Source organism: Octopus sinensis, linkage group LG2 (genome assembly GCF_006345805.1).
Source record: "Octopus sinensis linkage group LG2, ASM634580v1, whole genome shotgun sequence".
NCBI lineage: Eukaryota > Metazoa > Mollusca > Cephalopoda > Octopoda > Octopodidae > Octopus > Octopus sinensis.
In genome coordinates this window covers 189,232,107-189,357,711 of record NC_042998.1, presented here as the reverse complement: position 1 = coordinate 189,357,711, position 125,605 = coordinate 189,232,107, and the positions used below count along the sequence as shown (strand labels likewise).

The 125,605-nt window shown below is 36.6% G+C and overlaps 3 protein-coding genes across 11 annotated transcripts; 1 reads left to right on the top strand and 2 right to left on the bottom strand.

The window, feature by feature from the left end:
* The first annotated feature begins 9,954 nt into the window (after positions 1–9,954).
* On the top strand, positions 9,955–88,836 carry LOC115223113 (protein FAM193A). Of its 5 annotated transcripts, none has more exons than XM_036500584.1 (19): positions 9,955–10,749; positions 41,633–41,771; positions 59,041–59,090; positions 62,143–62,252; positions 67,671–67,881; positions 68,599–68,723; positions 72,788–72,932; positions 74,799–74,908; positions 75,740–75,979; positions 76,827–77,085; positions 78,130–79,116; positions 79,208–79,597; positions 80,642–80,713; positions 82,099–82,287; positions 83,492–83,917; positions 83,954–84,607; positions 85,404–85,470; positions 85,561–85,645; positions 87,896–88,836. In XM_036500584.1, the coding sequence occupies exons 1-19, from the start codon at positions 10,450–10,452 to the stop codon at positions 87,993–87,995; spliced, it is 4,659 nt and encodes a 1,552-aa protein (XP_036356477.1). In that variant the 5' UTR covers positions 9,955–10,449; the 3' UTR covers positions 87,996–88,836. The 5 variants fall into 5 exon arrangements, with proteins under 5 accessions (XP_036356477.1, XP_036356476.1, XP_029649396.1 ...); XM_036500583.1 differs by having other exon boundaries at positions 9,956–10,603; positions 10,634–10,749; positions 83,492–84,607; XM_029793536.2 differs by having other exon boundaries at positions 9,956–10,749; positions 74,802–74,908; positions 83,492–84,607.
* A 3,650-nt stretch (positions 88,837–92,486) lies between these two features.
* LOC115232061 (4-hydroxy-2-oxoglutarate aldolase, mitochondrial) lies at positions 92,487–108,792 on the bottom strand. The gene is made up of 7 exons (XM_029801940.2): positions 108,410–108,792; positions 105,686–105,817; positions 100,636–100,763; positions 96,406–96,540; positions 94,069–94,165; positions 93,849–93,982; positions 92,487–92,663 (listed from the first exon to the last, which is right to left on the bottom strand). The coding sequence occupies exons 1-7, from the start codon at positions 108,636–108,638 to the stop codon at positions 92,511–92,513; spliced, it is 1,008 nt and encodes a 335-aa protein (XP_029657800.1). The 5' UTR covers positions 108,639–108,792; the 3' UTR covers positions 92,487–92,510.
* Positions 108,793–113,642: 4,850 nt separating this feature from the next.
* LOC115232197 (FAD-linked sulfhydryl oxidase ALR) lies at positions 113,643–123,566 on the bottom strand. Of its 5 annotated transcripts, none has more exons than XM_036500587.1 (4): positions 123,439–123,566; positions 118,302–118,580; positions 116,772–116,965; positions 113,643–113,906 (listed from the first exon to the last, which is right to left on the bottom strand). In XM_036500587.1, the coding sequence occupies exons 2-4, from the start codon at positions 118,545–118,547 to the stop codon at positions 113,744–113,746; spliced, it is 603 nt and encodes a 200-aa protein (XP_036356480.1). In that variant the 5' UTR covers positions 118,548–118,580; positions 123,439–123,566; the 3' UTR covers positions 113,643–113,743. The 5 variants fall into 5 exon arrangements, with proteins under 5 accessions (XP_036356480.1, XP_029657903.1, XP_036356481.1 ...); XM_029802043.2 differs by having other exon boundaries at positions 118,302–118,565; positions 123,401–123,520; XM_036500588.1 differs by lacking the exon at positions 123,439–123,566 and adding an exon at positions 123,069–123,382 and having other exon boundaries at positions 118,302–118,565.
* Between the last annotated feature and the right edge of the window lie 2,039 nt (positions 123,567–125,605).

The window sequence follows — 125,605 nt, the reverse complement described above, 5'->3', positions numbered from 1 at the left end:
TTGCACACCACATCCGATTCCTCTTATGCCTAACATTTCTCTCAAGATGCTTACACTCTGTCGAACATGCACACAGGCATTGCACATCCAGCAAAGCATACTGGCTTCATTTTTTTCAAGCCTATGCATGTCCTTGGCTGTTATAGCTCATGTTTCACTGCCATGTAGCATGGTGGTTCACACACAGGCATCATACAGTCTGCCTTTCACTCTGAGAGAGAGGCCCTTTGTGGCTGGTAGAGGTATGAGCTCTCTGAACTTTGCCCAATCTATTCTTATTCTCACTGCTACACTCTCAGAGCATCCACCTCCACTACTAACCTGGTCACCTAGATAATGGAAGCTATCTACTACCTCTAGCTTGACCCACTGGCAGTTGAAGGAGTCTATTTTCTGCACGTTTTCAGTGTTTATTGTACCTGTGCACCTTTCACATACAAAAGCTAATTTCCCTGTCAATCTTCCTCAGATATTTCTGCACCTTTTATGTGTCCAAATAAAAGGTGCATGCACTGAGTTCATCTTATAGAGTTTCTGCCTATGCTTTTTCTATAGATCTAGCAGGGCCATTTACCTGAATGGATTTGTGATTTTTCTGCCTTCCTAGTTACTAAAACTTTGGTTTTTGCTAGATTAGGATGTGAGTTGAAACATATAGTCTCAATGTTAAACAAGAGAAAGAAGAATAAATGCTACTGTAGGAGGGATTCAAATAGAAGCAGAGATAGCATATGAACTTAGGCAAATAGGTGAGAGTGATTGTGCTAGATGAGTTAGATGTCTATTTGTAAATGTCCAATCAAGGAAAGGAAATTTTATGAAAGATAGAATTTTTTAACACACACACACATTAGTACTGAAACACTTTTATGAACTCTTAAAAGAAAAGCGATATAAAACTCTGGTATAATTTAAGCTTAGAACATAGATGTACAAAACTAAGAGCTTTGTACATCTATGTTCTTCAGCATGTAGTCAAGAGCTCAATAATATTTACTAGCACATCATTTCATAATGACATAGAATGCCTAGATAAATACTGTTGTCGGAAAGTTATTATCCTAACACAACTAAGAAAAATTAGAACGACTACAGATATTAAATACAGAACAGAAGAAACTACATAAGGGAGATAACAGCTGTTGACTTAGTTCCTCAGTCGCAGAGCATCAAAGATTTTCTGAATTATTATTTTTGCAATCACAAATGTAAAAAAGAACCAATACTTTGATTTTGTATATTTACAAAAGACACCTAAAAGAAAAACTTCAAGGTGCTTTAGTAGTTTTTTTTTTAGCAATATTTGGTTAAGATTTAAGGATCATTCACGAAAGTTAAGTATGGAAATGCTGTAAACAAGGTCAAGGTTACTAATAAAACCTACTATCGGTATTTGATCGTTTGTGTCTCTTGCTATTCTCGCAGAGGTTATTGTTAACTCTATGTCAGCCTTGACTGAGTAGATCCATGGTCAAAAGCATTAAAACTGTAGTCATCCCTCTTTCTTTTAAGTTTGTAGGGAATGTTTTGAGATAAATTTTGTTAATATTTTTAGCTGATTGCAGCACGTAGAGGACCCTTCATTCTCGGGGTTATACAAGTCTGGGATCTTTTCGGTTTGAACGGCAGTTTTTTCTAGCGGTGTCATATGAAATTGTCACCCATAATTATGACCCTAGTATCGATCTATTGCATTTCAATCTGTTTTAGGGTTAGGATTAGGGGTGGGGGGAAGGGTATCTTTTTTTCTTCAGAAATGTAAATAAACCCAATCTGTTTCTTAAACGAGGGACATATTCATACGGCACAGAATGTTTTCACCTCAATAGACGTCATTGATTGGTTGAAATTGCAGAAATTGAAAAAAGAAAACAACAAATATCTTACAAACTATAGAATTTTCTCAATAAAGCCAAGAGAAAAAGATGTTTTATAAACACATTCTACCAGTATATGAAGTTTAAAAGTGTTTAGTTAGGTGGAAATTATTTTTAAAAACTGCCATTCAAGCCGAAAAGATCCCAAGTCTGCGAATAATAATTTGTAAAGCTTCGTGTTCAAGAATTTTAAATAAATAATTTTTATATTCACAAATTTAGAGTTTCATTGCCGCAGCAAACTAAGTTTGAAACATTGATCTAAGGATGATTCTACTTGATCTTGAAAGTGTCATTAAATTGATATTATAGGCAGAAAAAGAAGGTAATCTTTTTGTGACTAGAAAACACACGAGAAGAAACGAGAAACAGGTAGTGAGATCTGTATGTAAGCAATGAAATAATGACATTTTAAGGAAGAACAGACAGATAAGCAGAGATGCAGATCCAGAAAGATAAACAAACAGATGTATGTGTAGAGTGATTAAGTGGCAGATAGATAGAGACAGGTAAATGGACAAACAGGTAGATATCATTTGTTGTCAAAACCAAATGTTAATATTTTAAAAGTTGATTATGAAATAATTCTACTGCATTAATGTATAACGTCTATATTTGTTGTATGATGACTATATTTGAAGAGTAATATATTATGAGTAAAGCATAAAGAATAATGCAGTATTTGAAAAGTATTGAATAAAGAATAATGATGCCTATGTTTGAGTTGTACTCTCTCTCTCTCTATATCCGCTCAGAAGAAGTCGACTCTCGGTCACTTGTTGGATCAGTGTCCTCCAGTCAGTTCTATCCTGGGCCGCTTCTTTCAGATTGGCTATGTCCATTCCGGTATCACTCTTGATGGTGTCAAGCCAGCGGGTTCTTGGTCGGCCTCTTCCTCTCTTGCCACTGACCATTCCGAGCATGATGTCCTATATTTGAAGTATAGTGTTGTGTGATTTCTATATTTTCTGGGTAATTATATAATTTCTATATTTGACATGTAATCTTATAAAGATTTCATTATATGATGTCTTTGTATGAAATGTTTTGTCTATATTAGTGATATGTTTGGAATATAGTTCTGCTGGATGTGAGTGTTTGAAGGTTAGTTCTCTATGTGATGCATGTGTTTAAAGTATAGCGTTATAAACTTATGCATTATAGTCCAGTACTGTAATAAAAGCAAAGGTGTACACTATTTTTAACAGTTCAAACTATATGAGGGGGTGCTGAAAAGTTCCTGGCTTTAAGGGTATTGCAAAAGGCCAGGTTGGAGGCCCAACTTTCCGAATTCTTTTGCAGGGATCAAAGAAACTGAAGGACCACTGCAAGAAGTGTGTGAATCTGAGAGTGGGATATATTGGATAAAATCATAAACTGATCCTCCTGTATTTTCTTTTATCCAAAGCCAGGAATTTTTCAGCACCACCTCGTATTAACATCTAAAGAGAAACCCCTAACTTTATGAAAACCAAGCCATACTTTTATACATAAAATACTCATGCCCTCTTTGTAACTTCTTTATTTATACCTCAACCCTCAATGAAAGCAAACAAAATTTATTTTGGCAAATGTTTCCTACTAAATATTTTCTACCATCTGTCATTTTGACATTTGAGACATTTTGATAAAGTGACATATGAGGATTTGTGGAAAAGTGATCTGTGTGTGTGTGGGTGGATAGTGCTGTTTCGAAAGCTTGTTTTTTTAGACAGGCTTGATATTGTTAATGATAAAAATATGTGAAAGTAAAGGAAGATCAGAACTAGATAAAGAAATATAATAGGTTTCATAGGAGATGGAGGAAACAATAAGTGTATTGCCTAATATAAAATAAGTCTTGAAATAAATATATAAAAATAGAGAATAGCATAAACTTTAGGAGGAGCAACAAGCTCTGATTCTATATTGATATTTAGAATATTATTATGCATCATTATCGTCATCATCATTTAATGTCCGCTTTCCATGCTAGCATGGGTTGGACAATTTGACTGAGGACTGGCGAACCAGATGGCTGCACCAGGCTCCAGTCTGATCTGGCAGTGTGTCTACTGCTGGATGCCCTTCCTAATGCCAGCCACTCCGAGAGTGCAATTTGATAATATATAAATTTAGTAAATGGCAAAAAGGAAAAAGAAATATTATTGCTGAAATTAAATGACTGATGACAATTCAATTTAATCTCACCTATGGAATAATTATTAATCTCTGCTTGTTAGTCATAAGGTTTAAAATGAGGAAACAGAAATATCTCAGTGTATAAGGAGAAATCATTTGATGTGTATATTAGAAGCAGGGTACCATTTTACAGCAATAGATTGGGAGTGAAGTTAAGAAGGTTATAGACTTGAGAAACTGTAGCGTTAGCTTCAGTAAAACTTAATAAATAATGAGTACATGACAATTGATTATGTGAGTGAGAAAGCATTGGTTAATGTCTGCAAAAGAGACAATCAATTACAGATTAGATGGCACAGAAGAAACACGTTTTACTTGTCCAATACAATATATGCAAGCTTTGGAAAACAGGCTTTAGATTGATGTGCATGATTATAGCTGTTTAGTCTGGTGGATGCTCTGATTGATTTGATTCCAGCCATGACCATGCTGTTCTCTTTTTAACCCTTTAGCATTCAGATTAATCTGCCAAAAGTAAAGCCTGTTTAATTACATTGTTTTAAATTAATTGCACAGCATTTTGTAATTCTGAGATTTTGATGATGTCCCTGTATATTTTTAGAATAACTTTGTAGGGTAGGTGTGAGAGGTCAGAGCTGGCTGGTTTGAGCATAAAACAGGAAGACAATTTTGGTCTGATATGGCCGGTTTAAATACTAAAGGGTTAAACATGATTGATGGAATCTCCATTGGTTTTGTGGAAGAGAAATTAGTTAGTTGTTCAATTAACTGAATGTCTAACTAGTTAAATCAGTGTGCAAATAGCACTGAACCTGCAAGAAATTGAGAACAAATCTCTCTCTCTCTCAAACCATACACTGTCAAGTTATAAATGTAATATACTACATAATGTAGTCCTATATACACAAGAGCAGCAGGCTTAGCTGAGAGGTTAAGAAGTTTGCATCAGAATCACGAGATCCCAGAACCACTACATGGCATCTTGTTTAGAGAATTGCCTTTTTCTATGTCTTTTGGTATTTCTCATGTAGTCAGAGCTTCAGTCCAAATTTACATCAAATTAATTTATCTGGTAGAATACATCATCATCATCGTTTAACATCCGTTTTCCATGCTAGCATGGGTTTGACTGGGGTCTGGGAAGCTAGGAGGCTGCACCAGGCTCCAGTATGATCTGGCAGTGTTTCTACAGCTGGATGCCCTTCCTAACACCAACCACTCCGTGAGTGTAGTGGGTGCTTTTTACATGCCACCGGCACAGAAGCCAGTCAAGGTGGTGCTGGCGTCGGCCACGTTTGGATGGTGCTTTTTACGTGCTGCCTGCACAGGTATCACAACTACAATTTCCATTTGATATTTATCTTGATGTTGATGTACTTAATCTATTTTTATTTCTTTACTACCCACAAGGGGCTAAACACAGAGAGGACATACAAGGACAGACAAATGGATTAAGTCGATTATATCGACCCCAGTGTGTAACTGATACTTAATTTATCGACCCCGAAAGGATGAAAGGCAAAGTCGACCTCGGCGGAATTTGAACTCAGAATGTAGCAGCAGACGAAATACGGCTACGCATTTCACCCAGCGTGCTAACGATTCTGCCAGCTCGCCACCTTCTTAATCTATTAATGTACTTAATCTATTTTGTCTAATGGGGAGTATCTACCTGCATGGCAGACACATGCACTCTTAATACAGTTTCCAAGTTGAATTGGCCTATAGATTCAATCCATGTGACAGACTTCCACTTAATTTCTATCGGCCCAATTTTATTCGTGAGACTTGGGTTGACCTCAAGCTATTGCAAAGGTCAGTATCACAGATGTTGTTAGACAAGATTAATTACTTGTATTCTAACAGGCAAATCAATTTGAAATGAATCTGAACAAAAGCTCTGCCTACATTAAAAATAGAAGGTAAAAAAGAAAAAGTGATTCTTTAACCTTTTTGACACCATTTCATCTGAAATTGTCTTTGGTTCTGTACTACAAATTTTAAAGTGATCTCAGTTAAAACCTGCCACAAAAATTTCATGATAATTTAACGTTCTTCACTATTTCAAAAATTGACTGAAACAAAGCAGTGTATTTCAATAGAAATATGGTAACAAAGAATTAAACAAGATTCCATGCAGTAAGATCAAATCTGGGACCTTTTGAGCAGGTTAAGAAACTGTATAGAAGTGCTAACGTTTCTGCCAGCTCCCATAATATAGTATCTTTACTTGCTTAATTTGTGTGTCCTAGATATTTTGAATCAGTTCTTACTATCATCATCTAACTCTACATAATGGCTTAGACTTATCTCACTTCTATTTAAGAAGCATTTCCATCTGAAGTACCTTTGTTTAGTCTCAGGCTGGCTCTGAATAAACCAATGATCAGATACATTCCAACTATAGCCATGCATATTTTCTTTGTCATTGTGTATCTAGGAATACCTAGTTCAATGTACCCTTCCCTCTTTTTAAAGATAATAGAGTGTACCTTGAGGGATATTCAGCATGTTGTTTCTAGCAGGTCAGGCAACCAAATAAAGACCCCCTTGTTGGCTTATCTTGTAGCATTTATGCATTCAGCTGGTTTCTTCTACCTTTGTAATGCTTTGACTATTCAAACAACCATTGTTAGCTCAGTAATAATTATTTCTTTTGATTAGTCGCAAAGTGATATATTTTTTTGCTTTTGTTTACAAAATGTTTGAATTGACTTCAATATCCCTCTCTCTCTTTCGGAGAGGCACTTACAGATATTATTTTATAGACCCTAACAGGAATGAAAGGTATCATTGACCCTAAGTATGGCTTAAACTCAGAACATAGAAAGACCTAATGTAATGCACTCTATTTCTGCCAACCCTCTGTCCTACTTTTAAATTACTTTAAATTTTGCCAGAAGCCTTTGTACAAATATTAAATTCAATCAAAAAGCTTTTTACTAATAAACCAATGACAAAGACAGATTAGATCTCCCACTAATTAACAACTCTCACTAATTAACATGAAAATCAATAATTCCACTACAAAAGCCCAAGAACAGAATTTCAGCCAATTTTTATGCCTCCAATTTTGGTTTATTCAACACTAGTATAGAATTTTTTTGACCTCACTGTTTTAAATTTCTTTAAAAGTGTTGTTGTGAAAGATAAAGAGTTAATTATCACAGCTGTTGTTAGATGAAATGATTTATTTGTATTCCACCCAGCAAATTCATTTGATTAAGGTTTGGACAAAAGCTCTGGCTGTATTAGAAATGCCGGAAGACAATCAAGGCAGTTATTTAAACACTATTGAAAGGTTGTGTTGTGAATAAAGAAGTAATTATATGCTATTGAAGAAGAAATTTTACAAACTTCCAGGTTGAAATTAATTCACTTCATTAGAAAAGTATGGACATAAGACAAATTCATTTCCTTTTATAGATCTATGGCCAAGTTCCTAAATTTAATATCAATATAATTAATATCTAAAAGCAGATTCCAGAGTAGTTATGACCAGCTAAGACTCTTGTGACTGGAAAAGGTTTATGATTGGCTATTTTGTTACCTTTGGTTTGGGGATGATTTAAGGAGGGCACAATCAACCTTTCCTTATCCAGTATCATATTATTATAACGTTCTGAGTTCAAATTCCGCCAGGTCGACCTTGCCTTTCATCCTTTCGGAGTCGATAAATTAAGTACCAGTTATGTACTGAGGTCGATCTAATCGACTGGCCCCTCCCCCAAAATTTCGGACCTTGTGCCTAGAGCAGAAAAGATTATTATACTATCTTAGCCAAACATAATAAACATATTATGACGAATGTATTGTAGCTTCTGTATAATTTATTTTATGCCAAAGGATACTTCTGAAGAATTTTATTTTATAACAAAATACATATAAATTGTTGAGATAAATGACAACGTATCTTTGATGAGATCGATGTAATACTGTAGAAATCGATAGAACACAAATAAAGCGCCTAGGAAGTTAATAGATTAGAACGTCAGGTGGTAGGTTTCACATTATTAGTTTGCCTTCTCATCGATTTAAGTTTTAATTCCGTTGGATTAGGAGTAATCAGTACCAGTAATGTATTGTTCGATTTCGATTTAATTGAAGACAGTCCTTTTCGTTGTATAGCCATTTCAGCTGTGAAGCTGAATTTCCAATAACTGTCGGCTTGTTTCAAAAGTATTCAGCTGACAGTTCGGAAGTGATGGGTGTTGGCTTGTGCTGCAGACTTAGAAGAGAGCGGGGTGAGAAAAGATAGAGAGGAAGCTGAAGCATGTGGTAAAATGCTTCCCACTACTATTCCTTATTCTCTCTTTCCGTGTTCCTTGGCATCACCAGTAAAGCAGCCACCGCCTCCCCTAACAATCCACAGAATACGCCTGAGACACGCCGAAGAACAGTTACACAAGTGTCGTTATGTGTAGTTAAATTAAATCAATACAATAGAAAATTCATTTGTCAACAAGAATACTTCAGAAAAATAAAATCGTAACCGGAGAACTAGAAAATATTGAAAAATTGAACAATTACAATTTTTTAAATCTAAATTTACATGCTAATAAATAAAAAACAAACAAACAAACAAATAGGCATTAATGCCAACAAATATTTATATCGGTTGTGACCCAAGGGTCCAGAGTTTCGTTTATAGCACAAATTATTTCTCTTCCTTGTTCCACGAAAAATATACCAACACACACGTGTATTTATAACATGGTAAAAACCGTAAAATTAGTAATTATAAGCTGTTTTCTTTCTTTCTTTGTAGCAGATCGATTGCTTGATATAACAGGCACCTGCCAGTACAGTACACGAAGGGGATGGCCAAGTGGAATTTTCTAAAACATAAACATTCCACGCTTAACTTCTCTCTTATTTATTGAATACACACACATTTGATTTACCCACTTTATTTGTTTATCTTTCTAAATTGGATTATGCAAGATGCCTGTTGCATATAATATCAATTTACCAAGCTTGTGTGAAAGGAATGTTTTTCCCGATGTGTTTATAGTTCCGCATTAAAAGAGAATAGTAAATATTTTGACAGAAAATATATAACCAAAGGCGTATAGCTATCAATGTTGTAAATAATTGTTGAATTTAGATAAGATCGAGTCCACACGTTTCTACTTTTTTTTTTCATTCTGCGTTTAAAAAAACAAATAAAGATATTTCAGCAGAGGATGTATTCGAAATGTTTTCATACGCGCGCGCACACACTATATATATAATATATATATGTATATATATATAATATATATGAGAGGAAAAAAAATATATATGTATATATGGAATAAATATTAGTAAAATTTTAAGGATTGAGGTCCTGATCGAAAGTTTAAATGAGGTGGATTTGCGTGGGTTTTCATTCTTGAAAGCGTGTGTGCTTTGAAAACGTTTACAGCTGCAGAAGAAGAAATCTAGCAGTGAATGAACGAGTAAGAGTGAGAGTGTGTGAACGAGTGAGAAAGCAAGCGAGGGAGAGAAAGAGAGAGAGAGAGAGAGAGAGCAGCAGGTAGAGCGAGAGATAGACGGAGAGGGTAAGAGAGCAAGCGAGAAAGAGAGAGAGCAGCAGGTAGAGCTAGAGATAGACGGAGAGGGTAAGAGAGCAAACAGAGCGAGAGATAGATAGATAGATAGATAGATAGATAGACAGAGAGAGAGAGAGAGCAAATACAACGAGAAATAGAGAGGGAGCAAATACAAAGAGAGGAAGTAGAGCGAGAGATAGATTGATAGAGAGAGAGAGAGGAAGTGGTGCGAGAGATAGATAGAGAGAGAGAGAGAGTAAATACAACGAGAGATAGAGAGGGAGCAAATACAACGAGAGATAGAGAGGAAGTAGAGCGAGAGATAGATAGAGAAAGAGCGCAACTAGAGAGAGTGTTAGTTAGATAGATAAAGAGCAAGTAGAGAGAGAGTGAGCAGAAAGTGTGTGTGTGTGTCAGAGAGCGATGCATTGTGGGTGTGATGTAGTGAGCGCCATATTGACATGGGATCAGAATATTTATGGAACTTGGAACTTTTGGTTAGGATGATGTACAGTTATAATAGATTTTGGCAACAAGAATTATTTCATTGTCAATACTACTTGTTGGCAAATTACAATTACAAAGAGGATCGCCAATAACTGTATCATTATTGTTGTTATTATTTTATAATCTGATCTGAGTGTGTAAATTATACTCTTTCAATTTCTCTACTCACGTTACCTCTTTTTTTTGACAGCTTTATAAAAATCTCCCCATCTAGACTTGTTTATTATTACTACTAGTACTACTACTATTACTATTACTTACTTACTTACATTTGTTTCCGTACAAAACAAAATTCCAACATATAAACAACAAAAAAAAAACAAACACAAAAACACAAACACGAAACAAAACAAAAAAAGCACTTAAGAAAAAAATCGACACCCCAGAAAATGAGTTCTGTTGACAACAAGAAAACAAAGCGTCGAAAAAATAAGAAAAATGTGACTGTCAAAAACGTGGTCAATTTCAATCACGTCGTCTCTAATAATTTGACGGTGACCACCACGACCTCCACCTCCACCTCCACTACGACAACAACGTCGTCGTCGTCGTCCTCTTCTTCTTCTTCTTCGACGCCGCCACCAAGCTCTGGTGGTGGTTGTGCCACTCCTGCCTCTGCCTCGTCAACGTCGGATGTCATATATCAGCAACAAACTCTGCCAACGCAAACACCTAATGACAGTACTTGTGTAAGTTTGTAAATTGTATTGCATTGCATTTGCTGCTGGTATTTCTTCTTAATCGATATATAACAAGTTGAACATTTTTTTTTTTTTATGTATGTATGTTTTGATATAATTCTTCTTCTGGTCCGTCCAGGGTGGTGAGTGAGGAAAGAAACGGGGTTTGGTTTGGATTTGGGTTGGGTTGGGTTCGGGTTTTTCCTTTTTAATTTTAACTTCAATAATAATATTATAATGATTTAGTAAACTGTATGTGTATATATACACAAACGTATGTATAGATCGGTATGTATTGATATAGATATATCATTATATGAGCATGAATACAATATAGGTATGTGTGTGTGTATTTATATATACAAACGTGTGTATAGATAGGTATGTATTGTATCATTGTAATGAGCATGAATACAATATAGGTATGTGTGTATATATATATATATATATATATATGTATGTATATATAAAACAAACGTATGTATAGATAGATATGTATTGATATAGATATATTGTATGAGCATGAATACAATATAGGTATGTGTGTATATATATATATATATGTATATATACATATATATAACAAACGTATGTATTGATATAGATACATTGTATGAGCATGATTACAATATAGGTATGTTTATGTGGATATATATATATATATATATATTATATATATATATATATATATGTATATATAAAACAAACGTATGTATAGATAGATATGTATTGATATAGATATATTGTATGAGCATGAATACAATATAGGTATGTGTGTATATATATATATATATGTATATATACATATATATAACAAACGTATGTATTGATATAGATACATTGTATGAGCATGATTACAATATAGGTATGTTTATGTGGATATATATATATATATGTTGCTAATTAAGTTAAATTCTTGTGGAAATCTGACTTTATTGCCATGTGATTTAAGCTGAATACTACTTGACTTGTGTTATATCTAACGGAAACATTTTTGGACGGATAGGAAGTTCAGAACTGAAGCAACAGTGAAAAATGCTTGAATAAAATATCTGTGTGTGAGAGGCAAGAAACATTCAGTCCCCCTATGTTGCTCTTTTAACCTAGTATGCTTTCGAGTAAAAAAAACCCTCCCAAACCGACTAATATATATATAGATGTGTATATATATATATTTATAAATGTATATACGTGTGTGTGTATTTATGTAATATGCATGCATACACACAAGATGCTTGTCCAAACACCTCTTTGCTACATTAACTCAATGTCTGCTGACTGCAATACCATCACTATCACGTGACCGACGACGCCATCTTGACGATTTTTATTTGACGTAAGAGATGTCTGTGTAGAAAGGCTAGACGTGTGTTTTCACACACACACACGCATTATGTGTGTATATATATACCTATCTATCTATATATATATATATATATACATATACACATGTAGTGTGTGTTTCTGCCTCGTCCACTCAGTTGCCTGAACAGAAGTTAACTACAGTCAACATGTCCCCCCCTCTCTATATTTATGTATATTACACTTATCTATCTCTATAGACACAGGCGTGTATAATCATTGTAATCCTTTAGCAAACTCTCCCTACCTTTGTGTGTGTGTGTGTGCATGTGTATACACACACACGCATGCACACACATTTATATACCCCATATATAAAGTACTGTGGGGTAATTGTTACCCACGCAATCATCACCAACGAGTTCCTTCAGTTACCGGAATTTACCATTGTGTGTGTGTGTGTGTATATATATATATATACGTATATATATATATATATATATAATGTGTGTTAGGAAGTATAATGACCATAAAAATGTATCGTGAGTTGAGATGGGCCTTGATCAAACCCTTGGTCGTTAATTCGACTTCGGGACACTGTAATATAGTCCTTAGACTTACTTTTTACAAACGTGTCTTCTGTGACTTTGATGGTGTGTGTGTGTGGTTCTACTAGTTTATATATATAATATATATATATATATATATAGTGTGTGTGTGTGTATATATACACATTGCTCTAATGTAAAACGCAGAGACGCCTCCTTTAGCGTAGACTTAACCACGTAAATTCTTTTAGCAATCAACAGATTTGTCGTATTCTGTAATTTGAAGCAAGACATCATTTAAAAATTATTTACATCTAATTAAGAGAAATGTGAAACCTCCGAGTTCTTTTTTTTCTACCTATTTCGATTTTAAAATGACCCCCCCATATAATGATTACAACTTCCATTATAATTTTAAATAACTCCTTGCATAATTTTGTTGTAATCCCCCTATATTCCACTTAACTGCTCTTCGTTGTTGCTACCTGAGTCGGAAGGGGAAAGCTAATGTAAAGAAAGCTACAGGTATTCTCTGATCTATTTTATCAATCGTTCGTCGGTTTATCGGACGAGGTTTGTTTCATTCACCATTCATCAAGTTGTTAACCAGTCAGTCAGCTTTGCCATCGTTGTAAAATATGTCACATACAAATGATTATAACGAACCAACGAAGGAGCTTTCAATGTATGTTGTCGCACGATTTGCTAGAATAAACAGCTAAATCTCACCCAGACTGCAGCCTACGTCTTTAAAAAAAAATACGGTGGACATATTGAATAATGTAGCCTTAGGTATACATCATTAAAAAAAATTTTAATGGTTACGATTGGAATGCCTTTGATCAGACATCAGCTCGATCAGGTTGACCTGGGGCTAATCAATAAAAACATCAGCAGCATAAGCGATTATTATCACTTCTCGTTTTTGAGTCTCTTTTTTATTTTTTTAAAGGGTGCTTAAGAAAAAAATAAAGCAGCAGTAAAACATTTTTGATAATAATTAAATTAGGGAGTTAATTTCAAGGTCGATTATGTATAAAGCTTGTATTGCCAGTCATCAAAGAGAATTGACTCAATCCTAAACATTTGTGGTTTTGTTACACTTGTGGCAAATAGACTACTACTACTGCTGGCAGTTTCTCACGCTAATAAGTAATAAAGAAATAGAAGTTATTTATCTACATATCGACCCTGATCGAGATGACCTATGGACACAGGCGTTCCAGCAGAGACCATCTCGTCTTTTTGCAATCTCGCGATATAGCGTTTGTAAAGTCTACATAATTAAAATGATCTTTCCTCTTGTCAGACAGCATTGTGTGATTTGAAGGAAAACTAGGCTGTTATTTCTAGCATGACAAACGACCTTGCAAAAAGCTCCAGTGTTGGTTTTGAAGGAAGGGAAATTAGCACGATCTGTAGTTGTATTTCTATGCATAAATAAATTCGTGTCCCCCGTTTCTTAATTCCTGACGTAACCATTCATTCCTTCTATTAAAAAAAAAAGTACCAGTAACAAATTGTGCTTCTACTTAAAAAAAATAGGTTTCATGCTTTTGTAAGTTCATTATTATAGTTCTGGTGTTGTAAGCTACAGCGTTTTGGAATTGCTTAAGTCCTGTGTCTTTAGAGTAGCCTTTAGCGTCACAGCAACACATATACAAGCGTACGCACACGCTGATAGTGTGTGTGTATGTTTATCTGTTTATGACTGTATATTTGCAAACATATATGTATGTGAATATTTGTTGTGATTGTGTATGTTTATATGTGTGTGTGTGTATATGAAATTTAGCTAAAATCCAAGATATGTCATCTTGAAGCACATCTGCTTATTCCAAATACTTATGTTATGTAGATATATTTGTGTGAGGTATGCAATAAGAATTGAAAATACTGGAAAATAATTTTGCAGAATAATTATATATCAAAACAAGACATTGGAAAGTGTCAGTAAATAATATAAAATTTTTTTCAAAATCCTGTTTTGATACACATACATACAAACATATGTGGCAAATGCTTCGTGGTTTTCAATTCACCTGTATGTCAGTGTCAATTTTGCTGTTCATCCTTTTGGAGTTAAATAAAATACCAGCCCTAAGAGGTGGATAAGCAGTTATTAGTGTCCAGCAAGATGCTTCGTGGTGTCTGTTCCAGCTCTTCACATTCTGAGTTCAAATCCTACCAAGGTGCTAATGACCATGACTCATCACATCACCAAGGCAGTCCTGGCAATAGATGCTCAGCCATATATGCAGTAGGCACAGCCTTCCAGCGTGCCAGCCCAGTAAGACTGTCCAATCCATGGCTGCATGGACAATGGATGTTAAATGATGATGATGATGGTGATATTTGACATTGGGTTAACAGAATGTGTATTTTACGCTCATGCACAGACATACGCCTACAAATGCATAGGCATTTACCTATAAATGTCATCATTTAGACCTGTTGGGGCAAGTGAAATCGAAATTGAACCAAATTCGATGACTGGCACCTGTGCCAATAGAGCGCTAACAGCTCCATCCAAGTGGGATCACTGCCAGAGCAACTCTCTGGCTTCTGTGCCAGTGACATGTAAAAAGCGCCATTTGAGCGTGATTGTTACCAGCGACGCCTTACTGGCACTTGTACCGGTGGCACGTGAACAAAACATTCAAGCGAGGATGTTACCAGTGTCACTGGACTGACTCCTGTGCAGGTGGCACGTAAAAAACACCATTTTGAGCATGGCCGTTGCCAGTACCACCAGACTGGCCCTCACGCCAGTGGCATGTAAAAGCACCCACTACACTCTCGGAGTGGTTACCGTTAGGGAGGGCATCCAGCTGTAGAAACTCTGCCAGATCAAATTGGTGCCTGGCACAGCCATCTAGTTCGCCAGCCCTCAGTCAAATTGTCCAACCCATGCTAGCATGGAAAGCGGACGTTAAATGATGATGATGATTTAATGTCCATTTTCCATACCTGCATGTAATTCATTAAGGCAAATTTTCTGTAGCCAGATGCTATCCTTTTGCGATCTTTTGATTTTTTTCCAAGCAAGTTAATATTTTCCTGTGGTTGGGCATGTTTTCATTGGAAATAATTGACACTACTTTTATGACATTGATGATGTTTGTTTATGACTATCATGCATTAAGACAAGGTAGACACACATTCCCTCACACACACACATAGATATATGTGCAACAGCTTCTGCTAACAATCTATTTACATGGCTTTATTCATTGAGACTATTGTAGAAATCACTTGCCCAAGGTGTGACTCAAAGGGATTGAATCTGAAACTGATTAGGAAACACAGTCAGGTGTGTATGTATATATATATGTATATATATGTGTGTGTATATATATATATAGTGGTTGTGTAGTAAGAAACTTGCTTCTCAACCACATGCTTCTGGGTTCAGTCCCACTGCATGGCATGTTGGGCACATGTCTTCTGTTTTAGCCTCGGGCTGACCAAAGCCTTGTGAGTGGATTTGGTATTTGGTAGACGGAACTTGAAAGAAGCCCATTATATATATATATATATATATATATGTGTGTGTGTATTTGTGTGTCTGTGTTTGTCCCCCTCACCATCACTTGGCAACTGATGTTGGTGTGTTTACGTCCACATAACTTCACGGCTCAGCAAAAGAGAATGATAGAACAAGTTCTGAGATTGATTTGTTCGACTAAGGCAGTGCTTCAGCACGGCCGCAGTCATATGACTGAAACAATATATACACACACTCACTATATATTTGTAATTGTTTCTTTCTCTACATGTGTGCATTTGTATATGAATATATGCATGTACATACATGCATATATACATACACACATCTGTACACTCATATACATGTGTGTGAACAGGTATATGTGTATGTATATATGCTTGTGTGTGTATATATATTTGTCTTCCTATATACATATAAATATCTATGTATATAACGATGATGATGTTTTTACATATATAGGTAGCTGCTGGACCCAGCATTGCTCGTGTTTTCTGTGTTGAAGTTAAGCCCACCTCTGACCTTGTATTGAATAAGCATTTCCTTAGTGACTAGTCTATCGATTTTGTTGAAATTTTACACGAGAAAAAATGCAAAAGCTACAGGAAAAATAATATCGTTATGGGAATTTACATTCAACGCCCGATTGAGCTCACAAAAGCTGATGCCAGCTAAGCATTATAGACTGTTCGAAAAATTCTGGCCTTATTTGAACTTCAGGGCATGTGATCTACCTATGTGCCATGAATCATTAAAATCAGTTGGACGGTGTGGGAGGAGTTAGATTAATCCCAAACATACACACAGACAGACACCATTACAGATTTATGTGTATAGATGTGTGTGCATATATATGTGTGTAATATCTCTGTATACATGCATGTGTTTGTGTGTGTATATATATATATATACACACACACAGACACCATTGCACATATATCTATGTATACTTATATATATTGGCATATGTATATAGATGTATGTACACATATGATATGCATGTATATATGTGTGTGTGTGTATATACATGAATGTATGTATATATTCTCCTTCGTGTAACTTGAAGATATATCCTGATACCTATTCACCATATTTGTGGCTATGTATTTCTTCTACTGCAAGACACTTGTTTTTGTCTATCATACTTTAACCTCTTATCACTTAGCATTAAGCCACTTCCTGCAATATACACCTACCTCATTTGAGGGGTCATGCCTTGCTAGGTATCTGGTTACCTCACTACTGCTGCTGCCATATAAATGACTCTCAGTACATTCTGTGAAGTGATTGGCATTAGGAAGGGCATCTAGTTACAGAAACCACGTCAAATTGGACATTGGTGCTTGATGCAGTCCTCTAGCTCATTGGCTCCTGTCAGACTGTTCAAGTCATGCTAGCATGAAGAATGGACATTAAACAATGTTGATGATATTTCTATGTATATATCATGGTGACAGAAAAGCCATCCAGGTGTAGAAAACCTGCAGTAAACTGTCTGACACATGTAAGCATGGAAAATGTATGTTAAAATGATGGTGTGTGTATATAGTGTTTGTATACAGTTGTAGATATATATATGCATATGTGGTTATGCATATATGTATTATATATATATATACTAGCAAGCCCGAATCATCAAAACAATGGGAGAAACCATTGATAAATGTCAGCAATCATCTGTGTGTGTATATATATATACATACATACAGAATTGAAGCACTTGAACTGATACAGTTGTAATGTCTTGGTTAAAAATATTATCATCATGTCATTGTCATCATCATTTAACGTCTGTTATCCATGCTGGAAGGTTGCACCAGACTCCAGTTTGAGTTGGCATGGTTTCCTACTGCTGGATGCCCTTCCTAATGCCAGCCACTTTGAAAGTGTAATGGGTGCTTTTATGTGCCACTGGCATGACACCAGGGTGTGTTTGCCATGACTGCGATTTTGCTCAGCTTGATGGGTCTTCTTTTCAAGCATGACATAATGCCAAAGGTCTTGGTCATTGTCTCTGTGAGGCCCAACACCCGAAAGGAACTTGGCCACCTCGCTTCCGTGAGACCCAGTACTTGAAAGAAACTCATCCATTTTGCCTCCGTCAGGCCCATTGTTCAAAATATGTTCTTTATGTGCCACCAGCATGGGTGCACTTGGCTTGATGGGTCCTCTCAAGCACAGCACATTACCAGAGGTCTCAGTCACTAGTCATTGCCTCTGTGAGGCTCAAAGTTTGAAGATTATGTTCCTCACCTCATCCCATGTCTTCTTGGGTCTACCTCTACCACAGGTTCCCTCCACAGTTAAAAATTTCTACTCCTTTACACAGTTTCCCTTGTCCATACACATCACATGATCATACCAGTGCAGTTGTCTTTCTTGCACACCACATCTGATTCCTCTTATGCCTAACTTTTCTCTCAAGATGCTTACACTCTGTTGAACATGCACACTGACATTGCACATCCAGCGAAGCATACTGGCTGTGCATGTCCTTGTCTGTAATAGCCCATATTTCACTGCCATGCAGCATAGCTATTCATACACAGGCATCAAACAATCTGCCTTTCACCCTGAGAGAAAGGCCCTTTGTTACCAGTAGGGGTAGGAGCTCTCTGAACTTTGCCCAGTCTAATCTTATTCTCACAGCTACTCTCTTGGAGCATCCACCTCCACTATTAAATTGGTTACCTAGATAACAGAAACTCTCTACTACATCTAGCTTGCCCCCTTAGCAGTTGATGGAGTCTATTTTCAGCATTTATTGTACTTTTGCATCTTCTACATACAAAAGTTAGGTTCCTTGTTAACCTTCCTCTGATATTGCTGCACCTTTCATGTGTCCAAAGCTTACACTTGGTGCATCTTATGGAATTTCTACCTAACCACACCTTTTTTACAGATTGAGCAGAGCTATCTACCTGAAGGGATTTGTGATTTGTGAAACATCCCCTTTCGCATGCTCACAAGGATCAGACAAATTTCATAGAGCTGGATGCCTTTCCCATTGCTGACCCATACCTATTTCCAAGTAAGGTAATATTTCACTGTACCCAAACATGATTACTTGGGAGACTGAAAACAAATAACACCTTGCATGACAAGGACACTTGCTTACAACCATTGTCCACTGTCAAGGTGACGAGATAGTAAAACGCACACACGCACATATATGTACATATACATATATTTATATATATATATATATATATCATCATCATCATCGTTTAACGTCCGCTTTCCATGCTAGCATGGGTTGGATAGTTCAACTGGGGTCTGGGAAGCCAGAAGGCTGCGCCAGGCCCAGTCTGGTCTGGCAGTGTTTCTACAGCTGGATGCCCTTCCTAACGCCAACCACTCCGTGAGTGTAGTGGGTGCTTTTTATGTGCCACCGGCACAGGGGCCAGCGAGGCTGGCAGCAGCCACAATCGGATGGTGCTTTTTACGTGCCACCGGCACGGAGGCCAGTCGGGGTGGCACTGGCAACGGCCACGTTCGGATGGTTCTCTTACGTGCCACCGGCACTGGTATCACTGCATATGTATTGAATCTATGCATAATATGTGTCTGTATATATGTATGCATTGCATCTATGCAAACAATGTATATAGATCTGTAGATACTTATAAAATACACACATGTATATATGTATTTACATACATTTCTACCTACCCTCATACATGTGTACATACATACATATGGTAGGCTTCTTTCACTTTCTGTCTACCAAATCCACTCAAGGCTTTAGTTGCATTAAGGCCATAGTAGATGACAAGGTGTTACACAGTCAGACTGAACCCACAACCATGTAGGGAAACAAGCTTCTTACCATGCTGACACACACATGTACATGTACAGCCATATATATGCATATTTATATATACATCTGTACATGTGCATACTAATACATATGTGCATGTGAATGTGTTATCCTTTACCTGGAAAAAGGAAGGAAGGTTTATTTTAGAGAAGGCAAAGACAGGTTAAAAGGGAAAGAAAAATAATGTAACAATATATATATATGTGTATATATATATATATATATGCATGCGTGTGTGATGTATAAAATCTTATGTTATGTGAGCATAATATTTTGAAAACAAAAGTTTAATAGTTAACTTCATATATATTTATACATTGTGTGTGTGTATGTGTGCATGTGTGAAATTGATAAAATAGATATAATTTATGATAAAAATTTAGTTTAATTTTGATTAAAGTGCCAGTGACTTCAGAGCAAAATATTTCATTACTTCATCTGCATTTTACATCTGTGACTGTCACTCATTCCCAGTCTGTTTTAATTACCCTTGTTTCAGATAAAAAAAAGACAAACAGAACAATTAAGTAGAGATATTATGGCAAGAAAGTGGAAATGCTAGGAGATAAATGCAAAAAAGAAAAAGTATAGTGTATTATATATACTAGTGTTTTGTTTTTGATAAATTTATTTTAAAAAAAATTTTAAGTTGTATTTTCATCAAGAGTTTGAGCAGATTAGTCACTAATATATTGTTCATGACTCTTTCCAGCATTCCACTAGCATGTCAATGCTTTGATAGTAGAAATCACCACTTCTTAACATGAAGAATTCATTGAGCTATGTTTTCAGCTCCATGTCGTCATAGCAACTAAAAAAGGTGGTAATCTGAAGGTGCTATATTTGGTGAATACTGTGTGTTGTAGAACTTCCCAACTCATTTCTTGAATAGCATTTTTGGTCAAACTAGCAACATGAGAGCAAACAGCAAACATTGTTGTGTTGAAGAATCTTGTTGCATCATTGACTTGGTTGTTTTGTCTGGATTGCCTCATCGAGCTATTGCATTTGCTGAACGTAAAGCTCTGCACAGAGTTTTCAAGCATATCACAGTGGATTTACTCTTCCTAATCCTTTCAAACAAATTATTATCTTGTGTGGATGCAGCTCCAACTTGATTTGAGGTGTTGCTTGCTTGTCAAGACTCAGCCGTTGTTTCCTCTATTTCTTACTGATGTAAATACACCATTTTTCATCATTGGTGACCGTGCAATAAAGAAATCTCTATCTGTGACAGTGAGTAGCCAGGTGTTTAGTGATAGATGAGCACTGGAGTCTGTCTCTTTCATTCAGAGAATGCGGCACTTGCGCACTAAATTTTTGGACTTTACTCATCAAGGAAGGTGACAGGCAATTATATCATTAGAGTATCTCATCTGTTGGCCAATTCCTAAGAGGATTGGTGCCGTTCCTTGAGGATGAGCTGGTTTAATCAATCCACATTGAACTAAACAGGTTGGCCAGAATGTAGAGAGTCTGTGAGGTTGAATTTTCCATCTTGTAGCAGGAAAACCATTTCTGTGCAGTTCTTTCAGCAATAGCATTTTCATACACAGCATAAATGTCTTGAGTGGGTTTGGTAGCTTTGGAACCTTGACTGAAAGCAATGAAAAGAAAGTGTCAAAAATGCCTGTTTCTTCTACCTGGCATTCAATTGTCCTTTATTTGAAGAGAGGTAAAATTTATTCAGACTTCATAAAATGATAAACAAAAGTGGCAGTAATTCAAATAGCAGTGGGAAGAAACAAATGACAACTCTCTATATATATGCATTATATATCATCATTTAATGTCTGCCTTCCATGCTGACATGAGTTGGACAGTTTGACAGGAGCCTGCACCAGACTTCTGTGTCTGTTTTGGCGGGGTTTTTACGGCTGGATGCCCTTCCTAATACCAACCACCCAGCAGACTGGACACATCCACTTTTGGATGGATTTTGAGGCAGACTTTTTACAAATGGATGCTCTTCCTGTTGCTAACCTTCACCAGTTTCCAATAAGGTAATATTTCTACAAGCCAGACATGTTCTTGCAGAATATTGGAAATGACGCTGCTTGTATATCAGTAACACTCATTTACAACTATTATTCAATGTCAAGACATACACTCACAGTCGCAAACAAACTTGTTACCACACTGCCACACCTGCATATGTATTTATATGTACACGCTCATATATATACTTGTGTGTGTGTGTCTACTAGTTCCTTGCTAGGTTGCTCTAGCACCCAATCATTACCTTCCTCTTATCTCCTTCAGCCACATATCTTCTTTATAGCAAGACACCTGTGTGTGTCCTGCTATCATATTTTAGCCTTTTGACAGCTGGTATAACAGCCACTCATTTCCACCTTTCCCTCCCGAATACTTCTTAGCAGAGGGAGTGTTTTCTTCCCTTTCTTTCTCTTTTCTTTTCTGTCTTGCATGTTGCCTTGCAACCTCACTAGTGCCAGTGGCATAAAAAAAGCACCCAGAACACTTTAAGTGGTTGGCATTACAGAGGACATCCAGCCTTAGAAACTATGCCAAAACTAAAAGATGACATTGGAGCTTGATGCATCTCAGTAGTTCTCAAATCATCCTACCCATGCCAGCATGGAAACTGGACATTAAGTGATGATGATGTGTGCATATATGTATATACATCTATGTATACATTTAATATATATAGGTTTTCTTATTTAAAGGTATATATATATGTGTGAGTGTGTGTATATATATATATATATATATATATATATAGGTTTGCATATTCAAAGGTATATGCATGTATGTATATATGGAGCTGTACATGTATATATACACACACGCATGTATATATGACTATAGATCTACTTGAATATGAGTAAACTCCACTGAAACACACGCACAGTGTATAATATAGTGTGGAAAAAATTGTTTACATGTTTGCATTAATATACATGCTATGCATTATGCAATATTATTGTATATTCACAAATCATTGCATACACACACTCATAAAATATACACATATACATGTGCATGTATGTATGGCTACAGATCTATTACACAAATTAACACTGCTGTTAATACAGATGCATATACCTACACACACACAATTTAGTGTGGAATGAAATTGTTTGCATCAATATGTATGCTATTTATTAGGCAATACAATTCTATATTCACAAATCAGTTCGATTTGATTTATAAATACACACACACTTAGACATATACATTCAATATGTGACCGCGTCTGTATCGTTGGCGATTTTTTTTTTTTTTTTTCCCTCTGTCTTCCCTTCCTGACAAAGAGCTCCACTCGAAACGTTAAATCCTCCCTCATTCGTTCCTTTCCTGAGCGTCCAATAACACTATACTTGTTCCACATCCTCGCGTTGTTGTGTTTTCTCTTTGTGTTTTCATGTTTGGATTTATATATATATATATATATATACTCTTTACTCTTTTACTTGTTTCAGTCATTTGACTGCGGCCATGCTGGAGCACCACCTTTAGTCGAGCAAATCGACCCAGGGACTTATTCTTTGTAAGCCCAGTACTTATTCTATCGGTCTCTTTTGCCGAACCGCTAAGTGACGGGGACGTAAACACACCAGCATCGGTTGTCAAGCAATGCTAGGGGGACAAACACAAACACACACATACATATTCATAGGGTCAATATATATATATATATATATATATACATATATACGACAGGCTTCTTTCAGTTTCCGTCTACCAAATCCACTCACAAAGCATTGGTCGGCCCGGGGCTATAGCAGAAGACACTTGCCCAAGATGCCACGCAGTGGGACTGAACCCGGAACCATGTGGTTGGTTAGCAAGCTACTTACCACACAGCCACTCCTGTGCCTATATATATATATATATATATATATATATATAATATATATATATATATATATATATATCATCATCATTTAACATCTGTTTTCCATGCTACCATAGGTTGGACAGTTTGACAAGGAGCTTGCAAGCTGCAGAGCTGCACCAGGCTCCAATTGTCTGTTTTCGTATAGTTTCCCTGGCTGGATGCACCCAGTACACTTTACAAAATGTACTGGGTGCTTTTTATGTGGCACCAGCACAGGAGCTTTTTACATGGTGCCAGCATGGGAGCATTTTTTACTTAGTGCTAGCATGGGTGCTTTTTACTTGATACTATATATATGATGATGATGATACCTGGCCACTCATGACTGAGGAAAACCATCACTGACCATTACCCGTGCAAAATACCAGTAATGCTTGTGCCTGTAGTTATTGCACCAACAGTTGGCTTCACATGGGTTTATGTCTGCATTTTCCATGCTCGCTGTAGCACCTCCTACTCAACTGGGCATCAAATAATCACCTTGCTTGCAAATGCATAACCTAAAATTCTAGGTCCAATAAGGTTTGTACAGCAACTTATGGACCCTCTCCACCCTACTGACATGATTCAGACACAAGCCAAGGTAAGATATCCGGTGCCAATATAGGTCACAGGTTCAGGATTGTGGGAGAGCCATGATCTCAAGTGCACACAAAAGATCCCCAAAATCTTCAGTGCCATTCCCTGCACATCAGGTTTTATATCTGACCTCCTAAAGACTTGCTTTAGCAAAAGCTGTGGGGCGCCTCACTCCCAGTAGTCTACCAGCATGCTGGATCCTATACTGGAATTTCTGAGGATCCATGCTACTGCTAGACAGTTGTTGAACCTACACTAGGGTCATCCATCCTTTTGACAGGTCTTGTTTTTAGTTCTGTTGGGCTTCTAGCAAACCTAGTGGGGGTGCCGCTTGTACTGGATTCAATGTTACTAATAGCACTCAGAAGAGACCTCACAAGTGGCCTGACACTGTGTGTGTGTGTACACATGCACACACATATGTGCATATACTATTTTATTAAAAATCTTTGCAAACCAGACAGTTGTGACTGTCACATGAACACTCACATGAAACTCTGAGGAGCAGTTTGTCAAGATTTTTTTTCAGCTTTAATAAAATAGTAGCTCCATAAAGCCAAGTAAAATTGCAGTTGTGGCAGATACTGGTGTCATGCAAATGGCACCTGTGCAGATGGCATGTAAAAGTACCCATTACACACTTGGAGTGGTTGACATTAGGAAGGGCATCCCGCTGTAGATACCATGCCAAAAGAGACTGGAGTCTGGTGCAGCCTTCCAACTTGCCAGCCCTGGTCAAACCGTCCAACCCATGCCAGCATGGACAATAGACGTTAAATGATGAGGGTTACTCTATCTTTGGTATTCGAGTACAATTTTTTCCACTTTGTTTTGCACCTATGTGCTTGTGTGTGTGTGTGTGTGTATGCATATATATATGTGTGTGTGTGTGTATGTGTGAGTGTATACCTATATGACAGTGTGTATATACATGTGTGTGTGTGTGTGGTGTGTGTATGCATATATATATGTGTGTGTGTGTGTATGTGTGAGTGTATACCTATATGACAGTGTGTATATACATGTGTGTGTGTGTGTGTGTGTGTGTGTGTATGTATATATATATAGAGAGAGAGTGTGGGAGCTGAATGCAGTGCTAACATCTCTGGAAATGCATGGAGTTGAGGCACAATACGCCAAAGTACTCAGAAATGCGAACCCTGATGAAAGAGATCCAATTAAGAATTCTCAAGATGCTGTCTTTACAAAACTCTTAACTGCTTAACTAGGCTGAAGAGGTGGGGTGATCATCAACAATGAGCTACTAACCTGATTCCTATTCACAGGTGACATTATACTTACCACCAAAACCACAGATCAACTGCTGATTGTACTGACAGAGCTCAGCCATTGACCTTACAATGAAGTGTATAAAAATAAATACATGCAGTTCAAAAACAAAGCACAAGACCAAATAGAGGTGGGAAGCTACAAAATCAAGGAGGTACACAGACATGGATACTGAAATCTTGAGGAGAAAAAGGCAGGATGGAAGGCATTTCCCTTGATTAAAAGATGTACCCAAACCAAAGCTGGATACGATCAACCATGCCAGTCTCTTTAATAGCACTGTTCTACCTGCACTCTTTTATACAAGTGAAATGTGAGCTGCTGCAAATAGGGAAGAACATTGATTGGTTATGGCACAAAGGGCTACCGAAAGGTCCATTGTAAGAATATCATTGCGAGAAGTGCCAAGCCCTAATTGTGGAAGGAACCTGTGAAGGGGTAAACTCAAGAAGATATGGGATAAAGTGATGAGAAAAGATTTTTGGATGCTGGGCCTCACTGAGGAAATGACAAGGGACCGGAAATTGTGGCGATTTGATGTACTTGAGAAGGTGTGTCATGCTAAGTAAAATCACTGTCATCCATAGATACAGGTTTGTCCTTTACAGGTGCTGGTGTCACATAAAATGCACTTGTGCTGGTACTGCATAAATGCACCCATGCTGGTGACATATAAAAAGCACCCAGCACACACTGTAAAGTGGTTGGCATTAGGAAGGGCATCTGGCTGTAGAAACCATGCCACAACAGACAATTAGAGTCTGGACAAATCTTTGCTGGTTAGCTCCTGTCAAACTGTCCAACCCATGCCAGCATGGAAAATGGAAGTTAATTGATGATGGTGATATATAATGGGTAAGAATGCGTCCAAAAAGCGTATTGCAGACACAGACAATTAGTGCTTAGACTGGATCAGATGTCTAAAATCCTATGTCAAACGAGTCGGCTGTATACCAGTTGAGCTAATAAAAGAACAGCAAAATAAAAGATGGTGAGGTGGTTGCTAATGATATCAAAGCATTTATAAAATAGCTATACAGAAGTTTTTATAAATATAATAAGCAGAAAAACAGGAAAATCAGGAAAGCAACAGTTCATAGTAGATTGTTATAGATAGGTAGATATCCTGAACGTTTGTTCTCTAATATCATAGTTAAAAGGGAGGAGGCGCTCGGTAGTCTTTTGTAGCAGTTCTTCATAGATAGTTAGGTATATGTGTGTGGGTACGTCTGTGTGTATATGAAAATGTATGTATAAATGTGTGTGAATGTATGTACATATATATATATATATGTATGTATGTGCATGTATATATATATTGTGTTGATCTAAAAGTTGATTCAGTTTTTTTATGCAAAAATATTCAAGTTTTAAACATTGATTTATTCAATCAATGATATAATTACCATTTTGTACACATGTTATGTACACCTTAGCAATGTGTTGTGGATATGTCATCATCATCTTCGTTTAACGTCTGCTTTCCATGCTAGCATGGGTTGGACGATTTGACTGGGGACTGGCGAACCAGATGGCTGCACCAGGCTCCAATCTTGATCTGGCGGAGTTTCTACAGCTGGATGCCCTTCCTAACGCCAACCACTCCGAGAGTGTAGTAGGTGCTTTTACATGCCACCGGCACAAGGGCCAGTCAGGTGGTACTGGCAATGGCCGTATTTTTAAAAATTTTTAATGTCTCACCTGCACACCGACACAAGTGCCAGTAAGGTGAGCTGGTAATGACCACACTCGAATGGGGCTTTTTATGTGCCACAGGCGCAAACGCCAGTTAACCGAAATATTTTACAGTGTATGCATTTGGAGCTTATAAAAATGATAAACCATAAGAATCCCAAAGAAAACTAATTCTTGGCAGTACTTCTTCTCTACCCCTATTATTACTGTTGTTATACTAGCATTGCTCCTATGGCTATATCAAATATTGAAACAATGCTGTCTTATGAAGAATGTGACTAGCAGGTCATGTCCTGCCACAACCTGATTATGGATATGCAAAACTAGTATGGACACCAAAAGGAGAAAGAAGACCTAGAAGATCATGTACCATATGGCATTGAATCTTTTACATCCTTCTGAAAAATTCAACAGAAAACTGGGAAAATAAAAAAAACAAAAAACATGTCACTTAGCGGTTCGGCAAAAGAGACCGATAGAATAAGTACTGGGCTTACAAAGAATAAGCCCCGGGGTCGAGTTTCTCGACTAAAGGCGGTGCTCCAGCATGGCCGCAGTCAACTGACTGAAACAAGTAAAAGAGTAAAGAGTAACCTATTGAGAAGACTGAAATTGACTTAACTATTATACTTCTACAACCATCTCTACCACTACCATTCTCTGTCTGTCATTCTTGCAGTGGTAATGGTTGTGGTAGTATTGGTAGTGTTCATTATAAGAGTGGTGGTATTGTTGATGTGATTCATGCTTGACAGTGTTAAAATATTAAAACAACATCCGTTACTCCCTTCACTCTTATCTCTGTCATTTATGATTAAAGATGTTCGGTCTTAGCCATCCTAGTGGCAACGATGGGAGCATGGTGCTGATGCATGGTGGTGGTTTCACAGCCAGCACTATTAATGCTACAACTACCACTACAACCACCGCCACCGCTGGAGTTTATAAAGAACCCTAAGAAACCTATATAAAGCTGAAAAAAATCCCCCTAGATCATCTTGGCATTCATCATCCTTTAATCTCCCTGTGTTTTGGAGTTGATATGTTGTTTACCTTATGTGATGCAGATGGATGTAGACAGCTCCATAAAGAAGTGCTGATCACTCAAAGTGGATGGAGCTCATGGAAGAGCTAAGTTACGGGGACATAAACACACCAGCATCGGTTGTCAAGCAATGTTGGGAGGGGGGGTGTCAAACACAGACACACAAACATATACACACACACACATACATATATATATATATGTATACATATATACGATGGGCTTCTTACAGTTTCTGTCTACCAAATCCACTCACAAGGCTTTGGTTGGCCTGAAACTATAGTAGAAGATTAACAGCACTACAATATACCACCTGTTGAGTTTAGCCATTGCTGATGGAAACAGAGAGGTCATTCAGCTACAGGAAAAAAAACTATACTACATGCACACACATACACTCAAACAGACAGACAGACACACGCAGTGTGTGTCTAATGCTTCTTGTAACATTCATTTTCAAAGGTTAAGGTGTCACTAAAAATGTTGTATTGGCAGAAATTGCATGTGTGTATAAAAACATTTAAGTGGATACCTATGTGTAATTTCTTTTTAAGAGAAGATAACTGCAATGACCATGTGGTAGATAGATTTAAGACTGTAGTTTCCATGACAGTTGCTCTCCTCCCCTTGACTGTAGCTCTGGAACTCATAGTAGGAGGTGCTAAGGTACAGTTAAGGTTAAATTAACGTTAGCAGGATGGGTAAGTTAGCCAATAGATATTGTACGAAAGTTGATGTAGGAGGCAGAGATCAGGATGAATAATTTAGTAGTTCAGATGATCAAAATTCTGTCTATACTCAGTGATTCTTCTATCTTAGTGGCTTAAGTTTGTTTACATGGCAATGATGTGATTGTTTATTTTTAAAATGACACAATAAGGTAGCTATGAATGACCATATCTGACTAGTTTGAACATAAAATAGGTAGAATATTTTGGCCAGATATGGCCGGTTTAAACACTAAAGGGTTAATTTACTTGTATATTTTAAGAATTGCTGAAAACTTAAATGCAAGCTTGAAAAATCAAGAGAGAACTCAAAAAAAAAGGTGATGTTCTGTTCAGTATTTAAGCAAGAAGCAGTTCTACTTTGACAGTGTAATCAGTTCAAAATATTTAGGCATTTCAGCTTGGTGAATGGGAAGCACTATTTGTAATTAAATATCTTATTTTAACAGTTCACATAAAAAGACTTGGTTGCATTGTCAAGTCACTTTGTTATCTAGGTGACCTCAACTGTATTGGTATAGGAGAAGGTTGGAGTTAGCACGGCTAATTATAGCTGGAAAGAATTTAGTTCTTCTATCTGCTCTCTTTCACTTTTTGTTTTCCTTAATCTTTTATGTCCATTTCTCTATTCTGACATGGTTTGAATACTTGCATGACTTGCTAGTGACATATCTTTCATAATACTAGCCATTCAACCTTGAAGTGAGTATATATGTATTTTTAGTCTGACTGATCATTGTGAGATATTGTTTGAACTCATTTCTTTACTGAATTTACTGTTTGTACATCATAGATATTTTTTTGTTTTCAATTCTCCTATACTCTCATATAAAGACTTTGTCATTCACTATCAAATAAATGTACACTGGGGGTTCTACCATTTAGTTTTATCAAAACATTGACATTTGTGTTTATTTCTTCTTCTTGTCCCTGTGATCTAATTCAGTGTCTCTTTTAAAATCTCATTTAAAAGTTATTCCTGCGGTTTGTTTTGGTTTATATATATTCTTTTACATATCGGGGAAACTGTTTTGTTATCTAGATTTATGAAAGATTAATATTATTTTATTTTATTATTTATTTCTGAATGTGTCTATAAAAGATAATATAGTTTAGTAACATAAATATAGTTTAGCAAAGAATTAACATTCACTGTTATGAGTAATCCAAACGTATTTAGATTTAAGATTTCCAGTGCACTTGTTAAATTTTTCTACTCTAATAATTTTCTATAGCAGGTCAAAGTCACTTTCAACATATATCATTAGTATTGTCTTCAAAATTTAGTCTGTGACTTATAAACAATCATAAATTACTGTTTTCCCCCATCTCACAACTGCCCCACCTCCCACCATAAATAAGGAAGCTATAAAAATGTCACATTTTAGTAATAATAGAAATTAGAGCAAATACATCAAGCAGAATTCTAAGTATTGTGAAATGTTTTCTCAGTAGTGCTCATGTTCTAAATTTTGCCACACATTTCACAATCATAAGCAGAGCATGCTGCAGGTTTAGCTTTTTCATACATCATCCCTTGGCGTATAATGCAGGTCATATTTTAATAAGGAATGTTCTAAAAAGTAAGTGTTCACGCAAAGTTGCGGTCTCAATGGCTTTACTGATATTGATGGCACTCTGTCAGTATAAATATTGATTAGTTTACTGAAATCTACTTGTAGATTTTCCATCCATGATTTCACTTTGTCAAATGTAACAGATCTTTTTTCTGTCAAGTAACTCAAGTCTGATATGTTCTCCAAGAATGTCATCAATTTCTCATATTAAAAATGTCTAATCAGGTTCTGTCGAGTATCAGTTAATTCATAAGAGAATTTTCCAATATGTCTACTAACTGTTTGCTTTCATTGTGCACTTTTGTTACTTTTATCACCAAGACATCTTGAAATTATTTAGAAACAAAGCCTAACAACTTGTCTATCAGAGAAAGGCTTTTGTTTTCTTTTGGCCAACATTGATGCTGAAGCAGTTGTATTCTTAACCAAATTACCAACATAAGTTTCTTTTCTATTTTAGTCTGATGTTATGATTGGTCATTTCTGTTAAGTTTGTGTTTGCTGTTATTTGAGAAAGTGTTTTCACAAACAGTGCTCAACATTTTTGATGGATACATTACAATCTCATTTTCCCGCTGTTCATAGAATTTGTGCTTACTATAATTTTCTACTTTCATTTATATCGTTACAGATTAAGTAAAAAAATATTGTTACAGATAAGTAAAAAAAAGTAGGTTTGGATTTTCTTCAAAAATGATCAAAAGACAAAACTATAGTGTAGGGAGTCAATTATAAACTGATAGGTAAAAAGCTACAGTGGATCAGTACTGGCTGGTCAATTAGATCCGTGCCCCCCACAACTGGTATGTCACAGCACACTGGTGTGCCCCAAGATGATGCTAGGTGTGCCACCGTGTAACCTGAATATAATTCGTTTCCCTGTACATTTAGTTATATTTTTAGTTCAGGTGTACTGCTAAATTTTGAAAAGAATATAAATATACTGCAAATGAAAAATGGTTGTGGGGGATTGACCTATATCAAATGTGTATTGAACAGTTATGGATGAGGGTGCAATGAGTCATTTCTGATCATCCAAAAGTGGTTCATGCACCATAAGTTGGTCTGGCATCCTTATAAATCCAAGCTATTAAAATTATTTATTTCATGAATTTTCAGCTGAACAAACTGAAATATAAAGTTTTGAATGTGAAGTGGTTGGTGTTTGGAAGGGCATTCAGCTGTGAAACCAAAACTGATCTCACCTGTGCTGATACCACATAAAAAGCATTCAGTCCACTCTGTGGGGTAAGTGGTGTCAGGAAGAGCATCCAACCGTAAAAACCATGCTAAAACAGACACTGAAGCCTGGTACAGTTTTCTGCCTAGCCAGCTTTTGCCAAACCATCCAACCCATGCCATCATGGAAAGCAGATATTAAATGATGATGATGATGATGTAGAATTTTTGCATTGGTGATATATTATACAATTATTATTTCAATTCTTGATCATTCCTATTTCAAAGATTGTGGGATAAAATTTTTTGTTTTCAAATTTCATTTTTATTGTTAATAAAATATGACACATTTACTCTGCAAATAAAAATTTTAAATAATATTTAGTGATGCATATACTTTACAGATGGAAAACATGCCAAATTTACCATAATGTATTTGATATGATGATAACATTACTAATAAATTATTGGCTCTTGGTGTAATTTACTTAACACTTAAATTCTGATTTTAATAATGGTGATGTAATTACCCACATTGAGTTTACCACCTATGAATTTACAGTGAACTGCAATGAATATCAATTGCTTGATTTTGCAGTCAGAAGTATTTTTATCTGTGAACGATTAGTACTGTTGACTTTCAGGTTTGTTGAAAGTATCAGTGATCTGAATAAAGTTAAGAGTAGCAGTTAGAAGTAAACTAGGAAATGAATCTAGGTCACATATTCAGTTTGCTTAAGAGTTTTAGTGTGTAATGGTTTGTTGCATTCATTTAAATAGGTTTGGGTTTTTTTTTGTTTTACTTTGTCATCTTGTACAATGAGGATGCGGCATCTTTCCATGTACATTTTGATTTTTCCTGTGATCTCAAACATTCAATATGTAGTGATATAAACAATGTAGTAATTATATCATTTATTATATTATTAATTAATATACTAAATCATGATTTATCATCATCATCATCGTTTAGCGTCTGCTTTCCATGCTAGCATGGGTTCAACTGGAGTCTGGGAAGCCAGAAGGCTGCACCAGGCCCAGTCTGATCTGGCAATGTTTCTACGGCTGGATGCCCTTCCTAATGCCAACCACTCCGTGAGTGTAGTGGGTGCTTTTTATGTGCCAGGCAAGGCTGGCAATGGCCACGATCGGATGGTGCTTTTTACGTGCCACCGGCACTGGTATCACAGCTACAACTTCCATTGATGTTGATCGATTTTGATTTTGGCTTTTTGATTTATATTATGATTTATATTATATTTTTGATTTATATTATGTAATATTACAAATATAATAAAAATGAAACAATAGAAATTGAAGAAACTCGTGATGATCTGTATCATCAAGTAGTACATACAATAAGCTTACAAGATGGTATAAGTTAGTTTGTTGTAAAGAAGGCTAGAGCTGGTGTTTCAAGCAATGTTCATCACCAGAGAATAAAGAGCTCTGAAGCATCAGACTTATCCATTTTATGACTCTGTGTGTGTTACATATTCATGCACAAACATTTTGCAGGTATGGCAGAATAGTGATGATATTTTGCAGTCATGAGGGACAAAGGGCAGATGTCTTCTATCATAGCCAGAGATTGACTCCAGCTTTGTGAGTAAAATTAGGTAGATGGGAACTGTATGGAAAGTTTATTCAGTGGACTTAATGATTATTTTAAGGATACATATGTTTAGAATAAGGTCGTGAACTGCAGAATTGTTAGTCTGCTGGGAAAATGCTTAGCAGTACTTTTACATTCTGAGCTCAAATTCCACCAAGGTCGACTTAGTTTTTCATTCTTTCGGGGTCGATAAAATTAGTACTAGTTGAGCACTGGGGTCAATGTAATCGACTTAACTACTGGCTATAAGTATAAAAATTGCACCTCTCTACCAAGCCATGTTGAGTCATCATGACAGAGTAAGCCCATCTAACCAGTATAATCTCAAACTTAAATTCATAGCCTTCACATCAGAATGTCGTTGGAGGAGAGAAGCTGCTGAGGCCCTCATCCTGCAATTGACTGAACATGGGCAGTTCAATCCAATCCCAATATCTGGAATACTCAGCCACTTATACTATAACTAAAAATTCCTTTAACTGATCTACTACTAAAAGATTTGTTCATTGAAATCTATGCAAAATCCATCATATATATATATATATATGCATGTTTGTTCATGTTTATATATAGAGAGATTCCTTTACATTGTAAGATGGCCTTTCTAAATTCTAGTAAATTCATTCATTCTCTCTGTTAGTATTTGATGATAATAAAGATATTAAGTAACCCATTCCTTACTAAACCAAATATGCTGTCTAATTGTATAGTACATTTGAGCCAACTATGTAGTTGTGTTAGCTGCTAGTAATAACAGCCAGATCTCCCGTCTTACTTAAAAAGGATACTTTAGTTGATGTAATTCCACTATGTCTGAAAGTGATGAAATGGTTATGACTGACAGAATCATTAATCTGTTCAGTCAAGACTGAGCCGAGGCTAAACAACTATACAGTGACACCACCTGCATTAGTGTTTGGTGTCAGATGTGGGTACTACTCAGCTGTCATCATGCGACCTGATTACCTCTTTTCTCATAAAATGCATTTACAGAACATGTTATGCTAGAACTGAACATGGTAAGGATGGTGTAAAGCATAAGCAACACTAAACTACCATCAAGTAATCCCACAGCCTCACCTCCTTGTAGGTTTTGAGTTTCATGATGTCTGCTACTGTCGATTTCTGATTTAATGAAAGGTGGGTTTGATAATGTTGAAATGTTAGTGCAAGAGATGGTTGGACGTCTCTTGTCTGAAAAAAGTGAGAATTGATTTAAATGGGATCATCACAAGCAAAGGTTTAGTTTAAGTTTGTTGGTAGTGTAGGTAGATGTAAACACGGGATAATAAAACTCGTAATATGAGGTGGTATCAAAAGATTCCAGGACCAGTTCATCATCATCGTTTAGCATCTGCTTTCCATGCTAGCATGGGTTGGATGGTTCAGCTGGGGTCTGGGAAGCCAGAAGGCTGCACCAGGTCCAGTCTGATCTGGCAGTGTTTCTACGGCTGGATGCCCTTCCTAACGCCAGCCACTCTGTGAGTGTAGTGAATGCTTTTTACGTGCCAGATGAGGCTGGCAAACGGCCACGATCGGATGGTGCTTGTTACGTGCCACCGGCACTAGGCCAGTCGGGGCAGCACTGGCAACGGTCACGTTCGGAAGGTTCTCTTACGTACCACTGGCACTGGTATCACAGCTGCAATTTCCATTGATGTTGATCGATTTTGATTTTGATGTTTAATAAAAAATAACTTATTTATCTAAGTTTCAACATCATCTTTGAAATAGTCACCTAGTGCAGCAATACACCAGTCTCAGCTTTCCTACTACTTTTGGAATCCAGTCTGGAAGTTGTTTTCTGCAATTTGCTCTGGATCTTGACAGCAGTGTTAATATGGTGACCTTTGAGCTGCATTTTCATCTTGCGGAAGAGATGGAAGTCTGCAGGTGTTAAATCTGGTGAATAGGGCAGGTGCAGAAGTGATACCATGTTGTTTTTGGCAAGAAACTCAAAGAGTGAGGAGAGATCGGTGACAGGGTGGGTTGTTGTATTAAGAATCCAATTCTTCACACTACACAGATCTGGTCACTTTTACCAAATGTTCTCCCTCAAACACTTAAAAATGTTGCATTAGAACTCTCGATTGACAGCCTGGCCCTGGGGGATGAGTTCTTGATGCGCAATGCCACACTTTCGGGGGTGACGCTTATGGTAGGTCTTCCAGATTGCTCATTGTCTTCCATGGACGTTCTTGTGCTTTTGAAGTGCCCATGCCACTTGATACATTGCATATGACCCGTTGCCTCATTGCCTTAAGCTTGCCAAAGCATGCTCAATGTCTCTGTAGCAGAGTTCTCAAGTTAACGCAAAATTTCACGTTGGCTTTTTGTTCCTGTCCATGACAAATCGTAGATTACAGCATATACGTGATCAGAAAAACACAAATTTTGCAACTTGTGAAGTATACATAACGATGTCACTTGGTACACTGTGTCAGGAAGGTCAATGCTAGTTCTCACTGCATATCAACCATGTGCTGCAGAACTTGTCTGGGAACTTTTTGATACTGCCACATAGACAATATACTGGATATTTAGCTACTTATGCTCAGCAGATAGGATTATTGGATGAAAGAAAGGATCAGTTGTATGAAATATAATGCAAAACACATTAAAAGTAGATGTTAATAATATTGTTATCATTAGCTGCAGAGTTAAACCTTTTTATACAATCACTTGAGGCCACATCTCGTTTTATGATACAAATTCCGTTTTAAAGTTAACGTGATCTACATTGGACTGGAAGCACTCCGTCGGTTATGACGATGAGGGTTCCGGTTGATCCGAATCAACGGAACAGCCTGCTCGTGAAATTAACGTGTAAGTGGCTGAGCACTCCACAGACACGTGCACCCTTAACGTAGTTCTCGGGGATATTCAGCGTGACACAGAGTGACAAGGCCGGCCCCTTGAAATACAGGTACAACAGAAACAGGAAGTAAGAGTGAGAGAAAGTTGTGGTGAAAGAGTACAGCAGGGATCACCACCATGCCCTGCCGGAGCCTCGTGGAGCTTTTAGGTGTTTTCGCTCAATAAACACTCACAACGCCCGGTCTGGGCGTATATTCAAAGTTAATTGAAACAAAAGTAGTGTATTTCAACAGAAACCTGGTAACAAAAGGGTTAATAGTTATATTGATGAGTAATATTATGTTGAATACAGAAGCATGCAGTGAGGTGATGGCAAAAGTGCAAGTTATTGATAAAGAAACAAAGACTCCCCGTAGTTATGTGATATACATGATATTACCATCTGTTACACTGATATTAGCCAACCAGTTAGTAATCAACTATTTTGGTAGAAAGGAGGACCAAATTGACTTTCAGTTTGACCAGGAGGAGAGAGAAAGAAATGGTTGTGAAGCCCAAATACTCTGCCTTGTGAAAAATGTGATGATTCACTGCATAGATTAGTTGGTTGTTGAATTTAGATTGATAAACAAAGAGGGTTTTCATATGCTGACATTTAATTAGAATTGTTGCACACTACTGGAGCAGTGAACTAGTGTAGTAGTTAGGGATATAAAAGTTAATCATTTTGTCTGTAGCCTCCTCCCACCAGTTTTTCTCCAATCATGCTTAAGTTCTGAACAAGATCTTGGGAACATTTATATGCTGATGATTTGATTCTCATTGCAGAGTCTGTCAAAGAGCTACAGAAAAGAAAAAAAAAATTAAAACTTGGAAGGGTAGTGTGGAGCTGGAAAGCTTAAAAGTTAATGTAACAAAGGCATGTCTACTTGTTACTAACAAATGCCACAATAATTCAGTAACATCTGGGAAGTGACTTTGCTAAATATATTGAAATATTGAAGGGAGTTTGTTATAGATTTAATAATCAGTATTTTAAGCTAGCAATGGGCACAGAAGTATTGACAGAGGACCAGGGCATTAGAAATGCCAGATGCACTGAAGTAGTTGGCAAGCAGAAGTAACCTTGAAATGAAAAGTATAGACTGCTCAAATGGTTCACTAGATGTAGTAGACAGCTTCTGCAATCTATGTAATATAATTAGTTCTGGAAGTGGTTGTAAGTGCAAGAATAGTAGTTAGAGTAAGAATGGGATAGAAGCAGTTTTAAGTGTTAATTTTGCTGGCAATAAAGCTTTTCTCTCTTTGTGAAGTATGGCAAACTACATGAAGCATGTACAAGAAGTGTAATGTTGTATGGCAGCGTGAGAGATATTTAGTGTGGAAGATTGGCAGAGGCAGAAGGGCAGTTACTGGTTAAGTATGAGCTGCTGAATTGCATAACATCGACTTACATAAAGGATGGTATGGAAGTGAGCTGAGAAAGCTGCTGGCCAATTAACAAGTAGATCACTACTGTTGATGAATATGAACCTTGTGTTGAATGTAGGAGGTAGCTGTGGGAAAGGAAAACACGAGAAAATAGTAGTGTGGTCGTGTCTAAGGATCTTTTGGTTTCAATGATGAAGTGGCGTATGTTTGAGGGTAGCATTTGTGGTACAATGTACTGCAAACCTGTCTGACATGGCAGCATTGCTGGAGCTGCCATGTGTCAGACAGGAAAAAAAAACCCCCAAAAAACAAACTGATTACCTATTTTGAATATCTCTGTTTATAACAGGACAATCAAAATAAATCTATTATTTGTCATTGGAAATGTTAAGATATAGTGGTGTCCCTGCATAGCCAGAACTTGTACAAGCCCAAACCAATTATATTTTTATAAATAATTTCTTAAGCTATTAACTTCACTTAAACATTGGTTATTTGGTATCAAAAGTATTGTGACTTCGTCACTGATGTGGTTCCATTGCAAAGAACATTTTCATGTGTTTAATGGTCTTACATAAGATTTTATTTTGAATTAGGATGATTTTATTTCACTTGATATGACACAAGGTATTTCATGTAAATTATGGTATTAGATGTAATTTTTCATAATCTATTAGTATTAGATAAGGTATTTAGGTACAAAAATGCACACACCAAACAAATTGATTGTAGAATCACTTAATATAGTATAGTAAAAAAAAGAAAAAAGGAAAAACCAATTCATGCAAAATTTAAAATATAGTCTTTTTAATCACACATCATCCCTAATAGACCTTTGGTCAAAGGCATTCCAGTTATGATCATGTAATGTGACCTTCCATTTATTAAGACAATAGGGTACTGTTTAAAAATGTGTTTACTATTTCTGGCAGGTTTAGCAGCAGTATGGGGGATCCCTTGTTAAATTACACATTCAGTTAAATTGAATTTATAATGTTTATTTACATCTTGTTACATGTATTGAAATGCTATTATATAATGGAACAGTCACACGTCTGGTTTTGATATCAACTTCTAATTTATTTAAATATTTTGTTTTTGATACTCTTATTCCTTTTGCATCTTATTTAATCCAAAGTATGATTTTTGCTTGTTGAAAATAATTTATATTTGATAGCTTATAAGGTGCACTTCTTTTTTTCTACCAACATGTCTCCCAAAACCAACTCACATTTTGTCAGTGTTTGTCTTATTGGCGAGTGGTACTGCAGTGCCTTGGCTAATGAACTATAATGACTCTCTTACAAAACTGCTTTCCAGAGTTGTCAGCTAAGTTTTTCTCAACTGCAACTTTAATCTTTATGCTCTCCAATGCCATTGACTGTTCTTGAAAAAAGGTAGCATAAAATGTCAAATTTAGCCTAACATCCTCTGTGTGTGTGTGTGCAGTTCTTTAACATTACACTATTTCACTTAAAAGAAAAAAAGTGGGCAGTGTATGGCCAATTATAGGCAGTGTATGGCCAATTATAGACAGTGTATGGCCAATTATACAGATTTCTTTCAAATACTTATTACAGGTGCACACACATGCACACACTCACCTGTAATAAGTAAAGTTTTGATAAAACTGCCCACTTTTTTTCTTTCAAGTGAAATAGTGTAATGTTAAAGAACTAAGCACATCAGAATGAGGAAGGCTAAAAATGTTAGGCAAAAAATAAGGTTTTAACATTTCCCAAAACGAATTCATGCATTTTAATTCAGATTTCTTAACCCTTTAGTATCCAGATTATTCTGTCAAATAGAAAACTTATCCACATCATTTTGAATTAATCACAAATGATCTCATTGCGTTTAGATTCTGTGCTTAGAATGACATTGTAGGTTAGATGTGAGAGGCCAGATCTAGATGGTTTGAGCCTAAAACATATGGAATATTTGGGCTTGATATGGCCAGTTTAGATGCTATAGGGTTAAAGTCATCGAATATCGTGTTTGTTTATTTTCACAAATGCTTAGCAGTAGCCAGGTTTCAGTATTTCAAATATTTGTTTTTGGTGTGTAGCACTTAGCTTGCTATTCTGAAATGAACCATGAGTGTGTTGTTAAAGTGCATCTCCCAAATTTATCTGTTACTTGCTTCTTGTATATGTGTTCTTTTATTTTTTCCTTTTTTTTTCTGAGACCTGTAGTGAAGTAGCTGAATGAATTAGCTTTAAAGAATTGAATTTCATACTTTATTGAAGTGGATATACCATTAATATATGAGGATAAATTCATACAGCTACATACTACAAACCCACATAAATTGTGCTTCATTGCGTATTTGAAAGAAATCTGTATAATTGGCCATACACTGTCTATTCATAAAAAAGAATTAGTTGATAAGGATTAATTTGTGTTGCTTTAATCTATTACTGGACATGCAGATCTATTTTCTGTTCCAGAAATTGTGTATTTTGGCATACATGTGTCTATGAATGTTTATTTGTAAGAAATAATGCTTTGAATTATTCTCAAATTAGGATGATTAAAATATTACTTGTGGAGACATGTATTTGTATTATAATAAATAATTCCACAAAGTGAACTCCAAATGAGCCAAATAAGATGACATTGCTTTCATCATTCTAGGGATGATAGTGAAGTATTTCGGTTGATATAGTCAACTATACACACTACCAAAATTTATGGCCTCATGCCTGTATTGAATCATTATTAATAATTTACATAATGACAGAGGGCTGATGGACTTGTAAGAGCACGAGAAGAATGCCTTACAGCATTTATTCCTGCTCCTTACATTTTGAGTTCAAGTTCTGTTGAAGTCAACTTTACCTTTCATTCTTCCATGGTTGATAAAATAAAATGCTATTAACCCTTTAGCATTCAGATCATCCTGTTAAATGTAATGCTCATCTATTCACATTGTTTCAGATTCGTCATGAATTATCTTGTCACTTCAAGATTCTGATGACATGGTAGTTTATTTTTAGAATGACATTGTAGGACAGGTGTGAGGGGCCAGATTTGGTCAATTTGAACACAAAGCAGGTAGAATATTTTGGCCAGATATGGCTGGTTTAAATGCAATAGGGTTAACGTACTTGGTCCATCTAATTGACTGTGCCTCTTTCTTCTCAAAATTGTGGTCTTATGTCTAAGACAGAAATTATTACTCTCTAGTTGATATCAGAATCTAGTACTTTGTAGGTATTAGTATAATGTTTTGTATTATTGTAATGTAATTTGTATAGCATGAAAAAAAAATTATGATGAAAATCTTTATGGGGGTTAAATTTCCTTTTAGATTTTAGAGCCTCAATCAAAATGCTGGTTCAGGTAAATGGGTTCTTAGACAAGGTTCTAAAATTTTAAAAGAATTTTGCACATTTCTCTGCTAGTTTCTAACACATACCTACAATCACTCTTTTTTGCTAATTTTTTTCACACATGTACTCTCTCTTTCTCTCTCTCTCTCACTCACCTGTACTTGCTCTCTTAGATGTACTCTTTCATGTACTTTCTCTTTTGAATGTATTCACATATTCTCTCTCTTTCACATGTACTCTCTCTATCAGTTTCTCTCCCACACACACACTCTCTCTCACACACACACACTCACACACACACACACACTCTCCCTCACACACACTCTCCCTCACACACACTCTCCCTCTCACACTCTCTCTCTCACACACACACTCACACACACACACACACTCTCCCTCTCACACACTCTCCCTCACACACACTCTCCCTCACACACACTCTCCCTCTCACACACTCTCCCTCTCTCTGACATGATCAATGTACTCATGCACTCACACATCCTCTCATTCATATTCTCTTACTCATTTGAAATTATTTATTTTATGTTTTGCTTTTAGGAAATCCAGAAGGAAAATCGGACATTACCGGTGCTGCTAAGTAACAGGGGACTAAATTCTTATATGGATAAGGATAAGTGCCTTTTGTGTAGTTGTGAGAAGCAAGCGTCTTTGCCTCAAGCTGATTGGATGAAATCTGGTAAGTAACATTGTTTGATGAAGTGTCATTTCAAGAAGGTGAGAATAGTTTTATGAATGATGCCTATTGTTTTTATCCTCCTTTTTTTTTCTTTGTTTCCTTTATATCTGTTTCTCCACTTTTTTTTTTGCAAGATTTTGATCTACCTGTTGTTTCAGTTTTAGGTCAGTTCTGATCTCTCTAACAAAAGGCATTTCAAATGTGATCATCCCATCTTTTTAGAGGCATTGAGGATTAAATTATCTGATTTTTTTTTCTCAGCCATTATAATGTGAAGTGAGATAGATTTGTTTGCTATGTCTTGCAGGTTGAGTGGCTGCATAGAAACTTCCTTGTTGGCTCATTTAATTCATTTATTGTAGTTTCTAGTGTTCAAAAAGTATATTTTTCTATTTTCCTGTTATTAACAACATACAACCACTGGAATTGGGGAAAATATCAGACAAAATGTAGCTAAGATGTTGTTTTCTGCATTTGAACAGGGCTGTTTTATTTGTTCCTGTTCTTTGACTGAACAAAAAAACTTTATAGTTGAGTGGTTAGTTGTAGGAGAAGGCATCAAGTGGAAATGGTTATTATTTCAAAGTATGATGGTATGAATATGATCTATAATGAACCAGTTAGATAACCTCTAGGTAGTTGCTCAACCTACTAAAAGCATTAGGTAAACCAACCTTAAATCCCACCCCATCTTAAAAATGGTGTATTTGTGTGTGTGTATATATATATATATATATATATATATATATATATGTATGTATATATATACACACACACATACTATGTCTGAGATAAATACAATACAGGATGTCACAGCTTTATCAGAATAGTTCTAGTGCTAAATAACCACCAAATTTATGAACAAGCCAACGAGTCTTAGACAACACTAAAAAGTTAGTGGGAATTTTTATCTCTTTAAAAGATACAAGATTATTAATAATTTTACGAGTAATTTGGAAGTATACAGAAATTCGATTTGTTTTCCATCATAATCAGCTGTTGCATCTCTTTTTCTATGTATGTAGTATTTGGGTAGGATACACATAATCACTTTAATCACCATTATCTCTTTAAGGAAAATGTGTTCATTTCCCCCTTCGCTTTATTATCTTGTAAGTGGCAAAATGACCAACAGGCGAATGTATTGCACTGCCAGTACATATAACAGAAGTTCATGTTCCCCCAATGATGATTTGTTGTATCAGTACACTGTAACACAATATGTGTTTTCAAATTTACAATGTGGAGTTGTTAAGACACAGTTAAAAGAACTAGTAGTGATGTGGTAGAGTAGTAAAAATTTGAGCATGTAAGTAATATGAGGGAAATTACCAAAAGGATAAGTTAATTGGATACCCAATAGATTTGTTGTTCGTTTTTGTTTGACGGGTACATTTTATTATATGCACCTCTTTTCACCTCTTGTGCATAAACACTAGATGTTATGCTTCAGAAACTTGAGCTAAGTACCAATTTCGATTTACGGTGGCTCATCGGAATATAACATTAATTCTTTCCATAAAATTTTTGGCTAGAAACTGTTCAATTGAGTGTATACATTATGTTTTAGCTGTGCCAGTTCTGTAGAGTTGTGCTTCTTTTTCCTTTGGTGTTTCTACAATTATTTTTTTTCATGCTCACATAATTGTTTTTGTATTATTGCCAGTGCAGTCCTTTTTATAGCTGAATGCTAACAATCTGTAGAAAGCATGGCACCTATTGTTAGTCAAGCTTGCAAATCTGCTGCAGGTGTATAACACAAGGGTTGTACTCAAGATCTTATCGTCAGTAGTCTTACTCCTCTATCATATTAGAAACTCAGTCTTAAAAAATTAAAAACTTGCGTTCTATAAAATGCATAGTTATAGATCCAGAGAAAAACTTAAACCACAATTAACCATGTTGTCAAATATATAACATACTGTATATTTTTCAGCAGCCTCAGTATCTTTTGAATTATTTTTGCTAGACAAACTAAGTTCACTTACAGTGTTATACAATAATCCCTCAACTATTGCGGGTGTTATGTTCAAGAACCCCGCTGCAACAGGTGAAAGTCTGTGAAGTAGAAACAGTACCATACTGTATCTTTTTAAAAGTTATTTTCATAATTTGTATATATTTATTTTATTATAAATGCAAGACAACACCACACACTTGCCTCCCAAGTTCCATTTTCCATACAGTATGTGCTGTTCTTTGTTTACTCATCTACGGTACACTACATATTTTCTTTTAATATATTTTAATTAATGTGTTATACTGTGCAGTACTAGACACGTTAGCACGCCGGGCGAAATGCTTAGCAGTATTTCATCTGTCGTTACGTTCTGAGTTCAAATTCCGCCAAGGTCGACTTTGCCTTTCATCCTTTCGGGGTCGATAAATAAAGTACCAGTTTCGCACTGGAGTCGATGTAATCGACTTAATCCCTTCGTCTGTCTTTGTTTGTCCCCTCTATGTTTAGCATCTTGTGGGCAATAAAGAAATATATATTTATTAATTATTAGGTGTGAAAATGCTTATTTTACCACAAAAATGATTAAAATCTAAAACATATAAATATTTATTGGCTGCAGAAATCCACAATATACTGAGGAGTCCGCGATATAAATTTACATATATTAGCCAAAAAAATCTGCGATGTACTGAGGGTGCAATAGGTGAACCGCAATATGGCAAATGATTACCGTATTTAAAGTCTCGTCCGGTGGCACGTAAAAAGCACCCACTACACTCATGGAGTGCTTGGCGTTAGGAAGGGCATCCAACCGTAGAAACGTTGCCAGATCAGACGGCCTGGTGCAGCCTTCTGGCTTCCCAGACCCCAGTTAAACTGTCCAACCCATGCTAGCATGGAAAGCGGACGCTAAACGATGATGATGATGAAACACCTAAATGAAAGCCTGCAATTCTCCATAGTACCAGTATTTTTGTTAAACTTAATGTTATAAACTGTTGAAGGATTTATAATAGTTTTCCAATTCCCATTTACTGTATTTTTTTTTCAGTTTCCTGTTGCTATGTTAGTTACATACTTTTTTTTTCACAGTTTTTTTTAACTTAGTTACTCTTAGAAGCCATTTTCATTAAATAGATACAAAGGCAGATACAAAATATGTTGGTATTGGCCACCATTCTTTTCAATTTATATGTAAACAATGGTAGAGTTGGCAGTTAGGAAGAAAATTTGAAGTACAAGAAAATATGTTGGACAATTGTGTTACTGGATCCCAGTGTAGATATGGTGTGTCTAGGTTGTGTTGATGATGAATGTGTATGGAAGATTTGATTGTGGTATTGTCTGCTTAGGAGTTAGTTTGTGGTTAGGGGTAATAGCAAGGAAGTAATAGCGGGAGTAGTATGAGAGACAGCTGAACTCTAAGGTGTGCTAAGGTTACTAGAATGTGGATTGGAGAGAGTTCTGTTGATACACTGTGATTGAATGATCAAATAAGAAACTTCCACTCCAAGAGATGAGACAAATGGGAGTCCATAGGTTGATAACAATAGTAAGGAGGTTCTTGTTTCAGTCACAATTTAACACTTTACTGATGTCAAGGCTATAACATAACTGTTATTGTGGGTGAGAAACTCCAGGTGTGAGGTGTAACAAACTAGGTTTCCAGTTTATCTGGCTGTTTTGGGGATTGGTGGTGAATAAGACTCAAGAAGATTAAGGAGTATTTGCTTTCAAATATTTAAAATTTTGGAAGTGAAGGAATATTTTTTCACTTCTGACAAATACAAAGCTTTTGTTCAAATATTATTAAAGAGTATTGACAAAAAGTACAGGAGAATATCAACTTTATACCTATTAATGGAATTTAGTACTTTAGTTTATGGTTTGGTTGTAGGTTATTGCCTTTTCATACTGATATAGGTTATTGCTGGTGTTATAGTTATGTATTTTCTAGTTAAGTCTTCCACCTTAAATTTATTTTGTTTGGATTAATGAACCATTACTAATGATAACTGAGATATTGATTAGCTAAAGCTGCAGGGACAATTGTTACAGAAGACAAATCTAAGGTAACAGATCAGTTTGTAAAGATACTTCATGCATGACCATGCTTTCAGTTTTTTCATTTTCAAGATTTGGGCTTATTACTCATAAGGTCAATTAAATATATATTGAGTATATGAACTAATTAATAGTACACTTTAAGGATTCTTGAGATATATCAGCTCATTGTTTTTCATTCTGGTTTTTGAAGCTTTAACAATAATTCAGTATTTTGTACTTCATGTTTCTCAAGAAGTAAGGTTATTGTCTGTGACAGTTACATGACTTTATTTATCTCTCTCTCTCTCGTGTTGTTTTCTCTCTACCTTCTTTTACTTTCTTTTCACCCCAAAGTGCTCATTATGTCTGAGTTGGCAAGCTCTTTGCCATTTAATGTGCAAACTACAGAAATACCAGGTTTTTCTGTATTTCAGGTTTTAATTAATAGTTGAAAAAAATTACTATGGAAAAACATTAATTCATCAAAAAATATGCCATCATATTCTATTGTCTTTTGCCATTGTTGTGCCAGAAGCTCAATTCCATGCTCATACCATTTGGCTGGTTTAGAGGTAAAAAAAAAACTCCCTGCACTCATTTTCAACCTTGTCTACATCGTTGAACCTCTGTCCATGCAGGAAATGAGTCATGGCTCCGAAAAGGTGCTAATCTGATGGCACAAGGTTTGAACTGTAAGTTGGGTTGGCAACACTTTCAGACCCTCAAGTTTGTGCTTGGTCTCATTGGCAGTGTGTGCTGGGGCATTGTCATACAACCAGTGTGCGTCTTCGATTGACCAATACTGGGTAGTGCACTTTCAAAGCCTCATATAATTGCTGCAGTTGTTGAGCATAAAGGTTAGTGTTCACAACATGATTGTCTGGGACAAGCTCAAGGTGCAACGACACTCCCTCAAAATTCCACCAAACACGTAACATGACTTTCTGTTCAGACCACCTTTCTTTGACAACAGGTTCTGAAGCCTTTAAGTTTCTGTCTTTCAAAATCACTGACAAGGCTTTGGGCAGCTTGGAGTTACAGTAGAAGATATATGTCCAAGATGTCATGTGGTAGGACTTAACCTGAAACAATGTGGAAAGCCATTAATTTATTTTATTTTCAAACTACAATGAGAGGATTATGTAATTTCTACTAATTTTGCAAGGGCTGATATAATATTCTTTGTGAGTGCTGCTCTGCATTAGTGTTTAAATTGAAACTTGTAACCATAGTCTGAAAGCTTCAGTGCCATAATGACACAACCATCATTCTGTATTAATTAAGACTTCAGCTGGAATAAGACTTTGGTGAGTCATATTTCTCTTGAATAATTGTTTAATTGTAGAATAGAAAACTACCTTGTTTTAGTGAGAAGTTAGAGCAAAGAGACAAAGTTGGGTAAATGAAAATAGTGGAAATTTGGCAAATAGCCAGATACATTAGGTGCAACTTGAAGATTTAGTCGCTTGTGTTTGCTTGTCAGGCAGCATATGTAGAATTAGCCTACAATACCCCTCCTCTGCTCATACACAAGCATCCATACACTCTCTGTATGTGTGCTCATGCAGTCAAAAGTTTCAGGGTTTTTTTTATTGAGCTAAGTAGCCAAGTTTTTAAAATTTGCAAATAGATATTACTTTCTACCTTTGTGGATAAATACTAATTGATATTTATAGAACTTTTAGCATATTATTTTTCAATAGTTTGTGTGTGTGAGAGAGAGAGAGATTCATTCTTAGACATGGAATATTTATCACTATCGTGGGAGGAACTTCTATTATTTCATTATTGGACAAGTATATCTTTAAATTACTTTTTGTATATTTGTATCTCACCAAAAATAGTTTTAGTTTTAGCTGATCTGAATAATGTTAATTGTTTCATTACCACTCTTAATTAATTAAGAGATAATTAAGATAATTGTGTGTTTACCATTAAAACAAAATATAAAAAGTGAAACAAAGAAAATAAGATGTTTGACTATTAGCGACGAAGTCTTCAAGATTTTAATTGTATTTCTTGACTTGTTGCCAACTAAATAGGAGACTCAGACTTTTCTGAACTTCTTGGTGGTGTACAAAACATTTCTGCTAATTCAGTCACATGACCTACACATTTACATCAAACACAAAACTCTGTATTACACTATTTTCACAAGAGGCTGCTCACATGTCGCACCATTCTGGTCTCACATGTTACTCAGTGCTGTTTACATAATATGGGGTTTCCCACACTAGCTTGACCTGTTAGAACTAACAGCCAAATCTCCCTCATCACATTGGATAATGTAGCCTTAGATGCATTACATTTGTAAAAAAGGTTGGGATGGTCTTGACTGGACTGGCTTTGATCATAGGACTTCTTGATCAGAGCTGATCTGAGAATAAAATAAAGTTAATTACTCATAGGGACACCATATCTCGTTATGCAACCATAATACACCACCAAGTATATTAAAGACTTTATAAACTGATACTGTGTCCTATACCATGTCAGTAATGCTATTAAATCAGTTTTTAAGTTTATCTGTACAGATTTTCTACAGAAATTATAGCCATCTCTGATTTCTTACATAAGACATACTTGGATGTGAAACAACAAATCAGTGCTGGCTATAATTTCTATAGAAAATCTACAGTGATAGTTTTAAGTGTAAAAAAAAAAAAAGGTTGTACCATGCTTCTAATATATATTACATGACATTCATCAGGCATGCAACACTACACTGATGAGGCATGTTACTCCTCATTGGTCAAGCTTTATGGTATGTTTAGTTTGTATTTTGGTCAGTTGTATTACTCCATAGTTTGTTTGTTTCTGACCAGGCATATTACATCTTGCTATGTTTGAAAATGTTTGTTCACAAGCATTTTCGAAAATGAAATAAGTGAAGTCCAAGATTAGATCAAGTTTTACTGACCTGCATCTGCATCTTTTTGTAACTAATCTAAGGGGAGATTATCAAGCTTGTTGTGACAGTTCAGTCTCATGTATCTCATGAAAATTGCCATCATTCTTTTCAAAATAGAACTTTTAGTTTTTAGTTTTTTAAAATATCTCCTCAAATCTAAATCTTTTCTTTTTTTTTTGTAGATAACAACATGCACTATTTTCATGCTTTACATCTTATGACATATGCATATGCTTCAAATCTAAATTTGCTTCTTCAAATAAGCTCTTTTGAGTGAAAAGGCTGGAAACCATTGCACAACACTACACCAGTTCCACTCTAAATGCTTTACCTTCAGACTCTTATGTACTTGTAAAATACACACTTATTACATCCACACACAAAATGGAATCTCATTGATTTTGATGCATGAGTGTCCAGTTGTTCGATCAACAAAATTACTTACTCATTGAATTAGCTTTCTAAGTGGCTGAGCATTCCAAATATACATTCACCCTTATTGTAATTCTTAGGTAGTATTAGTGTGTTACAGGTGCGACAAGACTGGACATTTGAATGACAGGTGCTATCCACCCAACTTCTATTTTGCTTCCATGTACGCAAGTTTGTTCATTAGGCATGAGTCGACCCATGTTTATGATAAATGCACCTTTCCAAGATGTTATCCAGTGGGATTGAACCTGGGGGCCTAATGGTTACAAAGGGAATTTTCTAGCCATTCAACAATGCATGTACACACACACATGTGTGTGTGTGTGCACATGCAGTCATAACTGCAATCCTTCTTTATATTTACTCTGAGTTCAAATCTTGCTGATGTCAGCTTCATCTTTCATGCTTTTAAAGTTGATAAAATAAATGCCAATCAAGCTGGTGGATTGGTGAACTATAAGAACATTGGACTGGATGCCTTGTGGTTTTTGTTTGGTTCTTCGCATTCTGAGTTCAAATCCTGTTATAGCCTATTTGGGGAGTAGACTTAATCCATTGGCCAGCTTAACATTATCACCTGGCACCCTGAATGTTCTTTTAGTATTGTTCGCTTTGTTGAAGCATTTGAAGTAAGATTCTGGCTTGAGGGTACCTCCTCCCTCTTCCAATTATCTTGGAGACCTTATAAAGGGTCATGAGCACTGTTTTCTCTGCTGATTAAAAGATAAAATTATATACATATTGCTTCTTGATCTTGTGCACACCACATAATAATAAGGTATTTGTGTATGTTAGGTTTGTCCATATGTATAAATTTAAGCACCTGTTTAAGAATGCTAGTAGTAGTAGTTAAGGAAGTTATCGTTGATGAAATTAGAAGCCATTTTAAGATTTACATTTGTTTTGTATCAGTTTTTAAGATATATATATAGTTGATTCTGATCAAAATTGAATATATTTTCATTGCTGTGTATTTGAAACTGTACTTTGTTACAAACCACTTCCTGCCAATTACAAGGTACCAAAATTTGTCTTCCAACCAGTCCGTCTTGTTCATTTCTGTTCTGACTTACAAGAGGTTTCAGTCAAAAATACATTCTTGTAAGCAACCTGGTTACACTCTGTATAGTATAGTATAATCATGGTCTCATAATAGATGGGGGTTTGGTACATCCTGGAAACATAATGTGTGGGTTTCTTTGAAATATCTGGTCAACTACTTCAGTTTATAGTTCCACAGAAGCAAAGTTGACAGTGGCTACTCAATATTAACACTAATTCTATTCCATATTTATGATTGGATTTTTGAGGTTGCTTCATATGTTTATGTAGTAGAACATCTCTCTTGTTTACTGTCAGAATACCTTTATTATATTATACAACTGAATGATGTGAGACAGGCTTGTACATATTGTAAGACAGGTCTGTGCATTTCAGTCATATTGTTTTAAGAATTAATAAAATTGTTAAATGATAGATTTTCAAATAATTGAAGGTTTTAAATATGTCTCTTATTCTGAATGAGAAACTATGGGGAATCTAAATTCTACCATTTTTGCATCAAAATGAATAGACTGTACCTTACCTCATTTGCCCCCTATTCTGTTTATTTTCTGGTTAAACAATCATCTTGCAAATAGTTTATTATTAGGATATTTTATATTTAAACATCATCTATTTGTTTAATTTTATATCAATTTGTCTCTGTTGGATAACATGAAGTGGTCTTAGAAAATTGAACAATTACACATTGTTGAAGCAATTTGTTTCAATTCTGGATAATATTATTTATTATTATCAGTTTAAAAACTAAAATGAACAACATTGTGTCTGTTGAGGGTCACAAACAATGACGGTTATAAGATTTCAGCATGTGGTCCCTGGTCCAGCAGTTTGACTTCATAATTGTTCTTTTGTTTTATCATTAATATCACACATTCTTTTCATCATCTTTATTTCTGTTTGAACCCTTTGTATAAATATCCTTAAATAGAGATAATTGACACATAACTCTGTATTCCAACTCTTTTCTGAATATGATGTCTATTGTCATCATCATCATCATTTAACATCTGCTTGGCATGGGTCAGATGATTTGACTGAAAACTGGTAAGCTGGGGAGTTGCTCCATGTTCCAATCTGATTTGGCATGGTTTCTATGGCTGGCTGGCTGCCATTCCAAGAGTGTAGTGGGTGGTTTTTACATGGCACCAACACAGCACTGGCATCAGCCCCGACTATGATCTCACTTGGTTCGACAGGTCTTCACAGGCGCGGGTTATCAGTCACTAGTCACTGCCTCCATGAGACCCAACGCTTGAACGATGCTTTTTATGTGTCACTGGCACAGGTGCCCACAACTACAATCTCACTTGTAAAATCCATATCCTAGTCATCTTTCTCAACTGAATAAATACTTGCAAGATTCAAATGGAAATTGTAGTTAAGACACCTGTGTCGGTGACACGTAAAAAGCACTGTCCAAACATGGCAGATGCCAGCGCCGCCTGACTGGCGTCCATGTTGGTGACACGTAAAAGCACCAACCGATTGTGGCCGTTTGTCAGCCTGCTCTGGCCCCTGTGCTGGTGGCACATAAAAAACACCCACTACACTCACGGAGTGGTTGGCATTAGGAAGGGCATCCAGCTGTAGAAACATTGCCAAATCAGACTAGAGTCTGGTGCAGCCTCCATGTCTTACCAGACCTCGGTCGAACCGTCCAACCCATGCTAGCATGGAAAACTGACGTTAAATGATGATGATGATCATGATGATACTCATTATCATCGTCATTATCATCATTTAATGTTTTCTGTGCTGGCATGAGTTGGAGGGTTTGACAGGAACTAGCATGTCAGAAGACTGTACCAAACTCTGCTGTCTGCTTTGGCATAGCTTTTACAGCTGGCTGTCCTTAACATCAACCACTTTACAGTGTGTACTGGGTGCTTTTTACATGGCACCAGCAGCAGTGAGGTCACTAAGTAATTTGCAAGACATGACCCCTCAACTGTGTGTGTATGTGTGTGTGTGTGGGAGTATTGAAAAACAAAATTTGTATGGTTACCTCAGGAGAGAGATAATGGTGAAGATGTGACAGGGAGGGGGCAGGGGCAATGCACCCAAGTTACAAGACGGTATGTATAGTGAAGTGGATTGGGAATTAGAGAGGGTGAGTGGGTGGGTGAGTTCACAAGATTGTGAAAGAGAGCTGGCTGAGGGAATGTAATGAATTGACACAGGTAGGAGGTGGGGTTATTGGGAGGATATGTTGAGGGGGATTCAACAGGAGCATACTCGTGCATGTTGGTACATGTGGGAGAATGGTGGGGTTGAGAAATACTGCAGTGGTGAGTATAGGTGGGGAAAATGGTGGCGGCGGTGGTGATGTGTCTTTATGTCATGGATTTTACTTAACTGGGCAGGTCTTCTCAAGCACAGCAAATTGCTAATTGTCTTGGTTTTTTTGTCATCTCTTCTGTGAGGCTCAGTATTAGAAGACCATTTCTTACAACTTTGTCCTTACACTTTGCCTTTCTTACACTTTGCCCTTCTTACACTTTGCCTTTCTTACACTTTGCCCTTCTTACACTTTGCCCTTCTTACACTTTGCACTTCTTATACTTTGTCCTTTATACACTTTGTCCTTAGTGTTCTTTCACAGGTCATGACCATATCAGCACAGTCTCTGCTCTTGCATGCTATAACTGATGCTTCTTATATCCAATTTTTTCCTCAAAACCTTTACCCTATGTCATACATGCATGCTGACATTGCACATAGAGCAGAGCATGCTGGCTTCATTTCTTTCAAGCTTTTGCATTCTAAATTTTGTCTTATTTGTTTTCTAAACTTCATCAGTTTTCATCATTTATTTGAATATTCCTCTTCCTGCATTACTGATATCTATCTCACCTCACCTTTTCTCTGTCACTCTTTGAAATTGTTGTCATTACTCCCAGGTCAGTCCTGATTGAGCAAAAGTATTCCATATTCTGTTTATTAGTGGCTGTATCATTCCCTATGTCTTCCTTTTAAAAACAATTGGGTGGTTTGAAATATAACTGCTATTTCTAATAACAGATCTGACCATTCTTAATCAGTGCATTTCTATTCCACTATAACTGTTACTCAGAAACCATCTGGTACTTCAACTCCTTGAGAAGTAGGGTTGGAGTTTACCTGTTGTATGCAGATTAGCCTTGGCAACAAATTTATCCAAGACTGTTACACGGATCATAATGTTATCCTTACATAATCATGCAGTTATAAATTCAACTTAAAATGCATAGATATATCATCATCATCATCATCATCACTTAGCGTCCGCTTTCCATGCTAGCACGGGTTGGACGGTTCAACTGGGGTCTGTGAAGCCAGAAGGCTGCATCAGGCCCAGTCTGACCTGGCAGTGTTTCTACGGCTGGATGCCCTTCCTAATGTCAACCACTCCGTGAGTGTAGTGGGTGCTTTTTACGTGCCACCCGCACAGGTGCCAGACGGAGCTGGCAAACGACCACGAACGGATGGTGCTTTTATGTGCCACCGGCACAGGGGCCAGGCGAGGCTGACAACGGCCACGAACAGATGGTGCTACGTGCCACCAAAACAGGGGCCAGGCGAGGCTGGCAACGGACACGAACGGATGGTGCTTTTACGTGCCACCGGCACGGAGATAAAATACATGTAAATAAAACCCATGTGGGATATATATATGGAAAGAAGTGTGAGAAAAAGAACTGATAAACAGTTTTTTCATACTAAAATTAAGAGCGGTTAAGATTAAAAGATCCATAGAATTCAATGTATTTTTTTAAAAATATATAAATAGTATATAATACAATTCAAGGAAGTCCACTTTCTATGGCTGTTTCCAGAGTTCATGTCCTGGTAGAAAAAATTAATAGAAATCTTACAAACCATGTGGACAATGTCCTCTTCATCAGGAAAGGCATCCTCATAAAATCACATTCTTGACAATTTTTGATTTATTTCTTTATTATCCACAAGGGGCCAACATAAGGTGGGGAGAAAAAAAAAAACAGATGGAAAGGACGAATAAATGAATTGAATGGCGGTGCCCCAGCATGGCTGCAGCTCGTGAGCTGAAACTAGATGAAAATGAAAATAAATAGATGGAAAAATGACAAATGAAATGAAGCCACTTGACCCCCACCTCCAAGCGACTTCATTTAACCTATTAGTTAAATTTTTTTTTCTTTTTAAATATTTAAAAACAGTTAATTTCCATCATATCGAAAAATGTCTGTTAAAGTCACTCAAAAGCTTATAATGGCTTACCCACTCTGGTATCGTGTTGGTGTCAATTTTCTTGACCCAGCACTCAACATCCTCATAATCCTTTACTCTTGAAATATATTTTGGGTCTGCCACCACACAGTGGTAGCACCAGGGTATCCCAGTACACCATATAATGTTCACCTGTATTATTAATTCCTATAATCTATCTCTTTTTGCATTTTATTGTTAGATCCATTGTATAAGATGACATTTTTTCCTCATAGGGCAGGGGTATGGAAATTTGGGGCTCCTGTATGCTTGTGCTTATCTTTTTAGTCTCAGGTGGGGTATGGAGAGGGTTGGTGTCTGCAGGAGAAGGGTGGGGCAGAATGGGTTTGAGTGGGAGTCAGGTGGGTGTAGGATGGGCGTGGTGTCAACATTTACAGAATGAGCTTTCTTTTTCCTTTTTTTCCCTGCTATTTCCTCTTCTTCCTCAATGCTTGTATTGGTTTTTGCTGGCGGTGGAGGTGCAGTTTCCTTTCTGCTTTCAGGTTTCTCTTGAGGCTTCACAGGTGGCAGAGGACAATCTGCTCTAATGTGACCTTTCAGCCACATTTGTAGCATTATGGGATCGGCTCTTCAATCGTTATGGTCTCTACTCTGTTTTTGAGGTCCTTTGGGGCCGCCTGGATTATATCTAGGCTCTGCCCTTGCCAGTTCTTATGTGCTGTTCTGGTGGCCTGGAGAAGCACTATCTTCTCATCAAAGCCCAGTAGTAAGGCTGCTACTAGACAGGCTACAGCTGTTTCTGAGGGTATGTCTTCTACCTTAACCCTGAAAGAATGTCTTCCAAGATATATGGGCAGAAATACCACCTCATCAGTCTTTAAGGGTGTTGCTGATTGTAGCCTGGTGGTAGCCATCTCTTGGAGCCACACCTCCACTGTTCCAAACTTTCTTCCTCTGGCCAGGTAAGAAATCCCTTGCCAGATTGGTTTCAAATCTTTTCCAATTTGCACCGTAAACATAACTTCTATTTTCCTTGCTTGGATCGAGTATATAATAGTTTTTTCAGTTTCTTTTAATATGTTTTGGGGATAGGGACACCTTTACATTGTTCCCTATGAAGCATGTTCTTGTATTTTCCTAACTTTATCTCTAAAACTATTAGTGCAAATCCTGCATTGATAAACATAGATATAGATAAGCCACATGGCAAATCATATCATATCTAGTGGAATACAACCTAGTAATAAATGTTGTAAATATAATAAGTATAAACATCCTAATTCTGCAAAGTCTAACATGACTAAATAATCCAATTCTAGAAAACACAAAATAATCTGGTTTGCCCCACCTCTTTCTCTTACAGTTAAGAACTTGCTTAAGTTGTTTTTCAAGATCTTGAAGGCTAATTTTCACAAGCACCACAAGTATTACTCAATTTGCAATATATCGTTGATAAAGTTCTCCTACTCTGCAATGCTTAATCTAGGCTCTATTATAGCTTCCATAAATTGAAGTAAAATAAAACGTCAGTTGAATAAGAACAAATTTTTTCCTCCAAGGCATCAACATCACCAAGATCACCAACAATACCAGCACCAAGGACATCCTTGGCAGTGGAGGATAAAGAAACAACTAATTGGACTGTTGTAACGAGAAAAAGGAAAAATCCCTGTCCTACCCCACAAACCCCAGTACACCAAAACAGAAAAACTAAAGACCCAAACCTCGCCCCATGTCCCGCCCTGACACAATCTTAATGGCTGTTAATGCCAGCAATAAGACATCATCATCATCGTTTAACGTCTGCTTTCCATGCTAGCATGGGTTGGATGATTTGACTGAGGTCTGGCGAACCAGATGGCTGCACTAGACTCCAATCTGATCTGGCAGATTTTCTACAGCTGGATACCCTTCCTAACACCAACCACTCCGGGAGTGTGGTGGGTGCGTTTTACGTGCCACTGGCACGGGGGCCAGTCAGGCTGTACTGGCAATGGCCACGCTCAACTGGTGCTTTTTATGTGCCACCTGCACAGGAGCCAGTCCAGCGCTACTGGCAATGACCTCACTCGCCACCTTTTTTCACGTGCCACCAGCACAAATGTCAGTAAGGCGATGCAGGTAACGATCACGCTTGAATGGTGCTTTTTATGTGCCACCGGCATGGAGGCCAGCTTGTTGCTCTGGCAATGATCACACTCGTATGGTACTCTTACTACTCCACTAGCACGGATGCCAGTCATTGAATTTGATTTTGATATCACTTGCCTCAACAGGTCTTCACAAGCAGAGTTTAGTGTCCAATGAAGGACAGGTATGCATAATTTGGCTAGTTACACTCCTGACATAGGCCACAAAGTTATGGTCTCATTTGGGCTTGCCAAGTCTTCTCAAGCACAGCCTATTTCCAGAGGTCCCGGTCACTAGTCATTGCCTCAGTGAGGCCCAATGTTCGAAGGTCATGCTTCACTACCTCATCCCAGGTCTTCCTAGGTCTACCTTTTCCGCAGGTTCTCTCAATCACTAGGGTGTGGCATTTTTTCACACAGCTATCCACATCCATTCTCGCCACATGGCCATACCAGTGCAGTCGTCTCTCTTGCACACCACATCTGATGCTTCTTAGGTCCAACTTTTCTCTCAAGGTACTTTGTTGAGTTTGCACACTGACATTACACATCCAGTGGAGCATACTGGCTTCATTCCTTGCGAGCTTACGCATGTCCTCAGCAGTCATGGCCAATGTTTCACTGCCATGTAGTATGGCTGTTTGTACACATTACTTTCATTACTTTCAACTTCTGTCTCATCTCAGTGACCACCAGTATAGTTTCCTTGGAGTTATGTTTAGCAGAACTTGTTCTTGAAGACTTTGGTGACAGTAATATTCTTTCTTCAACATGAATAAAGTCTTTGACTTGGTCAAAACATAATTTATTCCTTGACACCATTTCTAAACAGTTTCTAGCATGAGTAACTTTTAAATACTCCCACCCATCCCTGATCTTGTCTTGCAATGTAGCTGTCTTACAGGACAGTTCCAAATGATAAGAGACTTTTCCTTACTTACGTACTGTCATCTTTGGTGTACCCTCAAGTTTTGATTATATCTCCCATCTGATTATGGATAACTTGCTTACTTTTACATCTATCATGCATAATCCTATGCAGATGATACTACCTTTCACTCCTCTTTAATCTTACACACAAACATCATCCAAATGTAACCTACACAGAGCAAGTTTGCACTGTTTTCAAGACCTCAAAAGTATTTTTCAAGAAGATATGGCAACTAGATCTTCTTTAAAATCACAAACACTACTTGCTCTCTATACATGAACAACATATAACTTAGACCCTGAAAACTGCTAGAGGTGTTACACTTTGCAATCTCTAATGGCTCTAAATATATACTGTCATAATGACTAGGCTTCCTCTTCAGGGCCAGCAAGTACTTCAACCCTGATGTCATATTTTGGGACAACTAAAGAACAAGTATTCTAGACAGTATCCAAAAAATCCTATTTGGTTTCTTGTTAACTGCTGTATTGCTATAACAATGATGTCTATTCTGAATTAACTCCATATTATCTCTATCTTGGTCTATTCAAGAGAGACAATGTACTTGTTTCTCCTTTCATCATTTCTCACCTTCCACAAAACTTTATTCAACGATTTTCCTCATTGTTGTAACTGTTTGGAAGTCTTTCCTTGCTAGCATTTTAAAATAATAATAATAATGAAATTATTGTATACAGTGCTCATGTGCACCACAACTTATCAAAAGTGCATATAAAGCATATGCAGTAATGTACAAATGTCTGAAAAGTGAACAGTGCATGAGTCAGATACATGCTTGCGTGTGTATGGAGGGGGGAAAATCAGGTGTAGTGTTGGCGAATCTCAGGAAGCAATGGAAGTTTTGAAGGATGCAGTGCTCCGACAATTATCTACAGATGTTGACTTTCAGAAGTTCAAGATGAGCATTTATTGCATCAATTCTGAAAAGGCTTATGATAAGTATTGGCACTTTCCTTCCTGTACTTATTATTAGTTTTGAAACACTGGTAAAATACTGGCCATCTTTTCATTTATTAAAAAGAGAAAGATTCAGTTTAGTAATTATTTTATTAATAATAAGTATATTATAGGAACTAAACTATATAACAATTTCCTCCCTAGTTTTTATATTATATTGTGTGTTTAGCTCAGATCAACTCTGATTGAGCTGGCCTATGTTCAAAGGTACTCCATCCCATGACCTCATTTTTAATATACCTATACTACATTGTCTAGTATTTCTTTTAAGACAGAAGTGTGTAATTTGAAGGAGATATAATTACTATTTCTAGCAGTCCTCTGAAGTACATAAAGGTCTCCTTTGTTGGCTTCATAGTATGTGTATCCTAGGCATTTAGTTTTACATGCAGTTATTTTTTTAATCCACTGAAACCCTTAAGCCTAGAATTACAAAATGGTTTAGTTTTATTTTGTAAGTTGCCTTCATTTTATTCCTATAACTTTGTTTCATATATTCAGTCAATCCACCATGTCATTAAAATTTTTCCTATTAATTAATCTGCCAGATTATTCCTGTTATATAGGTTTGGTTTTGTGTTTAATGATGCATAGTACCTAATGCTATTAATTAATTAATTGTTTTGCAGATAGTGAAAAAGTTGTAAAGCATCAGGAAGCTATTAACCATTCTTCAAAGGTATTTATTTTTAAATCTCTTATTTTATGAGGCTGAATTTTAAGCCATAGATTGCATTCTTTCATTTATTGCTAATGACATTTGTGTTTGGTATATATAGCATTCTTTATGCTGAAAAAGTGACATATTCAATTCATAGTTAAATAGCATTATAAAAGCTGTCAAAACAACTTAGTCAACTATTCATATTTGCTGAAAATTTGTAACATGCATGCACGCACACGTGCGCACACACACACACACTTTCTCTTTCAATCACGAAATTTATTGTAAATTAAATTATCATTGATATTAGGAAAAATTTAGTAAATATGTTCTCACTAAAATTATAAAAATAGTCGCCTATAATAAGTTTCTGACTTTGTGCTTTTTAGAAATTGCTTTCATTACAAATATGTAAAAATGTAAAAGATAATTGATGTGATCAACCATTTTTCTGGTGATAGAAATGGTTATATTTATAGATGTTTTCGATCTAGTTTGGATTCTTTGCCATCAAATTTGAATTCTTTGCCATCAAATTTGAATTCTTTGCCATCAAATTTGAATTCTTTGTAATCAAATTTGAATTTTTCAATTGGTGCTCAAGCCTTGAAACAAAAAAAAGAGTTAAACTACATCAGCCTTAAGGGAATACATGTCTATCTTATCTAACTCGTCCAGTGGAGCCCACTGTTGCTCGAATTTCGATCTAGCCCCAAGCTTGGGACAACAAACTTGAGTGGGATAAACTCAAATAGTAAGCTCTTTGCTCTTTATAACTGTTTTATGAAGTCACTTTTTTTGTTAAAATATTGTTCAATTTGCAGCTCCTCAAAGTGAATGGACTGATTCTTTTAAGAGGGATTGCAGGTTCGAATCTCAGACTGGGCGATGTGTATGTTTATGAGCGGAGCACCTAAGCTCCACACTCGGTTATCCAAGGCGAGGCAAAGAACGAGCCGGAGCTTTACCAATTGATGTCTGTAAAGTTCGATGAAATAACTCATGAACACTGCAGTAGCTTCTACCAAAAGATGCTCCGTTATGTCAACCGGTCTGTACAAGGGGAGATCATAAATGAATGATTCTTTTTCTATTGTTTGCGTATGTTTGAACAGTTCATTCAAGATAATTTGTACATTTTTACAAACTGCAACTTTTTTTTGCGAGAAATATCAGTTAGGAAAATTTAAAAACCCTTATCTCAGGATAGCTAATATACCTGGTCTGATTTAAATCAACAATTGTTGATGATAACTTTTAATCATAAGGGTAATTTCACCCCTCCCCAAAATTGCATAAAATTGTGGGTTTAAGCTACATCCTCCCTCCCCCTGTGGTATGTCTTTTAACTAGACTGTCTATTGTACATGGCATGCACGTGTCTTAGATGACATGTGGACACATTCAGGCAGGTCGTTATATCAGGATTAGTATGAGCTCATTTTTTCCTTTACGCCTATGTATGGTGAATTGCTATGTTATAAAGAGCAAAAAGCTTACTATTCGAGTTTATCCAACTCAAGTTTGTTGTCCCAAGCTCGGGGTTAGATTGAAGTTCGAGCAACAGTGGGCTCCACTGGACAAAAAATTCAAAAATTTGATTGCAAAGAATTCAAATTTGATGGCAAAGAATTCAAACTAGATCGAAAACATCTTGAGGGAAGTTATGTTACTTCTGAAACTAGCATTGTATGTAAACTTAAAAATAGGACAAACAATTCACTAGATTTGCAGTAGCAGTTTTTCCCTTCCTGAAGTGCAGTGTCAGAGTTAACTGGTTGTTGATTAAAAACAGATTAAATAAAGTTAGTGTATGTTGTGAGGGGAAGGTATCAATGTTTTCAACAAGAAGCTCTTTGTTAAAAATGAAGATAAAGAAAAAATAAATGTGGGTTTAGGTGGTAAAAAATTGTTTTATGTTTGGTTTTGAATGAGTTTGATTATTCAATAGCACACAAAATGATTTTTTTTTCTTTTTTGTCTTCATAAAAGGCTACTTGTTGATGCCTATCCCTTTATCTCACGTTGCTTTTTGTGTTGGATCTTTTACCAGTTGGTATGTTAGCAATTTCATCCTCACTTTTCAAATGTAGTGGGTAAGAATTTATTGGTTCATGTTAAGGATCCACATGAGTTATGCCATTGTGTTTATTAAGCAACGATGTCTGCATTGGCTGGGTCATGCCCTCTGTTGTCAACCAGCAGAATTCATCTACGAAGCAATTACCCCAGCTCCCCTTCAGGGTTGGCAAAAGCAATGTGGTGGACAACGAAAAACCTGGCTGATGATATTCAAGGCTGATCTGGAATCCAATCTAGGCCCCCATATCTATGGCATTTGCCGCTGGAATAAGGAGTGGTTGGAGATCACGCGGTCGTTAGCCTCAAATCGCCAGGCCTGGTCGGCGTTTGTGAGAGATGCAGCATTGAGGATGAATGAAGCCAGCTCAACCCAACCCGGGTGAATGCTGTGAGAAGAAGAAGCAAGGGACATTATTTTTATTGCCTTGTTTACTAGTTGATATTTAGTAATGCATACAATAGTCTAAAGACTACTGCCTGAAATGTTGAATTCACTTCATTTCTTATATGTACAAACATTGATAACTTATAAGGACAGAGATAGCCAAGTTCCAGAAAACAACAATTTTAGGGTCTATAAACATTGTTAGGACATTTGAATTTTAATAGCGAAAATAGCTTTCAAAATGTTTAATATATGATACTGTACATTGCATGTCTTGTCTCCATGAGTAGTCACAAATCTAAAGATGTAAGCTGAAAGCCACAAAGGAACTAATTTCACGGAACTGTTTGAGTTAGTTTGTGATATAATGGGGATCTTTTAAAGCTTACAAGACTTGTCAATATTTCAAGCTTTTTCAGCAGCCTTTGGCTATTCTTAAAACTGAGATGCAGATGATTTTAAATGAACATTAAGCTTCTTGTTGCATCAATTGAAAGTAATTAAAAAATTTTCCTGTGAACTTTTTGAAAGAAATGTCTTTGTTTTATTTTGCTTCATAAGCGAAAGAATTAAAAAAAAATTTTTTTTTTCATTTTCTAGCATATAAATTCAAAATCTTTACCAATTCTAAAAGAAATGAATTCTTCATCAAATAATGATTCAAATTCTAATGGGTTGGTTTGTTCCTGTGTTACATGTCTGGAAAGAAGGTAAGGAAATACATTGTCCATTTGTACATTTGCATATATAATTTTTGTGTATCTTTGATTTTTATTTTTCCAGCTCTAGGGAAAGCTAAAGGATTTTTCTGGTCATATTTTCTTATGAATGGATATTTTACTTTTAATTACATCCCTTAATACTAATAGTTTGTAGTTATTGTGAAGACTTAGAAATGATGTGCAAAATATAATAATTTGAGACTGAAAGTTCAATGTGATTTTATCATAGTTTAAATAAAACAAATGACCTGAGGACCAACTTGAGAATGGTTTTCATTTATCTGTTAGGTTTTCAGAAATACTGTTCAGTTTCAGTAGTTTTATTCTTTTCTTCAACATTTTAAGTGATATAATCAGTGTTGTATAGATCACATCAAATTATAGATGGTCAACTGAAGCTGTCTTCAGCACATAGGGGAGCAGAGTACAACCCAAGTATCTAGCACATTTAATACTCTTCACCTTTATCTTGTTGAGCATTCTGTAAGTTTGTTTATTAATTTTATGTCCAATTTTCCATGTGAGCATGGGTTCAATGAATGCATATTTATTTCTTTATTGCCCACAAGGGGCTAAACATAGAGGGGACAAACAAGGACAGACAAGGGGATTAAGTCGATTACATCGACCCCAGTGATTAACTGGTACTTATTTAATCGACCCCGAAAGGATGAAAGGCAAAGTCGACCTTGGCGGAATTTGAACTCAGAGCATAGCAGCAGACAAAATACCGCTAAGCATTTCGCCTGGCGTGCTAACAATTCTGCCAGCTCACAGAATACATATGAATACATATTATTGAGGCCTTTTTCTGCTGGATGCCCTTCCTGTCACTAACCATCTATTTTTCCAAGAGAATTTTCATTCCCCTCATTTTCAGAAGTACAAAGCTACAAGGAAATGTCTTAATCTGGAGCTTTGTGGTTCTACTCTCCTTCATACCAAGCACAGAATATAGGCATTCACACACAACACACAGACACTTTCACTCACTCACTCACTCGATATATGCAGGAGGTTTGTAGGGAATTTTCAGTTTTCAATAGTTAAGAAATTTGCTTTCTAACCACATGGTTTCAGTCCAACTGAGTACTATGTAGGGCAAGTGTCTTCTATAACCCTGGATGGACCAAAACCTTGGGAGATGGAAACTGAAAGAAGCCTGCTATGTGTGTGTATGTGCTTGTGTCTCCTTGCACAATAGTTGTAAATGAGTGTTATCATCATACAAATGGTGTCATTTGATTTCAATTTTCTGTGGAAACATGATCAGTCTTGGGGTAATATTGCATTGGCTGGGCCATGCTCTCCGTCGTCAGCCAGGAGAATTCATCTATGAAGCAATTGCCCCAGCTTCCCTTCAGAGTTGGCGTAAGTGATGTGGTGGACAACAAAAAAACCTGGCTGATGACAGTCAAGGCTTATCTGGAACCCAACCTAGGTCCCCATATCTACGGCGTTCGCCACTGGAATAAGGAGTGGTCGGAGATCAAGCGGTTGCTAGCCAGGTCTAGTCGGCGTTTGTGAGAGATGCAGCATTGAGGATGAATGAAGCCAGCTCAACCCACCCCGGGTGAATGTTGTCACAGGAAGGGCATCTGGTTGTATAAAATTTGCTTATTTTGTCTGATGCAAGCAAACATGGAAAACTACCTGTTAAAACAACAGGTTTGTGCTTTTGAGTCCTTTTAGCTCTAAGTCAGAAGTCACTTCCTGTGAAACTATGTTGGGCTGTACATTTTGTGCCTGAGAAGGATTTTGCATTCACAAGCATCTGTCTATTCCGTTCTCTGGTGAGAATACAGTCCATCTGGCTTGTGTGTTCACCAAATTGATTGGTGATCAGGGCACTGTTTGGTTTCTTGAAGTTAGTGTTGTAGACCAGCATTTCATTTGTATCACAGAACTCCAAGAGCCTTGTTCCCTCCTTATTTCTAGGACCAGAGTCATAGCTTCTATGTATACTATAGAATCGACCAGATTACTCCTCAAGTTTTATGAAGTCACCAGTCATAAAGATAAGGTTACTGTCATCCATCATTGAGGTAATCTACCAAAGGGGATTGTGACACTTGGTCCTTTTGTTCATCTTCCAGTCCCATTTGAGGAGCATATGCAGAGATATTAATGTTGTGTTTTCCAAGACTCTCTAAGCTTAATTATCCTGGCATGCATCTATTTTGAGCATTTCAAGATTCAGCAGACTTACTTTTCATTGGACTTACATTAAGGTTGTAGACTGAATGGGAAGAGTGAGTTGGAATCTAAGAGACAGCTTCATATGCAAAAATCAGTTTTCCGTTTTCTGAAAGCCAGTAAACAATAGGGAGACCAGCTTAGCCGAAAGCACATACGATAGGGCCTCGTATGTAACAGGAGTTGAAAAACTTCACTTCACTGGGATCAGTTGGCCGTCTTCTAAAACAAAATCACTCTGTGTATATATATATATATATATATATATATATATAAAGTAGGGGCAGACAACTATGCTCTTCAAAACTATAAATGCAGTCCACATGTAAATAGAAGTTGAATTTTTCAATTAATTTTTTTTTAACATTATTAATCATTGGATTTAATTCCTCCCCAGTGTTCATTTCTATTTGTGTCTGCACTAGTTTTTTGTTACCATACTTTTAAAAATGTGGGACAAATGATAGTTAATGAACAGCTGGGAATATTTTCTGAACTTCTATCTGTTGACACCTAATTTAACTTGACTAGAGTGTGTATTAATGGAGAAGGTCAATGATCATTATTGAGAATGAATTAAGGTTGGCCTAGAAAGTATCTGAAAGTAAATTGTAGAATTTACCATTATATGAATGGTATCCCTATGGGGTAAAGGGTATTGGTAATAGAAAATCACAATAAAATGTATCTGTATCAACATATTTTGTTGTTTCTACAGAACAAATCTTATTGATTCTAATATTTCTCAGGGTTTCTGTTTTTTCAAATTTTTGTAAAGAAGTTTTATGATGTTATGCAGTTATAATTTAATGACTGATTGTACATGTGTCCATCTCTTTTAAGAGAAATTGTAGTTCATTTTAGAGTGCAGCAAGTAGTGCTACACCTTCAGCATAATTGATATCTATGATTTTGGTCTGGGCTCTGATTTTAACACTACTATATTTGAACAATATGTTGTTGTAAATAGTTGATTGTATAGTTAGACAAAGTGGAAGATAGGATGCATGCCTGATGTATGTTGCTTCAAACAAATCAGTCCTTCCTTTTATGTAATCCTCGACTTTGGTCTGAATGTATTCAAAGTGAACCCTTATCAGGTTCAGCAGCTAGGGTGGAATTAATTTTAAGTTTATCTTTAGAATTTAAAACCAGCAAAATAAATAAATAAATAAATAAATAAAAGTGGTAACTGTCAGCTGACTGTAAGCATGTCTTTGCTTAAGTTGTGAGAGCATAAACAGCTGGCTTATATAGCCTTTGTCTAGGCAGAATCTGCATTAATTTGATTTGGTCCAATGAGCAAGTGTTATATTGAAATGGTTGAGAAGAATCACTGCAAAAGCATTAGTAGTAGTGTTAATCAGACGATACATGTGTAATTACTGCATATATATGATATGGTCACTTTTTTTGAGAAAAAAACTGTATGACAGCATCTTTCCAATCTTGTGGAACTGTTTTTTGCACATGATTTTGTGTGATTAATTTTGTGAGAGGGTTGGAGAAGTACTTGGAAAAATCCAGCCAGAAGACTGGTCTTACCAGTTAATTATATATTTCAGTTTCCTGAGAAGAGGCAGGCAAAACCTTCAAGATGTTAGCCAAGACAGCACACTCTTTGTAGAAGCTACAATTAGCCCTTTATTATTAATGGTCTGGCAAAAATTGCGCATGTTTCAACTCTTCATCTATAGCATAAATGATTATGTAACTTGATATCTAACCATTGCTCTAGTTTATATTATCAACTATCATTAATACTGTTAGGGGAAGTTTTGTACTAATATAAAGCCTTTGGCTTAGTAATATGATTCTTTTAATTTTGTCATCTGGATGCTGGGATCTTGGCAAACCCAGAAGCCAGGAATTGAGTACTTTATACTTATTTGTTGCTCCTCTAGTATACAGAGTATACATAAAAATAATCTCATACTGTAAAGTTTTGGTATTTTTGTTTGTTGTGTGAACAGTTTCGAAGAACGTGCTTTATTCTTCTACTAATTGGTATTCACTTTCCATGCCTACATGTATGATATGTGATATCTGTTGGAACAATAGTTTTTAAAACTGAATGTTTTTCATATTGCTGGTGCTAGCCAACCATTCAGTTGAGAAGTCAAAATTAAACTTGTTTGTGGTTCACAGTCAAGTAAATAAAAGAAAGTAAAGTGTCTTGCTCAGAGACACAACCCAATAATAGTATTTGAATTTGTGGTCATGTAGTCAGTATCATTAACAACACTGCACTTAATTGCTTATTGCTATGTATTATTGCTGTTTCATCTTTGCTCAGGCCTGATTAAGCCAATGTATGATAAGACAATTCATCTGTGACCATCCCACTTTTTTCTTTTGCAGTGGCACATAAAAAGCACCATTCAAGCGTGGCTGATGCCAGTGCCACCTGACTGGTTCCGATGCTGGTGGCACATAAAAAGCACCCACTACACTCTTGCAGTGGTTGGCATTAGAAAGGGCATCCAGTTGTAGAAACCTTACCAAATCAGATTGGAGCCTGGTGCAGCCTCCCAGCTTGCCAGTTCTTGGTCAAACCGTCCAACCCATGCCAGCATAGAAAGAGGATGTTAAATGACGATGATAATGATATGTTGTATTATAAATTACATTATCCCATTTTTTTAATGACAACAAGGTGTGGTTTGAGGGAGATTTGACTTTTAGTAGTTCTAGCAACTAAACAGAGGCTCCCTCATTGGGTCATTGCTGGTACTATTGCTGCTTAAAAGTGGTGTTTGTGATGTCATGTACTCATGTTAGAGTTCACCAAGGATGAGTTGCCTCTAACCAATGAATCTGCAAAATGAATAAAAGTTTAATACACTTGGTGAAAACACAGATTGTCAACCAGTTGTGATACCAGTGGTGGATACCTTATAGGTGAGGATCAGATATTGATATAAGATCTGATTTGACTGTATCTCTTATCAGATTGATTCAAGATCCAATCTGATATCACGAACTGGACAAAATGACTTAATTCTCATCAGTTTGACTTGTATTCATATTTTGAGCCATTGAATACTATGTGCAAAATGTTAGAGATGCTTGCAGAGAAGACCTTTTTGTTTTGGAATGAAAAAAAATATGGGGTCATTTATCAATATTATTTCAATATAAAAAAATAATACTGATTTCATGATGATTAATGTTCAGAGTTTATAAATATTTTATATTCTTCATTTCCAGGTTATATACAAGAGATACACACCAACTATTTATGCGGTTAGAATCGCAGGCTAAAGAATTTGTGATAGAAAAAAGAGAGAAGCTGTTAGAACAATTAGATATTGAATACAGGTGTCCTAATGAAGCAAGGGATTTTGTTTTTCTCCTTTTTGATGAATATAGACAATTATGTCAAGCTGCATCTAAAGTATCGGACATATTAACTGAACTGGTAGGTTTTTTTTTTTTTTTTTTGGTTTTTTTAGTTTATAGAAAATGTGTTATTCATGGTTTGAGAAATATTTTTAGAGTTTCCTTTACTACCTCACAAAGTATTAAGTATCTTTTGGAAAATATGCATAAAAACGTTTAAAGCTAATAACTATTGTGTGAAAATGTCCTTACAATGTTTATAGACCCTAAAATTGTTGTTTTTTTGGAACTTGGCTATCTCTGTCCTTATAAGTTATCAATGCTTGTACATATCATTTAAGTGGTTGTACCAATTACAAATGGAATGTTCTGTTAATCTAAAGGGAATTTCAATTAATATTTAGTTTAGCACAGTCCCTATCAAATAAAATGATTAATTTTTTTTTTTTTCAAAAATTCATTCAATTAAAAAATAGTTTTACTAAAAATTTCTTAAAGTTTGTTCAAAGGTTATCTAAAGCATAGAAAAAGATAAGTCTTAAAGAAAATCCCTTTTATAATAAATTCAGTTGAAATTTTGTTTAAAATTTTAACTTTTAATTTTAGATATCTTTGTGGGTTGAAATATTTCTCTCTGAAAATACTGACTTATGTAGCAAGCCAGTATTTTCAGTTTCCTTCATTGTTCAAAAGGGGGTATGATAAGTCTTTGAGTGTTACAAAAATACATTATATATGTATTTTTTATATAAAATCATTTAAAACTTGAATGCATGTTATAACATGATTTTTTCAGGAGAAAGATCATTGGAAGAAATTTGATGTTACGTGGGATTTTTACAATCGTCATTTGTTTCACTCTATTGTGTATACAAATCCATCTATTCAAGACAATTGGCCAGCAGTACTGAAGCAACTGAAGTAAGTATTTTAACGAAGCATCTATTACCTATTTTATCTTGGATTCTGTATGGCACGTGTTAATCATTTTTCATTTCTCTATTTTTCCATGCTGGTATGGATTGGACAGAAACTTAAGGCAGTATTTTACTACTGTATATGTTTTTCCTGATGCCAACCCATTCTGTTTTTTTACATTCTGCTGGTCTTTGAAAATACACAACTACAGAATATATCTTTTTTTGCTGGAGATGTGGGGTTGACATTTTGCTCAGATGGTGTCCTACAAAAATATGGAATGTAAACATTTATGTTTGCAAACCCATGCTCAAATGTGTGCGTGCATACACACACACACACACACTGCAAGCTTCCATTATAGTTTCTGCCTACTAGTCCCACTCTCAGGACATTTGCTTGACCCGAGGTTATTTAGTAGAAGACAACTGCCCCAGGTGCCATGCAGTGAGACAGAACCTGAAACACATAGTAGTTGTTCCTCAAGTCATGGATGTGCAATTACAAAGTTTGCTTCACAACCACATTGTTTTGGGTTCTCTTTCACTGTGTAGCATCTTCAACATGTCTTCTACATTAGCTCACAGGCTGACCAATGCCTTGTAAATGAAATTTGGTAGATGTAAATGATATGGATGCCTGTCATGTTTCTGTACAACTATTTGTTCTGTGTGTCTTTAAATTGACTTCACTTAGCTATAGCATGTTTGTTACAGCTCCCTTAATACATCCAGTAGTTTTGTGGTTTTGATGTGTAAGACCAGTGGAATAAAAACAGCTTACTTGGAAAATTAGTAGGAGCTGATGGCAGGAAGGGCATCCAACCTTAGAATACTGCTTCAAGAAGTCTTGTCCAATACATGCCAACATGTGAAAAATGGACTTACAAACAATAGTGGCATGTGTATATAGTTGTTTGTTTGTTTAGTTCAGCATTTAATTTCTATGGTAGTGTTCTTGGTTTTGGTTGGGAGTTACTGCAACCCCCTCAGTCAAAGGGGATATAGTTTTACAAACTGCATGGCAACCTCACTTGTGCTAATGTTAGGGAAAAAAAAGTATCCAGTATACTTTGTAAAGTGGTTGGCATTTGGAAAGGTATCTAGCCATAGAAACCATGCCAAAGCAGACATTGGAACATGCAGTCCTTGGACCTGTCAAACTGTCTGACTCTTGACAGCATTGAACATGAATGATTTTCCTGTTTTCCAGGTAAGGGTATTTCATATTACGAAGGTCTTCAAAACGCAGTGACTGGTTGTAATTACAATAAGTAATGTTTATATCATCACCACTGTGTCAAACGAGATATCAACATTTATGCACATTTGTCTGCACGTGTGCACGAACACACACATACACACACACACACACAGAGGATAGGTATTAGCAATTTCCATCTTCCAAATTCACTCACAATGCATTGCTTGGCTTCGGGCAATAGTAAGTGCTATAGGACTGAACTCAAAATTACATAATTGGAAGTGAACTTCTAAGCCATTCAACCTTGCCTGTTCCTTAGGATAATTAAATACACACACATGCATGCATTTGTGTGTGTGTATATATATATATATATATATATATATATATATATATATAAGAATATTAAGTAGGTGAATGAATTATCCTAGTATGGATAATTCGGTTAATCGATACCTGAGTAGCAAATTCACGTCAGTAAAACACGGTTGAAGTTACATGCCAAGGTCAGAACTTCGTGTTTGTGTGTGGAAATTTGTGTGTTTCTTTATATGAATAAATGAAAAGAATGGAGTCGAACGAAAATTTTAACCAAATTCCTTTACTTTCGATATGATTTCCATCATGTAGGCAGTTATTAAGAAGCTTTTGTCCGTCTTGAGGCTGACAGAGGTTCCTTGTATTTCCTGATGAGAAGACGGCATAATGCAACCTTCATTCCTTCAGAATTAAGAGTATGCAGTCTTCAAAACATATGTCGAAAGTAAAGGAATTTGGTTAAAATTTTCGTTCGACTCCATTCTTTTCATTTATTCATATATATATATATATATATATATATATAATATATATATATATATATATATATAATCAATTTCATTTAACCTCCATTGGCCATACTGGCATGGGTAGGATGGTTTGACCAGGGCTGGTTACCTGGAAGGCTGCACCAAACTCTAGTCTGATTTGGCATAGTTTTCTATGGCTGGATGCCCTTCCTAATGCCAACCACTCTGAGAGTGTAATGGGTGCTTTTATGTGCCAGGCATGACTATGTAGATATAGAAATTGCTTTGTTATCATATGGTTATATGTTCTGCCTCACTGAGATCCCTTGGGTACGTGTCTTCAGCTACAGCCTTAGTCTGACTAATGCCCTGTGAGTAGAATTGTTAAATAGAAACTATATAGTAATGTATTGCGTGTTATATGTGCACTTGAATGTGTATCTGCTTCGTTGTCACTGCTTCTTCATAAGTCACCACTTGAGCAAAAAATTATGCCATGTTTACATACTCGGTGGATAATGTGTCATATCACTTTGGTTTTTCAAGAACCAGTGGAATAAAGAAAAATTTCTTACTTGAACAACAAGTGAGCTTTGATGAGAAAGGACAGCTGGCTCTGAAATTCTGTCTCAAATCTTTGTCCAATCTGCGACAGCTTGGATAAACAGGCATAAAACAAATGAATGATTGAAAGCATAAGCTGAATTATGACTTAACCCTTTCGTTACCAAACCGCCCAAAGCCACCCGAATTTACCTATTCATATTTAAATGAGAATATCAGAGCAAATCTCTTTAGTACATTCGTGAAAACACGTGATTATGCTTCGTAAACACGTGATTATGCATGTAAAATCGACGTGTAATTTTAATTCCCTGAATTTTGGGAGATTTTTCTCCACATTTTTTTCGGCATCGATTTTTCTTCAACTTTGAAAATGGATAGGAGTTTCATGTTATCAAGCATTGATTCCAAATTGGAAAATTTGTGAAACAAATACTGGGTACTGTTGTGGATTTAGTTTTTATACAGGGAAACTAATGTTAGTCAGCATGGCTTAGGGTATGATGTGGTTTGGAAGTTATTGTTTGAAGCGATCAATGCGGAAACAAACTTACACAGAATGTAAACAAACACAAAATGGAGGTTCAAATTTCGGAAAATTTGTGAAGCAAATACTGGGTACTGCGTGGATTTAGTTTTTATACAGGGAAAATAATGTTAGTCAGCATGGCCTAGGGAACGATGTGGTCTGGAATTTATCACTTCCATACCATAACCAGGGCCGTATATTATTTTTTGACCGATTTCTTTAGTTCGGTCAAACTTACGGTGGATTCCAGTATTTCACTTTATTCCACCTTTATGGTACACCTGTTGTGCATTAAATTCAACTGATGATATAGTGATGTGCACAATTCTTCTTTATCAAAATTTTGTTGCATACCCATTTGAATATTAGCTAATGATTCATTTTCTATGGTGATGTTTAACCAAAATTTTAATAATTTTACCTTTTGCTCAATTTACCTGGATTTACCTGTAATTAAAGTCACTTTGAGACAAAAGTTATGCAATAGAATTGATTAAGAACCCTTTCTTTAATTATGTTCCAAATATCACATTAATATGTTGATAAGTAAAAAAGTTACAGTTATTTAATGAAACAAGCCTAGATTCATGATTATTTTAGAATTTAATTGAAACTCATGAGGGGTGTATTTTGGTCAGAAATATAGTAACGAAAGGGTTAATTCATGAAATGAAGTAATTAATACGGAACTTATAATTAAACGCTAATCTAAATCATGGTTTTCCACGATGATTGGAAACTTTGTTTATTGCTCTACGTTTCTTTGATTTAGTGTCATTTGTCTTTCCTTATAGTAAATTAGACTCCTGTTCAGAAAGTTTTTAAAAAATCGCTTTTGCTACTTTTTTTCCTCAAATAATTAAAATGTAAGTTCTTTAGGCTGGTAACTTTACGCAGTCTTTATAAATAAAAGTATGGGGATATAAGTGAATTATTTGTTTGGTATATTTTGAAATTTAAGCTCAATACACTTTCTTTTATAGTTCAACTGCAACAACTGATGCAAATGGTGTTGAATCCTATCCTAGTCTATCTGACCGTAGCAGTAAATTTGGAGAGGATATGGAGAAAGTATCACTCATGTGGAAGTGTCGGCAAAAGCTTATTGCATCATACAATGATGAACAGGTAAGTGTTCTTCTTAGCTTGCTGCAATTGCACAGGTTTATTAAACTGAACTTTACTTTCTTTGCTATTTACTTGACTTGGTATTTACAAATAGTAATTCTTTGTATATAAAAAAAAAAAATTAGAAATATTAAATTTCTAAATATCTCAGAGAGATATGAGCGGTGGTGGAACGATAGAGCGGTAGTATACTGTCAACTTAACGTGACAATCCCGTAAAGAGAATCACACCACCGCTATTTAGCCCAAGGTAGCATCGACGCTTCCTGTCGGCTTTGACACATTTCCTGTGTCCTTATCTTTATGAAGGGAGACAAGCACCCCCCCCCAGCCTCCAACAGCAGGCCTAGCTGTTGGGGTATTTGTCTCCCCTTCATAAACATAAGGACACAGGAAATGTGTCAAAGCCGACAGGAAGCGTCGATGCTTCCTAGGGCTAAATAGCAGTGGTGTGATTCTATTTACGGGACTGTCACGTTAAGTTGACAGTATACAAAAAAAAAAAAAAAAGTTAGTTATCTGTGAATAGTAAAAATTATTAGTGTTCAACTGAAATATTTATTTCCTTTGATTTAACATTAAGCAGATGTAATGTTTCTTTGTAATTTAAATGGTTAGTTTAGAAATTTAAATAAACAGTTAAAAAAAATATATGATCAGATGTCCAGCATAATTATCTGCTACTGCATGTTCTTTTTTTGTAAAGCTTAGGTTTCATCATCATTGTTTAACGTCCACTTTCCATGCTGGCGTGGGTTGGACGGTTTGACTGAGAGCTGGCAAGTCAGATGGCTGCACCAGGCTCCAATCTGATCTGGCAGAGTTTTTACAGCTGGATGCCCTTCCTAACATCAACCACTCTGAGAGTGTAGTGGGTGCTTTTTATGTGCCACCAGTACAAGGGCCAGTCAGGCGGTACTGACAATGACCACGTTCAAATGGTGCTTTTTACGTACCACTGGCATGAGACCAGTCAGCCGAATGGTGTTACTTTATGTGCCACCAGCACAGGTGCCAGTCAGGCAGTACTGTCATCAAACATGACAATGATTTCACTTGCCTCAGCAGGTTTTTGCAAGCGCAGTTTATTGTCCAATGGGCTGGTTATGCTGGTCATTGAAGTTAACATTTTGCTATGTCAAAGTTATGTTTGTATACATTGACAATAGCATTCAATTAAATTGATTAACTATTTGATGTTTATACTAAATATAATTTCTGTTTGTAAAATTTTGCTGTCAACAAATATTTATTTTAGTTACTCCTAACAATACATTTTGAAAAGAATTATGCCACCCTTTATACAGTAGTCAGCATTAGGAAAGCTATCTCTTTTCCAAAAGTATTTTTCAAAACAAAGAGAATATTTGCTGATCAATACATAAGTGTATACTCAAATATCCTATCCATTTAATACAAAGCTTGTAAAAACGACGAAAATTTAGGGGATTGATTTACTCGAGCACAATCTATCTCTTCAATGTGTGATCAGAGGACTGTATTTCACTAATCTAGATTAAGTTTTAATAGTGGAAATATATTATTCCTAAAACAAAAATGAACTGACTTTTCTGGAGACAGAGCTCATATTTTGGAATCTCTCTAATGCTATTCTGGTTTTTTGTAATGAACACACAAAATATTTCTAATGAGGTGAATAATATTTTACCTATTTTTAAACTTATTTTATAACAGTATTCTTAGAACACATTTTTAACTAGCAGTGTTATTTTAAAAAATTTTCAAAACAATAATTCTTGAAAAAGCAATTTTCGTATCATTTTCCTCACATTTTGTGTCTAATTGATATAACATATACTTGAAAATCCTTTTTCCGTTTCAATTACTATGCAATTTTTTTTCTAGCAGTCACTGAAAATGAGGCATAAAATACTTGCTGAAGATTGGGAATTTTTCAAGAAACAAAGGAAATTACTTGAAAAGAGTGTGTCTGAAAATGCTGATAGTTCTGGGAGGTTTGTATGTACTTAATATTTGCTTTACTCAGGTTAATATTTTCTTTATGGAATGGACCATTTCCAGTCTCTTCTGTATTGTAGAATTAGCTACATACTAGTCTCTAATCTTTGCTCATCAGAAATTTTAATTTTGTTATTTATTGCATATGTATCCCTTGAAAGTACATTCTGACACCTCATCTCCACCATCCTTACTCCCTTTCCTTCTATGGTAGTCATGCATCTTCTATAAATGAAGATACCTGTTTCTGTCCTATCAAACTCTCAGTGCCTAGTGCAAAACCACCTTCCTCAATATTGCACTCGCATTTTGTCAAGGTTTTGTCTGAGTTACTTGGTGACCTCACTGATTTTGTTGCTATGAAAAAAGCAGCCAGTACATTGTATAATGGTTGACACTAAGAAGGGCATCTGGCTGTAGAGACCATGTCCAAGTAGACATTGAAGTTGAACACAGTCCTTTGACTTGTCTGTACCTATTGAACCTTTCAACCCATGCCAGCATGTTAGATGGTGGGGTCTACAATGCATGATTTGTTGAAATTACTTCTATTTTAGAACTTTCATTCACATCACCAAGTTTACTGATTTTTTTTTTTTTTGTCCTCTCCATCATTTTGTACAAACAAATTTTGTAGGAAAGTTTTGTATTAATTGTAATAATATTTTGAATGTTTAGCCATTTAGAATTTATTCCCCGAGTGTTCAAGAAGGTTAATGAGTTAGAAATGTGTGTTGGAGCTAACTTACTGTTCTGATTCGTTATGTAAATATTTGGAAACAGTTATCTTATCCTGTCTGTTTTTCTGTTCCATTTTTGTTTTTTAGCTGCTTATGTCACGAAAATTCTTCAGATCATGTAAATATCTGCTGTCAGCTACCAAGTGATAAATGTGAATCTGCAGTCCCTCATCAGCATCTTGGTTTTCTGCATGATTCTAACTATTGTGTGGCAGATGTTAGTGCTGCCTCTATATCCAGTACAACATCTAGTAGTTGTTCCTCAAGTCCTGTGATTGATTTAGATCAGTTACCACTTAGCATAGATGAATGTTCTCAGCCTCTTCAGTAAGTTATAAGCTTATCCTTTGATGATTATGATTTTTGAAGTTATTTTTGAAGATGTAGATTCAATAGCCAGAATATTTAAGGCTTTTTAGTTATTTCACTTCTATTATCTCTTCTCTCTCTATATAAAAGGCAGTTTGTCTGTCTGTGTGTCTGTCAGGTTGTACCCTCACCCTGACCACGGCTTTCAACCGATTCTGATGAAACTTGACACACACATAGCCCAATGTCATAATTCAAAACTAACGCAGCGAAAATTTTGAAAAGTTCCCCCAGTTCTGAAAAAAATCGATAAATTCGACATGGGGTCGAGAATCTAAGCTTTTTATTTGCAACACATTTTCAGTTGTAGTTTTCGCAACTTGCAATCGATTTTCACCAAACTCATGGTGAAGCTTAATGTTACCCTAAGAAACTTAATTCTGATGTTAGTTTTCCATGCAATACCTTACCATCAGAAAAAATCGATAAAATCATGCCATTTTGGGAAATCGCGTTCAAATTCAAGATGACATATTTTCGACAATATCCTTCACAAATTGGCAGGAATTTTTTAAAAATTCACAGCGAGCATCATGTCTGTTCCAGGGGCTCTTACATACCCGGGCAATGCCGGGCTATGCTGCTAGTAGTTAATAAAAGGTGTTTCTTAGTAAAGATTATTTATCAGACTAGCTGGTTTGTTTTTAATATGCACTGGTTGCATTTCTTTTTTCTAAATTAGACAATTAAACACCATTTTTAAAGCTCATTTTAATAGGATATTTCGCTAGATTTCAAATACAAGTTAATTTTCTACATTTTAGAAGTAGTTTAAATAACTATTGTTTTTGATATTTTTTTTCAGAAATGGTGATGCTGAAAATAATGATAGTCAGTCTGATATTGATGAAGATGAAGTAATAGATGATGAAGACGGAGAACACCACAAAGGAACTAATTTGGGTTTAGATAATGCTAATACAATTGCACAGATGACAAATGGAATATTAGATATTTCCATATTTTCATGGGAAGATGATAAAAAACAAAATGGTTCTGCTTTGGATGGAACTGCTGAAAACTGTGACTATCATCGTTATATTACTACAAACTCAGAAAAACTTGTGAGTATAAACAGCTTGATGAGCTTTTCATATATGATCACCAGTCTATATTGCATGTGAAAATATTTCCTATCCTTAAATTTATTTCATATTGATCAGTGGAGTTATTCTTTGTCTTCTCTAGAATTTTTGATTAAAACTTTTTATACTGTTTTATATCTCAGTGTGGATGGAGGATTGTTGAAGCAATTATTGTTGCTTAGGCTCAATCATTCCTAATACAGGATTTGATGAAAGGCATTTCATTTTTTGTTTTTTATCAGTCATTACATTACACATGCTGAACATTTACTTAAATGGCAGTTTACTTTAAGGCACTTCAGATTTCATCATTCACTTGTTATAATAATTTCTAATTATCCTTTCAATAATTACTGCATTAAATATGTTAACACTAATTTAACTGTTGTTTTGTGTGACGATGTCATCATCATCGTTTAACGTCCGCTTTCCATGCTAGCATGGGTTGGACGGTTTTGACTGAGGGCTGGCAACCAGATGGCTGCACCAGGCTCCAGTCTTGATCTGGCAGAGTTTCTACAGCTAAATGCCCTTCCTAACACCAACCACTCTGAGAGTGTAGTGGGTGTTTTTACGTGCCACCTGCACGGGGGCCAGTCAGGCGGTACTGGCAATGACCTCGTTCGAATCTTTTTACACGTGCCACCGACACAGGTGCCAGTGAAGCGGTTCCTAAGTAATTTATTCTCTAGAATCGATAAATTGTTTGGTGAGATACAGTTCTGGTTCCAATTTTACTATGGCTTAGTAACTTCTTATAGCAGTTGCTTAGCAACATTTATACATCAAGGACAAGCAATATCTAATTTCTTGTCTTCAAAGTTCACTTGACACTTCTCTATGGTTCAAGTAAATTGGAACTATGCAGTCTTTTTAATGTTTATCACAAGGTCTGATTTTTCTCTTAAGGTATCTGTTTTCTATTTGTGTTTTTCTTCACTTTTTTTTTATTCCTGAAACTGCATTTAAAACATGAATATCTTTGTAAATGTCTGACAGAAGTGTTTATTTTCTCTTCTTCAGATTAAATCTGATGACAACCAGTGTCAGTGTCACTTTTGTTTACGCCAGCGAGGGAACACTGTTTCAACTTCACTACCTCAGCATGTTCCTATTCTCCCAAGACCAGCACATCTTCATCTTTATCCACATATTCACGGACCTTCTGGCTTGCATGGCCTTCATGGAAGTGCCGCTGCTGCTGCTGCCGCTGCTGCTGTGAATGGTGGTAGCAATACTGGTTGCAGTAGTAGTAGCAGCAGCAGCAGCAACAATAACACTAACAATAGCAATATTAATAATAATAATGCAAACGGTAACACAAGCATTGTTAATGGAAGACCGTCGTCTCATGCACGTGCTATATTGCAACCTCAGTGGGATGTTGAAGTCGTACAACTTCGGCAACAGCCTAAATTTATTATCTCACCTCAGTCGAAGTTACCTGTACAATTGGTGCGTTCTAATGCTACTGCGTTAACCGATCACGAACACACTTACCAAGGGGATTGGGAGAACACTCAATTGTACCCTAGGTTATTACTTGATACTCATAAGTATGATGAGAGCATAAATGGTGAGTTACTGCCATGTACGTCATCGCTTGTCAGAAGTTCGTCATCGTCATCACCGTCATCATCATCATCAGAATCAGGGTTGCCTTCCCAAGGAGCTGTGATCGAAACATTGCCATCTAATCATCTCTCATCTAGCCTTGAATCATCTTCAATTGAAGTGCAAGTTACGGTGCAGCAAACTGAGCTTCTCCAACCACAAGAATCCTCACAGCAGCCATCCCTCCCCTTCTCTTCTGCCACTCCTTCATCTACATCACAATCTGCAACTACGTTAGTGTGTAGCAAGGTACACAAGTGCAACAATCAGAATGGTTCCATCAAAAGCCATTCGTGTAATCGTCCAGCTACCCTTGGTGGAAACAGTTCATCTCATAATGAAAAGGTTCACAACCAACACTGCAAGAAGTATGGGGCTAACCCAGGAGGTGCTGAGGTGAGATATTTTAATTTCATTCTCACGTTCACTTGCTCTTTCCACAAACTTTTTGTCCCAAATTATTAAATGTCTAAATCTTCTACTTCAGATAAGTCCAAGAAACGCCAATATAGTCAAAGAAGATTCATCTCATCAGTCTCGCAATTATACTAATGCAATGCTTGGTCAGTATTCATGTACGCATAATAATAACAACAACAATAATTTACGTAACAGCAATGGGCATGCTTACCAGAATCCTGGTACAGTTGATTCTGGCTTGTGTGTAAATGCTGTTCCCATGCCAACCACATTGAATAACGTCAGTGTGGGTACATCAACAATGTGTACAGATCCAGATTGTGTTGTCCACCAAGAAGATAATGATGACAGTGTCGATGATAGCTGTTCAGAGCAAAGTTCCTCAACCTCCACATCGAATCAAAAGGAAGGAAAATATTGTGACTGCTGTTATTGTGAATTCTTTGGACATGGAACTGTAAGTCAGCTTTAATGTTGTAACTTTGTCTATTTTCATTTTGTAAGTACTAATGAAAAAAATAAATGCATTGTGATACTCATTGTAGATATTAGAAGACAGTAGTGGAAACTTTCTGTAATAGTTATATTAGGAAGATTACTGTAGTAGACATATTAAGAAGAAATTGCTTAGATAGACAGTAAAGCATTGGATCTTGAAGATATATATAGAACTGATGTATAGAGATCTGTATTATAGGCCAATTCATTCTATACCAGCATGGTAATACAGATACAAAACTGAAGATAATGAAGTAAACAAATAGTTTTGTGAATGATTTTTTTAAGGTGTTCAACAAATAGCTAACTCATGAGTTTGTTTGAAAAGCCACCACAAGCATTCAGTGAAGTTCTAAGGCCATACCTGTTGCACTACCATTGTTACTTTAGCTGTATTAGAATTGAATGAATTAGTAAGAACATCCTATTGTAAGACATTTTCTTCAATATAGATACAGATAATCTATGACAGCGCAGAACATTTAAAAATAAGTTATTAGTAATGATGAACATCAATATCAGAAATATAGAAGCAAGTAGAGTAATGTTCCTTTAGTTCTTGCACTCAGTAACAGTACATAACCCTTTGGTGTTCAAATTTCTCTATTAAATGTAATACTTTTTCACTCAAATTGTTTTGAATTAATCATGCATTATGTTATAGCTTTGAGGGTTTCAATGATATGATTGTTTATTTTTAGAATGTCACTGTAGGTTAGGTGTGAGAGGCTAGATATGGCCAGTTTGAATATAAAACATGTAGAATATTTGGGCTGGATATGGCCAGTTTGAATATAAAACATGTAGAATATTTGGGCCGGATATGGCCAGTTTAAACACTAAAGGGTTAAATTGAAAAGTAAGTTTTATATGAACACAAAATGAATTTCAGACTCATTTCTTCAATAATACATAATTATTTTCTACTTTATATTAATCTCTATTATATTTCACTGATTGTCTATGTTGAAACTGAACTTTTGCCAACATGTTCTATTTACAGCCACCAAAAGCACCCACTAGTCATAAATTCTATGAAATGCGAGAAAAACTACAGTTGAAACTTAGAAGACGGGTAAGAACTGAAAAAGCTTTTCTGACAGCATCTTGTATATGTTTTGTTTAGTTGAATTTTTTATCAATATCCAACCTGGATCACACTAGAATAAAGACATTATTAATCAGAATAGCGTCAAGACGAAATCCTATTTCTAAAATACAACAAATGAGGTTAGCATCTGCTGTTACTACTAGATGAAATGTGAGAAAGGAAAATAAATTCTCAAAATAGGAAAATACTACAAATGTCAAGGGATGCCTTCCAGGTAGCCAAATTTATCAGCAATTTCTTTCCTGCAACTTTAGATTGAATTTGGACAATTTATGTGTAGTGTTATGCAGGCTTGGCTGTATATTCACACAGGCTACCTAAAGGTATCCCTTGACATTTGGGAACATGTTTAGTGGTTTGGTCCCATTATTTGAATGCTGTTGGCTGAGATCCTCTACTATAGCTGCAGGTTGGCTAGAAGGATATTGAGCTTAACTTGATAACCAGCTGATCTAGCAAGCGGTGCTGGTGCGCATTGATGCCGTCAAGAGTTAGGCCTCGAAACGGCGCGCATTCTCTCCTGATGACACCCATACACTTGCTGGCTTCCAGTATACGGAGCTTTTGACTGGTAGCACTTGCATGTGCAAGTTGTTTGCAAGACATCTAAGTTAAATTGCTTGATGAAAACTGAAGAAGCTTGTTGTGTGTGTGTGTGTGTGAGAGTTTGTATTTTTCCCTTGTCTTCACATGTGTGTTCATTGATTGTAAACAAAAGTCTCACCATTTACACAGATGGTGGTGTTTGCTTGCTGTTCACTGCAAAAAGCATGTCCAAACTTCTTGATACTGTTTGTAAACAAAACAAACCTTACTGTCCATACAAACGTAATCATGTCCTGGCTGTTGATTGCTCACTAGCTGGGTGATTGTTACCATGCTTGACCCAGATATTTTTCATTAGAAGGCACACAAAAATCTTATTTGGAAAAATTCAAACGAATGTATATCTTTACCAGTTGGCATATGATTTGCCCTATTTGATGATGGTCTTATCTAGACTTTGTTTCCTGGATAAGCTCATAATCATTGAGTACCTATTATCTATCCTCATAAGAATGGATACAAGTGTGAACAAAGTATAGAGGATGGGAATTTAATCTGTTCTCGCTTAACTGTCTATTATTGGTGTGACGAATTCAAACAGAATTGTAAATGTCTAAACTAACAACCATCAGTTTACTTCAGTCAGCTCACCATTGAGTGAGCTCTGGTCTATAACTGAAGTTCGTAAACGCACAACCATACAGGCTGTGGTTAAAATAGAATTATCAAACATTTTTAATGTATTTTTAAAATATATGTTAAATCCAAATTGTTCATTAGTTTTAATTTATTCTCATTTTTAGAAAGAAGCCAAGGTACAGAAGAAGTCTGATGATGACCAGGTTCCCTATCTTCTCGACCAAAGAGGTTTAGATGATCTAGTACGTTACATTAATGGTTATGATGACTCAAACTGGGCTAAATCAACATCAAATACAGAGAAATCTTCAACTACAAAAGCAGCTAAGCGAAAGAAACAGAAGCAACGAAAGGTAAGAATTTAATTGCTCATTATTGTCTTCCGTTATTATACATTTTCCCAGATTTATTAAATTTGTTTTGTATTTTTACTAGATAATATTTAAAAAAAATTATTGCAGATTGCTGAATGGGTGTGAGAATAAGGGAATTGATTATTAAATGTTACAAATTCAAACCTTATGACTGCCACTGTGCAATTATTTATGATTAAGGGAACACTGCTTGGCTTCGTTAGGTTGCCTGATAAAAAGTTCCAAGCAATTTAAAAGCAATTGATTTAACAAAAAATAGTTTTTATTCATGTTTGATTGAAATTATCAACACATCCTACTTCCATATGTTTCATATTGTGGCAGAAAGGAAATAGGCCTAGTGTTGGATAAATTAGATGTTACTCAATGAATGTATCACATTGCATTCCAAAAGCTTTTGTAATGTGATAATAGTAATAAAATATCTTCCTTCAAGTCGAAGGCATGACAGTGGTTAAGAAGTTCATTTTGCAACAATTAGATTTCAGTACCATGGGCAAGTATCTTTCAGTGGCTTGTGAGTGAAATTGGGTAGAGGGAAATTATAGAAACCTGTCAGATGTTTGTGTGTGTGTTTTTCCACTGATCTTTTCATGGAAAATGGTGACTCTCTGTATGTCTTATAAACAAAATGTCTTATTGCTCAGCAGTTTCATTATGTGTGAAAATCAGTAGGGGGGAAAAGAAACCAGTTGAAACAGGAAGGAAAGATTGGTAACAGGAAAGGTATCTGACCATAGAAACCTACTTCAATATATAAAGTTCAGCCAACTGATGCCAGTATAGAGAAAAAAATGTAAAAATCAATAATGACCTTTTTTTTAAGACCTTATAATAATATTGGTAGCAATGAAATATACGGTTTGGAAGAAGACTGTCTCTTTAGTCTTGCTTGGGGACAGCCTTCTGCTGGATGAATGAACAGAGAAACTGCAGAAGAGGAGACATTTTGGTCTTGCCAAAAAATAGACAATCTCTAGTGCTGGTGCTAAGCAAATCTGCACTTGTACACTTTTTAAAGTGGTTTGCAAAAGGAAGCACATCCAGCCAAAGTAAAACTGCCAAAAATGGAATGTGTGAATGAAATGAGAACTGATTTGGACTGTGACAGCCTGTTTAGTCCAAGCCTGCATAAAAAAGCAGTTGTAAAACAGATAATGATTATGAAATTTTCTATTTGTAGGCAAAAGAAAGAGCCAAGCTAGAAGTGCAGCAATGTGATAAAACTTACCTAATGAATGATTACCCAAACGGGCAGTGTCAGATTGCACAGTTGTGTAACAACTCTAACTTGTTAGTGAAATTAAAAAAGAAGCGTGTTAAACACAAGGTTTTATATTTACAAGGAGAGTATTCTGATGATGAAGATGATGATGATGACGATGATGATGAAGAAGAAGTTGAGTTACCAAACGGGCATATGGATGAGGCAGAAGATGAAGATAACGAGAGGCTGGAAGAGAAAAGATCATGCTTAGATGGGAAATGTCAAGGTAATGTATCATCAACCAAGTTAAAAACTGAAAATTGCCATGTGAGAAAGAACATTTCTGAAAATCACCAAAAACAGCTGTCCAAGCAACAACAGCAACAGCTGCAGCAATTACACCACCACCACCACCACCACCACCAGCAGCAGCAACAGCAGCAGCAGCAACAACAACAACAACAACAGCAGCAGCAGCACCACCAACAGCAACAATACATATTACAACCTAAAGAAGATTTAAAATTATCTGCTGATCTGAACTTGGTACCAAATAAGTGTCTACCTAAGAAAGGTAAAATTTCTGGGAAAATCACCTCTACTTCTAAGACAGGCTCTAAATCCTGCCCTCAGGAAGACATCAGCTCTCCTTCTGTTATTCCAACACAAACATTAAGTAATTCAAATTCCAGTTCAGAGAAATCACATTGTAAAACAGTTACAACAAACAATATTACACAAGAAATGTCAAATGTCAAACCAGTTTCAGACTGTGCTACTAAAAAAAGCCGAAGGAGTGTTGAAAAGCCAGCAGTAAGTAGTCAGAGTAAATCTCATGCTGGCAATGTTACTAAGTCTACATTGAAAGTTCACAATGGTAACCAGTTGCCAACAACAGTGTTGCCCAATTCCTCCTTGTCATCATCGTCTTCTTTGTGCTCATCAGGACTGCTCACAGAACAGAAGTCCAATAGAGATCAACCAAACAAAATATGTGTTGAACAAAAAACGTCTGAAGATAAACTCTCCAAAACCAAAAATGTAAATAAAAAATTGGTTGAAAATGTACCCACTCCCAAAATTACTGATCAGGTAAATTTTTTTTTTTCTTGCTCTTATTAAATTGTTATTTTTCATTCTTGTTGAAAGCAGATATTTATGTGGTTTGAATTTTTTTTTTTTTTTTTCATTATCTCAAAATCTATTTTCATTTTATATTTTGAAGTGTAATAGTTACAATAGTATTTAGCTTTGTGCCATTAACTGATTTCAAATGCAGCCAGCTCTGCTTTTTATGTTTCCATTGTCAATAAGAATTAATTGTATCACATTCATTTGACTATATGTAAATTCTCTTGTATAAAATTTGTGACCTTCTGCTAATGTCTTAAATTGGTGGATTTACTGCCATCTGTCAAGATACGCTAGGGGTTTTAAATTATATTCAGTTTAGAACATTGATGTTCTCTCTGCTATGAATATATTAGGGCCAATTCTTTCAACTATACTGCTCTCTTATAAAGAAAAAAAAGTGACTGTTTAGTCAAACTATTGTGTAGGTTTAAATATCTTAAAGTGACCATATATTTAGTCAAACTACTGAAAATTGTGTGTCACAGTAATGTTTAGAAAAGCAAGTAGATGAAAGGATTACTGTGTAATTTTATAGCAATTAGATGGAAAGAATATGAATTATTTGAAAAATCTCATTTTTAGGTTTTGGATTCAAAGTTCTGTTGTTTTCTAATGATAGTGTTGATGTATTTAGTCTATGTATTTTAGATATTTTTCAGTTCAGATTTAAAATAATTCAATTTCTTATTATTCATATAAAACTATCAACCACTCAGTAAACATTTCTCTCTCTCTCTCTCTATCTTTTTTCTAGAATAAATTGAATGGAAAAAACAAAAGAAATAAGAAAAAGAATAAAAATAGTGACAGTAGTTTTGTGGGTGAGTTTCACTTATATACTGTTAAAATTTTGTGATAATGTTTCTTAATATATCAGAATTCTTATTACATTTTTTTTTATTCTACTTCAGAAGACGTTTTTTTACCTAAATCTGAATCAGATCTTGAAAATGGTGAAATGGATGAAGTGGAAAGAGAATTAGAAGAATTTAAAAGGTAAAATTAAATAATTAATTCTTAGAAGAGAATGCAAGAAAGTACATTTTGAAAAGGCAATGTATTGAGTAATGAGTGTGTGTGGTTAGTTTCACGGGTTGGACGGTTCAACTGGGGTCTGGGAAGCCAGGAGGCTGCACCAGGCTCCAGTCTGATTTGGCAGTGTTTCTACAGCTGGGTGCCCTTCCTAACGCCAACCACTCCGTGAGTGTTGTGGGTGCTTTTTACGTGCCAGGGAAGGCTGGCAACGGCCACGATTGGTTGGTGCTTTTTATGTGCCACCGGCACAGAAGCCAACCAAGGTGGTGCTGGTATCGACCACGTATGGATGGTGCTTTTTACATGCCAGGGTAGGCTGGCGACGGCCACGATCGGTTGGTGGTTTTTACGTACCACCAACACAGAAGCCAGTCAAGGTGGCGCTAGCATTGGCCACACATGGGTGGTGCTTTTTAGGTGTCACCGGCACAGTTGCCGGAGTAGGCTGGCCACCGGCACAGTTGCCAGGGTAAGCTGGCAACGATCGGTTGGTGCTTCTTACTTGCCACCGGCACGGATGATGGTTATGTGGTGAAAAAGTTTCTTCACAAAAACTGTTACTCAGTACAGCATGACAACTTACATCACAATTTCTTCTTCCCTTTCTATTATAAGAAACTTTGCAAAGGATATGGTGTGCTGCTTTTCTTTGTTAACTAAACCATAAAAAGTATTTCAGTATTGTGCAAATTAATTTTCAAAAAGCATCCCCATAATCTAGTCATGTGGTTATATTTATAAATGACTAGCAGCTAAGCCCAGTTTCACTCGGTCTGTTTGGATGATGTGGCTGTGATTGTTTTCGGTTAGGCATAATCCATAACAGTGTTTCTCAACCTTCTCATTTCGGGTCCCCTGAATCGATTTTCTCAGTAACTATGGGGGCTAGGAAAAAAGTACAAACCACATTCCAATCTATGCACCCGTCTCCACATGTGTGCCATTTTTCACATGAATCCACCCAGCCATTTGGCTGTGAACCTCAAGACAAGAAAGAATACAATGATCACCCATGTCCAATTTATATTATAGATTAGAAGTGTTCAGTTTAAATTTTGTAAAGACATTTTTCACTAATATGAGATTATTTGGCATGAGATATCAGATAAATTCTTTTAACTACATTCTTATCAAATGTTAGTGATCTTCAATATTTGAAATGTTTCTTATTTACTTTCACATCCACACATTAGAAGATGAGTATACTCACTTGCTAACAGAAAGATTACACTTCAACTATTTTCAGCCTAATTTTATAAATTATACATTTTATTGTACTTTTAAATATATTAAATTATGTTTTACATTCAGCTAACACATAGTAATGAAGTGTTTGTTCTTAGATTTATGATATGGTGGATCAGATTGAATAGACTTGTCATCGGACATTCAACCCATGACCACATCCAATATTTTTTCAGGAATTATAGAAAAGGTAGTGAATTGTGGTTGGAGGGATATTTGGCTGCTATTTCTAGCAGGTCCAGGCCCATGCATCAGCTTTTAGTAAAGTAGAAAAATTACTTTTGTGTTGTTGTCCACATAAGTACATTTGGTCTATTCTACTAAAAGGGTCTTGAAGCCGTAATGAATGTAAATTAGGTTCTGAACTTGGAAAGAGAATTTTATATGTCAGTGTGTAACAACCAACAGTTGACTGCACTGATGCAGGAGTTGGCAATATGAAGTTCAATAAACATAGTCGCAGGAGTGGCTGTGTGGTAAGTAGCTTGCTAACTAACCACATGGCTCCGGGTTCAGTTCCACTGCGTGGCATCTTGGGCAAGTGTTTTCTGCTATAGCCCCGAGCTGACCAATGCCTTGTGAGTGGATTTGGTAGACGGAAACTGAAAGAAGCCTGTCGTATATATGTATGTGTGTGTGTTTGTGTGTCTGTGTTTGTCCCCCTAGCATTGCTTGACAACCGATGCTGGTGTGTTTACATCCCCGTCACTTAGCAGTTTGGCAAAAGAGACCGATAGAATAAGTACTGGGCTTACAAAGAATAAGTCCCGGGGTTGATTTGCTCGACTAAAGGCGGTGCCCCAGCATGGCCACAGTCAAATGACTGAAATAAGTAAAAGAGTAAACTATTTTGTAGCAATAGATGTGTAATACCTTATGTAGTATGCTTAGCTTAGTATTTGACTATGTTAGAGAAGGGAGAAAACTTTTAATAACAGTAATTGAGAGTTTTGTTTTATTTTTCAGGTTCTGTTTGGATTCAACTTCGCAGAAGAAGGGGAAACTCCAAGTGAATATGAATATTAAAGATATCTTTAATAAAAGAAAAACAGTCACCTGTACATGAATATCAACTTAGCTGTGATTGGCTGAATATCCATTGTTTTGTGCTGTGATTGGCTGAACAATACTAATTAATTCATAAAGAAAATGGATTGGTTCAAATTGATTACTATGTTGGGTAGCTTGGCCACTTTGTAAAACATCTCTTGTTATTGGGCGAAGCAATGTTTGCTAATTCACTTTTGTCTCATCACACTTTAAATTTTCTTACAACACACTCAAAGAACTGTAAATGTGTAGAAGGGCTGATACTATAGACTTTGTGTTGATGTTTAGAGACAAGCTTTTTAATAGCTTGCAATATCTTTTCAACGGCCATGGCAAGTTGCTGAGCAGCTTGTTGCAACACCAAGTCTTGGTGCTATCAATCCTAACACTATTTCTAATTACCAGCTTATCAAGAATGGCACCAACACCAACCATAACTGCATTTCAAGATGTTGCATAATGACATTACACATGATAAAAACTCTTGAAATTGAGAAAAAAAAATCTATATAACAATAATAATTGGTCATTTTATAATCAGACTGATTTAAACATTTTCCCTGGAACATAGTTACATGTAAGATAAGTACAACTAGTTTTAAGATTTAAAATGGAAGCTTTCTCTAGGATCCAAAGAAAATTCTATCACTTGTGTCAAGCTCTAAACCTTTCATAGTAAAAATGGCTTTCAAACTGATTTGGAAGTGTTTAGAGTGGATGTTTTGATTTTTTAAAAAATGAAGAAAAAAAAGATAAAAAGAGAAACTATACTGAGAAAGAAACTATTCTATAGTGGCAGCTTCAATTTCTAGATTTGCTTGCTGCTTCCCTTCAATAAAATTATTGTACAACTTTTATTGTTTTTTTTCTTTATTCACTTATTACCATTATTTAATATTTTTAGAGGTCATCAGCTAATGTCCTTGTTCTATGCTAGCATGTCATATATGAGAGAGTGAATGTTGAATGTTGATACCAAACAGTCAAGGTGTATGGAGTACATGCAGTTTTGAAGTCCTTTATGTATATGCTTCAAGATTTGTGAGAGGGACGGATGGAGAGAGGAGAGTCAGCTAGGTACCATAGCACCTCTAGTTACACTGGAAGACTACATTAAACAAGAGATCCCGTGTTATCCTTAGCCACCCGGGTAGCATAGTACAGTGAGAAGAGGAAAGAATGAGCAAAGAGGAATGAACTCTCGAGACATGATAGGTGTATTGGAGAGGCTATCAAGGTGGATGAAGATGAAGCCTTGACTATATATACATATATATGTATGGAAATTGTGTGTGTGTGTGTGTATGTATGTATGTATGTATAAATAATGGAAATTGCCCATCAGGAATTACTGCAGAGATGCTCAAAATATCTGGCAGTGTCGGCTATAGTCTGGTCACCTATATAGTTAACTAGGTGATACATGAAGGAGTCATACCCAATGACTGGTGTAGCAGCATAATAGTCAACTGCTACAAAGGTAAAGGTGACGCTTTAGATACAAATAATTACAGAGATATCAAGCTGTTGGATCAGGTAATGAAGATCACGGAGAGGGTCAGTTTAGATGAGATGCAGTTTGGTTTTGTGCCACGGAAAAGCACCACTGATGCTATATTTCTGGTAAGACAGCTGCAGGAGAAACACCTAGCCAAAGATAAGCCCCTGTACCTGGCTTTTGTTGGCAGGGAGAAAGCCTTTGACAGGGTCCTCCGATCCCTTATCTGGTGGTCAATGAGGAAACTAGGGATAGATGAATGGTTATTGAGAGCTGCGCAAGCCATGTACAGGGATGCTGTAAGTAAGGTAAGGGTTGGCAACGAATACACTGAAGAATTCAAGGTAGAGGTTGGGGTCCACCAGGGTTCAGTCCTCAGCCCCCTCCTATTTATCATAGTCCTCCAGGCAATAACAAAGGAATTCAAGATAGGATGCCCCTGGGATCTCCTCTGTGCTGATGACCTTGCTCTAATTGCTGAGTCACTATCAGAACTAGAGAAGTTTCAAGTATGGAAACAAGGATTAGAATCGAAGGGCTTTAGAGTCAACCTAGCTAAAACCAAAATCCTAATAAGTAGGAAGGCAGGCAAACCACAAATCCCTTCAGGTAGATGGTCCTGCTCAATCTGTAGAAAAGGCATAGGTAGAAACTCTACAAGATGTACCCAGTGTAAGCTATGGACACATAAGAGGTGCAGCAATATCAAAGGAAGGCTAACTGGGAGGATAGTTTTTGTATTGGCAGATGCACGGGAACTATAAATAACACTGAAAATGTGCAGAGAACAACTTCCACCACATTCCAGGGAGAAAAACTAAAAGTAGTTGATAGCTTCCGTTACCTAGGTGACCAAGTCAGTAGCAGGGGAGGGTGCGCTGAAAGTGTAGCTGCTAGAATAAGAACAGCCTGGGCAAAGTTCAGAGAGCTCTTACCGCTGCTGGTGACAAAGGGCCTCTCGCTCAAAGTAAAAGGTAGACTGTACAACGCATGTGTATGAACAGCCATGCTACATGGCAGTGAAACATGGGCCATGACTGCTGAGGACATGCATAAGCTCGCAAGGAATGGAGCCAGCATGCTCCGATGGATGTGTAATGTCAATGTGCATACTTGACAGAGAGTTAGTGCCTTAAGAGAAAGGTTGGACCTAAGAAGCATCAGATGTGTGCAAGAGAGACAACTGCGCTGGTATGGTCATGTGGTGAGAATGGATGTGGATAGCTGTGTGAGAAAGTGCCACACCCTAGCAGTTGAGGGAACCTGTGGAAGAGGTAGATCCAGGATGAGGTGGTGAAGCATGACCTTCTAACACTGGGCCTCACCTAGGCAATGACTAGTGACTGTGACCTCTGGAAATATGCTGTGCTTGAGAAGACTCAGCAAGTGCATAACCTTGTGGACTACGCCAGAGGTGTAACGAATCCACTTATGTGTGCCTTTCCTTCAATGGACACTAAACTCTGCTTGCGGAAACTTGTTGAGGCAAGTGAAATCAAAATCAAATTTGATCACTGGCATCCGTGCTAGTGGAGCGCTAAGAGAACCATACAAGTGAGATTGAGGCCAGAGCAACAAGCTGGCCTCCGAGCTGATGGCACGTTAAAAACACCATTCGAGCGTGATCGTTACCCGCGTCACCTACTAGCACTTGTTTTGGTGGCACGTGAAAAAACATTCGAGTGAGGTCATTGCTAGTTCCGCTCGACTGGCTCCCGTACAGGTGGCACATAAAAAGCATCATTTGAGCGTGGTCGTTGCCAGTACTGCCTGACTGGCCCTCGTGCCAGTGGCACGTAAAAGCACCCACTACACTTATGGAGTGGTTGGCGTTAGGAAGGGCATCCAGCTGTAGAAACACTGCCAGAACGGTCTGGAGCCTGGTGCAGTTTCCTGGCTTCCCAGACCCCGGTTGTTAGTATGGAAAACAGACGTTAAACGATGATGATGATGATACATAGTCAAGGTATGATCTGGCAGCCATGCTTTCACTAATTGTTTAAATACCTGTGTAGTCATAAACAGACCGACATCCGCTTGGCTCTCCCATATTTGACCCCAAAGAACATAGAGGATGTGACTGTTAGTGTGAAAAAGGGCTGCAGTAGCCCTTGCCTGGTACTATGTGCTGCCTGGCCTAGGTATTGACCCTATGACAATGAGTCCAGCACCCTAACCACTTGGCTATGCAACTTCACAAAACAAGTAACATTCCCATGTCAGGAATCAAACCTGGACCACCTGGGTGAAAACCAAGAGTCCTAACCACTAAATCTCATACCCATTTGGTTTATGAACATGCATATAACAGGCACTTGTCGGAGGGAGGTGATTCTGCACTGGTGTCGCACTGAATTGTTGAAGACCATATCTACAGCGTTTGCCGCTGGAATAAGGAGTGGTTGGAGATCACGTGGTTGTTAGCCTCAAATCGCCAGGTCTGGTCAGCATTTGTGAGAGATGCAGCATTGAGGATGAATGAAGCCAGCTCAACCCACCCTGGGTGAATGCTGTCTCAAGTCAAAGTCAAGTCATACAACAGGCACAAGTGTGACTGTAATAGTTTGCTTCCCAATCACATGATTTCAGGTTCAGTCCTACTGTATGACACCTTGGGCAAATGTCTTCTACAATAGCCTTGGGTTAACAAAGTGTTTTGTTTGTCACTTTAATACCAATAAATATGTTATTCATCAGAACTTATTTTCTGACAAGCTGTGAACCTTGGTGAAAACTTTTATGTAACAGAATTTAAACTTAAAATATTGCAATCAAAGAATTTTAAATCATAAAATTATAAAAAGAATTTTGTTTATCCACAATAATTTTCTGTTTTGGGGAGGGATTAAGTTCTCAATGAAAAATTTGATTTATATAATTATATATTATTATATGACTAAAAATTTTTTTTGTTAAATTTTCAAGCTGGAGAAAAATATTTTCCTGTAAATATATTTTTCCTTTTTTTGCAAGACGTTTTGACAACTGTACCAGAAGTTGAATTCCGTATCAAGAACCAATAAAATATATTTTTTATTGCATAAAATTCCTAGTGGTAAAATCTTCTTTCATTTTCAATGCTTGCTCTTCTGTGAGAGGTTGAAGAGGTGATCGTGGATGGCCACCATAGAAACCAAACCACTCCATAGCAACTTTCAGGCCTGGTATACCATATTTGGCTGTAACCTGAAAATATAATATATATTTTAAAAAATATTTAAGATTGCTATTTATCATTTTACTTCTGGTTTTTCCATGTTGCTGAGGTAGTATTCTACAGCTTCATGCCCACCCCCACTCATGATAGGTTTCTGCATAGTTTCCATCTACCAAATGCCACTCAAGACATCAGTCAACCTGGAATTATGTTAGAAGACACCTGCCTAAGGTAATGAGCAGTCAATCAAACCTAGAACCATGTGGTTGGGAAAGTAGAGTTATAATAATAATAATGAAATTATTGTATACAGTGCCCAGGTGCACCACAACTTGTCAAAAGTGCGTATAAAGCATATGCAGTAATGTACAAATGTCTGGGAAGGGAACAGTGTATGAGTCAGATACATGCTTGCGTGTGTATGGAGGGGAGAAAATCAGGTGTAGTGTTGGTGAATCTCAGGAGGCATGGAAGTTTTGAAGGATGCAGTGCTCCAACAACTAACAACTGATGCTGGCAGTTTGTTCCATACTTCAGCAACTCTTAACGTGAAAAAATGTTTCTGAAAGTCATGGGAGCTGTGCTGTTTTCTGACTTTGTAAACATGTCCACGGATGTTACACAGGTGGAATTTGAAAAGGTGCTCAGAGTTATTGTTTGTAAGATGGTTAATAATTTTATGGGTGATGCCAATCATGCAATCATCTGGTAATTATTTGAACTCTTGAAGAATGTAAATGAAGATAACCTCAATGGAATTGGTACTTAAAATGTAAAGGAGACATATTACTGCAAGGTAATTTAATTAATTCTCTTCTGCTTCTATCATCTGCCACTTTTTCTATAACGATGCTGTAAATCTCATCCAGAGGCAACTTTGTCTTTCAATTAATAAATTGACTAAATTAGTCCATCCCTCCTGTCACTATTTGTGGTGACCATACCACAAAATACTGGCATCCGTGCTAGTGGAGCGCTAAGAGAACCATACGAGTGAGATCGTTGCCAGAGCAACAAGCTGGCCTCCGAGCTGATGGCATGTTAAAAATACCATTCGAGTGTGATCGTTACCTGCATCGCCTTACTAGCACTTGTGCTGGTAGCACGTGAAAAAACATTCGAGTGAGGTAACAAACATCATAAATTCTAAATGTTATCTTTCAACAACAAAAAATAATATACAGAGAAGAAGGAATCTAAGGCAAGAGACTAACCGCTTGATTTGGCGCCACCAATCTCAGTTGTAGGTCTATGGCAGAGCTGTGTAACCCTTTTTCAAACAGTGACTGCAGATTACAAACATCTTTTCCTAAGACATTGGCCAAAGCACAAACTCCTCCTACACAACCTTTAAAAAGAGAAAAAATAGATGTTTAATTGGTCAGATCATCAACAAATCCCGCATTGAATCTGTATGTAACTCTCAATACATACCTGCCATCAATGCTGGATACAAAAAACTTGCAGACCCTGCTAGTACTTGGAAGTCTTTATTTTTTGTAGCAAATATAATGTTGCTTAATTTGGCAATCTGGAAAAGAAAGAAACAAATGTTTTGCAGCGAATTGATTGGGTGGCTAGTTATTTATTTCTTGCTGTGTGCTCATTTAATTTTTTCAGTGTTATATATAAATATGTACTGTTGTTTAACCCCTCAAGTTATCCCTGATTGAATAGACCTGTAATCAAAGGCATTCCAGTAGTGACAATCCAGTTTTGTTTTTAGGCTAGTGTATCTCAATATTTTCCAATAAGTTGGTAGAATGTGATCTGTTGGAGGTCTGGCAGCTATTTCTAGCAGGTCAAATACCCATACATTGTTTGAATAATGGAAAACAGATAACTGTTTCTGGTGGATTTCAGTAACAAAACAAAAGCAGTTTCTATTACTCTCTCTCATACATGTGCAAGGTCATAAGTTGTAACTGTAACAATATTTTTATTAGTGAGTTGGGGGAATATAGTCAATTAGATCAACTGTATTGATATTTTATCAATGCTGGCTGTGTGGAAAGCGAAGTCATCTTTGTTAAGGATGGCAAGTACTTTTTGTGTTAGTAAAGGAGTAAAGTGGGAACCAAAATGAGTTGTGTTGTGAATTGTTTATAAATAAAAGGGAAACTATTTTCTGACCTACATATTTAATATAAAGTTTGTTTTGAATATAAACAATGTTTATGTATTGACAGCAGCAACACTGTTACATCAGCTAATTTGCTTATATGGTGACCAAACAGGTCAAAGCCTGTAAAAAAAAAAATTATACCACTTTCTATTGAATGAAAATAGTTGATAGTGTTTTGTGATATGGATTGACACCAGACAAGCTCCATTCATCATTTAATGTCAGTTCTCCATGCTGGCATGAGTTGATTGAATAGAAGTGAGGATTATCCAAGAAATGGACTGAGTCAAAATCTGTCATAAGGTTTAGTCTTTTGGATACTCTTTTACTCTTTTACTTGTTTCAGTCATTTGACTGCAGCCATACTGGAGCACCGCCTTTAGTCGAGCAAATCGACTCTGGGACTTATTCTTTGTAAGCCCAGTACTTATTCTATTGGTTTCTTTTTCCGAACCGCTAAGTGACGGGGACGTAAACATACCAGCATCAGTTGTCAAGCAATGCTAGGGGGGACAAACACAGACACACAAACATATACACACATATATATATATATACATATATACGACAGGCTTCTTTCAGTTTCCGTCTACCAAATCCACTCACAAGGCTTTGGTTGGCCCGAGGCTATAGCAGAAGACACTTGCCCAAGATGCCACGCAGTGGGACTGAACCCGGGAACTATATGGTTGGTAAGCAAGCTAAAGAATTTATACTTCAACATTTTTAATGAGCCATTGAGTTTCTGTATGGTAGGCTAATAGAGTATAAATGTTTGTTTCTTTTTATTGTACTCTCACTAGTGTTCTGCAATCTTATGTTAACTGCGCATGTCTCTCCTATATAGGTTGTGCGATGTCTTTTCATTGTCTCCCTATGCATCTCATAAGGTATACAATATTTTTAGTTTTGCAGTTTATTCTTGGGTTAGTTGTTTTCCATACTAGGTGTTTTCTCAGATGGGTGTGGTTTTCATGGTAGTGAGTTGATGGCTCTGCTTGGTTCGTCTACTACTTTGATGCTGAGTTTTGTGTCAAGTAATGCTTTTCTAAATTTGCAACCTAGTTCACCTCTAGTTGTATGTAGCCTTGTTGAATATCAAACTCTGGAATTTGTTTTTGTCAAACCAGGAGTTTTTCTCGTTCAAATTTTCTCTTTCTCTTTCAAGTCTGTTTCAGAATTTGCAACAGTATATGGGGCATATGATATTAGTGTCATTGCAGATAATAGTTTCAAACTTTTTTTGGCTCTTTTATATACTCTTATCTAGTTTCATTGGTCGTATCATGAGAATTACATGCAGTGGATAGAATCTTGTATAAGTTGTCTCTGCTCACTGGAAGGGCACATATGTTTCTCATGATCCTCACCAGGTTTGATATCAAGATGTTTGTTGACCTAGCAGAGGTCTGGAGGACCAAGTGCCTATTAACCAGAGGTCTCTACATAATGCAAATGACAGATTTATTTCTGGCCACTTATAATTTCTAACCACAGTTCATACTTAAACTCTATATAGTAATGTTTAGAAACCTACAACCCTTTAGTTCTTTGTATGTGTCTCCAAAGTGACACTAATACAAATTTAGTAGGCTAATATTATCTAAGAGATCAATAAAGTCAGTATTTGCCAACAAGGTACTTACATTTCCTCCACTATCTTTGAGACCAATAATATTGGGATGATCAGCCAACTGTATTATCACATCTTCAGCTAAATCAATACTCGTATTTGAAGGAACACTGTAGAGAAGTATTGGAATTAAGCTGTTATCAGCAACCTGTAATGAGAAGAAAACCGAATCAAGTTTGACTGTAAGTAAGTTAACAAGAGCCCTGCAAAGTTATTCAAAAGATAAATGACTAGTTTGAAGCTATATGTTATGTATGTCAATACTGAGATATTGAGTTACATGTCAAAATAGAGAGGTGAAGTTATATAATATGTTAATATGGAAATATCAGGTTATAATATAGTAATCATGAGGTGTTGAGTTATAAATCAATAGTGAGCTCATCATCATCATCATCATTTAACATCCGTTTTCCATGCTAGCATGTGTTGGACGGTTTGACCGGGGTCTGGGAAGCCAGGAGGCTGCACCAGGCTCCAGTCTGATCTGGCAATGTTTCTACAGCTGGATGTCCTTCCTAACGCCAAACACTCTGTGAGTGTAGTGGGTGCTTTTTACGTACCACCGGCACAGGGGTCAGAGGAGGCTGGCAAACGGCCACGATCGGTTGGTGTTTTTACGAGTCACCGACACAGACGCCAGTCAGGCGGCACTGGCATCTGCCACATTCAGACAGTGCTTTTAACATGTCATCAGCATGGGTATCTTAACTACAATTTCCATTTGAGATATTTAAGTTATAATAAATAAATAAATGGTGAGATGCTTGGTTATAACATATCAAGTTATTATATGTCAAGGATATCAAGTTATTATATGTCAATAGTAGACTCAACTTTGTCTTCCATTCTTTTGTAGTTAATAAATATAATATTAGTAAAGAGGGCCAATTCTCTTGTTCTTTTATTAATTACATCTGACTGTAAATTCAAAAGGTTCAAGTTCGTTAGATTTTGCTACACAGGTTTAGCCTGAGAATTAATTAAGAGAACATGTTCCTGTGGAAGGCTCAGCTCCTTACATATTGACTTCATGAATAGGAAATCAATCGGTTGAACAACTAAATGTTCATTGTTGACACTGATGGGAAATCCATTATCATTCTCATTTCTAAAAGTGTTTTGCCCATTTTACACCAAGGACTGTGATATATTCTATCATGCTATTAGTGTTAGAGGGGTTTTCTATGGCAGGACTAAAAAGTCCTCTCTACTTTATATCACATATCCACCACCATCTCTCCCACTCTCTAAGTTTCCTTCTCCCTATTTCTCCAACTGGGATATCCTTGTATCTTTTCTACAGCAAGACACCTATCTCTATCCATCTTATTCGTTTAACCTCTTGTCAACTGACACAAAGCCACCTCTACCAATACTAACCCCCTCCAGTTGAGGGAGACTTTGTATTGTCTTGAAAGTTATTTGGTGACCCCACTGGTGCTGGTGCAATAAAAAAAAAGCATCCAGTATACTCTATAAAGTGGTTGGCATTAGGAAGGGTGTCCAGTCATAGAAACTGTGTCAAAGCAGACAATAGAATTTAACATATAATGAAATTATTGTATACAGTGCTCAAGTGCACCACAACTTGTCAAAAGTGCGTATAAAGCATATGCAGTAATGTACAAATGTCTGGAAAGCGAACAGTGTATGAGTCAGATACATGCTTGTGTGTGTATGGAGGGGAGAAAATCAGGTGTAGTGTTGGCGAATCTGAGGAAGCATGGAAGTTTTGAAGGATGCAGTGCTCCGACAACTAACAACTGATGCCGGCAGTTTGTTCCATGCTTCAGCAACTCTTAGCGTGAAAGAATGTTTCCAAAAGTCATGGGAGCTGTGCTGTTTTCTGACTTTGTAAACATGTCCACGGGTGTTAGACAGGTGGAGTTTGAAAAGGTGCTCAGAGTTATTGTTGGTTAAGATGGTTAATAATTTTATGGGTGTCTACCAAGTCAGCTGCCAGACGTCGGAGTTTCAATGTGTCCATGCCCAGGGAAGTAAGGCATTCAGAATATGGCAAATGCCTGAGGGGGGGTATTCTCTTGGTTGCACATCGCTGAATGGCTTCCAGATGATTAATATCCTGGGCAAGATAGGGGTTCCAGACCGGTGATGCAAATTCCAGGTGAGGTCGTACCATAGCTATATAAAGCCGCAGATAGATAGCCAGAGAACATAGTTCTCTGGCTTGCCAGTTTTTGTCAAACTGTCCAACGAAAGTTAAGTGATGATGATGATGATGATGATAATGGGAAACTACACAGTGTTAAGATAAACAGAGATATAAGTTAAATTTACAAATATGTGTTTTTAGTGAACATAAATTTTTACCCTTGCTGTAAAAAGTAGATACTATGGTTATACCACGTTTTTTTTCTTTCTTTAATTTTTATGTCTATATTTCTTTACTACCCACAAGGGGCTTAACATAGAGGGGACAAACAAGGACAGACAAATGGATCAAGTCGATTACATCGACCCCAGTGCGTAACTGGTACTTAATTTATCGACCCCGAAAGGATGAAAGGCAAAGTCAACCTCGGCAGAATTTGAACTCTGAACGTAACGGCAGACGAAATACGGCTACGCATTTCGCTTGGCGTGCTAACGTTTCTGCCAGCTCGCCACCTACTTTAATTTTTATGTCTATCCAAATGTTGTATAGTGATCTTATTCATAAATAATTCATGTTGCTAATGATTATATTGTCATGCAAATTAGGACTGACTAATTTAGTTTTATCAGTGTTTGTGCATGCAATGAATAGCCATAACCTACTAATGTCTATGTAGTTAGGAAGGTGGGTAGTAGTTCATAACTGAAGCAGTAAATAAAGCTGAAACTATTCAGCTTGATCTCTAGTTGTCAGGTCACCGAGAAAACAAACATGAAAGAGAGAGAGAGAGAGAGAGAGAGAGAGATAGCTTGATAAATTGCAATACTGCACAGATGTGCAATCATCATCATCATCATTTAACGTCTGCTTTCCATGCTAGCATGGGTTGGACGATTTTGACTGAGGTCTGGCGAACCAAGCTCCAATCTGATCTGGCAGAGTTTCTACAGCTGGATGCCCTTCCTAATGCCAACCACTCCGAGAGTGTAGTGGGTGCTTTTATGTGCCATCGACACGAGGGTCAGTTTGGTGGTACTGGCAACGCCCACGCCCAAATGGTGCTTTTTATGTGCCACCTGCACAGGAGCCAGTCCAGCGGCACTGGCGACGACCTCGCTCGAATATTTCACATGCCACCAGCACAAGTGCTAGTAAGGCGATGCAGTAACAGTCACGCTCGAATGGTGTGTTTAATGTGCCATTGGCATGAAGGCCAGCTTGTTGCTCTGGCAATGATATTCCAATATATAAAGGACTTAATGCTAGACACCGGCCATAAACATAATTTAAATTGAATTGAAGAGATAGTTTAAGATTATGATTTACTACAGTTTCATCTGGTAAATTGTCAAAATCATAACACACACACACATGCAAATATGTAGGTTTGATAGTAGTGCAAACAGGATAGAAATAGAACACAAAACATGAGTGTGAGTATTTTTTTATTTTCAATAGGCAGAAGCTACAAAGTGACTCAAGGGCCAAGAGTATCATAATAATAATAATAATAATAATAATAATGATGATGAAATTATTGTATACAGTGCCCAGGTGCACCACAACTTGTCAAAAGTGCATATAAAGCATATGCAGTAATGTGCAAATGTCTGGAAAGCAAACAATGTATGAGTCAGATCCATGCTTGCATGTGTATGGAGGGGAGAAAATCAGGTGTAGTGTTGGCAAATCTCAGGAAGCATGGAAGTTTTGAAGGATGCAGTGCTCCGACAACTAACAACTGATGCCGGCAGTTTGTTCCATGCTTCAGCAACTCTTAGCGTGAAAAAATGTTTCTGAAAGTCATGGGAGCTGTGCTGTTTTCTGACTTTGTATGGCACTTATCAAGATCTTATCCTTTGAGTCACTTTGTACTTTCTGCTTGTTAAAAATAAAACATATGTATATATGCATATCAGTAATGGATAGCAGAATATGTTTATCAAAACCTACTTCATAGTATTTTGTTCCTTGTCAATTACACTCAGAGTGCCTTTTTCTTTCCTCTTTAGAAGGTCAACAAAATAAGAGCCAGACAAAGTACTTCAATGAATACAATTGACTTATGAAAATCCAGTACAAAACTTGAAGAACAAATAATTTTCAATTTTCAACAAGCCTTACCTTTCTATAATGCTGTATAAGGGCAGAGTTTGACATACCTCCTTTGTAATAGCATGGTGTCACTACTAGTGCAGTGTCAGCACCAACTGATGCTATTTGGTTGGTAAACTTAATGGTTGCTTGTGTTGCTGAAAGTATATAAAATTTGTACTGTAAATCCTCGAGTATAGTCCGCCCTTGAGTATGATACGCAGGGGATTTTTAGGGGGCTGTTCCTCTGAAAAACCTAAACCTTGTGTATAATACACACCCCTTCTCTAACTTGAGTCAAGGACGTCTATATAACGTCCTTGGTTTGTAAAAATGTATACGGTAACGTTCTTTATTATTATTGTATATATAACAATGCAAACGTGTAGCTTTTTTGTGCATTTTGTTTGCAGAAAATAAAGAAATAACAGTAATAACGTTTAATAAATGTTGCTTATTGCAAGTTATGGATGATTCTTTTATGACTTCATTGCTTTCAGGCTTATCTTGAGGTATTTTCGCACTCAACATCAGATAGCAAATAGAGACTCGGACATTGCTTAGAAAATAATTTTCATTTTTTTACCTCGTATATAGTACGCACTAGGGATTTTGGCATTTAAATTTTGGGAAAAAAATGCGGATTATACTCGAGGATTTATGGTAGCCTCTTCAGTTAACCTATGTTGGAACTAATGGAGACTTCATCCTCATCTTCATACAATATTTTAGAATATGATGTACTTGAGTGATTTACAATTACTTTTTCTAAAGTCATACAAACATTTGAGTTGTGCTGTAGTCTAACAAAAAAACTTACCAAGTATGAAATGCACTTCTTGTTTAGAGAAGGTGCATTGTACCTCCTCATGGTGCTTATTTATAGTTAGTGTAATTAAGCCATGGAAAACCTAAACCTTTGCTACAGAGGGACACAATGTAATTTCAGATAGAAAACTGTCATCTCTGAAGGTGGTAAATAGTGAAGTAGGCACTAATATACTTAATGAAATGTATACGACCACTTTAATTAATAAAGGCTATGTTCACATTGAGAAGGCGGCGAGCTGGCAGAATCGTTAGTACGCCGGGCGAAATGTTTAGCGATATTTCGTCTGCTGCTACGTTCTGAGCTCAAATTCCGCCGAGGTCAACTTTGCCTTTCATCCTTTCGGGCTCTATTAAATAAGTACCAGTTATGCACTGGGGTCGATATAATCGACTTAATCCATTTATCTGTCCCCTCTGTGTGTAGCTCCTTGTGGGTAGTAAAGAAATAAATGTTTAACTAAACCAAACCAAAAGGCATGGGAAACAACTCAAAATCAAAAGGAATTTTTTTTTTACTTTAATGAGTTGACACATGAGAATCCAAATTAATTAAAATCATAAATAGATACGGTGGAGGGGATGGATAGTCTGTTTTTAATAGACATGAAAACAACTCTAGACATGTTTTAGTATTATCAGACCTCTTCATCTAAGTATGTTATTATTCATATATTTGATAGATCAATTGATATAGGAGAAACATTTATGCACATACAAAGATGTACATATACTGGAATGATAAAACAACATCTTATTGACTTGGCTAGTTAGAAATGCCTAAACATAGACAAATGATCATGATCATTATTTAACGCCTGTTTTTCATGCTGGCATGGGTTAGACAGTTTGACAAGAGCTGGTAAACCAGAGGACTGCATTGTGCTCCAATGTCTGCTTTGGTATGGTTCCTACGGTTGAATGTCTTTCCTAATGCTAACCACTTTACAAAGTATACTGGGTGCTTTTTACATGGCACCAACATTAGTAAAGTCAATAAATAATTCACAAGGCAAGACACCCCCCCCCAATGAAATGGGCAAGTAGTATTGAGGAAGTGTTAAGTGATTAAAGTATGACAGAACAGGAACATAGGGTGATACATGGTTACCCCACTTGGTAGAGGAGAAGGATAGTGGTGAAGATATGTCAGGGTTTACCCTCAAGTTACAGGAAGGTGAATACAAGAGAAGTGGTATGGGTGGGTAAGCAGTGATCATTGATAAAATTCAGTTACATTCTAATACGACTGTCTGATTGCCTGTCAGTAGCAATGAAGTACAAATGTTACTGAGGCAAACTTCATATGTAGTTCTGTTGTTGTTTAAGCCTGGGTAAGCCTTGGTTGAACAGATCTATGAGCAAAAGCTTTCTCATCTTTTTAAATGTGTTTAGGACTACATTGTTTAATGTGTCCTTCCAATTTTTAAGATGGAAGGATATGATATGAAGGAGCTTTAGTTGTTATTTCAGGTAGACTAAATGAACATTTATTTCACATAATATTTTCATTGAATGCTTTTACCAATTTATACAAGCCAATCGTAGGGAATCAATATGGTAAAAATAACAGCTAAGTCTCCCTCAAATCATACTTGTCTAAATGTCACAAAGAAGTAGTAAGACGTGTAGTCGTAATCTCTCTCTATATAAAGCTGAAGTTGTCTGTGTATGGCAAGTTTAGTAGCCTTCAACTATCTCCTCCGAGACCCTGCAGTGCAAGTTGACCAAAATTGAGAGTATGATAGAAGAAGGCTTGCTCTTCCTTCTGTAGAAAAAAAAAATTCAAATCAGACCATGTTAACACCAAAAATTATTCACATCAAAAAGGTGCTTTCTTTCTATGAAAATCCCTATTTTTAACGATTTTTTTTACTGCTGTGTTGCTATTTTTCGGTGTATTTCAACCAGAAAAACGTTCACTTAAAGAGAATAACAAGTTACATAATGCAAATTTCTTACTTTTCAAAAATTTCAATTCTAAAGGGTCGAAACAAACCCAAGCAATGCCGGGCAATACTGCTAGTTATGTCTAAAAGAAAAACTATATGGTCACAGCTGGATCACCTTGACCCAGCAACAATCTTCACCAGGCACCATATCTTAAAGCTAATAAATATCTTCCAAGTGAAAGATAATTTTTTTTTGTATGTAAATGATGTTAATTCAATATAGGTTATCTTTCATTTACGAAAACTTATGCAGAAGATTAGTTAAAATGTAATACCACCACCAGGTCACCTTTAGAATAAATTATGTGTGGTTTTTCTCTCCACCTTCAAAAGTACAAAGTAAAAATGAAATTTTGTTTGAACTACCTTGAAAGGAGATATAATTTGAAACATTAGACACTTGTGTTCTATATACATATTGTCAGTTTTGAATATCAAGAGCTTGATTAAGTAAGAAATGACATTTCTATCCATGCAGACTTAATTTATACTTAATTTACACTTCAGTTGAAATATTAAGACATTTAATTAAAACTGCCCCCAAAAAACAACTCACTTTACTAATCATGTAATAACTCATGGAGTGGTTGGCGTTAGGAAGGGCATCCAGCTGTAGAAACTGCCAGATCAGACTGGAGCCTGGTGCAGCGTCCTGGCTTCCCAGACCCCGGTCGAACTGTCCAACCTATGCTAGCATGGAAAACGGACGTTAAACGATGATGATGATGATGTAATGATTCATTTCTGAAATGTTTACAAACCAGAATACTACAATGTATGAGTCTACAAAGAAGCTTCTATGTAGTTGCATGTCTACTAGAAATAACAGCTAAACATCTCTCAAACAATGCCCTACTGTCTTAAAAGAAGGCAGAATAGTCATAGTTGGAATGTCTTTGGTTATAGGTTTTCTGGATCAGTCCCAACCTGGGTTTAAACAACAACAATAATAACAATGAAAAGATGAAGGAAACTGATCAGCTGTTATCAATTTTATGGATGAAAGGATTCAAGACCGGTACATAACAGTCCCTATTGAGCAGATCTGGTCAACCCATGTCAGTCTGAGAAATGTATAGTAATCAAATGAAGGTGAAGAATTAAAAAAAAAAACATCAACCCTGACTAAATAAATCTATGATCAAAACTATTTTAGCCAAGACCATTTTATCTCCTTTCAGTTGAAATATTAAGACATTTAATTAAAACTTTCCGCAGCTGGATGCCCTTCCAAATACTAAACACTTCACAGAGTGTACAGGGTACTTTTTTACCTAGCATTGGTACTAGTGCAGTCATCAAATAACTTGCAAGACAAAGCCCCTCAATTGATGGGGGAGTAGTATTGAGGAAGTAGGCTTTATGCCAGGTGATGAGAGGTTACAATATGATAGAGGGATAGAAACAGGTAACTCGTAGTAAAGGCTACCCCAAGTGGAAAAGGAAAAGAGACAGTGAGGTGGTGTTTGGGTGTACCCTTAATAGTTGAAGGTAAATATAAGAGAAGCAGTTCAGAGGATTGGACAGGGTGAATGGGTAGGTTTGTGAGAGAGTGAAATGAAAGCAGCAGATAGATAGAGATGGAGAAATAGGTGAATGCAGTGAATGGTGAACACAGGTGAGACAATGCTTTTAGTGAGGGCTTAATGGCTAGATGAAGGATAAAGGAATTATTTTTCTATAAATATCTTAAAACCATATTCCAAGCTAAACAGTAACCATGTCAATCTCAACAGAGTGAGATGACCCCTCTTCCTTTGTAGGACATTACTTTGAGAATCTTACCAAAAAATGGGCAGAAAACCAGTATTTTGGGGGAACTTCACATGTTATGTCATCTGAGAAATTATTTATATAAGTAATATTTTTATTATTTTAGATTTAATCAAAGGAAGAGATACAGGGTCAAAAGACTTCCCAAAACAAAGAAGAGATCACTGGTTTAGGCTAATATGGTTAATACTCTGTTTCCTAGACAAGTTGGTAGAGACAGGAAATTAATGTTTGGTTGGAATTTTCAAACGCTATTGGATGGTTATACAGGATGGTAGTTTCAGAGGCCTGTAGCTGTGATAAAGAAGGATTAGAAAAAAAGAATTTAGTGGGACATATCAGATAGTAAAATGAAAGGAAGAGGAGAAGAAGCAAGTGAAATGGAAGGAATTAAGTAGTGGTTGTGCCATATAATCAGTGAAGAGCAGAAAGCATCATAGCAGAAGAGAAAAGAAAGAGGATAGCTCAACAATAGGAAAGTGGTTCCAACATGGTACAATTCAGGAAAAATGAAATTAAATGCTTACATTCACAACCAGTACCAACCATTATGATTTTGTCATCTCCTTTGGTCAAACTAATAACTTTCTGTACAATATCCAATCGTTCTTCCAGACTTAAAAAGACATATTCTCCATTTGAGCCCATCAAAGTGTAACCTATTAAAAAAAAAAGAATAAATAATGGAGCTCTCATTCAAATTAGAATATTAAATAAACAAATTACAGTGTGTTTTGGTGTAGTATATCCAATCCATAACCTGCTTTGAATGCAAGTGAAACAGCTTTATTTACATTCCCAACCTTTGTAGGGTGACTGAACTGATAATAATAATAATAATAATAATAATAATAATTGTGTACAGTGCTCAGGTGAACTACAACTCATCTAAAGTGTATATATAATCAGGTGTAGTTTCGGCAGATTTCGGAAAGCATGAGGGCCTTAAAGGATGCAGTGTCATGGCAGTCAACAACTGACGCAGGCAGTTTATTCCATGCTTCAGCAACTCTGAGCGTGAAAAAATGTTTCCAAAAGTCATGGGAGCTGTGCTGTTTTCTGACTTTGTTCATCAGTTTCGTGTTAGAAAGAAGACAGAACTGATCTTTTCAACAATATATGTCATAGTTCGGGAAGTATTATTGATTATCTTTATGAAAACAAAAAAAAAAAAGTTCTTTTTTGCTGTTAAAATTATAATAGTAATAATTTTTCATCACACTACTGTGACATTGTGTGATGAAAAATTTGATAAATTAGTTAACAATCGACCTTTATGACAAATTAGCAAGCAAACCATAAAAGTGAAGGGAGCTACAAGTACATATTTATTTTTATGGAGATGTACTTGCATAGCAAGTGGCCTGATCTGAGATCGTGTGCTGGAATGAAAACAATTGCAGCGTGGAAGGTGTTTATAAGCCATTTAAGAAACACACAAAAAACCGTTTGATTCACTTCAACATTTAAATTTAATTTGTCAAAATATTTTCGTCGCTTTGAGACCGCGACCTGTTCACTGACAAAACTCCATGCTGCATCTCATATTTATTTATTTTTATATCTTTATTTTCTTCTTCTGCTTTAAGTGGCTGAGAGGTTAAGAAGTTTGTTTCCCAACTACATGGTTTTGGGTTCAGTCCCACTGCATTGTGAGTGTCTTCTATTATAGTCCTGAGTCGATCAAAGCCTTGTGTGTGGATTTTGAAGATGGGAACTGAAAGAAGCAGTGTGTGTATGTGTGTGTCTCCTTTTCTTGACATCATGATTTAGTTGTAAGTGAGCAGCTTTGTCATTTGTTTCCAATCTTCCATAAAAACATGTCCAGCTATGGAGATGAAATACCTTGCTTGCACATAGGTAAGGGTTTGCAACAGAAAAGGTATCTGGCCATAACAAATCTGCTTCAATAAATTCCATTTGACTCATGCAAGCACAGAAAATGTCATTTTAAGTTTTGCAGTAATATGTAGTCTGTCCCTAACTTTGTTGATTCGCAATTGAACAAATATTTTGTGATAATCAACATGTTCAATATTAAGGAATTTTCAAAATCTTCAATGTTGAGATTCTGGTATTTTTTTCACAAAATTTAAAATAACAACACAGGTTTTTATTTATTATTATTTTTTCTTTTTGAATTTTGTCAAAGAAGTTCTATATCAAAGTAGAAGCATCATCAGTATTTGTCTATAAAAGATTAGTACATTTGGTAAAGGCATTAACATCACAACAGCCACTACCTAATGAGATAAATCTGAAGCCTTATACCGATATACCGATATTAAAACCCCATATTGACTGAATGTTTCGATCCATAATCCATAATGCTTAAACCAAAATTCCACCGAGCCTAGTACTTGTTTTTTTCTTTTCTTTTTTTTTTTTTAAGCCTGGTACTTTTACTATCGCTATCTTTTGCTGGACTGCGAAGTTATGGGGACATAAACAAACCAACACCGGTTGTCAAACGGTGATGGGGGACATAGACAGACAGAAATACGATCTCCTTGAAAATTTAACCTTAAATACTGCATTGTCAGTTAGAATTTTATCGTAGTTTGCAGTGCGAATCTCAAACCTGAAATCACATGGGGTAAAACGAAATTACTTTTATGGATAATATGAAATCGATTTTATTCTACTTCCCGAATTGGAGGTAATCTGAAAGTGATACACCTGAGGGAAGCTACAAAAGAACAAACGGTGTTCAATCGGGAGAGGACTAAGTCTTTCACCCACAAACTTACAACGTAAAGAGTCATCCGATGTTCTCACATAGCCCGGACAACTACCTTATTTTATTGACCCTTGAAAGGATGAAAGGTAATGATGACAGACGGAACTGGAACTCAGAGACCCGGAACAAATACCACAAGGCATATATTTTATTTTAGGCTCCAAGAAATTCCAGTTCGCTAACTATCCGCACACATGGATTTGGTAGTTACCTTTAAGAGAAGACTCAATACGTTTGTAGAGTAAAGACAATTCATATTGGGATTGGAAAGTTCAATCTCTCCGTGAGGTACTGAATACAGGAACTGGAAGAGTCAAAATTGAACTTTACAGTTTCAGTAATAAATTTTTATATAGATAGAGGGAAGTGAAACTTTACAACTATTGTAAACTATTAATGGAATAAAGTGGATATAAAAATAACAGGAAATTTAATAAATAACGAAGAATTTAAACAGGTTAAAAACAATGAACAAAACAAAAAGGTGAGAATTCTGTAATCACCGACCAACCTTTGAATGGTATATTCTTCCATAAGGATAAATTCTTCTCGAGTTTATCGAAGGCTATGGTCTCGTCGGCATTGAAGGGTGTTGTAATAGGAGGGAATATACCCGCTAAATCAAGTTTATTTTTCGTCTGGGTGGACAGCGATGCAAGTAGTATTCTGTTCTGGCGACAAGATGTTGCACAGAGGTAACCAGTTCGAATCGCTCTCCGAAATAAATTTCCGACAGGCATTCTTAACAGCTGTTTTCTTGAAACAAGTGCTTGTGTATCCCACTTGTTCTCTTTTCTGAACTTTGCTTGGTTTTATATTCTTTTTTCTTCTCTCTTTTATCTCTCCTTCCTCTCACTTCCTCTCTGCCCGCCTGCTACTACAATTACACCTCTACAAGGAGAGCTGGCAGAATCGTTAGCACGCCGGGCGAAATGCGTAGCAGTATTTCGTCTGCCGGTGCATTCCGAGTTCAAATTTCTCTGTGTACAAAGCTAGAAATTTTTGTGGGGAAAAGTGTTGTCGATTAGATCGACCCCAGTACTTGACTTATACTTTTATTTTATCGATCTCTGAGGGATGAACAGCAAAATTAACCACAGTGGGATTTGAACGCAGGGTCAATATACTGTTTAAGACCCGGTTACGAAAAGAAGAAAAAAACCCCAGCCTACTAGGTGTAAAAAAACGTGTAGAAAACGATTATGAAAACAAAAATTTGCGCAAACGAACGGAGGTGGATGGGGAAAGGACTTTCGGAAAATTCACGAGATCCGATTTTCCCCTCTTAACTTTAAGGAAAATGGATTTATATATTAGTGAAATTTTATAGAAATACCGTTCAAATGGCACAGATTACGATTATAAAGAAATTTGTGGGGAAAATGTTTTCCGAAAGGGTGGGGAGACGACTTTCGGAAAATTCCCACGATCCGGGTTTTTTCCCTCATAACTGTCAGGAAAATGGATATCTTTTAATGAAATTTTACTGAAATACCTTTCAAACGGCATAGATGACGATTATAAAGAAATTTTGGGGGAAAATGTTTTCCGAAGGGGTACTGTCAGAAAGTTCACACGATCCGTCCCCCCCCCCCTCATAACTTTCAGGATCTAATTTAGCGCCCGTTCACCAATACGGAAAAAAAAGCAGTATACTAGATGTAAAAAACGTGTAGAAAACGAGTATGAAAACAAAAATTCACGTAAACGAATGGGGGTGGGTGGATGTTGAGAGGACTTTCGGAAAATTCACACGATCCGATCCCCACCCCATAACTTTTAAGAAAATGGATAGCTTTTAATGAAATTTTACAGAAACACCTTTCAAACAGCATAGATTACGATTATAACGAAATTTGAGGGGAAAATGTTTTCCTGAAAGTTATGAGGGAAAAAATCGGATTGTGTGAATTTTCCGAAAGTCCTTTGCCCCCTCGTTAGTTTACGCAAATTTTTGTTTTCATATTCGTTCTCTATACGTTTTTGTACACCTATTACACTGGCTTTTTGTCGTTTTGGTGACCGGACGCTAAACTAGATCCTGAAAGTTATGAAGGAAAAATAAAGGATCGTGTGAACTTTCCGACAGTCCTCTCCGCACCCCTTCGGAAAACATTTCCCCCACAAATTGCTTTATAATCGTAATCTGATATTTGAAAGGTGTTTGTAAAATTTCATTAAAAGATATCCATTTTCCTGAAAGTTATGAGGGGGAAAAACCCGTCTTGTGTGAGTTTTCCGAAAGTCATCTCCCTGTTCGTTTGCGCAAATTTTTGTTTTCATATTCATTTTCTACACATTTTTTTACACCTAGTAGACTGCTTTTTTTTGTTGTTTTTGTGACCGGGGCTTAAACTATACTGACCAAGTGCAGAATGTAAAGAACCGGAGCAAATACTGCAATACATTTCGTTTGAATCTTAACTCTTCTGTCATTTCACCTTCTCCATTTTTCTAAAATAGGTACAAGTTTGGGTGGACGTTGGGGTTAGCTGAAGACTTCTAGGGGCTACTCATGGAAACCAACAAAACCACGGTCATCCTGATCACTAGAGCAAGTGCCTTCTCCTCCTTCATTCCATGCTGAAGTATGGAACAAACTGCCGGCATCAGTTGTTAGTTGTCGGAGCACTGCATCCTTCAAAACTTCCACGCTTCCTGAGATTCGCCAACACTACACCTGATTTTCTCCCCTCCATACACACACAAGCATGTATCTGACTCATACACTGTTCGCTTTCCAGACATTTGTACATTACTAGTGGCTGTAACGAAAGAGGTGGTATGGAGGACCCGTTTGAAAGGGCTAAGGTCAGACACTTTGCTCTTTGGCCCAGGCCTCATCACTTGAAAAGGAAGATGAGAGTAGAGAGGGAAGTGCTGTCCGATAGCAAGTTTACTGAAAGGTGGATAAATGTCGCAAGAATGGCCAGTATGAAAGAAGCCATTCTGAGGATACACCTGTAATTAAAAAGGTAATATAAAAGGAGAAAGGGGCTCTCTACCCACCTTTTGACCAGGCTCCTGTGGCTTTTATGGGTTTTTCCTCCAGGAACCTTTCGTAATACTCCCTATTGGGAGTTTTTCGTTGTTACACTGTTTTTACATGTTTTTTTACAAATGGACAAAACCCTTGGTAACTTTTGTCCTGTGTTTTGTCCCTTGTTATAATTAATTTTTGTCAGCCCTTGTGGCCAATAAAAGAATTAATTATTATTATTATTCTATAGGTGCATGCTTAGAGCTGGCTTGTTCACCAGGACAATCCTTGCTACTCTTAAGACACTTTTCAAATAATTTACTGGGAGCAGCTCTTATTTCTCTACCATTATTTTCTCTTTCAAGTGAAACTTGGAAAAGCTGATGAGAGCATAGCCAAAGAGAAAGGTGTCTGTCTTCATGCACTACCTCACCTGGTTATTAAAGGATGATTTATGGTTGTTAAATCTGTTCCAGAAAGGACCTTCTGTAGTGCCCACTTATCTTCACATGTCTGTCGGCCTGCTTGGGTCTTTGACATCACCTCTGACATATATAATGGTATCTGTGTTGTGCATTGGCCATTAAGTGGACATGTGGTATTACTTCTGTATGAGCATTCTGCTTGTCTCATGTATGAGCTTACGTACTAATATTTTCTTTTTATTAGTTGCACAGCTTACAGAAGCTCTTAAAGTATGTCAATTAAATATTTTTGGGAACCTGTGCATTTGGTGAAACTGACTATCTACTAAACTAAGAAAGATTTAACTCAAGCTTTTATGTTCAGTGGGAAGAGGGTTGTGAACAAAACTTTGCAGTGGGATTTTCTGTTGGTGGAGTTAGTCCTATCTTTAATTCTGCTGGTGGCCAGTAGAGGGCTACTTTATCAAACTGGGTAAACCTCGCTCTACCTCTGTCACTCTTGGTTTTAAACCTTACTGGTATTGCACTAAAAGGCAAAGCTGGAGGCTCTCCTAATGTCATTGTTAATCATCCTAATCAGCTTCTTACTCACCAAGCTGGTCTTCGACTTCACAGGGTTGATCAAATGACACTTGGGAGTTAAAGGTGGCCACATGGTTAATGGTAAGAAGAATGGAAGAACTTATTGGCAGACAGAAAACTTGGCCTGAATGCTTGCAACAGTGCGGAATTTTCTGAAGGCACTCAAAAGGTTGGTGGTGGTGTTAAATGAGAGTATATTAAGTTTTCCAGCCAAACAGAAAATCAGTTCTGATCAGCTTCCACACAATTTCCAATGGTGAAAGGTACGATTTAAAAACAATTTAGCTACTTTTAGTAGTTAACTACTATGAGGGGGCTCTTTTGACTTGTTATAGTAGAAGTTTTTTAAAGGTGATTATTGCTGTTGTTTAACTGCAAGTTAGACCTTTGATCAAAGGCTTTCCATCCATGACCATCCAATGTTTTCTTTTGGGTGTCACGAAGAAAAATCACTTGAGCCATTGTGTCATCCTTTATTAAAACAATAGGATGTGATATGAGGGAGATTTGACTGCTATTTCTAGCAGGTGGAACGACAGCCTAGAGATCCCCTTGTAGGCTTATCTCAAGGTGGAAAAGTAGACTGAATTGTGAATGGAAGCTTTTTGAAAGGACAAAACAAAATGTACCATCTACAAGGTTACAAAGAATGGTAAATTCCAGACCAGTGTAATCCATGTAAATATGAATGGATGTACATCAAAATATCGGCTTTCACATGTGAGATGACAAAGAAACAGAGAGGTAAATTCCAGACCTATCTGGAATGTGGATGGTAAAAACACCTCCCCTGGCACCTGTGCCTGTGATATGTAAAAAGCACCCACTACACTCACGGAGTGGTTGGCATTAGGAAGAGCATCCAGCTGTAGAAACACTGCCAGATCAGACTGGAGCCTGGTGCAGACTCCTGGCTTCCCAGACCCCAGTTGCACCGTCCAACCCATGCTAGCATGGAAAACAGACGTTAAACGATGATGATATAATTTTTACTGGTTCAGTAGTAGTTTTCCTTTTATGAAATGTAAAGACATAAGTGACAAAGAAGCATCCTTTTTTTTTGCCAATGTTTATATCATTTGCTGATATAAATTACTGATAGATATACATATAAACAACAGATTTCTGAACAGTTTCTGTCTATCAAATTTTACTCACAAAGTATTGATCAATCTGAGGTTATGGCAGAAGACACTTGTCCAAGGTGTTGCATAGTGAAAACGAAAATGAACTCTGATCCTTGTGGTGTGAAAGAAACATCTTAACAACATAGCCATGCTTAGCTCACTAGAGACTCAATATCATTCTGTAGTCATCGTCATCGTTTAACGTCCGTTTTCCATGCTAGCATGGGTTGGACGGTTTGACCGGGGTCTGGGTCTTTCGTCATAGCCTCTCTGAGGCTCGATGTACGAAGGTCACGCTTGACCACCTCGTCCCATGTCTTCCTGGGTCTACCCTGGATTCCTTCAACAGTTGGGGAGTGGCACTTCTTCACACATCTCTCCTCATCCATCCATAGTACATGTAGAATAACATGGAGAAGCAGACTCTGATGATAAATCACCACAGAAATACAAAAAGAAGAGTATTAAAATGTTATCAAATAATTTTATTGTTCTACTAAGTATACTTTTTATCTGCCACACTCTCTCCTCATAGACATATATACACATATACACACACACCTAAGTATACTCAATCTAATTTATAAAATTTACATTGCAAATAAATTTCAAATAACAAATAAGGCTGTATCAAAATTGGATGAGGTTTGTTTGTTGTTTTGATAACAGATTTAATCAACAACCAGCAATTAGTGGGTAGTTAATGGATGTCTAACAAGTCATTTTAGTGTTTAATCACAGCTGCCATCTTTCCATCCATCTTTCCAACGCTCATCAACTTTGCTACAATCAAACTGTGGTTTACCAAGCAAGAGATTCACTCGGTTATGGGTATGACAAAACCATTGTGATAAATTATGGCGAGAAGTTGTGTCTGGTACATTAGTTTTCAAACTGAAAAACAAAAAAACAGAAATACAGTAGTTTAATATCCTAAGTGTTTTGTCAATTCACAAGATATCTCTCTATATATAAACGGCAAAATGTCTGTGTGTGTGTGTGTGTCCTTTATACAAATCCACAATTTTTCAGTTAGAGGGCTCGCACTTTCTATGGTCATTCAAAACCATCCAAGGGTGGTCATGCACATCTTTATATTTCCCCATTAAAAAGTCAATAGAAGTGACTTTTTTGTGAATTTTCTATCCAAAACCCAATCAAAATGCCTGAAACTTGATACACCAATTGAATGCCAGCTAGCTGTAAGTGATTGGTCGGAGATTTGGACAGTACTCTCGTGTATGTGCGCACGCACACAGCTGTATATGCATGCACTAGCACTATGACCAGGCGTTGCCGGGTCATAGTGCTAGTATTAGTATAAAACACAATGAACATAATAGACAGTTATGTAGGTGAAAGGATTTGTTGGATAAATTTGCCAGTATCTCCTCATTCTACACCAGCAAAGATACAATTTAATAGCTTTAATTAAGGATTCACATACTAAAAGAAATTGAGCATGATTAGGTGAGGCAACAACAGCTGAGATGTCAAGGTGCTGGATTACCTTATATTCTTTTACTTGTTTCAGTCATTTGACTGCGGCCATGCTGGAGCACCGCCTTTAATCGAGCAACTCGACTCCGGGACTTATTCTTTTGTAAGCCCAGTACTTATTCTATCGGTCTCTTTTGCCGAATCGCTAAGTAACGGAGACATAAACACACCAGCATCAGTTGTCAAGCAATGCTAGGGGGACTAACACAGACACACAAACAAACACACATACATATATATATACATATATACGACAGGCTTCTTTCAGTTTCCGTCTACCAAATCCACTCACAAGGCTTTGGTCGGCCCGAGGCTATAGTAAAAGACACTTGCCCAAGGTGCCACGCAGTGGAACTGAACCCAGAACCATGTGGTTGGTAAACAAGCTACTTACCACACAGCCACTACTGTGCCTATAATTTCAAATCTTCACTGCAGTTAATGTGTTGCATCTCTGCAAATACACATAAAACTCTTTGTTCCAGTTTACTAGACTAAAAGAAGTTCCACTCGAATAAAGGTATTAAGTTGTAAAAATATTGTGTATATTATTGCATAATGTGCTTAAAGTTCTGGCTTGTGCTGTATATTTTTGTATCATTTATGAATTAGAAGATTTAGTACACCCACTGATAGTAAAATATATTGTTTTTAAATCCATTTGTCCATATTATTAAGGGTGTTTTTTTATTATTAGATTCTCCTACTGCTAAGCACTCAATTACAGAGACTGGAAATTGCTTTTTCCCTTCTTTTTAAAATTCATATATTTAGACTAATATTCTCATCTTAATTGTTATAGACACAATGTTTTTGATATTGTATACTCTGATGCCTTTCAAGTGCTTCTTGTATTCAGTTTTGTTCACAGAATTTAGAACTGAGCCCTTTATTCAATTCATGGAAGGCATATTGTTCTCATTCTGTTATTATTGTGATCCTGCTTGATTAATCTTCCTGTCCAGAGTGTAAATAGATTTATTGATCTCACATCCACTGCAATATATTCACTATCTTGATTTTTTTCCAACATGGCTTACTGGTACCTGTGCCGGTGGCATGTGTAAAAAGATTCAAGCGAGGTCATTGCCAGTACTGCCTGACTGGCCTCTGTGCAGGTGGCACGTAAAAAGTGCCCACTACACTCTCGGAGTGGTTGGTATTAGGAAGGGCATCCAGCTGTAGAAACTCTGCCAGATCAAGATTGAAATACAGGTACAACAGAAACAGAGTGAGAGAAAGTTGTGGTGAAAGAGTACATAGGGTAATGTACAAGTGTCAGGAAAAGAACAGTGTATGAGTCATGACATACATATATGTGTATGAGTATGGAAGGGGGACAATCAGGTGTAGTTTCGGCGGATTTTGGAAAGCATGAGGGCCTTAAAGGATGCAGTGTCATAATAATAATAATAATAATAATGAAATTATTGTATACAGTGCTCAAGTGCACCACGACTTGTCAAAAGTGCATATAAAGCATATGCAGTAATGTACAAATGTCTGGGAAGTGAACAGTGTATGAGTCAGATACATGATTGCGTGTATATGGAAGGGAGAAAACCAGGTGTAGTGTTGGCGAATCTTAGGAAGCATGGAAGTTTTGAAGGATGCAGTGCTCCAACAACTAACAACTGATGCTGGCAGTTTGTTCCATACTTCAGCAACTCTAAGCGTGAAAAAATGTTTCCAAAAGTCATGGGAGCTGTGCTGTTTTCTGACTTTGTAAATATGTCCATGGGTGTTAGACAGATGGAGTTTGAAAAGGTGCTCAGAGTTATTGTTTCTAAGATGGTTAATAATTTTATGGGTGTCTGCCAATCTTGTTTTCAAATATACAATATTTAGGACTACTCTATTCAAAGCATTCTTGTTTAAAAAAAAAAAAAATCACATGATCTGAGAATGATGTGGCTGTTATTTCAAGTGATTTACAAAAGGCTCCTTCAGTTTTATTTAAAATTACAGAAGAGAAGCCAAATGATCCTTGAAATATGTAAACACCAACATTTACTCAAGCTAATTCCACAAAACTGTAATAAAAAAACAATTGCTGTTTAGTCCAAAGTCAGCACTGATTAAACAGGCCTATGATTAAAGGCATTCCAGTTAATCAATGTGTTCCTTTCAGGGATATTCTATTGCTATTTTTATCAAGTCAGGTGATCCCTTAGAGGTTCCATAATTGGTTTGTGTGAAAAAAAACAGTAGGAAAATGGTTAAAAAAAATAGTAACAAAAATAAACAAACAAGACTTACTCTTCCCTTAGATGTTCTGCACAATAATCACATGGATAAAACTTTGCGAAAATATTTATAAATGAATGCATGTCTTGTTGCTGTTGTGTTGTTGGTTTATCTGGATAATAAGCAGCCATTGTATGAAGGAATGACCATGTGTTACTGCCTAACTCATTTTTATCAAGTGGACATTCAGCAGGTTTTTTCTCAACCTGTAATTATTTCAAAATACAAATACAAACACATATTTATAAATTGGTCAAAGGTTTAAAGATGAAAATTCAAACTTGGTAGCAAAACCAAGCAAAAAATCAAGAGGCTTTAAGAATAAATCTAGCAAAGACTAAAATTTTAGTTAGAGGAAAGAAAACAGGATCATTCTGCTGTTGGGAAAGTGGCCATGCCTGATATACAGAAAAGGAGTAGGCAGGAATTCCATTTGATGTATCCAACATAACACAATAGATGCTCAAAAGGTGTAGTGTAATGGATCATAAATAAGCAGAAGGAAAAATAGGCTCCGTATTTTGGCAGATGCACAGGAACAGTAAGGAGTAAAAATACAAGCAAGATAAACTTATTTAAATATCCAGGATTGTAGCACATAAAGGCACCATTCGAAAGTGATCGTTACCAGCTTCGCCTTACTGGTACTTGTGCCAAGAGCACCAACTGAGCGTGATTGTTGCCAGAGCAGCCAACTGGCTTCCATGCTGGTGGCACGTAAAGGGGCATCGTTTGAGCGTGATTGTTACCAACATTGCTTTACTGGCACCTGTGCCGGTGGCATGTGTAAAAAGATTCGAGTGAGGTCATTGCCAGTACCGCCTGACTGGCCCCTGTGCCGGTGGCATGTAAAAAGCACCCACTACACTCTCGGAGTGGTTGGCGTTAGGAAGGGCATTCAGCTGTAGGAACTCTGCCAGATCAAGACTGGAGCCTGGTGCAGCCATCTGGTTCACCAGCCCTCAGTCAAATCGTCCAACCCATGCTAGCATGGAAAGCGGACGTTAAACGATGATGATGATGATGATGCACAGGAACAGTAAGGAGTAAAAATACCAGCAAGATAAACTTCTTTAAATATCCAGGATTATGAGTAGTTGACTTAATTAATAGTAATCTAGGTGATCTAATTAGCAATGGTAGAGAGTGTTCCAAAAGCATAATTGCTAGAATAAGCATGGAGTGGAAAAATCCAGGGAGGTATTACTTCTGATGGTAACAATTGGTTTTATTCTCTGAATAAAGACAAATTGTATGATACTTGTATGCAGAATACAATGCTACAAATAATGCACTGAATGCAAAAGATGTGTGATGATTAGAAAGAAATGAAGCAAACATGTTTCACTGGATAAATAATGGTAATGTATGTATGATGGAGGACAAATGAGTTGAGAAAAAAACCCAGTTCAACTAGCAATGGAGTTCCTACATAGTTGCTCAACTTGGTAGAAATAGCAACTAAATCAACCAAGAGCTATTCCCCACAGTGTTAAAAAGTGCACAGAAATATTAAGCAAGTTGTAAAAATAATACACCTACCTGAGTTATTGCAGGTTGTGCTTTCATCCAGGTTTTAAAATCTGTACATGCTCGGCACAATTTACTAGATGGTTTTTCATCTTTCTTCACATCTAAATTAAACGAAACATTTGCAGATGTGGGTGTTTCCAATTTTGAAGCAGGTTTTTGAGAAGGATCTTGTTCACTTCCAGATGTGTGGTTGTTTGATGAATTTGAGGGAACAGGACTGTCAACTTTACTTTTTGGTAGGTTTGAGGCTGACATGTGTACATTGAACTAAATCTGAAATAATACAAGGTAATCGTTTAAAAATATAATATATGCTTTATACACACTTTTGACAAATTGTGGTGCACCTGAGCACTGTATACAATGATTTCATCATTATTATTATTATATTGGGTTGGCCAAAAGTCACCTGACAGTAAATCAAAAATTTAATTCCAAGGTTTATTTATGTTTAAAAACTGAATGAATTTAATAAAAGCATTTAAATAAAGGGTGATTTTAATTCACAGCATTCAATTATTAAACATTCATAATTGGAATGAATAAATAAAATTGAATATTAAGTATTTATGGAATTTTGATTTACTGTTGGGTGACTTTTGGCTAACTGTGTATATATTTTAACCTTGGTTTTTCTATGCTTGCACTGATTGGAGATTTAAGTGTCATATTTTCTGCAAGGGTCAACATGTTGATTTAAAAATTTTTGCAAATTTCTTGTGTCCATCTTTAGTTTTTACATGAGCCTGTTTCATTCCAGCTCTCATCAACCATTCACAACATATGGCCTATGCCACTTCAACTGCCATTTTTGCATACACAGGCTGATTTGTTTAATACATAATGGCACTCTTGGTTAACTTGTGCTAGATGTTTGATGATACTGCATATCCAACAGATCATACTCAATATTTCTTTGCAGGTCCTGTTGATTTTCAATACTTTTGTCTCAACCATGACACACATAATGTGTGTGTTTGAGAATAAAAATAGGATAAAAAGTCTTTAACACACTTAGTAGAGTTAAGTCATTCAAACTTAAAGATTCATTCAGTTGATACACTGAGTTCTTAATTTTTGTATGTCTGATCAGGTAACAAACTCAAAAAGCTAAGAAACTCAGAATGAATCATAAACTTCAAATGGATAACAACATATATATATATATATATATATATAGTTAATCCAAACATGAAAACACAAAGAGAAAACACAACAACGCGAGGACGTGGAACAAGTATAGTGTTATTGGATGCTCAGGAAAGAAGGAAAGTTTAACGTTTCAAGCGGAGCTCTTCATCAGAAACATAGGAAAAGGAAAGATCCAAAGAAGGGAAGATGGAGGAAAAAAAAAAATCGCCAATGGTACATGCACGGTCACATTTTGAATAAATAGGGAATACTGTTGTGTCTGCCTACATTTATATTTATTTATTTATATATATATATATAAATAAATAAATATAAATGTAGGCAGACACAACAGTATTCCCTTTTAATGACGTTAATATGTGTGTACAGGCAGCTCATATAACACGGTAAAGTTGCTACCTCTCTGTAACATGTCTCCTTGTAGTTTATGAATGCTAAGTGGAGCAGTTAACTCTTATTTCATAACTTCTGCCTGAAACTGTCTCACTAAAAACAGAGTGTTGGTGGCACCCAGCTCTCATGTAAATCTCAACTGTATCTTCCTAAATTCTCTTTCTAATCAGTTGTACTATAATTCTTTCTGTTACTCTCATAGCCTAGTCTACCCGTTGTTCTTTCTTTCTAAAGTATCTACATTGCCTCTGTAGCAGTTGATGGGAATTCTTTTCTGGCAATCATTTGGTATATATCCCTGTATTCCCTGAAATTACACCCTATTGTCTTAATGAATACATTGGATAATATGATTTAGGGTTTGCCGTACAAAGGGGGGAGAAAACAGAATAGACATGGATAGAATGCCTTTGACCTCTGGTATATTTTATCATGGTTGACCTGATAAGCAGGTTGTATCATGATTAACAGTGTATGACTAGTGCATCTTACTTTGCCAGATATCTTTGCATTTCAGTGACTATCCCTGGTTGTACAGCAGCTTTCCATGCCTTAATATCCTTAATCATGTCTTCAACAATATAGTTCTCAATTTCAATAGCTGATCCTTCTGTTAGGTCTACTTGGACAAGTTCATCTCATCGCTGTGTATTCTCCACATTCAACAACCTCTTGTAGTAACATTTTCATATCTCTTTCTTCTCGGCATCATTGAAGGCAAGTGCACTGCCATCATTCCGTTCACACTATTCTCCAATGAAATCTTAGTTTGCACTCCATACATGTAATTCCTTCATTGCAGAATATTGACAAACCTTATATTTTCAGCTTCTTGCCTTGCTATGTATATCTGACATCTAGCTTCTCTTTTCAATACTTGATAAGGTTTCTACTTCCAGCATTTCTATGTGTATTTTTTTTTTTAGCTTTTGTAGCTTTTTCTACCTTAACACTTTCCACAATGTCCTCTTCCATCTGCTTGGGAACTTTTTCTGATCTGATCAAATCTTACACAAATCTGGTCAGTTGCTCACAACATGTTGTCTTGTAGAATTCTCACCTGCCCTTTATGCTATAAACCTTTATCTCTCCCTCCTTTTTGTCAGATGTATCATCTAGTACTATATCTAGCTGAGAGATCTTTCAGCTCTCATACTTCTCTTTTCCAGGTTGTCTAGTCTCTGAGTCTCTAGTTTTGATTTTGAGTTTACCAACAATCTCTAATCTATGTTGAGTAATACATTTTTTTTTTTACCAAGGAAGGACATATTAGTCATAACCAGCAACACATTCTATTTTCTTATGAGTATGAAGTATATCTAGCATATGTATTCACTTGATTGATAAGTGATTGCATTATTTGCACAACAGAACCCTGCGAACCTTGATCTTTCCTCATTCCATGTACCATATACATAGCCTCCAAGTCTGCTGGAGTAACCAGCATAGCCATTAAAATCACCAACCATGTTAACAAGGTGGCTAGAGCACCATCCGAGCGTGATCGTTGCCAGAGCAGCCAACTGGCTTCCGTGCCAGTGGCACGTAAAAGGGCACCATTTGAGCGTGATCGTTACCAACGTCGCTTCACTGGCACCTGTGGTGGTGGCATGTGTAAAAAGATTCGAGCGAGGTCGTTGCCAGTACTGCCTGACTGGGAGTCTGGTGCAGCCATCTGGTTCGCCAGCCCTCAGTCAAAATCGTCCAACCCATGCTAGTATGGAAAGCGGATGTTAAACGATGATGATGATCTGCAAGTAACAAAATGTTAGAAATGGAGTAGGTATATTTGGTTTGTCTCCTAAAGGAGCTATGATGAAGTTGATTGAAACAGCTATATTGGTACAAATTCAGAAGACAAGAAAGAAAAGCAAAGAAACCGGAAATATAAGACGGAAAAATATAAATACAATCAATGAAGGTTATATACGATAAAATGTCAGTACTGTTCTTTGTTTTAAACATTGTGAGACAACGTAAAAAAACTTTAGAACGAATTTTTGCATATCAATATTTCATCAATCATAAGGCGGCGAGCTGGCAGAATCGTTAGCATACTGGGCAAAATGCTTTAGATTCTGAGTTCAAATTCCGCCTAGTTTGACTTCACCTTTCATTCTTTCAGGATCGATAAAATAAATACCAGTTGATCACTGGAGTCGATGTAATCAACTTACCCTCTCTCCCGAAATTGCTAGCCTTGTGCTATAATGTAGAGTCAGTTTTTCTTTTACCAATCCCCGTGGTGAACGACATAGAGCAAGACGTAATCTGCCAGTATGCTGATTAATTCAATTCCCGGCTGAAACTTTTTTTTTATATTTATGCCGTTGGGAAAGGTATGAGTACTTGAAGATCCTATTCTTTTCCTCTATAAAACTAGCATTTTGTCATAAACATTATTTCATCATACTTTTATCCACTTCGGAGAGAGAGAATATCAAAATAACTAAGGGAAGGTCTTATCGTACCGGTGTAAAGTTGTATTTAATGTATCAAACTAGTTCCCCTTCGTCTCTGAAAGACTCTTATACTGTAAAGATATCAACGAGAGTTCTTTGAAAGAACGAAATTTCTAGTTATCGCTAACTTTTGAAGAAAGAACTCATTGAAGCCGCATTTGCCGCTAATATACATAGCAACATGACAATGTCAGTGAGTTATTGATCCACATGCGACCCGGTGTCACGCAGGGCGTTTTTTGTGAACACTGTAAAGGATAATTTTCAATGAAAGCGAGGACGGAATTAAGGAGAAACCTCAAATCTTATTTACCTTGCATATCTGCTTAGAATCTCAGTGTTACCGCTCGAGCCGTACCTAGATTAAGCTAATTTAACAGGATGTGTAAGGTCTTCAAAAATTGCGTCATAATAAATTGACAATAGGTACTACTAGACGGTACACTGTTTGCTAGTAGTACCTTGACAATACTTCTTTCATTAATACAAGTGAAAAATTTTAATTCAGTTCCTACTGCGTTCAATTAGCTATTTCGTCCAGTTGCGTAGACCATTAAAAAGGAATTAAGGGAAGAAAGAGACATAGGTCTATTAAATTATAATATTGTATTATCGTTATGAATACAATGAATAAAATAATGCTCATTATCAAGATTGGGTATTTATTCAAAATAGTCATTTCATAATGTTCCATTACGTTAGTATAGTTTTCATTGTGTAATAGCATAAGAAAAATAAGGGACAGATATAATTAAAGGTAGTTAGTTACCAGAATTGGGGCGTTAATGTTAGTCTGTCTCCGGTAAGAATCGGATTGGAAATAGACACAGAAAAAGAAAACCAAAAGATTTATAAGTTGTTCAGTAAAACGAAATGAAGTATAATGTTTTGGACAAGACGTCCCCGAGAGAAAGAATGAAGTTTATGATGAAAGTCTGTGAATAATTCTATGTGAGGACGAACATAGGCGGTACATGAAACAATATTTAAAAAAATCAAAACGAAATAATTCTGAATTGTTTAAAACACAGTAAGGTCATTAGCATCCTGTGATTCTGTAACGTTATGTTCTTGAAATATTCTAATTGTAAAAGATGTTACCTGCAAGGCCGTTCACCGAAGCATTGATATTAGCAAATGTAGTCACACGAACTTTCTCGCAGGGACAAACCAAAACATGCAATTAGAATTACCTCCCTTGAGAAAGCGTCTCGACAATGACTCGATCAGCTAGAAATAGAAGCCAAATATCCCTCACATCTCACCACACAATGTGGTCACGGATGGAAAGCCTTTAGTCAATGGTATGTCCAATCAGAGCTTACATGACGTTAAACAACAATTCCAATATCAGTGTATTTCAACACACACACAGATTCTTTTTTTGGAATATCGCGAAGCACACCCATAAAGCTATAAATATTAGCATGTAAATATTGGGTTGAAAAACTGCTTCGGGATCTTTTCGGTTTGAACGGTAGTTTTTAACATAATTTCCAGATAACTAAAAAATTATAAATTTCGTATACTGGTAGAATGTGTTTAAAACATCTTTTTCTCTTGGCTTTATTGAGAAAATTCTATAGTTTGTAAGATATTTGTTGTTTTTTTCCTTCAATTTCTGCAATTTCAACCAATCACTGACGTCTATTGAGGTAAAAAACATTCTGTGCCGTATGAATATGTCCCTCGTTTAAGAAACAGATTGGGTTTATTTACATTTGTGAAGAAAAAAAGATACCCTTCCCCCCACCCCTAAACCTAAAACAGATTGAAATGCAAATAGATCGATACTAGGGTCATAATTATGGGTGACAATTTCATATGACACCGCTAGAAAAAACTGCCGTTCAAACCGAAAAGATCCCTGCTTCGGGCAGAAAAAGTCAAAGGCAGCTGTGGTAGAACGCCTGTCATGTCTGTAGGATTTTTGGCTTCGAGTCCCACAGGCAAACTTCGACTGTTTCTGTCCGAAACAATTTTTCAACCCAGTATGTATTTGCTGTTATTTATAGCTTTATATGCGTGATTCGAGATATTCCAGAATTCCAAAAAATAATTTTCCAGTGATTCTCTGTGGTGCATATCAAATTGTGCGGAAAATTTTTGTAGCTTTTGTTGTTTAGCTCAATGGTATAAGGTGGTATCAAATTCCGCCGAGGTCGACTTTGCCTTTCATCCTTTCGGGGTCGATAAATTAAGTACCAGTTAAGCACTGGGGTCGATATAATCGACTTAATACCTATGTCTGTCCATGTTTGTCTCCTCTATGTTTAGCCCCTTGTGGGTAATAAAGAAATAGGTACTAGAAGGGTTCTTCCTACAAATTCATTAGTAATCCAGTAAGACACGTATTTCATGAAATGTTTATATTCACTCCTTTTTGCACGATGAAGAGCAATCCCAGCGTGTCTTCCATGTCTGGAAAGTCAATTCTTTTATTGCCTATATAACAACATGTATGTATGTGTTTCATATATAATACAAAACCACATTAAAATGAAAACAACAAACAAAAAAGAGTGGCTGTGTGGTAAGTAAGTTGCTTACCAACCACATGGTCCCGGGTTCAGGGCACCTTGGACAAGTGTCTTCTACTCTAGCCTCGGGCCGACCAAAACTTTGTGAGTGGATTTGGTAGACAGTAAGTGAAAGAAGCCCGTCATATATATATATATATATATATATATATATATACATATATAAAATAAAATAAATGCGCCGTTTTAAAGCCTAGCCAGACTCATAGGCCCGGTTTCTATGGCGTATGTGTTCCCCAGCTGGACGGGACGCCAGTCCATCGCAACGTTACTCATTTTTGTCAGCTGAGTGGACTGGAGCAACGTGAAATGAAATGCTTTGCTCAAGAACACAACGCGTTGCCCGGTCCAGGAATCGAAACCACAATCTTACGATCATGGTGCTGACACCCTAACCACTAAGCCACGAGCCTCCACACACACACATATATTTATGTGTGTCTGTGTTAGTCCCCCACCATCGCTTGACAACCGATGTTGGTGTGTTTACGTCCCTGTAACTTAGCGGTTCGGCAAAAGAGACCGGTAGTATTCATACTAGGCTTACAAAGAATAAGTCCTGGGGTCGATTTGTTCGACTAAAGGCGGTGTCCTAGCATGGCCGCAGTCAAACGACAAACAAATAAAAGAAAAACAATGAGCAAAGAAAGAAAGAAAAAAACCTCAATTCAACACCAAGTGCCCCAACTGGTTGCACATCACAAGGTTCAATAGAACCTACTGAATTAAGCCAACGCATTCGCTGCATTACCACGGTTGATGGCGA

Coding starts and splice junctions, on each gene's coding strand:
- LOC115223113 (XM_029793528.2), top strand. CDS start 10,450: ATGAGTTCTGTTGACAACAAGAAAACAAAGCGTCGAAAAAATAAGAAA. Junction 67,882..68,598: donor CGGACATATTAACTGAACTG/GTAGGTTTTTTT, acceptor TGATTTTTTCAG/GAGAAAGATCATTGGAAGAA. Junction 79,117..79,207: donor CTAACCCAGGAGGTGCTGAG/GTGAGATATTTT, acceptor CTTCTACTTCAG/ATAAGTCCAAGAAACGCCAA.
- LOC115232061 (XM_029801940.2), bottom strand. CDS start 108,638: ATGCCTGTCGGAAATTTATTTCGGAGAGCGATTCGAACTGGTTACCTC. Junction 105,818..108,409: donor GAAGAATATACCATTCAAAG/GTTGGTCGGTGA, acceptor TTTTTTTAATAG/GTTACACTTTGATGGGCTCA. Junction 100,764..105,685: donor GGTTGGTACTGGTTGTGAAT/GTAAGCATTTAA, acceptor ATATACTTTCAG/CAACACAAGCAACCATTAAG.
- LOC115232197 (XM_036500587.1), bottom strand. CDS start 118,547: ATGTCAGCCTCAAACCTACCAAAAAGTAAAGTTGACAGTCCTGTTCCC. Junction 116,966..118,301: donor CACAACCTGCAATAACTCAG/GTAGGTGTATTA, acceptor AAATAATTACAG/GTTGAGAAAAAACCTGCTGA. Junction 113,907..116,771: donor GCAGAACATCTAAGGGAAGA/GTAAGTCTTGTT, acceptor TTTGTTTTTCAG/TTTGAAAACTAATGTACCAG.